Source organism: Apteryx mantelli, chromosome 2 (genome assembly GCF_036417845.1).
Source record: "Apteryx mantelli isolate bAptMan1 chromosome 2, bAptMan1.hap1, whole genome shotgun sequence".
Lineage (NCBI taxonomy): Eukaryota > Metazoa > Chordata > Aves > Apterygiformes > Apterygidae > Apteryx > Apteryx mantelli.
In genome coordinates this window covers 46,673,196-46,817,374 of record NC_089979.1, presented here as the reverse complement: position 1 = coordinate 46,817,374, position 144,179 = coordinate 46,673,196, and the positions used below count along the sequence as shown (strand labels likewise).

At 38.6% G+C, this 144,179-nt stretch overlaps 4 protein-coding genes across 16 annotated transcripts; 3 read left to right on the top strand and 1 right to left on the bottom strand.

The window, feature by feature from the left end:
* The first annotated feature begins 55,054 nt into the window (after nucleotides 1-55,054).
* SNX16 (sorting nexin 16) lies at nucleotides 55,055-81,687 on the top strand. Of its 6 annotated transcripts, none has more exons than XM_067290594.1 (8): nucleotides 55,055-55,110; nucleotides 59,118-59,584; nucleotides 63,405-63,491; nucleotides 67,666-67,814; nucleotides 73,585-73,654; nucleotides 77,040-77,176; nucleotides 79,427-79,543; nucleotides 79,845-81,687. In XM_067290594.1, exons 2-8 carry the CDS (start codon nucleotides 59,219-59,221, stop codon nucleotides 79,951-79,953), a joined length of 1,035 nt encoding a protein of 344 aa, XP_067146695.1. In that variant the 5' UTR covers nucleotides 55,055-55,110; nucleotides 59,118-59,218; the 3' UTR covers nucleotides 79,954-81,687. The 6 variants fall into 6 exon arrangements, with proteins under 6 accessions (XP_067146695.1, XP_067146696.1, XP_013798325.1 ...); XM_067290595.1 differs by having other exon boundaries at nucleotides 55,063-55,110; nucleotides 59,218-59,584; XM_013942871.2 differs by lacking the exon at nucleotides 55,055-55,110 and adding an exon at nucleotides 55,453-55,535 and having other exon boundaries at nucleotides 79,427-79,530.
* A 9,443-nt stretch (nucleotides 81,688-91,130) lies between these two features.
* CHMP4C (charged multivesicular body protein 4C) lies at nucleotides 91,131-108,897 on the bottom strand. The gene is made up of 5 exons (XM_013942888.2): nucleotides 108,629-108,897; nucleotides 100,346-100,523; nucleotides 99,278-99,392; nucleotides 96,131-96,239; nucleotides 91,131-93,847 (listed from the first exon to the last, which is right to left on the bottom strand). Exons 1-5 carry the CDS (start codon nucleotides 108,822-108,824, stop codon nucleotides 93,783-93,785), a joined length of 663 nt encoding a protein of 220 aa, XP_013798342.2. The 5' UTR covers nucleotides 108,825-108,897; the 3' UTR covers nucleotides 91,131-93,782.
* Nucleotides 108,898-110,077: 1,180 nt separating this feature from the next.
* On the top strand, nucleotides 110,078-117,854 carry ZFAND1 (zinc finger AN1-type containing 1). 5 transcript variants are annotated; one of them, XM_067290589.1, is made up of 8 exons: nucleotides 110,078-110,172; nucleotides 111,605-111,647; nucleotides 112,422-112,461; nucleotides 112,895-112,959; nucleotides 113,047-113,138; nucleotides 113,953-114,077; nucleotides 117,163-117,318; nucleotides 117,439-117,854. In XM_067290589.1, the coding sequence occupies exons 1-8, from the start codon at nucleotides 110,118-110,120 to the stop codon at nucleotides 117,607-117,609; spliced, it is 747 nt and encodes a 248-aa protein (XP_067146690.1). In that variant the 5' UTR covers nucleotides 110,078-110,117; the 3' UTR covers nucleotides 117,610-117,854. The 5 variants fall into 5 exon arrangements, with proteins under 5 accessions (XP_067146690.1, XP_067146689.1, XP_067146691.1 ...); XM_067290588.1 differs by having other exon boundaries at nucleotides 112,832-112,959; XM_067290590.1 differs by lacking the exon at nucleotides 112,422-112,461 and having other exon boundaries at nucleotides 110,108-110,191; nucleotides 112,832-112,959.
* A 7,977-nt stretch (nucleotides 117,855-125,831) lies between these two features.
* IMPA1 (inositol monophosphatase 1) lies at nucleotides 125,832-141,870 on the top strand. Of its 4 annotated transcripts, XM_067290586.1 has the most exons (10): nucleotides 125,832-125,890; nucleotides 127,738-127,811; nucleotides 128,722-128,855; nucleotides 132,284-132,388; nucleotides 133,678-133,723; nucleotides 133,864-133,972; nucleotides 134,734-134,842; nucleotides 136,377-136,528; nucleotides 136,994-137,134; nucleotides 140,967-141,868. In XM_067290586.1, the coding sequence occupies exons 2-9, from the start codon at nucleotides 127,749-127,751 to the stop codon at nucleotides 137,110-137,112; spliced, it is 837 nt and encodes a 278-aa protein (XP_067146687.1). In that variant the 5' UTR covers nucleotides 125,832-125,890; nucleotides 127,738-127,748; the 3' UTR covers nucleotides 137,113-137,134; nucleotides 140,967-141,868. The 4 variants fall into 4 exon arrangements, with proteins under 4 accessions (XP_067146687.1, XP_067146688.1, XP_067146686.1 ...); XM_067290587.1 differs by lacking the exon at nucleotides 136,994-137,134 and having other exon boundaries at nucleotides 140,967-141,870; XM_067290585.1 differs by lacking the exon at nucleotides 140,967-141,868 and having other exon boundaries at nucleotides 136,994-138,913.
* Nucleotides 141,871-144,179: the final 2,309 nt, after the last annotated feature.

Genomic DNA, 144,179 nt, shown 5'->3' with positions numbered 1-144,179 from the left:
ACTTAAAGGTACAGTACTTTTGAAAGATGTAGAGTTACAGTCTTAAATCACTATATTTATTATAGTGTAACAAAAGCCTTGTTCAAATAGAATTGCTAGTTATGGGTTGCAGTAGCAGTTATCTGCCACTGCAGCCACTTTAAGCTTTTGGTTTTTATTTAAAAAGCTTAACTGGAAGTTTTTATTACTCCCAATTAAGCTTTTTAATTAAAAAGAAAGTTGAAAGAGGCTGGAGGCAAGTGTTGCTGAAACTCATATCCACAGACTCTAAGGAAAAAAAAAAAGCATTTTGTAAAATTGCAACTGTCAGCCAGCTGCAGCTTTCAGTAACGCTTACTGCTGATCTCATTTACCTTGCTAGTGGCACACTGCAAATGCAGATACACACACCTAGTTGGAAAAACAGGGTTTCAGCTTTAAATAGTACTATAAGGAAATGAATCCTGCTTCACTCCTGCAAATGACACATCATGTGAATAAAAAATCCTGCCTCTAACACATCTCTGCTTTATTTTTTCCATTAGCAGTTTGAGCCTGGTAAATATTCTCTTACCTTCTACTATTCCAAGACCAGGCTAGATCCACCATATAATAAGCATAATGACATTCCAGTAGAAATGGGACTACCTGCACATTTCTGTCCAGCCTTCTACATATACAGACAGGGCTGACAGAAGACATGTTTAGAAAATGGGGTCTTCTGACCCTTCCTTATAAAACTGAATCAATGCTTTTGGCCTGAAATCAATTTTTATATTTTCCCTCAAACTCACTTATTCAGAGTAGCTTTCGAGAAAAAGTACTGTTTTAGAGAAAGTGTGAGAACTGTTAGGGAGAGATCCTCTGCAACATTCAGCTGGCAAAGCAGAGATTAGGAAACCTTCACATACTCAGAAAATTGGGACTTTTATTATAAAATCAAGATCTCACACCAAATCTCCAAAAATTCTGAGTGTCCCCAACTTCAGCAGTTTTGACAAGCCAACCTGTGGCCTCAACATTGCAGGAATGTCTGAAACTGCGCTTCTTATTTGCCCACAATAGAGCTATTGGTGCCAGGTACCACCTTCAGGTTCAAATTCTGTATTCTTCCCAAAGATCTGGGATGGTCCTTCAAGGTGCAGTACTTTCCCTGAGCCCACCCCAAGGCTGCAGCGGTGACCAGAATCCATCCATATGTATATATGTCCATATATGGACAAAGTCCAGATTTTGGCTCTCAAACATTGGCTTTAGAACCATTTCCCAGAGCACTGCTACTCAAATCTGTGTTTTCAGAGCTCCTTCAAATCATTCTGGTCTTTTCTTCTGCATAAAAACCGAGCTTTGTCTCACCTACCTCTAGGTACTTACTGAAGCACCTAATTTAAGAGTCCAGCTGTCCTAAGCACTCTCACTAGCAATGGACAGACATGTGCACTTGTCAGTCTCTCCGCTCTGGTTATAGGAGACCATTTAACTTAGGTGCCAAAATTAAATGCCTATGTTTAGGTGGAATGAACATGAGACACAGTGTCCTCAGAAGAAACAAACGCCACTTGACTGAGATAATAGATACTCACATCATTCAGTCTCACACATTAACTTCTCCATTCTTTGGAAACAAAGGTGCTTCATGTTTAGACCTTCATCAGGTTTACTCATAGAGTAAGATTATATTCTAAAAAATAAGGATGTCAGAATAGCACTTCAAATTTACTCTATTATTTCTAGACAATATTTGATGAAAATATTTGCAAAATATACCCAGTCAGAAAGAATTTAATTTTATTTTAATTTATACATTATCAAAGTGCAGCCTAGTGAGACAATGGATTCTTTGAGAAATCTGTATTCGTTTTGAAAATGTAATTTTAGATATGTTTCCTAGATATAAATCTCAACAGAACTGCTTTTTACCCCACCTTTGTCTCAAGTTAAAACCTTATTGTGAACTACTCACAGAGAATAGATGTACTTTGCATAGGGCTTAGAGGACAAAGTTGTAGAAAGGAATGAAGATTAGTATTGCATGAATTTTTTTTACATAGTTGAAGAGTGAAAAGTGAAGAGATTATCCAACCTTCAAGCTGAAACATTTTTCTCAAGAGCAAAAGGCATTTAATTCTGTGGGAAATGAAGGATTCAAGAAAGGTTGATTTCCTCCTTGTTAGTGTAGGTAAAGCTCAAATGTTGCCTCTGTTTTGAGCTAAGACTAGAAGGTGAAGCATGTGAGTAGACACATACCATTTTTCTTAGAATGATATAAAACAAAGATTTAGAGAATTTCACTTGCTCAGACACAGTCCAGACAGTGTTTTGATATTTTTAATAGAAATTATATATCATGTTGGGTATCTCTTGAAACAGCTAATAGAATCGTCTAAGTATATTAATCTTAGAACTTCCACATCTTCCCTGTTCTTTATCTTTCCACCTCTTCAATATTTAATACTGAATATTTGCCTGTTGTTTGTATGTCAAGGTCATCACTGAACAGCTTACTTACTTATTTAAAGGGAATGTGCTTCCCGGATATTAGGATTTTAAGAACCTGAGATTAAATTATAATGCCTCAGTTTTAAAAATCTTTAAACTGATCTTATTTATGTCAGAGCATAATGATTAACTCCATATAACACAGTTAGCAATCAAAAGCTGTGTCCTGAAAATATATTGCTTTCCCCCCCCCCCCCCCCCTGTGATTTCTTAAGCCAAAATGTCTCAGGATCGCCAGCCCAAAGGGTTTCTCCTGCCCAGTGAACAGAGATGGCAACAAAGGGCATAACTTGTAACTCCCTAGCTGTGAACTGTGAATGGTGGTGAATTCAGCAAGTGCAGCCTTGTTCCTGGCTGTCAGCACACCCTTCTTTGCATATCCGTGTTTCATTGTGCAGGCTGCTCCCCTCAAGGTCACAGCAGAAGCAATGAAAGAAAGCAGACGCATATCTAAGCATCCTTCTCTTCCTTTCCATCCTTCTCTCTTCTGCTCACAGACATAAGGCCCAAGGGTGAGAAAAGGGGGGAGTTTGAGTTCCATCTCCCAAACATAAGTTAGCACAGCTGAATGGAGGATGGGTCTTAGAGACGAGCTCTGCCACTTGTCAAAACCAATGGTAGCTAAGAGGTCTCTGCTGTGTTTGATCCTGGAGCTGTGCAGTTCTAATACTGACTATAATTCGGGAGAAAATATGGTATTTCAGTCTACAATAAATACAATTAATAGTAACCATTTCATACTATGTAAAGATGCCAATCATTTTGTAGATTCTAATCTTTAAAATGGAGGTGAAAAGAAAGGATTGTTTCTCCTTCATTCAGTGCTTCATTAAGAATAAGTTTTTCTTTAAAACAACACTGCAGGCAATATTGTAAATACATTTATTCAGATTTATTGGTGAGCCCTGTGGTATTTTTCTTCTGGTTATGATTTTATGTATTTCTCATGAATTTGTCTCTTCGATATAGGCTGGTAACACTGTTATATGAGTCATTAAATATGTTTTAGCAGGAAATACAATGAGTTTATTTGTTCCCATATAGAAATGAGGCGATGTTGTTTGTTTTGCGAAATGTTTCTACTACTTACCAAGAATCTGCAGTGACCATGGTGATAAGACAGGGATAAAGGTTTCAAAGCCAATTGCATTTGTTATAAATGCATTATGTCATCTGGTATATACCAGCAAATGTCTTTAGCAAATGAGACGCAAAGGCAAATAAATCAGGTATAAATCTAAATCAATGGCTTTATTGTAAGAAGAATCACATTATTCACTCTGAGAAACTTGGTAGAATTTCTTCTTTAAAAAGTTAGATCTCCTGTGGAATGTGATACCAGTTGCGGGACTGATACCAGCACGGCTCTGGTGCCTGTGACTGGAGGGATGCCTTTCCTCCGATCCAACCAAATGAAACTCATTTGGCTCCGACCTACAGACATAGCTTTGCGAAACATCCAGGATTTGTCCTGGACATGGAGGGGGAGAAAACTTATTCAAATAAGTCTACATTTTTTCCTTTTTTCTTACTAGGCTGGCTATAAATGTCTGCCTTACCTAATCTTTCAATCAGTCAATCTCTCAGTCAGGGAAGTAAGGGCTCTTAAGAGCTGCTATGGTTCTGAGTAATTACCTGAACAAAAGACCATCTGGGATTGGACTAACTATTGCCTTGTCTGTATTCAGCAGCATTTTCAGATCATGAAAAGAGAAACCTGGAAAGTATGAGGGAGGAGATGCAAAAGACAAATGAAAAGGAAAAATATATATTGTAAATGTATATCGCAAGAAAAAAGGGTAGGGAACTTTCACTAAGATGTATTTTTGTTAGTTGATCAAAACAAAGTGCTGTGAGAATACAGAGGATGAAGAAAACTGTAATTAAGACAGCATCTCTGTTTGAGAATGAAATTTCTGCTAAAAGTAAGAAATAAGGAGATAATGGACATTTGACCTACCAATAACGAAACACTCCTCTGGGCTGTTTGAACCCCAGAGTTAACTGCTATTTCAAATCAGAGACGACAGAAACTTAATCTTTGGTCTCTCACATAAATCTCCTGATCAACAAGCCATTTAATAAACCGTAGAATTTCTTTTTCTTTCCCCTGAATCACTTTGAAAAGTCTTGGTTTCACCCTGATGTGAGGTAGAAAAAGTATAACAAGTATAACATAAATTTGGAAAGTTTTGTGGGATAAGAAGACTGTTTGCTACCCAGCTCTGGCTGAAACTGAACTCTGAGGCAAATTCTGTGTTCACGCACACTGAGCTAGTCCTTTACTGAGGAAAACTCCAGCGGTCAGCATTGTTGTTTTAATCATTTTGGGAAGGACTATATGCACAATCAGGTCTGATTTTTACCTGTATTCTCAAAAGGACACATTTTCAGTTTATTATATTGGTACAAACAATTCCCTGCAGCAATGCACTTATTTATGGAGACATTTTATTCAGAGATTCATAAAATATACCATTAGAGCACCTAGCCTGACAACTTACATAAGACAAGTCATAGAAGCTGTCCCAATTACCACTATGCTGAGCTTCATCTTCATCACTTTCTTGCATTTTTCTTTGGCTTGAATCACTTTTTATTGCCTGCTTTCAGAACTACACTCCCAGCAGACAAGCTCGTAAATTCGTTAGTGGTCTTAATACAATAAAAGCCACCGTCACAATTGGCAGTAATTGGAAGCCTTGTTTGCAGTCTCAGCCTGTAAGCCAGGTATTGATTGAAAAAAGGAGTCAGAACTCATATTCTTTCACTAGCTAGAAGGTGATCTTCGCAGAAGAAGAAAGTTGCATTTTGGATGGACACCATGCAGAAGCTCATAAACAAAAAAAAGGTATCGGTGAAAAAAAAAGGTCTATACATCTGACATTAGTCTTATGTAACATTTCCTGAAAAATTAAATATTTCATAATAATAAAAAAGATTTAGAAAATAAGTAAATAAATGGTTAATTTTGAACTGAACTGATAAACCTTCCTTCAGTAATTTAAGGACCGACCAATACTGGCATGTTGAGAGGGAAGTTTGTTTAAATAGGAACTCTGTATTTCATCCACATTAGCTTTTATCAGCTGTGATCAATGTAGACATACATACACCTGCATGCCTGCAGGCCCCTGAAATGCCACAGGAGACTTGCAATTTTCTCAGAGTATAAGACCAAACAAATGTGAAGAATTATGATCTCTTCAAACCTACCCACACCTACGAACATTGTTCTAAAAAACAAGAGTTCTTGATACTTCCATGTAGCTTTGGTCTTGTTTCTTTGTTTCAGGGCTTAAAGCCTTTATGTGACCCAGTCTCCACCTTCAATATAGGTGACCCACAGCCTCCCTTACAGTACTTGGTACAAAGTAAAGCAAAAGTGGGTGTTGGCAGCTTAGTGAAAACTCTGGCAGCAACCTTTGGACAAAAGAGAAATCATTTGTAGTACTCAGGAAAAAAAGCACCATACAAAACACCTTTTCTTTGCTGAACCGTGTTTTATATTTCTGCAGCTATAGCAATGAGTAACCTATTTGGAAATTCTGAAAAACCTTCACATACAGGCATACCTCGGAGATATTGCGGGTTCGGTTCCAGACCACCACCATAAAGCGAATATTGCAATAAAGCAAGTCACACAAATTTTTTGGTTTCCCAGTGCATATAAAAGTTATGTTTACACTATACTGTAGTCTATTAAGTGTGCAATAGCATTATGTCTAAAAAACAATGTACAAAATGCGACACAGAGACATGAAGTGAGCACATGCTGTTGGAAAAATGGCGCCAATAGACTTGCTCAACGCAGGGTTGCCACAAACCTTCAATTTGTTGAAAAAGCAGTATCTGTGAAGCGCAATGAAGCGAAGAGCAATAAAACGAGGTAAGCCTGTATTTCTAAAAAAAGATTCAGAGCCATACATTTTAACATGTCTCATCATTATCTCCAGCTGTGGGGCCTGGATATTGTATTATTTTAGTGCTCAAACCCGGAGATTATTGGTCTTAAATGTCAGCAGTAATTGCTGCCCAGAACACAAGCATGGTCAGTGGTTCTAACATGGCTTTGAAAATACAACTAATTAACCCTAAGAGGGTATCTTATGAGGGGGTAGGTGGTTGCACGCTCCTTTCATATGAATATGCATATCTATAAAATGTGTAAATACTCACTGGAAGCTAAAAAGATTTGTGCTGGCTGTGGTGTTACTTTGATACTGTTTTGAAAACCTTAATTGAGGAGGCTTCAAATGGACCAGAACTGACTATAACACTCAGCTAGAATATATGTGCATTGGCATAGAGAGTGTTTAGTTATCTCTTTATAATATTCTGGCACCTTCTAATGCAGTTTCACCTTCTAATGCAGTTTATGATTCTTCTTTTCAAAGTAACATGTGCATTACTTTTCCTGTCTACATTCTAGTTCCTCGAAAAAATTAAGTCTGTGAAATGTTTATGCAGATCCACTGATATGCTGAGCTTCGGTTCCCATTTCAGAAACAAGTATGATTTATTAGGAAGAAGTGGTGCAGGACATGAAGTACGAAAATCATTCCTCTTACTATAGCAGATGAATATCACAAGACACAGGCCAAACATAGATCAGACTACTGCAATACCTTAAGCATAACAAAACTGAAAGGGATGTGTATTTTGAATTACAGCCAGGCAGTCAGAATAGCCAGTTGTCTATATACAGGTAGATACTATGCTCAGTCCTGTGAACAATTTACATTATTCAGGATCTGGAAGATTCTAGCACAGGTTGAGACTGTAAAGGAAGGAGAACCTTCAAAACCAGAAAACTGGGAGAAGAAATATGTGCCTTCCTTCTCGTGATTTGTCCTTTAGAAATTAGGAGATAATCCTGTCTTGAGACTCAGGCACTGAAAGCACTGGAAATGTAAGCATAAATGCCCCCTGCCCCACCCCCCAGGGATTAGAGATCTGTACCAGTTATGGCATATCCCAAGGTAAAAATATGTCAATCAGGAAATCTGTAGCTTTAAAGGACTGCATTTGATTCACCCTTGCTGGCACAGAGGGTTGCAAATAATTTGAACAATTGCTGCAGATAGCAGATGGTAGAAATACTCCATTAAAAGAGTTCCAAATATAGCTTAATTCAGCAAGGGGAGGGAGAAAAGTAGAGAAAATGTTCAAAGGAAATCTGGCAGAGTAATAATAATAATAATAATAATTTTAAAAGCACCTAAATGGGAACTGAATGGAAAAAAAGGATGCCAAAACTGCCAGTTTGGGCTGTTGCACTCTGAAGGATTACTTCAGACGAGCAGTCTGGTTTGCACCAATGCTGTTTCCGAGCGTACAGCTACAGCTGGGCAGAGTCAGTCTGGCACCACCTCGCATTATTTCTGGCTTTGGCCAGGGCACTGAATAAAAGGCATCTCCTGGTTTTCCCAGCTCTGTTTCGTCTTTGCACATCTTTGTTGTCTCTGCTGGACGCTTGGGTAGCTCCTTAAGGAAGAGAAATATTTCCTTGAAATGGGGCAACCTCCCATGCAACGGCTTGCCCCAGGGCAAAGACCTTTGGAGCTCAGGGCTGAACTGAGTTGATCATCCTTACACTCCTTTTTCTCCGGTGCTAAAGCTGCCAGTCAAGGTGCAGTGCATTGCCTGAGAATCCTAGACATATCACTACGGCAGAAATGGGGCACAGTGCCATTCCTGTAGAATAATAAATCACCAAAGCTGTGATTCTCAGGTGGAACTGCGCTTTTCTAAAATCAGAGATCTGAAATAGAGTGAACCTTGCTGAATGCCCTTCCCCAACACCGCAGTGAATGATCATCCATTATATTTGTCATATTAACAAATCATGGTAAGGAAGTAGAGGAAGCCTGGTCTGAGGACAACACATAAATACATTTTGAAACAGGTGATTAAAAATACACTGCATGCTTAGGAGTAATTTGATTAAATTCTTCAGACTACTAATGATTAATCTGATCTGCTATTGTAAAAACGAATATGAAAAAGAGAGATACATGGGTTAGTCAATTCTTTAAACATCTCGTCTTGAAAAAGAAGAAGCACAAATCAGAACAAGAATGTGGCAAAAGAGACTGACACTGGATAAAATGTGTGACATTTTACAAAGGGAAAAATAAGCAAACAAGGCTTTGTACAAAGATAAGAAGTGAAAGACATAAGATGTTATGAAAAACTTGAAAGAGAACACACACAAACATTTATTTTGGAGTTTGCTTCAAATATTGGGGTTCAGCACCCTGAGTGTCATACAAACTAAAACTGTATTTAAATCAGGAGTACAATTTACGTTGCAACCTATTTTAGACACTTTAAAGGCAATAATAGGAATAAATTTGGAGGGAAATAAACTCAATAAATGAGAAATGTTGCTAGGTCAGAAAACATTTGAACCTGCTACTTATTTGTACATGTAAAATTTAAGTAACACATAGTTTTCCACTAAGACACGCAAATAGCAGCATCTACAGTAGAAAACCTGCATTATTTGCATCAGTTTCATTATGGAAATAATAGTTTTGCACATGTAGCCTTTTTATTTGTGTGCACAACTGGTATTGCAGAAATTAAGGCATCATTTTAAAATTTTCGCACTACAAAAACCATGCCTATCCACTACCACAGTGCATATTCACTAATATCTCTTGCCATAATAATGCTTCTAAGATCCAGTGACCAATTAAACACCCCAAAACAGCAGAAAACAAAACAGGTTAAAAAAAAAAAGGCAATATTTCTCTTTATTTCTTTAAGCATTGAAGAAGGCTTAAAGAAGATCAAGCACTTCAAATACTGCAGTCTCCTTCACTGGAAATATTTCTAATCAAACCAACATGAACAGAATAAAATTACATGGAAAGAAATAAAATCTATGATCAAGACTGCCAGATTTCAGTAAGTGGTCTGCAACAGCCTCTTTAGTTTCTCTTTTGAACATGTCACCATTAGCTGCAAAACTAGTACCATTAGCAAAAAAATTACTTTCTGAGAGAGTGAAAGTGAGGATGACTGTTTAAAGTAGAAAGAAATAGCTGAAAGTATTCAAATTATACACAGAAAGAGCATTGCAGTATACTCTTATAATACTGAAAACATAAATATAAGCCCCAAGGCATGGTGACGAGAACATCCCAACATGAAAAACCGTGGTAACAAGACTGGAAATGTGGCTAGTGTTTGAATTTGTAGTGGAGCAGCTGGAATGATTTGGCAGCAATGCGCCACCAGAGCCAGTTGGAAGAATACAACAAAGAAAGAAACCCTCTGGAACGCCTACAGAAACAGAAGATATAAATCGGCTTGCAGATATTTTACAGCCTCTTCTTTAAACCAGTGACTTCTGTACCTAGCACAAACAAAGGGAAAAAAGATGAAGAATGAATAAAGGGAGGGAACAGAACCATAAATGCCCATTCCCAACTGAGCCCAGAGGGCAAACTGCAAATATACAGTGATTTCAATAATGACTCCAGCACTTGTTTTTTGAGTACTCAGATTTATTATTGGCACTAGAGAAAGAAGCTGCGTGTACTAGTCAGAAGCTTAAGAAAGCATTTTGACATACGTTTGTGAAGCAAGCTAATTTTAACTTTTCACTTTGCATCTCTCGGCCGAGCTGTTTTCTTGCTGTACAATGCCACCTGCAGGACAGCCAGCAATTGCGAACCACACTCCTTTTTGGAAAGGCTGAAAATGTTGCTCTGCTTGGAGCTTTTAATAGCCATTTGTTTTCACGAAGCAATTAAAATCAAGAAGCCAAGTGCACATAAGTTCCTGTGACTATAAACATGTACCGTACTTCTGAGAAGAGCTTGGGCTGCAATCAGCACTGCTACCACCCAGACTGAAAAGCCATGGAATGATAATTTTTATGGTCAAGACAACTTCTTAGTCTGTGAAGTTGCTACAGTAGAAGATGAAGTCCCAGGCAAAAACTGGTAAATAAAGCATTTTCTAAATTAAAATTCTCACTTTCATTTAAATGAAAGGAGGAGAGGAATATGAAATATTTGTATTTAAAAAATGATACATATGTAAACAAAATACTACATTAGTTGGTTTTTAAAAAGTAATTTAATTCCCCAGGACTTAATTAGCTCTGCCAACCTCCTTCATGTCACCTAGAGACACCGCATACCTTTCAGTGCTTGTTAAAGTGGGGAAAGCAGAATCGGTGGATAGAAAAATGTACTTTAGGATATACCACATGGAATCCTGGCCCTATTGTTTTCCATAGCAAAGCTTTCACTGATTCATATGACTACCCTGTTATATCCACAATCTGGATATAATGATGATTTTTCCTACATCAGTTTTTTTAAGTGTTAAGGGCAAAATGAATGTTGCACAAAGCAACTACAACTGTTTCATGTAGCACATGGTGAAAACCTGAAGCACTACCTTTTGTGGACATGCTGAATAAAAACAGAAACATTTTCCTTGCTGCTGGGAGGAACTATCTGCGCATATTGTCCAGAGGATTGCTTTTTTCAGCTAACTATTGTTAACTATGGGAAGCAGAATGAGGTTTAATACAATCCACTCAAACAACAAGGAAGCTAAGCTTCAAGTAGTAGAAATGAGAAAGATTCTCAGCTGAGCTGAGTAAATCATGAGTAAATAATGAGTAGTCTCACTTTTATCAGGAATATAATACTGCCGGGGTTTGAAAAGGTGGCGGGGTCTGTTTGGAGGCAGAGCTGTCTTGGTGGTCTGAATTTATACAGTACCTTGCCCAACATGGTCTTGTTCTTGACAAAAGACCAGAGGTACCTAACATCCACCACCATCATTATTATCAACGAGCAAAAAAAGCCAGAAAAAAAAAAAGAACCAGGGAACTACAAATTGGGCTTGAGGTACTAGACATATGCAAATCTGGGATGTACAGATGCATTGTGCATCAGACACAGTGGTGGCAGCTTAGGAAGTAAGTAAATTAAGTTCAGAAGAAACCAACAAAACTGAAGAAACCAACAGTATATGAGAAGAGGCTGAAGGAATGGGACTGGCTTAGTTTCAAACAGAGAAGAGGCATAATGAGAGTATGTGAAATATTGTCGTAAACATGACAGTGATTAATTGTTTTCTGTGTACTCTCTGTATAGAATAAACTGGCATCATTGGTAAAAAAGAAGATTTATGCAAAGTGTAGAGAAAATCTGTCTGTTTGTAAGGAGAGTTAAGTCCTAGAACAGCTGGGGAATTTAAGAAATCCTTGTCTTTAGAGATTTTTAAGAACAGATGAAGCATTATTTGGACTCTTGCCATTTGGACTTGTTCTTATAGTCTCAGCTCAAGAGTCCTGTGATTTAATGATGTCACAGATTGCTGGTTTATTTCTTATTGGTATCTCTTTAATCTTGGGTAGATTTAAAAAAATAATCCTAGTGCAGCCATAAATGGAATACAGTTTTTAATACAATCATATAGCTTGAAATAGACAGTTTTTAGAAAATTTACCTGATTTGCACACAATTTCAAAAGTGAGGGACCTGTGAAGGGACCAAAAAGAGGAACCACAACAGATAGGCATTTCCAGGCACCAGTTCATCTTACCTTAAATTCTTGCATTATAATTAATTTTAATATTATACTAAGATGAGCCATCTCCTGGAGAGATGACTCCTATCTCTTTCCTCAGACTGTGGAGGGCCCAGTTCAGGAGCTCATCTCTGCTCCTGTGCAGGCGTTTGGTTGAAATACCAAACATTTTCTGCATATTTTTTTCTTAAACCTGAGCAATGGCATAGGGCATTTAGGCAGGCTGAAAGGCAACTAGTTTCCCTTCAGGAACATCACTGCCTCTTCATTGCTATCCTATAGAACTGAGTATTCAGAAAATGGAAGATGCATTTCCAACTTGCAAACTGACTATTTGGGGCCTGATGCAGTGATGCATATTTAGGTACCTAGTGCCACTTGAGATGCACTTGAGATGCACTAGAGTATCTGAAAAATCCTTGCAGAGCTGGTACATATGCCACAAGACCTATGTGAGACCCATTCCCTTCTGGATCAGCTGCCAGAGGCTGGATGAGATCTCCTAGGATATCTCCAATGGAACCAGATGTTCATGCATAAGCAAGTGAATCAAGCCCAAACTTGGTCTTCAGCCCCCGGGACTTATCCACCAGTCTAGAAACGTTCAAACTGTAAGAGGAGATGCTGGCATAAATAGCTCTGTAGCTCCTTCTCAAATCCTCCGGCACAGTGGGAAAAGGCATGAAAACGGATCAGGGACAGGAGAGGCAGGTCGGCAGAGCTTGGCTCCAGGGATAAGCAGCAAAGAGTCTGTTGCTTTGAGGATAAATACATGGTCTGAATGACAAAGCACAACATAACGTGGACCTCCTTCTGTGAAGCTTCCCGAGGATAATAATGTGATCACCTTTCACTTATTATTATAAATAGGTCATTACACAGCCCTGACTTCTCTAGCCTCCAGTAATATTACTCCACTAGGAAAATAATAACCTAGTGGTAAATTATATTATTTCTACAAATAATGTGAGAAATTGTGGGTAACCAGAAAGGTTAATCCCTGTTTAATCTTCTGTTGCTGTGCTAGTACAGTATAAATCTGATGGCAAATGGGGGACAGGAAAGTACATACGTACAATACATAGTCATCTGAAAGTTTGCCTCTTACTCTGCTTTAGCACTATAATTTCTCATAAAAGGCTTGTGAACTAACAATAATTGGAAAACAATTACTAAAAAGAATGGCATTTTTCTGCCTTTTATGCCCTGCTCACTTTGGATACAAGAGTTCAGGGAAAGAAAAAATACTGCAACAGAAATGCACAAACCATTTGTTTTCAGCATAGGACAAAGGGTCCTCAAAGAACAACAAAGGTACTCAAAGGATGCATCTTCTATACGTCCAAATGACCCTCAGACAACTCTGTCTGTAGAAGTGCAATATCAGGCAAGGCAGCTATTGAAAACACATATTTATTCTCTGCATGTTGTTTTTTGTCACCCTCTGCTGTTAATATTATGCTTATGACACCAGACACTGCACAATATGACATTTCAAATGTATGGCACTGTGACAATGATGTATGAGGAAATATTTACAGAGCCTGGCACAAGAAGTGAAGTTAATACTGAAAAGCAATGACTTGCTTAGATTGGCTGCTATTCCTCAGTTTGCAGGGTAAATATTCAAGGACACAGTCAAACCTGCCTGGGTGTATGCTCAAATGTGACTGAAAATAACCATACAATATGAATTCATTATGTTAATTATGTAAAGAAATCATCTTTAATTTAAGATTTCAAAGCTAAAAGGTTGCAAAAACACAACTGAGGATAACTACACTAGGAGCACTACTCTATTCATTTCAATTTTTTGGAAGCAATTTCTCTTGAGTGACCTTCACAGACTAAGTATTTGATCTTCTTCTGGACAACTTTAGAAACAATTTGTGGGAGGAAAAATTAGGAAACATACAGAATTTTGCTGCTAGACTTCCTTTCCACCAGCCTTGACTAGCACCTCCTGTTCATTCTGGACACATTCTCACATTTTAAAGATTCATGTGCCTTTAGCTCAATCATCTTAAAAGAGTTTTCCTGAAGGTCAACAAGAGACAAAAAAGCATATATCAAGATGAAGGGAAGAGGAATAATCTAAGTGGGTGCCAAGAGTGAACCAGAAAGAAACCAATCATGTCCTAGGCAACAAAAGCAGGACAAAGAAAAGAAAAGAGTCCCTCTCTAAATTCCTGCCCCCCGAAATATCATTTGGTTATTTTATATTGGCAGAATAGATTATACAAAAATTATGAAACCACAGTAATATGTCCAAATATCTCATTGTAGCTATTGTTGCTACAAAGAATGCTTTGGCCTACATTTTCCTGCAGGTAGCTAAAATGGATAGCTGTATGGCCAAGGACTATGTACCAAATGGGTCTTTCCCAGATATGTTTTCTATGGCGATGAGACAAAAGTGAGACTCCTATGGCCTTGAGCACTGCTGGCTTTACTTTTGGCAGGTGATAGAAGACCTGTAATCTTCATGGAGGGCAGCTGACTCAGCACCACCACAACACATTGCAATGTCGTACAATCACAGCTAGAATGACTTTGAGAAGACAGGGAGGCAATCAGTCAAGCTCTTCCTAATATAATATATATTCAAGTCTTGGTATACATCCAGTCTTTTGGATCTAAAATTCTGTTTGTTCAAAGGTGTTATACACTTGTTTCAGAAGTGTATTTATATTTATTTTTGAGAAGCTTTGAGAAGTTTTCATCCATGTATGACTCCGAATCCAGATCTTCTCCAAGTCAAGGAATTCAGAAAGGAAGGAGTGTATTCTCTAATCCTATCTGGATCAATTCCAAATTAACAAAATACTGAAGCCTGGTGTCAGGGCCAATGGTAATTTATATTACCCTTCCGTATATTAAGATTTTTCTTTCATTAAAGAAAAAACACACTCAGATAAACAAAGTTCCATTATTCTCTAGAAACTCAGATCTGTCCTCAAAAATCAGACTGGGTTTGGAAATTTTGATAATAAAGAAAATAATCTCTCCTTCAGAATCAAGGTTTTTAATGCTAATGTCCTTTATTAAGTTTTATAAGGTATTAATTCATATTTTTAGTAAATGTCCAAGAGCTCATTAACTTAGTTCATTATCATAATGACAATAACCTATTAAACCAGAAAACAGAACTCCTATCTTAAATAAATACTCCAACAAAAAATAAACTAAAGGAATTTAAGGTTTCCTCAGTAGACATAAACTAAAAAAGCAAGAAACTTAAGGGCCAGAATAATATCTGTCTTCAAGTCCTGTTATACTACTCAAATAAATAATGTCTTTCCACACAACAGACACAATTTTAAGCTGATGATGTCCTTTGTATTTTTCATTTACCAAAACCATTAAGTTTGACTGCTACATTTTAAAATCACAATTTTCAAAGGAATATAAACACATGGTGGCAAGAGCACACAAATATAAATCTGTGTATGTACACTTCCATACTGTTTCATTAAAATATTTATAATACATTTACAGTTAAATATCAAATTGCCAGGTCACTGTGAAAATTGTAAGGTGCCTTTTTATTTTTAATTCATTCCTAAAAGTGTTGAAGGTGACAATAAAAATGACTTGAACTGAGGATGTTTAATTTCATATTTCAGTGTTTGAGATAAGGTGTTATTTTTACTAGTGTGTTAGGTTTTGGTTGGCTTTTCTAATTCTGTAGACATAGAATAGAAATGGCTTGCTCCACATATTAAATATCTAGCTCATAATTTCAATGTTAGAGTATTTGTTGGGAGATAATCAGTCAAGAAAAAAAAGTCATCTCTGAGTTTTCTGTGAATAACTGTCCCTTCTGTCACAGAACCTCATAAGTGTAAGACATTAGTGTCAAAGACAAATGGGGGCTGTCAGACCAGACAGAAAAGGGTCTTTAGATATGAATCTTGTTCAGACAAACAGGTTGTCTTTTCCAGTTCTCTTCCAAAGTATTTTTGTGCAGTAAGTTTTAACATGCACTGATGGTAATAGACCAGAAGCTCTTGAGAATAAGAATATAGTTTCTATTACTTTGTGATCATTTTTAATATTTAATAACAGTTTCTACAATTTCCTGCATGCCATTTACATAGGGTTAATGGTTTAAATCCTTTCATAAGTTGACAGATGGGGAAATAAGGAACTTTGGAGTGGGATGGCATTTCAGGAATTATATGGAGTCAACCGCTCAAGAAAGGAACATTTTAAAGAAGTGGAAGACAAAAGGAAAGCAGATTAAATCTCAGCAACAAATAAGTAAAGCCCTTGCACTTCTACCCTGGAAAAAGAAACCACATGGAAACAAATTGTTTTTGATAAAAGAGGAGAAAGGAGGAGTCAGTTTAGATTCTGGAGAGGAACACAGCTACGTCACTTGGTCCCTTGTTGAAAGGACTTTGTGAAGTCTCTAAGCAAAAGTCTTTTTCCTCCTGTGAACTGAGTGATCAATAAATATTAATTTGCTTTTAAAAAAATTCTCTGTCTATAAGTAATTTCTCACTACGTTGACAGCCTTTTCTCTAAAGCCCCCAAACCACAGCTATTAGGCTGCTTTTCAGTGAGAAGTATGGAGTGCTGTATCTCCCAGGAGCACTTTCAAAGTCAGGCAGTCTCTCACCTATAAGTTACATCTAGGATTGGCTTTGAAGGTGCTTAAACTTACAGTAAAGACTAGAGTCCATAAGTAGAACCTGCGGTATGGACGATTCCACTGAGTTCCTAATCAATCCCCTTTATGGGACAGTGCATCAAGACAATACTTGTTCTCTTCTTAACACAGACGACCTCCACATCACAGTATTAGAAGATCAGATTCCAGCTCAACAGCTTGGGACTGACATGTCTTTTGAGGTAACCAAGAGAAGCAGATAAATAAATGTATTTATATATGTTTATGTTTGGCAGGTTGACAGAAAGTGTTTGACACTGAATTATAGGAGTGCGTGGAAGGGTGGAAAAACAACATTTGCTTTCCTTTGCTTTTAATATCCTATGCTGTCTTCTGGGACCTCCTCAGGAGTCACGATTCATTAAACTAAAAAGAATATCCCAGATAGATAAGATTAACAAGTAATAAAGCCAGTTTTATATATATATATATATATATATATATATATGAACTATATGGCCCAAATAGTGGGGATGATACAATTACACAGTTACATTATATTAATTACATTAATACAAGTTTTACCTTATTATGCAAGAAAATACTTTATAAATGCCATCACTTGATGTGTGATACAGTCAACATCACAGTCATGTTCAGAGCCAAATAGCGTAGTGTTCAATCTGCCATTCACATGTTACTCAATAGCAGCAGAATCGACCATAGCTGTATACAACCATGAACTGCTTTGGAGAATGCTAGACGTACAGAAGAAAGAAAGTGAAAGAGGGATCTCTTCAGGATAGGGAGAGGATAAGTCAGAGAGAGAGAACATGGACCTAGATTCCCAAATGAACTGGGAGGGAACAGTTCTATGGGAAGGCAGAGTTCAGCACTTTTAAAAAGGACATTTCTGCAGTGATGACCTTGAAAATTATGCAGAGAAAAGAAAGTATAACTTTCAAAACTGCAATGAGTGCAAAACCCAAAATTAGCAGAGAAAGAAAGAAGAATATTGGGTAACCAGATCTTTAAATATAAAATAGAATGGGAGAGATAATGTGCCATATGCAACACTAAAGAGACCCTTCATAAAATACTATCCCCAGTAAAATAACTTATTTAAGAAGAAAGTAAATTAAATGTTTAAGCAAAGATGGTAAGACATGTTCTGAAAGATTCGTCATAACTCAGAGAGTTATGGTTTTCATATAAAATGGTAAATGAACAGCTTGTAATTTACTGAGAGTTAGCTCATCTGATCATAATGGTTTTTTCCGGACATGGAAATCAACAGCAGCAGTCAGCAATAGAAGTTACAAATGAGTATTGTTTACCTTGAAAGAATTCAAAAGTTCCCAGAAGAAATGTTTTAGGTGACTCCACTGATAGCTCTGGAAGAAGAAGGTGAAACTCTGTAGTATTCAAAGCAATATTTGAGGAACTAATATTTTGTATTTATTTTGCAATCACTTACTTTCTTGAAACAATGCAAAGCTAACTATATAAATGAACATACGCAAAACTAGCCACTTAAATCATAATAATTAATAATTTTCATCATAATCTGAAGGAATAATAATCTCTTTAACAACAGACCTGAAGTTATAGTCTGATTCATTCAGCATAACTTGCTTGGTGCTGTTAAAGCCAAGCTGCATGAAGGAAAAGATAGATTTATATTTTCTTCAGTATGAAAAATGTCAAAAAGCATTGAGAAGAAAGCTATGTTCAGTCTTGCAGAAAGATGATTCACCACCTACCCCTTATAGTCACTGAAGTCAGACACATTCATTACCCATTATGCTGAGGACTTTTATTTTTCTCCTTTTGGTGAATAAGCACTGAATTACCCATATCACTCAGCCATCTCACTAAATGCTGCTGCTGCTGACCAAAATAGTCATAAAAAGTCTATCTGTAAGAAACTCCAGACATTTAAATATATGGAAGTCATCTCTGCTAATAACAGAGATTTATATCCCATTCTGAGAGGAGTGTATACAAATTCTAAAAATCACCAGTCGATACCAAAAGCAAATCATCATGCTCAGTGAATGCTTGTGTTTTAAGACTCTTTCTTTCTTGGGAGAGAAGTATTCAGCAATTTTCAGGTGTAGGATTTATAAAAATGTGAAAAGAAATCACTACATGAGGAGCTGACTTTATTCAGTTCTACATCCTCAAGGACTCATCTTCCATATGGATTGGATTCTGAATTGATAGCAGGATGCTCTTCTAAACTACAAGCCAATGATTTACTATTTTTATGTAAAATTTAAATCGAAATTTTTTGTCTATCTATCTTCACTGTATTCTTATCAACAATTTTTTTTTCTTTTAGCAGATTTACTTATCTGTAATAGAATGCAACTAGGAGGCTGGGTTTTATCTCTAGTCAATGTGTTTGAATGTAAGTAACTTGATGCTACCTACATATTGTTGGTAGTGTCCTTATTACAAAATCTACCTAAAATAAATAACAATGATTTAATCAAAATGTTGCACTGCCATACACAAACCCTATACTCCAGAATGGTGCATCAAGATCTGCTTGTTAATGGATCTGTGGAGCTTGAGAATAAACTAAGTTACAGTGCATGGGTGATATTGAACTGTACAGAAAAATCCTCCAAGCTATTATATAAAAGATTTTTCATTTATTTTATTTTTGCTTATATATGGAGTTAACTGCTTAAGTGTTTGCAGAAACAAGGACTGTGAGACAGGTTCAGTCACTGTATTAAAAATAATAGAATAAAAAAACAGTTAAACTGCCACCAAACTTGACCCAGATGGTGATTTTATCTAAGAGTTTCGTAGTTATTGGGTGTGCAGTTGATTATCTCTTGGTCTATTTTGGATCCAGAATTATTTATTAATTGTGTGTGTTTATGCTTTGATAAACATAGCTAGGAAACACACTGACCAATTGAAAGTTTTTTCCATTGTCTTTCACATTTTTGGGGGGCAAACTATTTTAACTGTTCTGTAACTGGCTTGTGTTCTGCTCCACTTAAAACCAGAGCTCTGTGCACCAGTCTGAAGCATGCTGGGGCACTTGCAGAGGCAGTGGTTGTGGTAGGTTTTCCAGAGCTGAATGGTAGCTGGCCAACCAGGTATCAAGAGCTGATGAAGTAAGAGCTGACTGACTCATTTAACTTAACCTCAGAGCATTTGGAAAAAGAAATTACCTAAAAGCATAGATGAAGTCATAACGGTTTAGCTCTTAGTGTTTTCCTTTTTACTCCTTAAGCAGATACCTGACATATTCCATACATCTATTCAGAATTTATAAATATCAAAAAATCAGAAAGCACCCATAAATACTGAAATGTCACTATCCATGTGAAATTACTTTGCTAATAATTAGGAAAAAAGCAATTATGTGGTTTTGACCAGAACACTAATACATGCTAATATTTTTATACACTGATTTACAAAGCAGAGCTCTGAATATAAATTCTGGAAGGAACATTAAAATATAAATTCTGGACCGGATCATTATTCACATTGCCCTGCACTTGGAGGAGCACATTAAGTACCTGTCTCTCTCCTTTGACTTTTGAGACAACCTACACAACTAGTTCAGAACTGAAGGCTAGCTTTCCAGCACTTCCAGTTAAATGAGATAAATCCCATCCTTATGCCTAAGGCTTTGCCTAATTACCAAGAGAAAACACAGCATGCTCCAGTATTTCAACCGACGAACCAGGATCCTGTTGGAGCTTGGTTGGTCTTTTCTGTGGAAATCAGAGCAAAGGGATGCAACAGGGAAGCAGTGTGTCGTGCATTCCCAGGTCACAGGCTGTAAGAGTCAGGATGTAGCCTAAGATAGCCCCACATTAAGATTAATAATTGCAGCTTACAGCTGTACAAAATTTCATGGCTGGAGATACACCAGTGCAGTACAGCGCAGTGCTGCAGAGAGGTCCCTGGGGTTCCCCAGAACAAGATAGACCAGAAGCAACATAGTTGCCTAAAGCAAGCCCTGCATTGGCTTTTCATCACAGCTAATTAGCTACACAGCTAATTAATTCAGCACACTGTCTTTGCTATATGCAAGCTAGATGGTTCAAAGCTAGGTTGGTTATGTCTTCAATTTAGACATAACCAGAATGCTTGGAAACTCATATAGACTTTACTTTACTAGTTATACTTTGAAAGTTGTTTCTGCAACTAAAGGATTAGAAACACATTTTTCTCACGTGAAAAATTATTTTCTGGAGCACAGTTCAGACCCAGTGGAGATAAGGGAGGAGACTATACAAGGACAAGCCCTGAACTATAGGAGACAGTCTATTGAACCACAACAAACAAAAAATATATCCATATCTAGGAACTCATGTGACTCTTTGGCTTCATAATATCATCCTGTTCCCAATTCTTCCTAAAGACTCAGAGAAGCTTAGAAAATAGAGATGGAAAACAACTGTCCTTTTTTTATCCCTTCAAAAATGTTGAATACCAACATTTTAAACCACATGCAATAACCAGGTAGTATGCAAAGATTTGTATTTTTTGGCGTACATTTGGATGAAGTTTTTTTTAACAGGGCAGTCCCTTTGTGACCTCCAGAGCTATCCTGGGGATCAGCTCCACGCTTGGGTGTGGGACAGCTGAGGTCCGGCACAGAGTCATCAGAATTTGTCTGTCCCGTTGTGCACTACTTGATCTCTTCCAAAGAGAAGTATGAATAGTAAAATTAGCTAAGGGCTTATCTGACGGTCAGTGAATACAGTGCTCAGTGGTAAGCAGGCTGAAGGGTTCAGGAAAGTCTGATCCATCATTAATGATTGAAGGATTACACAGTGACTCTGTAAAAATACCATTTGTCTGCACCTACCTAAGCACTTTTATTTTAGCCTGGATCCCTGAGATTAAAGGTATGCAAGGAGTTTAAAATAACTTCTACTCTTTGCTGCATTTCACCTACTTTTCTTGGTTCAACACACAGGCTGCTCATATTTGCACGGGAGAGCAATGACCTAGACCTCCCCGCAGGACCAAGGCCAGAGCAAGGAGATGCTATCACACAGACCCGTCTTCCTGGCAACTAGCCAACACCAGAGCCTTCAGGAGGTAAAATTACACAATTTGAAAGAGATGTCTTAAAGTAAAATATGAATACCGAGCTAACACTTCTGCTGCTGCACCACTTTGAAATAATAGCAACTGTATCCTGAGCAAGCTGCAAATAGCCTAAGGTCTCACCAGGAAGTCAGGCAAAGAAGGATTTCCAGCCACAAAGCTGGAACGGAAGAATATATTTCCACTCTGAAAGCAGTCACTGAAAAAACTGATTGAAATTAGTTGTCATTTAGTTTCTTGAGGTCTGAAGACTGAGAAGTTGGAAGTGATTCATATTTATTCAACCAATAAAAATGAAGAGTGGGAACTAACATCAGTACATGTCTATCATCAACTTGTCTGTTTGGTATATATACACTATATGTTTTTCCCACACATCTTCATCTCTTTCTTTTCTGAGATTTAGCCTGTACATTATTTGGGAAAGAGATTCAGTCTTTCTGTGTGTCTGTCATATACAATTGAGGTTATTACCGTAAAATCATTAGCAGCAAAGGCAAAGAGAGCCACTCAGGAGACTTCTGACATACATAACATTGAAAGTCAACAGTACAATGACTCTTTTTCAGGGTATTCATGGGCAGACGTTAGAATGACATGCAATTTACTTTGATATATATATTGCTGCAGTATCTGAGGGCAAGGAGCAGCTTAATACAATGACAGCACATAAGGCAAAATGCTCTACTTCCTAAGCACTGTTCAAGGTGGTGCAGAAAGATCACAAATGAGCTCCACATTCCCTTTCTGGTAATCCCCCAGGCATAGGGAGCTCTCAGCAGGAACAGACCTTCAGCATCACCTTCCCCAAAAGCTCTAGAAACAGTGATGGGAACCGACAGGAGCACAAGGTGCTCTGGTAGTCTCCAGCTGGCATGGAAGCCATTGCAAACTGGTACAACCCTTTCCCAGCTTTCACTTCTGCATTGCGCCACCACCACTCCTAGCAGCTGAACAAGCCTTCCCCTCTCCCTTTTCCCACAACAGAAGAGAATACGGACCGTAAAGTTTCTTCTTCCACTAAAGACAATAATATCATTTGCTAGAAGTAAACATGGGCTTATGATGGTTCATTATTTCCATGGAATAAAATTCACCTAGATCTGAAATTTTTATGCTAGAGATGATTTAATATGATAGAAAGGGGGGGGGGGGAAGCAATATGGGCTTTTGAGAAGAGCACCTCTACAGACATGCTAAAATCTTCCTTATTCATAGTTACAATAAATACATTAGCACCCTCATTAGCATTTATTACTGGATATGTATAAATCTTTAGCAAAATTTACCTTGCTGAAGCCTGATGCACCGTGGAAATCCCAATGAAATTGTATTTAGGACATGTAGGAAAGGATTCTGTGATACATTAGCATGTTGCTGCCTCTCAGCATGGACACAAAATTCAGCCTCTGAATATAGTTTTCCTGTCTACCAAACAGTCTTGGAAATAAGTGTCAGGTGTGCTTCCACCTGAACTCAAATGTGAATCAAGTTATCTAAAGGGACAAACATAAACTTTTACTTAGAATAAAACACTTTCTACATGGCTAAAAAGCTACATGAGACCAGGAAAAAAAACATGAAGAAATCAATTCAAGCTCTGAAAGGAACTTTTTTTTTTTTAATAATTTATGGATATGCACACAGTAATCACTCTGCCTTGTTTTAAATGTCTGATGGAAACAGGCTTCACAGTTGATGCGACATCTTAGTCTCATGGGACATAAGGAGAGAACAGCTTGATCTACAAACGGAAATGCTATTAAACTTACGTCATGCTTTAATTTTTAGTAATATGGAAGAATCAATCTTACACAATTTACACTGGAAAAGAAACACAAGCCAACCCAGGCGACAAATGATGCAACTAAAAAGAAGGAAAGTACCTGAGTACTTTTACTGAGTACCTGAGTACCTTTCTAAGCAGTTTAGGGTTTGTTTGTTTGTTTTCTCAGTAGGAGACATAAACTAGGTTTGTGCATTGTCATCCAGAAGGATGCCTGGCCGCACATACAGAGCTGGTCCAAATCAAATTCAACATACACAGCCCCTAAAGCAAACACTCAGCAGCACCAGCTATAACTCAGATTTTTTAAAATGCAAATACTAATAAGATTTTTTCAGAAGGCATAGATGGTTTGTTACAGTCACTTCCCTCTATAACTAATACATTAGCAAATTTTACTTTTTAATTCTGTTGCTATGTGGATAATTCTAATCCTCACTGTCTTCCTATAGCTCCTACCAATCATGTATTTAGGAAAAATACATGTTAATCAATTGATTCAAAGTTTATCAATCTATTTCTTATAAAATTGTATGAATGTTAGCTTCTGAACATTCAGGACTTCAACCTGGGAGCAAGCATTTTTTTTTACACACAATTTGATTAAAACTAAACATAATACAACTACCCATAGCTGATGAGACAGCTAAAATAATCTCCAGCTTCTTTCTGTTTACTGGGGAGATAGAAGGGGGATTGAAAATGTAAAATTAGTTCCAGTCTTAAAAATTAAATGATGTGAGCCATTCAGCCCTAGTGTAAGTGCCACTGAATGTTAAGCTAAACAAACAGATAATCTTCCCCCCAGCCACCAAAAAAAAACCCAACAAAGTTTAAAACTCATCTCCAAGCATAGGATTAATTTAGTAAAATTACAGTTTAGCCTCCCCATCACAAGGACCACAATACTGCAAAAGACTGAATATCCTCCTTTCCTATTGATTGCCAATAATGCTTTCCAGGACTGCATCCATGGCTGTTATTTATACCATGTTTTGCAATAAGAAGTAATCATACTCATAACTGATTACAGAATCAAAATATACTTATTTTGCAGTTCAGTGGTGAATAAAGTAAAAATCTCTTTTCAGCACAGCTTTTTCTACCATTGTAAGAATTTTAGTTAACTGATTGCACTTTTCACAGCATCCTTGCTCAGTACAGACTGGCAGAGAGACCAAACCTGATGGTTAACCAAGCTGTACTGCGTACTATTAGCTTAGCAAGACTGAAACAGCAAAAACTCAGTGGTCCTGTTTCTCAGACAACCTGACAGATAGCTGTTGACTCCTCTGTTGCAGGACAGTGAGATAAAGTTTTTCAGCTTTTAATACCAGTAATTACAGATCAGTTTGAAATGCAGCCCTGGGGTAATCATGAAAAAAAAATCAAAGAAATGGACAATAAATTAATGCTCTAGTGTGAAAAGTACCAATCTAGCTCCCTCGTCCAGATGTGCCCTGGTAGCTGAACTGATACAGGTACGACGTGCAAGGGAACAGGATGAATATTGGTGCCAATGTGCGAAAGCAGTTGTACAGACATGAAGAGGACCCAGGCCAAAACAAAGTGTTCTAGCTGTATGCTGATTGTGCAGCTGACCTTGTACAAAACACTCTTCTAGAGTCATATGTATCATTTAAACCTTCTGAGTTTTCTCTCCAGCAGGAGCCCCTACATAATGTACAAACACAGGCGCACAGTAAAGGATGTTTCTTGCCTTGAACAGCCTTCAGTTCACAGTCCTGGTTCAGGAAAGCATGTAATGGCATATATGTATGCTTATTCAAGCAAAGCTGTAAGCATGTACTTAAGTTCTACTGATACAGTGGCATTTAAGTATGTGTTTAAACACTTTTCAGAATAAGTTTTTTCCAGAAGAAGAATGGGAGAAAGGATGAACCCCTCTGCCCTTTTACAGATGGGGAAAGGAAGTTCAGAGAGATAAAGTGACTTGCCAAAGACCAGTCAGGAAGGCTGTGGCATGGCAGGGCACTAACACTAGATCAGCTGCTCCTTAGTTTAGTGCTTTAACACTAAAACATTTTTCTATTAAAAAAAAAATTAAGAAATTATGTAGTCAGATAATTTAGTATGTAACTGGATAGAAAGAGGAGAATCAGGTGAAAGCTGTGTAATATTCTAAAAACAAGAATGCATGCCTCCAATGCTGAGCAAAAGTAGAAGATAGTGTAAATGTTTTACTCTGCCACCCCATTTTATAATGTTAAACCCATTGATGAGACAGAAAAATTTACTGAAAAATCATTCAAGAGAGCAAGACTGTAAGAATTCAAAATCATCATCAGACTTCACAAAATATTACTAATAGTATCAATACTTAAAATGTTACAGAGTATGCTATTGAACATCTGTACCATCGTTGAGTCAGCAACCCAAAACATTCTATACCCTTGTAGCATCTCAAGCAAACAGAAAACCACGCCAAGGGAAATAACTGACAAAAACTTCAGAGCTTAAAGTTCAGTCCACAGACATATTTCTACTATTTTTTTTATTTCTTGCAACCAGATTGTAAGGTTCTGATTTTAAAATAAATTGCTTCAAAACTTGACTGCATCCTTTCACTGTAAGACAAATGAACAAGAACGTTTTCCACTCAAATCCCTTTGCATCTATAAAATATACCTTACCCTTCAGCTAGTATCAGTAAAAGGAGATTCTCCTTATTTCAGATTTTACCTCCAACAACATAATTCTGGCTCAGTTATTTTCCTTTCTCTTCTAACCTACTCGACAAGTTCAAACTCATACAACTAGCAAATGCTTCTAACACAAGACAAAAGACCCACTTCTGATCAGAAACTAAGGAAAGCATCCATATTTGAGATGGCATTTTAAGCACATGCTTAATTGTAATCAGGGACTTAAATGAAAATAAAGTCAGTCAATTTTTCCTACTGAAGGTAACACTTACTGGCATCAATCACTGGAGAGCTGACTGTGAATCCATGAAGGAGCCTGATTTATTTTTCCCCACTGAGGAAAGCTGCACGTGCTAGAACACTGGGTCCTGCTCTGCACCCGCAGCTCCAGCTAAATGACACCCCCGTTGTCCAAGCTGCAGCTCAACTAGTTTGAAGGCAAGTGAAGGCGTTAGGCATCTTCCAGGAGGTGTCCAAAATGCAACAGAATCAGGACCTGAAAGAGAAACAAAGAAGTCTTCATATTTTGTTGTGGAAAGTCAGTCTACAAAAGTTTTAGAGAGAACTAAAATGGGCAGGAATAATGCTCCATGTCATTAGATGTATTCAATAGTTTTAAATTGAAGAACAGAGATGCAAGCTTAGGATTTCTTTCTTGCTGAAGCAAGTCAAACCTTCAGCCCATTCTTTTACTTCATTCTACTTAATGAATGGCAATGCAATACAGACCCTCTGATTCACCTTTGAGCCTATTTACAAACCATTAACTCAAGAAAGAGACTTCTGGGTTCTTTGATAATGCTAAGCTCAAAATAAGCCCACTGTTGTTCATCATTAAAATTGTAATGGACATGCAAATACTAGCAGAGAGACAACATTTTCCCAAGGTAGATACAACAGAAGCTTTATTACATAACTAAGGAAGCCACAATGTTCCTACCTACCATATCATCAAGTCACAACATTTATGTAGACATTCATATTAAAGCTTTCATTTTTTAAAATCTCAAGTTATATCTCTATTTCATCCTCCAAGAGTTTTCAGATGCCTATCATAAAATTTTGTTGATCTTAAGACATGAATCAGAGAGAGCTGGCTGAAGATCAGTCCAGGCAATATTTCAGGTGAAAGGAAGTATTGAGGAGCTAGGTGAAAAAATGTTAAGCTTAACTTAATTTCTGCCAAAAGTTAATTTCATGCAAACATTTCCAGAATTTGGCATTTTTAAGTTTTGTATTAGAAACATGTCTTAGATGTGGTTGCCTTTTCAGAAGAAGGGTCAAGAGTCAGCAAGCAGGAGACTGATCACAGCCAAATGGCAAAAAACATAATTTGCCATTTGGCTGTGATCAGTCTCCCACTGAAAAGAGGGCCCCTGAAAAGAGGGCCTGAAACATCCATATTCCAAGTCATAAAAAGCAGAGATTCACCTGTTTATTTACCATGAAGTACTTTTAGTGTCCTAAATACCTGAGTATTAACTCTTCCAGGACAGTGGGTGTCCATTTTTGCTCTCATTGATTTCTGGCAAATTTCAAAATATTCAAAATATTCCTGCAAATTTCAAAATTTATTTGGCTGAGATCAAAAAGAAAAGCTCAGTCGAAATGAGCTTTGGCTCACCAACTGCTTTGCAAACCCAGCTGGTCACTTAGTATGTCAAACTCAGCCCTGGCATAAGTGTGCATAATTCCATCAGCTTGGGTGGATTTGTGCCCAATTTCACAAGGTCTAATTTAACCCTGAACTCTAAACTGTGCTTGGACAGACCTCAAAGCTGCCTCCACTTATTATTTTGTACCACAAACAACTACTAAACTATTTAGCATCAATTTAAAATCAATTGTACAGCACCACAGTCACCCAGTCATCTAAATACATTTCATATAGGTAGGACTCAATTACACTGAAGGAGTGAAGAATCATACAGAGAAGAGAATCATCACCAAACAGATGGATGTCAATAAAAGATATAATCAATAGGGAACTGCACAGACTATTAGCAAGTGGATACATTTTGTAAGTTACTTCTTCGTATTTGATTAAAACTAACTTTTAATCTTCTCTTCACATTTTTTTCATGTTGATGAGCTGGATGGAGTGAACAAGATAGACTTTTCCTTCAGCGGAATTAGTCTGTGCACAGATCCTATGATCTAGCCCATAATAATCAGTGAATATTTTTGCCTTGTTCTTGGCAGAACTATTCAAATAAGAGACTCTAGCCAACACCCAGACCACTGGAAAATTTTGTCTTGGCACAGTCCTAGGCGTGGATTTCACTGCTGGATATCTCTTACCATTCTTCTGGTCCATCAGAGCAGCTACAGCAGCGCTGCAGGTCCCAGGCGCAAGTCCCAGGCACTGGTCAGCAGATTGCATGGCTGGCGCAGCAGACCCAGAATTGGCCTACACTTTCCTGCGGAGCAGACCTCAGCAAAACCGTCCGGCAGGTCACCAAGGACGGATCAAGGAGCATTGAACTAAGGAGAGTTCAGCATGAATGAACAAACGGTGGGGGGGAAACTCTGACTACGTTCTCAAGTTAAGCGCTCTGAAAGCACACTTAGAGATGCCCTGTAAAAGCAAGGAATCTTGAATGAATCTTGACAACTCATTGTGTATGTGATATATTTGTTAAATATTAATAGTAGTTCAAGAGCAATGAGAGAAACGTGTGCTGAAGGAATACTCATGGTGATGAAGAACAAAACAGTTGAACCAAAAAAGAAGTGACTGAGAGTGCCAGTGCCAGAAATGGGTAGGTATAATTATGTTCCAGTTCCCTTATTTCAGCATCCTCCCAGGAGAATTTGCTTAGATATTTCCTAGATATCTATTCCCAATATTTGATGGATACACACAAAAACTTTACTGGAATTGCAATTTCTTGTTACACTGGAATTTCAGTTTTGTGCTGCACACATACATAAACAATCAAGTTAAAAACAAAATAGAGTTTGGGGTTATTTATTGTAGGGTCAAAATCTGAAATCCAGTGTAGTTGTACAGAGATTTTTTTATTATTATTTAAGAGCAATAAAAGGCTTTTCTTCTTGCTTCAATAATATTGGAAGTTTTGAGCTCTGCATCCAAACAAGTTCTTGGTGGTGTGAGCATATGTTCATCTTATTTATTGTTATTATTATGAACTTTTTTCCCAAAGCTTTGTTACCTATGTCAGTTCTGTGCTTATCTACCATGGTGTAATTTAGCAGTCCCCTACCTGTGGGAAAGGAAAAGTTTCCTTTTCTTCTTTCTTGAATGTTATCTGTTCAAGACAAAATATAACACCTGCTGTTTTCTATCAGTTACTTATGAGTAGAAAAATAACACTATATTTGATATGGTATCTCTTTGTGAATAACTCAGCTAGTTAAGTTTTTCCACGGAATATAGAATTAATATATACACAATAGAATAGTATGGGCTGAAAAGGACACTCAGAAGAGAAAGAAAAGAAGAAACAAGATAAATTTGCTTTTGTAAGCAGAAAAAGTAGCAAATGAAAATCAGTCACTTTACAAAGTGCCCAGAGACATAGACCAACCCCGGAAATCTGCAGACAGGCTACAGATATATGCTAGAGTCTCTGCCGGAGAGGGTTGAGGAGAGGCAGGAATCTGTGTGTGTGACAAAATCCCCCAGCCCCAGCCCCATGCTGGGCACCTCAGCCCTGCATCATGCACAGGCCAACTTTCAGGCTAATACACCTCCAAGACTGCCTGCTGCTTGGGGCTCAGCACCTCTCTATGAGGGGAGCAGGCAGTATCTGGTATCCTTTGTACCAGGGAGGAGGAGAAACAATTTAATATTTGACAAATATTCAATAAGCAAATTACAGGAAGACTCAAGTCATTCACAGAGTGCAATGGTTTAAAGCATTCAGTGTGCCTTTCTGTCAGAGGCAACGGTGCTGAGCCAAGCTCAGGATGCAAGCCTGTGTCTCTGTGTGCATCCCGCTATCTTCACCATGCACAAACACACTCTAGAGTCCTAAAAAACTGCTGCTGGAACAGCAGTGTGATAACAGTCCTGTGACTGACATATCAGTGCCGGTGAGGTCCTTACACAGCTGCAGTTATTCCAGAAAAATTACACTTTTGTGAAGAGATCTGAAAGCATTCCCCATTTTTCCTGTTACAGACTGCACCCTCAGAAAGGGCACTTTGATAGGAGAGATCAGCACAGCCATACCAGTATAGCCTTCCTGCTCTAGGTCCGGCCTAAGGTCCTGTTGCTCTGCCCCTCTTTCCTCTTCAGCAACTCTTACCTGTCTTCATCATAACCTTCCACTTTCTCTTACAGTTTTCTACTAAGCCTTGGTCACCAGTCTCCCCTATTGCACAGAGGTTTGCAAGGCCCATTGCTGATGACATGCCTTGACTCTAAGAGTGCAAGTAACTTTGGGGGAAAAATAAAAACAAAAGGAGAGAGAAGGACAAGGAGAGGGAGGGAGGAGAGGGAGAGAGGGAAAAAAGGGGAGAGGGGAAAATGGGGAGAGGGGAAGTGGAGGAAAGGGGGGGGAGAGGGAGGGAAAACTCCCCCATGGCCAGCCAGGAAGAGCAGCAATGGGGTCCTGTCTTGCTCTGTACATCCTCTCCAGTGAGGCAGGTGGTGATGATGATTACAGCATGATTTTTCCCTTAGTAGTAAATGTTTTTCACTGGGACCCACTCAAACTCCCAATGGGTTGCTCCTGCTTATGTTGCTATTAGCACTGACCGGAGTAAGATAATCAGGTGCAAACGTTGTACATTTATTGTTAGGCTTTTGTTCACATATATTATTGGATAAAGCTTATTGAACAATTAAATGACTGTTATCTGCTTTGCTGTGCACTATGTTTGGTTCCTGTAACATAAACTAAAATCTACAAAACGGGGAGGGAGCGGAGAGGGGTGCTTCTCACACCAGTGCTAGCTGTCTCCCATGACATCCCACTGTAACACCATCAGGGTTCACAGATGCAAGTCCATGAGAATAATACAAGAATAACAGCATGAGAACAATAATGGAAAAATACTGCCACAGAGGCTCCAGAAAAAACTGCCTCAGCAGCTTCAGGGAGAGCTTACAGAGCTGCAAACAGTAAGCCCTTAGCATTACTAAGACTAAGACACTGCGGTACCTACAGCCCCATGCAACACCCCTGCAGCAAAGCACATTTTGAAATCAGCAGCCCCCCCACCAAATCTTCTCTTTCACATGGAGTCAACTCAGACCTGTTTCCAGTGTAATATATATGAATAATTTAGTCATAATTTAGACATAATAATAACCTTGTACACTTTCCTGATGTAGTTATCAATTCTTACAGAGGTTAGCAATGCCAAAACTAGAAATGGGTCTGTAGATTAAAATAGAATTGAGCTTTCTGAATCCAAAAGACTTGTAAAAAGAATTTTTTCCATCCTATCCTTGAATTAAGCTAGCAGGCTCACTGCATTTCTGGTTATTAAAGGAAGGGTAGGTTTATGATAGAAAACAGAATCCAAACCAGCAGGGGGATCTCAGCAAGGAGGCAGAGGACTTGAGTGCACATGGTGAGTAAATTATCCTCTCATCTTCTGAACTGCTCCCTCTGGATCACATTAATGACATACATTAGTTGTGTGCATCAGCACAGAAAAAAATAGAGCCATGTTTCTGAACGATAAATTATTTCTTTATAAAGAAGTGTTAGGTGGACGATATAGGCAGCAGCAGCCCAGCTAGATAAATAAACTAAGTTGCCAAATAAACAATTTGTGAACCTCATTTTATTTCCAAGGATTAATTCCAATTTCTCCATTTGAATTTTGCCCTCAACTTCTGTTACAGATGAGTTAAAATTACAAAAGTTGCAGTGAGATGGGCTGCCTTGCTGGGGTGCTGCCCATGTTTTCTAAATAAAGAGGTGATTTCAATTATTAGCATTCCTAGGTTAACAGAGAAAGAAGGAGGACAGCTAAATGTCTGGGAAGATTAAAAAAAAAAACACTGAATATCCAAGACTGCAAACCAAGGAGTTACTTTCCATCATAATTTGTAATGAAGTGACTGAGTACACTTATCACAATATCACAGGCTCCTAGATTTACTTGGAATCTACTGAACCTGAAAATTCCTGAGACTTTTAACTTTATTTGCCCCTACAAGGACAAAAATCTTTGCTCTGGGGAAGAAGAAGAGCACTTGAAGTTCCAAGGCAATGCAAGACAAAACAGACAAGCATGAGGACTTAAGCTCCTTAAAAAGTTATGGGTGTTCAAACTACTACTAGCATGGTAGCAGAGACCATGCTACTGCCCACCACTGGGGCTGTAGGCCAACCTGCAGAGCAGTGACCCAGGACGGTTGAGCCCTGCTTCCAGGTTACATTGAAGCCTGCAAGGAGATTAAATTCCACATTACTATATGTCAAAAGCATTGTATTCATCAGGCTTTGGGTTTTCCTGGTTGCCCACTCTTCCCACACTTCACCTGGAGCTGAGCTCTTGCATGGTCCGGACTGCAAGAGCCATGGGACAACAAGGAGAGTGGGCAAGAAAGCTGGTGGGTCAGTGAGGTCCGTTCGCAGGGGATTGCTTGTATTCCTATCTAGTGATCCAGCCATGGAAAGTGTGCACAGCTTCCAAGGAGCAAGAACTGTAATGTCAGTTTTCCCTCAGGATACTCTATGACCATTATGTGGAAATTGGGCAATGCCACCATGACCAGACTGGTCAATAGGACTATCCTGTGTGTCCTATGAGTTTCCTATATTCTCAGTGGAAGATGTAGAGTCCCATTTAACTGGACTCCAGCATGCTCTGGAGGTGCTACCTTTCCTATGCTATCAGTGGGGAGAGGAAAGTGCCTAAATTAGGCAGACTAGATCCTCACCCATGTTTGCATATATGCCTGCTTTTCTCCACAGTAACTCCCCATAAGATCATTCTGTAGGAATAATACTAAATTCAAATATTAATTTTTCTCTTCCTTTTTTGTAGAAGGGGGAAATTACAATTTTAAGACAATATTTGTACGCTGTGATGCAAAATTTCTATTCTGTAACATCACATATTGTCATCCGCTGCTAAAGGAGCATAGAGGGCTCCTGTCTGCTAAAAAATATCTTTTCTCTTCTGTGGAAGCATTCTGAGTGAACGTTTACTCCCAGTGGAAAGAGTAGTCCCTCTACCAACCCTTTCTTCTTCTTTTTGGTGAATAGTGCTTTTCTTCCTCCAGGTAGTCCTCCACCCAGCTCCTCCATCTTCCCATTCCTGCACTTGCAGGTCCTGGATTATTCTTTAGAACTTTAGGACAACACATTTGATTTTATTGCTGATTTTTTTAAAACAAAAGATAAGAATGAAAAACTGCAATGAAGTTATTGGTGCCAGGGTGTCATGAGGGCCAGCTGCTACCTGGGGCTGGGGCCCAGGGGGGGCTCCCAGCAGGGCAGGGCAGGGCCTGGCCACCAGGGCCTGTCCCACTGCCCCAAGGGAGCAGAACACTGGGGGCAGCTGAGGCAGCCCCAGCCCCAGGGGGCATCAGGCACTGCCGCAGCAAGGGGGACAGGGACAGCAGGCCTGTGACCGGGCAGGGGCAGGGCTGCAACCCCGCAGGAGCTGTAGCTCTGGCTGGGGCCAAGCACCAGAGCCTCAGGCGAAAGCAGCTCCCGGGGCCGGGGCTGGCCCTCGCTGAGGCCTCTCTGCAGCAGGTCTGGAGCCTCTGCCCACCATTCCCAAGGGACAGGGACAGCCCTCGGCTGCGCTGGCTCTGAGCCGGCCCTGCGCCCCAGCAGTCAAACCTCCAGGAGGGGGGACGCTCTAAGGACCCTTGTGATTTGTTAAATAGAGCATGCTACAAGTCATTGTGTTGCTAAACAACTACAGGTTATGATATCCCATAGTATCTGTGACTCACTTGTTAACTCTTTTTAACATGAACCAATAAAATAAAGACAGACCACAGCCAAATAGTAGTTCAAAAACCCCCAAAAGCAACAGCCACTTGCCTTTCTAGCTTAGCAGAAACTGGGCAAAGTCACCCACCCACAAATGCCATGCAAATAACTGGCTACATGGTTTGGCCAAAAGACTGTGAGGGAGGAATTAACAAAAAGAGAGGTGGGGTCAAACCCAGTGGCCAATGGTTCAGACTGAGCGATAGTTTCAGAAAGAACAAAACAGAAGTTCCCCAGCGGGATCGCTCTTCACTGATACAGGCCCCATAAGCTCATCACAGTCACAGCTCTTCCCTTCTGCTTTCGTGGCTTCATCCACAGAATGCGGGATCACCTATAGGATCTACAACACCTGAGCAACAGGACCTAACCATGTCCTTATGTCGCAGCACAGACAGGTAGGAATAATATTTCATCGCTTTTTTGAAGGAGATTGTTCAGTTCATAACAACAAATTCTTATGGGCTTGTAGGGTGGGAAGATCCTGCTGTATTTAAGTACATCTCCACAGTGTTAGAGAAAAGTCTGTTTACAGATGGATAGCAAGGGAACACTGGATGTGGTGGAGGAAACCTGAGTAGGACTGTATTTCTACTACAGCACTAGAACAATCTTTCTGCTCATCTCCTCTTCTGTCGGTGTATGTGCTTATTAATCATAACGTTTGTTTTGTTACTGTGGAAAGAGAGCTCACTTGAAAAAACACTGAAAAGAGACACAAAATTGTCATAACATTCCTTTTCTGTTCATAAGTTGTTCCTTAGAAAATAATGCGCTGGTATTTTTTTGTCAGTTGCAAGATATTTCCAGACTTATTTGGAATACTCAATGTTCATTTCCAAAATGCTGACATCTGTAAATATCAGTCTCCTGGATTGCTTCTAATCAACCCTAACTATGACTGCTAAAACAGGATATTCTGGCAGGTGAAAATGTTTAGCAGATGATAATTTTCTTTTCATGAACAACCTATCAACCTCATGTTGAGGGGAAATGAAAACAAAGCAAAAAAAGAGGGTAGAAGAGTAATTTCAGACAGTTGGTAACAAAAAGCAAGCCTTTCAGCTTCCTCAAAACTCCACATATGCAAAAGCATTGTACTGTGCACCAACGCAATGCAGTAATTGCCCTCTCAAATTTTATCAATGGTCAAAAAGTATTTCAGGTATATTACAAAACCTCAAATTTTTAATCATTTTTTTTTTAAAACATAATACGCTGTTAACTCAAAAGATGATTTTTGCTACATCCTTGGCAAAAAATGGGCATTCATGACAACAGTAACATAGAGAATAGGACAACAGATTTATATTCCATGAGATTTAGCTGCAATTACAGACAAAACAATCATCCTGTACTCTAAGCTTCACCTTTGCAAAAATTTGCTATAAACTAGACTGTCACCCAGTCAGAAACTTTTATAAAGGAACTCCTGAAAGAGAACAAACATAAAACCTTTTGCAGCAAGCCTCTAGGTCTTACTCAGATGTATACTCAGTTTTGAAGAATCTACCTGCACATAGTCCTTGGCCAAATTCTGCTACTGCTTAAAACTAACGGATCCTTGCTAAAACTGTGTGATTAAAATTGTTCTTAAACTTTCCTCTCACTGCACAGCACTACAGAAGAGAATTGGTTTAAAGCATGACATCCTTCAAGAAGTACGAAAGTACTATCAAAGAACAGATGATTGCAGGAAATCAGCATTAAAGGATGCATCTTACAATTGGCATGTAGCACTGTTTCCAGTTTTTAAAAGCAGTTCTCCCCTAAAAGTGACTCTGCGATCAAGGCACTGTGAAAGTTGTATGTTTGTCTTCTCTCATAGATTTACACATTAAATTTCTCAATATACCAGTGAAAGGGCTTTTTCTTCTAGCTCTCAGGCCTACAAATTCACTCTGGGGAATTGGAAAGTCAAACTAGGTTGTTTCCAGCTTACACATTGGTACCCATAGTAAAGGTTTCACAAGCCAAATTTAACCCTTGGTTGGGCCTCTGTAAATTCCTTACCTTTAAATCAGGCTTTTAGTTTTGAATGCCACATCAGGTTTATTTTCTTAAATGGTTCTGAGGGAAAATATTTCAAGTTGCTGGAGCTGAGATTGCAGAGCTAGAGGTTCATCTGAGCACCATCGATGCAGGGACTTAAGACCCTGATGAATATCACCCTGCCATCATTCTCTGCCACTGACCAACCCCACTCCATACACTCTAGCCTGAGTCTCTCTGCAGAAACTGCTGGGATGTCTGTTTAATATTTTCCAAACTGCTTTGGCCTTAGACTGCTGACTCAGTCATCTCTTCTTCTTCCATGATGTGTATTTTCCATAACGACATGCTGCACATATTATCAGTCTTTCTGATCTGGCATATGGTCATATTACATCACTGCAAGGTGTTGTGGGACTTAGGGCAGGGGACTGAGGCTGAGCAAGAGCAAACATGCCTGCGATCAGCTCTCCTTCCTGAAACTAAGTACATGCTTCCGCCATACTGAAAATTTGCACAGGCTCAATTATTATTCTCCCCCATTCTTCAGGGCTTGCAGAAAGCTACACCTCAGGGTTGGCTTAGGTTCAAAGAATTAGGACAAGCCATTCCGGGAACAAGTGCCAGCTCAGGCCTGCACTGAAAACACAGTCTAACCATTGCATATAGCTGTATAGAGAATGGATTAGTTTGATGGGTAAACAAAGGAAACTATTGCCGGACCTGCCAATTGGGCATTTCATGAAAGCTAATTTCACCTTTCAACCTTACTACTGAGTCTTCTGTGAGCCCATTAGTTTCAGACCAGCTAACACTGCAGCAACTCTAGAAAGCCCAGAAATTTCTGCAGCGTAGCATTTTTACCTGTTTGTGAAAGCACTTCCAAGTAAAGCAGACAATGTCTTGACTGAAAGAAGCCCCAGAGAAATCTGGTAGATCTTTGTGCTTATTTGGATTCACAAAGCTCCACAGAAATTCTGGTACATTTCTGCAATAGCTGATGACAACCCACGCTTATTTATTTGTTCAGGTCTACAGGTTCAAATTGCCTCAGCTAACTTACTTGGAACTGATGCCATTATAAATGTTTGTAAATGTCAGAGACTATGCTCTTGGTTGATTTTGTATTATTTATTCTTTGTTGCTTTAAAAATGATACAGTGCTGTCCTATTTAAAAGTAGACCTTTTTCCAAGGCATTCAAATTCACCAAATTCAAGAGTTTCCTATTGTCTTGAAGTTTCTTTCATGGCAGAAAAATCACAAGTATTGTCTAGGAATCCTGCTTCCAGAAAGGAAGCTTCATTGTACTTCTTTGTCACATTTAAATATGAAAAATTTCTGCAACAAATAACAGCTGTAGATTGTAGACCTGGAAATGCTAAAGTTCTTGGCTAAATAAAGGAATAAGTGTATCCTCTATAATCTTTCTACAGCTAGGATGAATGTGGCCATTTAACAAATGTAATTACTCTTTTTAGAAATAATTATCTGTTGATTCTGTATATGTTATGATTTCCAGGTATTCAGATACAGTAGCACAGCATTATGTTAACAAATCCCAATATCAGGGAAGAGACAAATTGGGTTTCTAAGATTACAAACTTGAAGTTCATATGTTCATTTAATTTAATCAGGCAAAAACATCTTAATGTAGCATGCAAGAATTTTTGATAAAGACCTTTAAAGAATATAACAATCTCTTAAAAATAGCGTGCGGTTTTTCCTAAAGCTTGTTATAGTGTTGCATTGAACCCTAATGTTGATTGGCCTTTGCAAGCAAATTTATATTTAAGCACACAATTTATAAGATGCACTGCGCTTTTCTGCAATTTAACCTTTCTTCTCCAGAGTGATCAAAAAAGGATGATAGAGATATCGGTAGCACAAGCTAAGACTGAAGCCAGAGTGTTTGCTATAAAAAGAATCCACACCTCCACCACCATTTCCTCTCTAAAATCTCTTTTTGAAGAATACTTAGAAAAGACAAGATTATGAGTCTTAACACAGGAAATACAAAAAAAGTAGTCCAAATCATGTAATAACAGAACTGCTCTTGTCATTAGCAACATCTACTGTCACATAAAGGGTTCAGATTCAGTATATATAGTGATCTAAAATTTCTTAATTTTAGGAATACTTATATTAAGCGTTGCTTGAACTTTAAAGCAACAGCTAAAAAGAGACCACCACCAGAACTGACAAGACCAGAATTGACAAGAGATGCAAGAACACACCTAACATTAAGCACTAAAAATTACATGGCTACTCTGTACTTCAAATCAGCATAAGCCTTGGTGCCATTGTGAATGGGATGCCGTCCAAGACATAATAATAGCAATTCATATGTTCAAATTCAGTATACTTTTCTCCTTCCCCTTCTGCCAACAAAAAAAAAATTTGTTTCTCAACCTAATAATGAAAGATGCATACCGCTGTAAATATTCAGTAACAAACCAGAGCATAACGATCCCATTTTTAATCTTAAAATAATGTGAGCAATAATCTAAACAACAGCACATTTATATTTCTGTCATAACCACTTAAGAAAAATCAGGTTACACAAAAAGCAAAAAGTATCACTGGGATAAGGGAGCAAAGAAATGACTTTGAAACAGCACATATAGCTAAACATTTCTATCATTTTCAATGACCCAATTTTACATTAGTGTTTGGATTTATTAGATAAGGACTAATGTTGGTGATACTAGATAATATTCTAGAAATAAGGGCCTCACTGTTGGGAGAGAGGGAATGATCTAACAAACAGAGATAAATCTGGTGATCTGACTTTGCAATGGATATATTTGTCAAGAGCATTGAGTTTTCCCATATTTGAGCAAAACATACTACTTAAGCAATCTCATTATAACTTACACTTCTTGTTAACTAGACACATTTTATGAAAATCTTGAGATCGATATATTTTGTTGCATTCAGCAAACCATTACATAGTCTAAAGTAATTCTACATTTATAAAATGTTCCTATATGGAAATGCTGTTTAGAATGGCAACACCCCTAATCTAGATACCCAGATATTAAAAACAGTCTTTTTGTGAATACAGTTAACTCCATCCTAAAATACGGCTTATATTATGAGAGCAAAGCAACTCTTTTCCTGGTATAACATACATCTTTCTTAGAGGAAGTGAGGGGGGTAACCAGAAAATCCTTTTAAGTGATAACAAAAAGCAATGCTTATGACATCTGAAAATGATAAAAATGCAAGACACAAAATAAATTCCTTATTGTCACCTTCTGAATGAATGAGAATATGAGTTTTTTTATATGCTGGATGAGTTCATAATATCTCCCTTATGGTTTATTTAAACTTTTCCAGGGAAGAAGAATGATTTGCCTGGCCACATTTTATTATTTATAGCACTAATTAGAAGGAATATTCCTTCCTCCCTGAGACATATTTCAGGTCTCTGCCAATGTCTCCTGATCACCTCTTTCAGGGTTCTTTTGGGGAGTCTTTCTTCCGAAATGGCAAAGGTGACCCCATGTAGACGAGGGATGAGACACAACAAAAAACATGAAGCATCATTGGCTATGGAGAGAACACTGGTTTAGGCCAACAGCCAGTGATGAGCGAGCAGTCTCATGGAGTGGTCAGTGTACTCGCTCCAAATGCAAGAGCGAGTTAGGAATATTGCTTATGAGAAATGTACATTGCAGGATCAGCACAAATGCATACCATGCATAACAATTCAAAATGCCTTCTTAAATTCATGAAAAAGCACCTTCCTCATTTGTTTCTGTGAACAAATTTGTCCTATACAGAAAATAACTGATATTAAGAACTTTCCTAGGGACCTCTAGATTCAACATATTATGTAAATGACTGAATTCATAACTTTTCTCCATCTATAATGTAATTATAACTCTTCTCTGTGATACAGCAACAGACAATTCTCTGCAAGAAGATGATCCTAATCAGGTTAACCTGAATTTTGACATTGATTTGCATAGGAAAAAATTTGGGACTCTGATTACTTATACATAAAACAGCAGTTATCTGCCTCTAGGACATTTCCTACATTGGCATTGATCTGTCACCTTGTTTGACTCTCCCAGCTTCCAAATTGATCTTTTGCAGCAGTCTGATTTTCACATCACTGTTCTAAAGTCAGCAGCTATTACCCGTAGCTAATATAATATGACAACACTCCTCAATGACCCACTCTTAAAATGCCCTGAGTAATTGCCATCATTGAACATTTAGAATTATGCATGCTGGGAAAATGTAATTCCTAAGTATAGTGTCTGTTTTGCACAAAGTTCTCTTCAGTTCCTCTCAAACCTTTTTTCTTGAGCTCTCGGATGTAAAATGAGCTCTGTAAATATAAGTGCCTCAAAACAAATAAGTTTCAAAATAATGTTGTCTTCTACAGAGAACATCCTTGAAAATATAACAGAAGGAATTTTGACCAATTTGCCTTCAGTTTGCCTGTAACTGATAGAAGATATATCACACTCAGTTTGCATTACTTAAGCCATTCAGGTATGCCAGCATCTCATTAGAGTTACTCTTGAGCTTTGCACCTAACTTTCCCAACATGGTGCTATATTACAGAAGATGAATACTGACAAATAATGATGCACAATCACTGTTTGTGTTCTTCAAGGTGTTATCTTGCTGACCTGTTCTTTCTTTCTCAAGGTCAAATATTTCTTTTACAACAGGTCTTCTTTTAACAGTCAGCTAATATCCTATTTCCCATTGTGCTTAAGTGCAAAGAGCCCAATTTTGCTGCCCTTTCTCCACATAAACAGCAGCTTGCCATGTAAAACTTGCCCTGAATCTGGTAGAACCACTTGTACAGAAAGGTGTTACAGGAAACTCAATCAAGATACAGAACCTAAACTCAGTCAAAATACAGAACCAAACCCTTTCTGCTTAAAGAGGGCTTAATTTTCAGGTACACTCCACTACTGCCTGTTTACAGTGCTCTGACAGCATAAAAGGGCCTTGAAAGGGGTGCAAATATAAATGACAGATAAAAATCTGGCCCATCCCACACACACTTCTGTGTACGCATACTACAAAGAGATTTTGAGTTTGAATGGCCAGGTGATATGGAATGTGCCCGGTGTGAAGGAACAATAGATTGTGTTCCAGCGTACAGAAGACAGACAATGAGTGACTGAATGGATGTGAGTGGTCAAATATTATCAGGAGTAAAAACAATAAACAGTCAATATTCTTCTTATTTAGCAGCAGTTCAAATGGCTAACAAAAGATGGTTGTATAGAAAAGGAGGAAAGTAAAACGCCCTACATTCCCTATCTGTGGTCCCTAGACTGTGAGTGGAGGTCCATGAGACCACAGTAAGATTTCATACTGCTTTCTATTACAAATTTTATAAGAGGTCATGTTTATGATAAAGGTAGAGACATTGCTGGTGACCACAGAACCAGGGCTCAAAGCTCAGTAGACTCCAGCAAGAGAAAGGTGTCACCTGAGAAGACCGGTTCTGAATGAAATAAAGTAATTTTCTACCAATGATAGGCAATATTCTTTTATCTAGGTGAAGGCAAAAGAGTTAAACATGAACCAAACACAAGGTAGAAATGTAAAAGTGCCTTAAGGCAAACTCCTCTCCTAAAAAAATCTACGTCACCTTACCTGACTTTTCAGCACCTTTTGACGTGAGAGAAAGCATGAACGAAAGGAAAATTTTTGCCTTTACCCTGAAATCCTGAGACTGTGACTTTTCAGTCTGCAGACCACAGGAACAGGAGTTTCTAGAGAAATCCCAAAAAGATTAAAGAGGAAACCAGTCAAATTCCATGTATTTAAGTAGAGCTAAGGTTTTACTCTCACTGTCCTTGAAGGCATCCTCTGCTTGTCTGGAGGAAAAAAGATAAGTATTTGATTGCATTAAATATAAAATAATGTGTATCATTGTTTTTATTCTGCATTAAAATACATATTCTTGTAGTCTCCAGTAGAAATAATTGAATGGCCTCACACATAATGAAGTAAATTAAAGAGGAGCAGGAAACAGTTTTGTTGGAATTAATGTGGCCTCATTTATTTAACAATGCCTTTGTCCTGTTTGGGATATTAACCTATTTAAAGGTCAGGTAAATTTTGGGTTGGATCCATTTTTCAGGGTTTTTAAAGAAACAAAAAAACCAGGAAGGCAACAATTTTGTCACCCAGGAGAAGTGCTTGAATTATTGTTCTGCTCGCAGTTGATCCTGCATCTGAGTAAATCTTAGAGGATTCATCAGCAACTCACTCAGCATGCTCTATTCAGTACTCTATTCAGTACCTTCCACTGCATTATCTTTTAGCAACCCACACTGAGATTTTATTGGTCCCATTTCCAACTTTGAAAAAGTTACATTCAGAGATTGCTTGAATCTTTCTTTCCTTGCACAGGGATTCTCAAATTCAGACATGACACTTGAAGAAAAGCTAAAATACATTTGTGAAAAACTGAGTGGAGATTATAGGTTTTTTACATGACCCAGAAAGCTGGGCTGCTTCATTCTTTTCTTTAACTACTCTCTCTAAAATCATACCATAACAGTAGGGAGTTAGTGTAGAAAAAGCTGGTCTTTCAATTTAGCACAGCTTTGTGTGAGCATTATTCTCTCACAGTGGGTGAACAAGGGAAATGGTACCCCCACTGTATTACTCCTGAAGATGGTGCTGAGGTATCTGCAGAGATTCACACAATGAGACTGATGTTACAAATGACAAAATATACCTCCCTGAAGAACATAAAGAGGTAATTCTGGCAGCCAAAGTAAGAATAGTCAGTCTTTCAGTGCATTTATCTAAGTAACCACAATTCACAATTCAACGCAAGAGAAGCAGTAAAAAAAGTATTTTCAAAGAAAACTCACTTGCCACTTGTCTAGATACTTTTAATAAATAATGTGGGAGGGGGTACTAAAAAAAAAGAGTGCTGATCTGTTGGTCTTTGCCAACATATGTTCTTTCATAAGTCCTGGTAGTGGATGGACTATATAATACTTTCTGCAATAAAGAAAATGTTTAGTTTCTGTGGAGGAATGGTTAAGCGAGAGAGGGCATGATCTGATTGGGATGAGCAATCCTGTTCTCAGGGTAAGGGAAGGAATGTAGGCCAAGGTGAGCGAGCCTTGCAGCGGCCGAGCGAGCCTTGCAGCGACCTTGAGCACTACAAAAGAAGGTATTCACAAAACTGGTAAACAAGTCTGGACGGAACTAGGTTCCATAAATGTCGATGGAGCGTGGACAGCAACCTTGCACCAATCATATATCCGCTTTATGCGCGTGGACAGAAACTGTAACCAATCATGTAACTATTGCTAGCGCATGCGTATTGCTTGTCGATATATATACTTTGTGTAAGCTCTAATAAAGGGGAGAACGATCATACTCATATTGAGACTCCGTCGTTACTCCGGGCCCGTCCCCCCACTCCGACAAGTTTCATACACACACCTGCTAGGGTTTGAGGAAAAGATGGACCTTTACCCAGAAATCAATCATGTTATGGTTAGTTACCCTTTTCCTCATTAGCAAAACTGGCTGAAGAGTAAACATCTGGTCCAGACACATGGATCTTTAAACAGACATGGCAATAATTTGTTTTCCAATTTTCCGTAACATCAAAATATATCACCAGGAACATAGCTTAGAGTAACCTTTCTGCTCCGTATTTTCCCCTGTGAAAAGAAATTTATTTAAGGCTACAACCAAAAAGGGAGGACAATGGAGGGCTCAAAAGATGAAGCTGAAAAGTGTGTCCCCAACTCTTAACTGTTAGCTGATAGAAATGTGATAGTTATATATCTAGGTCAAGCCTGTACCAACCAATTCAAGAGATCCTGGTGCTAGTCCAGTCCTTTGAGCACATACAATACACACCTACTACTGTTCACCTATAATTCAATACTGAAATGTTACGTAACATTGTTTGAGGGAGATAAAAATCATGGTTATGCCCATTTTGTTGACTGAAGAACTGAAACAGAGAGATAAGTAGTTGATTTGAGGACTCAGAAAGAACTGATATCAAAAACAAGATTATACTTCAGAATTTGTGGAAAGCCTGTGCTCTAAGTAACAAAAAACACTGCTTGCTTCCTTCCATCAAAGTAATTTTCATCACTAGCATTTTCAGTGTGAATACTTAGCACCTAGTAACATGTTGTATATATAAAAAATCATCTTCTGTTCACTTCTTCTCTTAATTTTGTAGCTATCAAGCAAAAGTTTAATCCACATGTCATTTTACCTAGTTCTCCATGAATTTTCCTTTCTGGCCATATGAATAGAATTGAGACCAAGCATCTTCTGAAGGAGGGCACAACCTGAAAGGCTCAACATCCCTGCAAGGTACTAGATGGATGACCTGTGAGAATTGATTAAAAAAAAATCTCTAAGATGGATATCTAAGAGAAATTGAAATCATCCTCTGAAAATGCCTTTGTCACTATATGTAACTGTATACAGGATCCTAGACAACCACCTCAAACATAAATTTAGACAGTAATTGCAGGAAGAAGCCTCGCCCCCAAGTTAATATTAAAAGACAATCCACTGAAGTGAGACTAAGACCAGATTATGCAAGAATCTAGTCAGCAAAAGGATAAGTTTCCTGACCTCTGTAAATCAGTTACTTTAATCTTTTCCTAAAAGGATCATCTATCATGTTGATACTGTAAATTTCTCTCTGTGATGAATCCTCAACCACTGCTTAGTCTCTTGTATCAATTGGATGGTATCAGTCCTAGGAATCTTTTTTTTTTTTTTCAATAATGTAAATATCTAACAGGAACAAGAATGAAACAACCAAATTATTTCACATAGACCACTGAAGAGTCTTTAGATAGTAATGACTTCAGCCACCTATTCACATTGCTGGAATGGGACAATGACTTAGACAAGAAAGATTCTTCATGACATTGGCATTCCTTTTGCCCTCTACTTTCCCCAACTACAATCTTTCTAACACTTTAATCAGTGAAAGAGGTTAAGGAAAGAAAGATGGCTCCGAATGCAGTAATTTTATTTCCCATTGGACACGGTGTTTCAAAACTTCAACTTTTAACCACATTTCATTTCTAGAAGTCATACCCTAGATTATTTATTTTTCAGACAGCAGTTTAAGTCATCTGAACAACTTTCTGAGCAATTTCCTTTACCCCATTCCTTCAGTCATTTGCAGTAATTTCATAGGTACCAGCTCTTCCATTATTTTCTAGCTCATCATCTTTACTATCATTTTGACTCAGAGCTCATTTCTTTGATGTATAATCATTTGTTGTGAGAACATGAGATGTCAAGGGACAGAAATATCTTCATCAACTAATGTGCAACATGATCTGCATGTCAGAAAGAAATGGTAAAGTATTATTTATGCTTTCTCTCAACCATCTCTCTTGCACAGAAGTCAGATTGTTACCATTCAAATTACAGCACAGAATTTATTTCACACCAAAGAAACTTCATTTTGTTTAATATCAGACAAGATGAATTATACACTGAGCTTTGTGGTGTAAAATTCTATACTCTAAATCGTACAGTGTTAAAAAAGTCCAGCTCACATTGTTACATAATTTTTCACTACGCTTTAGAAAAGCATCATCCGGAATGTTAGATTTGGGATCTACATGTAAGACTTCTTTCATGGCTCTCTTTCTTGCTCTGGTTTATTTTTGCTTTTTCCTACTTCTCTTTTTGTCTTTGGTGTGAAAGGAGCCTGAATATTGCCAAATAAGACAGACCCTCTTTCCATTTCATTGTAAACATGTGACCTGAATGTTGGCTAATGCAAGTTTGCTGGATCTTGAATTAGTTGCCAAGATCACCTAGTGCATCTGTCATTCCAGCTAGCAAAGTTGCAAGTTAAAAATCAGCATCAACAATAAAAACTGCAATGTCAGCTTTTGTTTTCTCTCCCCTTTTGTGTCTATTTGTCTTGTTTTGTTCCCAGGAAAGAGGTATCAGAGGTATCATCTAGGAAAAGCAATAGCTTGAGTCCATCTAAAATAATTTTTTTCTTTTCCAAAAAGATCTTTAATACCAGCTGTAATATGATCTAACAGAGGGAGGAGTTCCTTCTAAAATCTCAATATATAAAGAAGGAAAGTTATTAAGGGATGCTGTTGAAATAAAAATGTTTTACCTTTTTATTGTAATATGTGTTTTTATATCTATATTTTATATTTTAAAGTTTATATTCCAAAACTTCTTTTAATCATTTACATTTCAAATGCTTTAATTATTTTTCCTCTTTTTTCTATATCTTTATTAAAAGGTTAAAGTAATTTTTAGTGGCAATTGTCTGCCATAAGACTAAGCAGGCCAAAGTCTTCATGCTGAAACTTCAAATCCTTAATACTGTATGGTGACAAAGTCAGGTTAACACATCTGACCATTTAGGAATATTTATTTCATCAAAATTAACTCCATCAAAATTAAGTTTATATTTTAAAACCATACAGGAAGTACACATTTGTGAGGATGTGGGTATTTATGCCTGAAGTGCTGAAAGGCAATATTGATCCCTATTAAAAATTGTCCATTTTAAATTGACTTTGCCCCATCACATAGTATACTCGCTTAGCAATCCCTGTGACAGTTCTGACAGTCAATCTCCCTCTGATATTTGCTTACCTTTCTTATAACTGCCCTCATGCTTTTTACCATCTCCCCCTTCCCTCGCAATGCCTGCTCTTTCCATTACATACAGCCACAGCAATATTTTCATTCAAAAGGCATCCTCAAGATTGTCTTCCTCCTCAGTGCATAAAAAGTGTGATTCACTCATCCTCGTGCCTAATTTTCTTCTTCATTTAAAATTATTGAGTTTTTGCGAATGTTGCAGTATGCTAGTGATCAGCTGTTTCCAAGTTTCTAGGGGAAATTTCGTTTCAGGCATCTCTGTCTGGGAGTTCTCCGTCTTCGGTGAGGGTGTGAGCTGTGGCTGTGTCCAACTTGCATGCTGGGAGGGGAACTCACCATCCCACCCTCTGCTCCCCACACAGTCTTGCAGTCATTGGGAAATAATACAGGTGGGTGGTTCAAAAAGAAGTGATGGTGCACCCAACAGGTGGGATAATGAGACAAGTACTGCAGTATGTGCAGTGGACTTCCCAAAATTTATGAGATTTGGGGTTTTCCTAGCACACTCACTCTGCAAGCCTTGCCATAGCTGAGATCAGTTGAAGCATTCTCACTAGAGCTCAACTGTCTTAAGAGACAGTCTTTGTTTGAGGCAGCAACCTTCACAGCAAATACTGTTTGATAATAAAAAGATTATATGTCAAAGGCCTAAAACGAATAAGTGATTGATCTTCCTGTGATAACCCTTGTTCTCTCTTACCAGCTTATCGACGTATTTGTTACCGTCACTTGTTCATCCTGTTCAATATTCTGTCCAGAGAATGATGTTTTTCCACATTTCTGAAATTTTTTGGCAAACTTCTGGCCTCTGCAAGACAGGAATAATAATAATAATCACTAAACAGAGGCCTCCAGCCCTAGAATAGCTTGCAAGTTAATGTTGAATTAGCATATCTCTGTGCAACATACTCTTGAATTTCAATTTGCAAGGTACAGTAGAAATAGGAAAAGACTAAAAAACTAAACAAAACAAAAAGCAATAGATACAGAGTCCTTCTGAAGGACAGAGATTTTTCCTTCCTCAAAGTTAAAAGAGGCTTTTCAAAATTATCTGGTGTTTGTTTTAATGTAAACAAAATATATTACTGTATAATAGTAATGTAAAAATAATTACGTGCATGTTGTTACTTCATAAAAAAGAGCAACACTATCTATAGGTAAGAATGTCAAGTATAGCAGTATTTCAAAGTCTGCTTCTAATAGAGAAGGAAAAACTGCTACAATTTTGGCTTGCTGACTACAAGCTTAGCATAATGCAAAAGTTCGCTTAAGTGTGGCAGTACTGAACATTACCATCCTGGCACTTGCTGAAGCACAGGGTGTACTTATTTGCATATGAATGCGCCACATGTTTCTCCAAGACAAAGCTGTTTCATACCACTGCTGCTATTTGAACTTTGGAAACAAATAGAAAGGTTTCTGTATTATTGTTAAAAACAATGAAACTCTCATGCTTTGTGCACTGGATACAGTTATTGTACACTGCCCTGTATCGAGCTGTATTAGTGATTGCAAAGGGAGCATACTGTGATAGAGCTGTGTAGTGCTGGAAAGAAAAGCATCACTTTATATTCAGAACACAGGGCTGTGCAAGTAATAGTGATGCCTCCCATCCAGATCTAGCAGAAGGTAATATTCACTGTAACTTTGTTAGCTGGCTTAGTAAGCCTATAGCAAAACCTGGGAACTGACAGTAAATTGAGATTACGGTGATTTGTTCAAGATCATACAGAAAAAAATGTAAGATAGTTAGGAATGGAGTCTGGAGTCCCACTTATATGTGTTAACAAGACCAAGCTGCTTCTTTTCCCCATGGAAAAAGAAATACTTTTGAGACCTCTCACAAATCAATACTAAAAAATATTGTGTCACAAAAAACAGCAAGCTGCATTGGGAGAGAAATATAAAACCTTCCACAAAGGCAGTATCAGATGCTTTGCCATGTCAAATTATGACTCAGAGCACAATTCTGTCCAGAAGGTCACTTCTGGAAAAGAATTGCCTCTTCTCTGCATGTTTCACAGTGATCTGAAAAGGAAAGCAAATGAATGTTTCAGTCACGTAAAACAAAGAACATTTAAAACCATTTCTTCTAGCTAAGAGCAAATGAATCATTTTTAAATTTGAAGCTTCAAGTGCATGTAATGAAGTCATTATTGCACATGAATATGACTCCTCAATCAAAATGCCTGAAATCTCTGCCATAATATTTTTATTTAGATTGAAAAGAAACCACTGTAGACTACTATTCAATTAACAGTAATTCTTTATTCTCTACTCCCTGGGTTGTCCCTACAATTTTCTTTTCCTACCACATTGATTACAGGGGGGAAAAAAAAGAAACTTATTCAGAAAGAAAGTATTTGGAAGTACATTCAAAGATTACCTGTCAACTTCCAACAAGTTGAATTTTAGTCCATCATCCAGCACCAGCACAGGAGAACAAACTTTGCTTCCATGCTCTTTGAAGAGCAGGTGCTTTTAAGAACACAGAAATAGAAACTGTATCTTGTCTCTTTCTGTTCTGCAGCAACAACAGGATAATGGGCCAGCAAACTCACAGAATGGCTGAGGTTGGAAGGCACCTCTGAAGTCTAGTTCAACTCCCTGCTCAAACCAGGGTCAGCTACAGCAGGTTACTCAGGGCCATATCCAGTAGGCTTTGAATATCTCCAAGGATGAAGACTCCACAACCTCTCTGGGCAACCTGTTCCTGTGTTCAACCACCCTCACAGCGAAAAAGTTGTTTCTTATGTTTAACCTGAATTTCCTGTTTTTCAGTTGGTGCCTGTCGCCTCTTGTCCTGTCACTGGGCACCACTGACAACAGTCTGGCTCTGTCTGCTTTACTCCCCACCCTCCATCAGGCATTCATACACATTGGTAAGATCCCCCCTGAGTCTTGTCTTCTCCAGACTAGACAGTCCCAGCTCTCTCAGCCTCTCCTCGTATGACAGATGCTTCAAGATCATCTTTGTGGCTCTTAGCCACATGTCCATGTCCTTCTAGTACTGGACCCAGCACTCCAGATGTGTCTCACCAGTAGAGTAGAGCGGAAGGACCACCTCCCTCAAGACCTGCTGGCAACACTCTGCCTAATACAGCCCAGGATACCATTGGCCTTCTTTGTCACAAGGACACATTGCTGCCTCATGGTCAAATTGTTGTCCACCAAAACTCCCAGGACCTACTCTGCAAAGCTGCTCTCCAGTCATTTGATCCTCAGCCTATACTGGTGCATGGGATTATTCCTCACCAGGTGCAGGACTTTGCATTTCCCTTTGTTGAACTTCACGAGGTTCCTGTTGGCCCATTTCTGCAGCCTATCAAGGTCCCTCTGAACGGCCACACACCCATCTGTTGTATCAACCACTCCTTCCAGTTTTGTGTCATCTGCAAACTTGCTAAGGCTACACTCTGTCTCATCATCCAGATCATTAATGAAGATGTTCAGCAGTATCAACCCTGGGGGACACCACTAGTGACTGGCATCCAGCTGGACTTTGTACTGCTGATCACAACCCTCTGAGCCTAGCAATTCAGCCAGTTTTCAGTCCACCTCAGTGTCTATTTATCTAGCCCATGCTTCATCAGTTTGTCCATGAGGATGTTATGGGAGACTGTGTCAAAAGCCTTACTGAAGTCAAGATAAACAACATCTGCTGCTCTCCATTCATCCACCAAGACAGTTACCTCATCATAGAAGGCTATCAGATTGGTTAAGCAAGATTTTCCCTTCATAAATTCATGATGACTACTCCAAGTCACCTTCTTCACCTTCATATATCTGGAAATGGTTTCCAGGTTTATTTGCTCCATTACCTTCCCAAGGACTCAGGAAAGGCCAGTAGCTTCCTGTATCCTCTTTCCTGCCTTTCTGGAAGAAAGGAGTGACATTTGCTTTATTTCAGTCCTCAGGAGTCTCCCTCAACTGCCATGAGCTTTCAAAGGTAACTGAAAGTGGCCTCACAATGACATTGGCCAGCTCCCTCAGCATTCACAGGTGCACAGGAGACAGAAAGACACATCACAGTCAGATTTTGAATTGCACCTACCGAGACATTGAGACAGGCACTTGTGACAGACAGCAGCTCCCGGATCCTTCCCTCCACTGAGCTCAAAGCGAAGGCAGCAACCTCAAACAAAAGAAAGAAATCACTAATAAGGAGATGAGAAACCACTTAACTCTTTGAGAGTCTTTCAGATCCTGATCGGTTTCTACCAGGACACTTAATGACTAAACAGCGAAAGAAAATTTAACACAACCCCATTGGCATACTGGATTGTTACACAAGAGTGTTACCTTGAAGCCAAAGCAAGAAATACCCAGCTAGGATAGGGGCTGACAATGCTGATGGTGAGGGTAAAAGGAAGGAAGAAGGCAGAACAGCATCTTCCAGGCAGAAGCAAATGTTATACCTCACATCTTATCTAAAAAGCCACACCTATAGTTCATTCATCTGAAAATGCTGGGCATTAAGCCCGCAAGCTTCTATACCCACAAGCAATCCCTGAGAGAAAAAAAAAAACTTCCCAGAACATGAAGCAGGCCTAGCCTGTGATGGGCAGGGATTCCTTACTCCTTAGAGGCTGCTGCTTCTGCTTTCTTACTGGAGGACTCCAATCTAACAGAGAAGCACAGTGGAAGCAATTGAATAGAAAGCAGGTAAGTCCCGTTTGTGACTCTGTGAATTGCCAAATTAATGCACAGCAGCTAAACTATACCTGTGAATCTGGTATTCCATAAAAAGTCTATTATCAGGATATCACCTTGAAACCAATTTAGAAACAAAACCATATTATGAGTATGGCAGGCATCAGAAGATAATATACAGGTCTTGCCAGCCTACTAGTAATCAGTTAGGAGAAAAAAGTGGCAATCAGTATTTTACCTGAATGCTTTGGACAAGAAATAAAAATCCAGAGTCAAGTGTGAATTCCAAACAAAAGTAGAACAGAAGTCCTAGAAATTATGAAAGATCCAGAGTTAACAAAGAACAGGACTTTGGTGGAACCTAATTCTCAATGTGATATTTTGATCTCTGAATAAGGAGTGCAGGCTTCCAGGAGCTCATGCTGCATGAGTGAGATGCCTCATGATGATTTTAAAGTAGGCTTGAACACAGCCAGCCACAGAGCAGGAACTAACCTGAAATCAAACCAAACCTGCAAACCAGCCCGCAACTGTATTTTAATCCCACCGTCACTTTCCCTCAATCTCCTCCACCAGAGATCTGAAACTGTGTACAGTCTCCCAAGGACAGGAGGTCTCAAAGGGTAGATGTAAAAAGTCAAGTTTTTCAGCCCTTTAAAAGCCAAGGTCCCTCTGCACGTGTGCTGAAGTAGCATCTCACAAACATAGGACAACACACACACGCACATGCTAATGCAGTATCTTTGAGGTGGAAACACCCCTGAATGATACGGCAACTGATTAAAGGATTTCAGGATCACAACTCAGGATCTGGATGCCCATATTTTATGAAATTCCCACTTTCAACTCTTAACTCCACTTTCAGAATATCCAATTGTATTTCTTTAAAATTTTGTAGTTTTTGAACCTGGAAGGAATTACAGAAATAATTGCCCTCAGGAGAAATTCTATCACTTCTAACACTGCAGGTTTTAAGCTAAGAAACGAAACTGGCTTTTTTGTTTTAAAACCAATATACTTCAAGTAATAGATTTCGCTGTATCCTGAGAGAGAAATACCCAAATCCCATTGAAATCTAATGGGATTAAATGCCTGAATTCTTTTAAAATACAATGGAATTTGAGTGCCTACATCCAATTGAAATGTAATGAGATCTGAGTGCCTAAATCCCATAACCTGATTGAAAATCCTACCCTCAGTGTTTCAAATGACCATGAGTGCAGGTGGGACTTTGAAAAATGTATTGAATTATGCCTCAAATACCAGAACAGAAGCGACACTTAATTCAATAACAGATTATCCCAAAATTGTCACCTGCAGGATAATCTGTATTTTTGACAATAGAAACTGGAGTTGCTGGACTGCAATTCTGTGTTATACAGAATAGCAGTTCCTGCGTTCTTCTTCCCAGTAGAGAAAGTGTACATACAGAGGTTGCATAAAGTCCTCTTTTGCATTAACAGGCTTTTCTGATTCTGCAAGCCCTATCCCCTAAACAAGGTTAAATGAATTATGGTTAAATTAATGCTAGCTAAACAGCTAGCATTAGCGGAAATCATGTCTTTGGCCTAAAGGATTATGATGGCCTCACAGATTTTTATGAGGCCTGTAATAAACATACAAATTCTCTGGAGAATCCAATGGATGGAGGCAGAACGTGGGTGGATTCTGGTATCCGTATGTGCAGAAAAATGCTCCAGGGCAGTCCAGCAAATACTTCCCAGTCTCTTACACATTAGCAACTGGGTTTCCTGTACAGATGCTTCAATAAAGGTGAAATGCACGGTATTGCCACAGGGTGGCTCAGTCTAGCCTACAATGAAAGCCACAGCTTTCCTTCTGCCTACATAAGCAGCTGAAGAGAAACAGTCTCAAAAATTAGACTGCTTCAGCCAGAGTACATGGAGAAGAACCACTATAAAGCCAGGAAAAGAATAGAGCAATCTGAATTCACCTTAATCCTGCACAGTTTCGCTTACACCAGTGAAGCAACAGTCAGAGCAACATCCCTGAAGACTTCACAGGTGAATAGTGCCCGTGAATAGTGCCTCGTGACATGAAGGCACTGAGACCACATTGCTCAGCAGCCAAAAATCCCACCGATTTCTGTGGCATTTCCAAACAAGCCAGGCAATGCAGTCTCACTCCTCACTCCTATACCGGCTCACCGTAATGAAAAATATCCTGTCCTCTTCAAAGGATTTGGGATAGGCCATCATGAAAACTGACCTCAGTATTTTTCGGGGGGGGTTGTTAAAAATTGTATGTTACCCTATATTGTAGATGACTAACAAAACCATGTCTCAAGCTGTTAGGATGGTTGACTGTCTAACAGACTGAAAAAGACAAATTTAAAACTATTAAACGTTTCCAGAGGTGAAAATTCTCATTCATTTTTTAAAAGTAGATTCAATGTAGGTAGCACAGTTTAAAAATATGCATTCACAGTAAAAATTAAGACAACATAGAATAAAAAACTATTTGAAATTATTGTAATCCTCAGACATGGAGGATTACAGAAAAACTGTTCTGAACAGAATTTTCTTGTTTCTAGCATTTTTTTTCTCTTCCGCTCCTAAATATTAGAGGACATTTTCATCTTCAGTGAGACAAAGTTTCAGCAAAACAAAGTTTAAAGTTCCTAATAGTTGTATTCTGACCATATTAGGTTCAGCAGCTCAAATTTGAAAACATAATTAATTAAATCTAACTAAATCTCCTCAGATGTTGTGCAATGCATTTCAAAAACCCAATGTATTATTTCAGCTGAGGGGTACACTTTAAAACACAAATGAGAATTTAATAGAATATTAGATCAAAAAAAAAAATCCTTGTGTCATGGCTTCTGCAGTAGTCATTCACAAATAGCCTGCCAAATCTGAGGAAACTGCTGGAAGGAAGAACACCCATTAAAAACACTTAGTTCAAAATTAGTTCCAAATAGTCTGATTTACTGCTTAAACAATATGACACAAAAAATAAAAATAAAAAATAAAAAAGAACAAAACTCCCTAAGATCCTAAGAATATAATTCCAGGAGTGGAAGAATTACACTCTAGTTGCAAAAAGTGGCCCCCAAACTAGTATATACTGACAGGGGTAATGCAACAGGCATATACTTCTTTTCACAGTCATGGACCAAAGCACCCTACGAGTATAGTGCTCACGTAGGGTTGCTATACTAGTCGTGGACACATACCCTGCCGAAAGCAGCAGGCGTAATATAAACAATTGTACAGCAGTTGGAGAAGGTGAGACGCTTTCTGGAAGCAGGTGAGCGCTTCCAGACCCGAGAAGCGACTGCAGGGAGGCCGCGCTCGCCCCGCTCCCCTCGGCCACCCACGCGCGCCACGAAACTACCGGTCCCAGCGGGCAACGCGACGGCAGGGAACTACAGCACCCAGGATGCCCCGCGGCAGGCTCTGCCCCACTGTGCGGCCGCGCATTGCCTGCCGGGAAGTGAAGGCTTTCCCGGCTCGCGGGGCACGACGGTACCTGCAGTCCTTATGCGAACGTAGTCCCCCTCCGACCCCTCTTGCCGGCTGCGCACCCCGCGCCGCAGGTACGGGGCCGTGGCCCCGCCCCCTCCCGCGCGGCCCCCTCCCGCGCGGCCCCGCCTCTGCGCGCGGCGGGGGGCGGGCGCGGCGAGGGAGAGGGACGGCGCCCGCACTGGTGGTGGCGGCGGCGGCGGCAGGTGAGCGGCCTTGCGGGCTCCGGGAGAGCGCGCCCGGCGGCGGGGCAGCGGGAGCCATCTCGCGGCGGCGGCGCTGGCGCTGCGACGCGATGCGACGCGGGGCGCCCGAGCAGCAGGCCGTGCGGCGGGGCAGGGCTTCCCGGGCTGGCCCGGCCTTTCGGCGTGTCGCCGTGCCGCGGGGCTGATGTCGCCCCTCCTGTTTGCCGCTGGCTTAACGGCGAGGTGCGCGGGGGGGGGCGCGGGAGCCCGGCGGCGGAAGCCCGGTGTCCCGGGGCGAGCGGCGGCTGCCGGCCCTGTAGGGCCGTCGCGCCAGGGTGGCGCCGCAGGTCGCGGCGTGCGGTTGCTGCCGCCTCGTCGCGGTTCTGGCAGCAGTTGTGACAACGCGGAGTGAGAGGCGGGTGCCAATTGCTGGGGCTGAGCGGGAGGTAAGTGGAGTTCCTTCTTTTAATTCTGTTTGAGGACCATTAAATCACAGAGCTAGTAAACATAAACGCTTCTTACTGTGTTTTTTGGGGGGGAAGGAGGGTTGCTGGTTTACAAGCATACGGTGTTTCTCACTCGGTAACAAACTCTGGGGCGGTACTTGCCTCCCTGTGGGTGCATGTTAGGTGCTATAAGTGGGCTCGTAAGCAAGTAAAATACGTGGTGAAATACATTGGTCAACGCTGGCGCAAGATCTTTATTTATTTTTAAAAGTTTGTAGACCCTAACACGACGAAAATGTTGCTGTAATTTAAAAGTTCCAGTAATTCCTAAGGAAACATTCCATTGTAGTAAATCGTTTAAAACCTGAACAATAAAAATCAGCCTGACTTCGTTGTCCAAACAGACGTATCTATAAGTAACCAGATCAGTGTTGCATAACTGAAGCTTACCGAATCCAATCGAAGTGTTAAACAAGGATTGTTTTATTTATAATCTGTTATCCGTGCATTGCATAGCTTCCATGTTTTTCAATGAACCCAAAAACCATTAGCTTAAAAGAATTTGGAATTGCCATAGCTTAGAGTTGGAGGTAAACCCTTTTAAAATGTTTTTATTATGGATTGTTTGCTTCACCCACAGAAAGGGAGGTGACTGTTGTAAACACTCGGGTAGGAGAAGTTGGTGTCATGCTGTTTTGTAGCATGTGACAGTAGGGTTCCTGGGACTCTATCCTATCCTGTTTCAAATTTAGCAATTAAGTACTTCAAGTGAATGTGCTCATCTTTTCATTTCATTCTGAACTTGCAGTTGGAAATCAAACTGAGCCAAATACAAGTTATGAACAGGAAACAAATTTCTTCTGAAAAATAAAGAATGTAAATATTTAGATGAGAGAGAGCGCAGTGGTTGGTTTATCTTTTAGAAGGCAGCACAGGGATCTGCATGTTTCGAAGGTTGCTCTACGGCAATGATTCTCCTGGTTTAATGTAATGGCATGTGAGACCGGTCTGCACTGGAGTTTGGATATGTAGCTGACTTTGCACTTCCCTCCTTTGTGCACTGATGTGAACACTTATCTTGTCTAAAAGCGTTTTATCAAATTAGTGTTTGCTGCTTCTGTTATATGAATTGACAGTAAGCTTCTATATTCATAGAAAAGCTTTAAGCAGTAAGATTGTAACCCTCATCTGAGCATTGTATCCTTTTTCTAATGTTTAGCATTTATAAGCTGTAAATTTTGTATTAGTGTGTTGTTGTTTTTTTTAACCCTGTTGCAATTCATAACGAGTAAATATTTTGGATATACTGTAGAGGTATCAGAATTTCCAGATAAGATGCATTTATATGCATATAAAGGATTTATATATACGTATTTATGATATGGTAAATTCTTACATAATATCCGTGTATGCTTCTTTTTACTGAAAAAATACATCATATTAAACAACCTAGTGTGCCTCTAGCTCACTTAACCTAACGCTTCTACTAGTTGAAGAATACTCTTCTATTCCTGTTAAGAGTTTGGGGGATCTGAGCAGTGCATTGATGGTGTCAGCCCCTTTTCTTTTTTATGGGCAAGTTTACTATCTTAGTTTGAGTCAAGAAAATCGTTTAGAAGCAAATTTTGATCACCATTTAATATGCTTTGGGTCACAAAGTCTTGCAGTGTACAAAAGAAACTAAACCAGAAAATGCTTGCTGGGAATAGACCTAATGCACTTCAGCTGTTAATAGGCATCCCGTCAATGGCAGCAAATTAAACTAGTCTGAAATAAAAACTGCTGAAGCATGTCTGGTGTAGATGTTGGATGCACAATACCGGCCGCTTTGCTGTGCGGATCTGCTCATATTTAGGTGTGCTACTGGCTGATATAGGTTTATTTGAGGCAGAAAATAGTTTCAATAACTCAAATACAGCTGAAGAAAAGGATTTAGACCTTAGCCTAGCTACAGGAGAGTGTCTTGGCTCCAGCGCAGGTGTGACTAGCTTCTTTCAAACTATGTGATGTTGAAGCAGTTCAACTGTGTGATCCGTGGAGTTAAGTCACATAACTAACCACAGGGCCGTGCTGCACTAGGAGCTGCTGGATAGTCCAAATCCCACACCTGAGCAGCAAAATGTGAACCAGCAGGGGTTTATGAGATTGACATTTCTACTCCCTGGGATGCTGCTAAATGACCAGCCTCATCCCACAGTGAGGCAGAGATGCTCTTGAGGAGTCGTTGCCAATTCAAAACTTCTCCTTGTGGTCATGTTCCCATAGCTTTCAAACATACTAAGTGTGTCGAGTGTGTGAAGACTTTACTATATAGTCAAAGGACTGGGAAGTTCTGCTTTCCCTGACTGAAGGAATTATCTCAAGAGCTTTTCTTGATCTTTCTTGCTGACGTGGGTTCGTTTCATATTTACTTACTTATTTGTGTTCAGTCATATTTCATATTTATTTCAAGCAGGAGAATGAAAATATCACACTGCAATTAGGAAACCCATTCAGTTTTTGCTCCAGTAGGTGATGGATTGTTTGTATGATGTGAATCAGATTGACAGTTTCCCATTTCACAACAGCCTGCAGCCTTGTGGTTAGTGTACTCTTGGGCAAAATGTGTGGTGACTCAAATCCTGTTAATCCAAAGAGATAGCATCTAATTTGCATCTTGTGTGAGTCCTCCTTCTGGTATTTTGTTAAAATAGAATGCTGCTGCTTTTTTGGCAGTTTGAGACTACCTTAATTTTATGTTACTTTCTTTGAAATGTGCACACACACAAAAAAATTAATTTTGACTTGAAATGGTTTTGTTGTAGAAAAAATGTCAAAACTTATTTATCTCTCTTCCCCAAAACTTATTTTATTCCATTTTAATCTGCTGCCAAAATGGAAAAATAGTTATTGTCACAACACTGTTTTTGATGTATGTGCTTGTAAAACTTAATTGCTCCAATTAAAGCTACATAAAATCTGCCCAGTTAACATTGTTACAGTATTATATGCAATGAAGTTATAAAGTTGTTGTTTTGAAAATATCTTGCTTTGAAAACAGATCTGTCATACTTCAGTGAGTATATGTAATATATACAGGTGAAAGAACATGTATTTGCAAATACAGTTTACTGTGTTTTCTTTTGATTCAGGTCATGCATATTATTGCATGCATATTTGGTTCATATAGTCTGCTCTGTACATCTTACAGAAACATAATTCTGAAAAAAATTTTGTACCATTTATGCTAAACAGTTAAACTACATCAGCTTTTCAGACTTAAAATTGCTGACTTCTTTAATAAAACAAAATAACACAAATCATAAAAAAATTTCTTTCACAATCTTACTTTAATTTTCTTTCATTTTTATTTTAATAGTGAAAATTCAGGCAGAGTCCTGAAAGGCCTGAAAATACATCCTTTAAACTATATGGATGTAATTTTAAGGCAGCATTTTATATTTATATTAAATTCCTTGTGGAAGTGTTTAACCATTGATACTGATATTAACCATCTCAATATTGGTATAGTTTCTTCCAAAAACAGTTGTTTTCACTTAATATAAACAAAAGGTTTGACAATATTTCTGTCCTCCCCTGCAGGTACTGTTCTTGAAGAGGAAGCATGGATCATCCAGTGGATGAACCTTGAACTCCTGGACCAGAAACTGAGTTGTTGTTTTTTTTTTTTTTCCCCATGAAGGATGGCAACACCATATGTTCCTGTTCCTATTGGAAGTTCATCTTCCAGCTTTACAAACAGAAACCAAAGAAGTTCTTCTTTTGGGAGCATATCAACAAGTTCAAGCTCCTCAAAAGGACAGCTGGAAGACTCTACTGTTGGTAGTTTTAAAAAGATGAGCGTGCCTGACCAGATTGGCTCTACGTCATCTGTGTGTAGTAGTCCACTTGTTAGGACTAAGTTTACAGGTATGGACACATCCATAGAATACTGTTCTCAGCCCATAGAAGATATAGAGCAGAATACAGATTCAAGGAGCTGGGAAGATCGACCATCCACGCCTACTATACTGGGTTATGAGGTGATGGAGGAAAGGGCAAAATTCACTGTAAGTTTTGGGGATAGTACAGTTCATCCTATATAGACATTCAGATAATGATTGAATATACTTTGTGTTCTCTTTCATAAATGAAACCTGCAGTTCAGGGATGTTGTAGTACTTTGCAAATACCAATCTAGCTTCAAAGTACTGTAATCTGGCAGGAAAGTATCCTCCCCTTTTTACAGGTGGGGGGAAATGAAGCAGTCTTTTCTGAAGTTGTGTGTGCAGAATAGAAATGCTTTGCTCTACTTCAAGTATCATGCGTTTCTCCTGGAAAAGTCAGAAATTCCTTACAAAGTTACAATTCCTTGCAAAATTGAACTGGATACTTAAACATCTTAAAATGTAGTCTTTTATTTTAAATGAGCAACAAAACACCCTGATATTTACCTTTTAAAGTTATTTAGAAACACAACATGTACTTCAATGTACAAACACTGTTTACAGCTTCTGACATTGCTGGGTTTAGCTTCTAATTAGGGGAAATCTCTTCTGTTCCAGAGGCCTCAGGGTGAGGTGTCACATGTGTGGTATCTCATGGCAAAACACTAGCTTAACTGTTTTAAATTGATTTTTCTCAAAATATACAGTAGCTGACTTTTTTTTAATATACCGTACACAGATAAGATACTGCTTTGTGGATATGGTTGAAACATTTCGTTGGGATAACTAAGCAATGTTTGTGTAACTGATAGAAGTTGGTTGGGTACTAGTTATTAAAAAAATAACAAATAGGTAAGAAGGAGGAAACAGTAGACAAGCATTTGTTCTCTGGTTTTCTTTTAGATTAGAAATGTCAGAAAGCTAACGCCTTTAGGACACTTAAAATACTAGTAAAATCATCAAGTTCTTTTACAAAGAATTCAATAGTGCTATTTTTTAATTATCTGAAAGCAATATCCTGTCATAGGTTTTTAATATCACTATGCATGGTAATGTAAGAGAAGAGCCAAAAAAAAATTTTGCATATAAGTTTAAAAAGTTCTTTTTAAATAATACCTTCAAAGCTAAAACTATGAATAGTATTGTTGTATTGACATGGTTTGGTCTGAAAATATGCCAAAGCATATTCCAGTATGCTTATAGGATGTTCTTCAACTGCATTTAAAATACAGAGTCAAAATAGTCATTGTATGTATAAGGCCTTACAGTACAAATGAAACATTCTTCATAGTTAAAATGCTTGGGTGCTTTTTTTGCTCTTTCTGAATTCACTTCTTGTGTTGCTGTGTTTGTTTCAGAGAGCAACAGAAAACATAAGCAGTTAATTAAAGATAAACTTGCAATTATGTATTAAAGCTAGTGAGTAATTAGTGCTAGAAATGTTGGTTGCTGCTGTGGTGCACAATCAGTGGAAGTGAAATTGAAGTTACTTTTAAAAGCTGCAGAAAGGAGGCTTATTTACTAAAGTTTTAATACAGTTTGTGTAGCATTTCATTGCTCCCAAGAATATGAATCTGAATTACTTATGCTTTGTGATGTACCAACTTTAACAGTTAAACATTAGTGTATTTTGGAGTACATAGCTGCTGAAGCTTAGGGAGAAAAAACCTTGTCTGAGAAACTTCTGCATTTGTAAGCAGTTGGTCTCAAATTAGTTGGCTAATGTGGAATGTTCGCTTACCACTCACTATTTTTCTTTTTAGGTTTTGAATTACTTGAAACTTTCACTGCTTTAATAAATCAAATGGAAATGATAGCGAGATGCTGAATCTTCTAGAAATTGGTTTCTAATGCATATTTTCATTGAATATTTTGCATTTATGGAATAAGGCAATTTAAGACTGACTGAAAATTGCTTGAATTTGTTGAATTCATTTCTTGTTTTCCCTCACAAACTTGTATGAACTAACTGAGAGTCAGTTTTGTAATACTTGAGAGCTTTGTTTATTAATTGCAAGTCTGAAAAAGGAAAAAATACCTTTTTTTCCTAGTTTTGTAGGGAAAAAAAAAGAAGAATGTTTGTTCCAGGTTGACCATATTTTTTTCAGCCAGTAAATCACTATTATGCTCCTCATTAGACTTGCTAAGCTGACCATAATTTGGGAAGAATATTTTTAAGTTGACTAATATTTACTTGGAAACTGTTCAAAGGGAGGGCCAAGCTAGCTGTTTGTTTTTTTGCTTACATATGCACTTATGGAAAAAAAACAATATTTTTGCAAAACTTTTAATAGAATACTCTGTAAATCAACAAACCTATTCCAAAGCTTCTTGTTCTGTGTTTAACTGCATACTAGCAAACCATCTTCACAAGCAGTTCTGCTTTATGAAATTTCTATAAAATAGAGCTCCCTGGTTATTTAAAAGTTAGTATGACAGGAAGGGTAAAATATTTGGACCCACATTTATGCAAAAAAATACAAGAAAATAAAATTGTATTTGAATGCTGGCTTTGCAGACACGTGTTATACTTGCAGAACGGATTTTAATAGCTAATAGCTTTTTTATGACTGAAATATTGCCTCTGCCACAATATGTGACATCTGTGGGTGCTGCTGCTTCAAGTAAGACTTTTGTGTTTAGAAATATAGATAAGAGGTGCTTGCTGAAAATTTGCTTTTGATTCATATTGTAGTTATCTGTAGATATTATAACTCTGCAACTTAATACTTTATAGAATACAAGAAGGCGAAAAGTAGTTGAGTCTCTCAGGTGCACAGAGGTTGGCTAACTTTGAGGTTACCAGATGCTGGGACTGCAACGGGAAAAATACATTTATCCGTTAAGAGAACTGGCTGTGAAAGCATGAAACCCTATGAAAGATTTCGCTATGCTGTAGATGAGAAAATTATTAGAAAATGTTTAAGGAATTTGGTTAAACGCCCACTGAGGGATTATTTATCATTACAATTCCAGAAATATATTTTTCTTGCTTGGAGATTATTAGTTTTAACCTAAAAGAAAATGTAAATTGGGAAAGGTAACTCGGTGCAATTGCAAAGTCTCTTTTTTTATATATTGGAAAAAGTAAGGTTGTGACATGAGAACTGTTTTCCTAGACTTTGTTTGTTCCTAGTTAAAGTTGTTTTTTATTAGATTTGTTGGGTTCAGGCATTTGAACATCGGTCACTTTTGCCTTTCTCTTTTTAATCTACTCTGCTTTGCACACTCCCACTGCAGTCCTCCAAAAGGTTTTTATTATTATTATTATTATTATTATTATTATTAACAACCCATTTTCTTTTAAGTTGGAGAATGGTGCTGTTGTTTTGCTACATCTGATTCAAAAGATCAGTTACTTCTGGTTTACAATGCTGGTATAATCATTCTGACACAGTCATCTACAGAGGTGGATGGGTGTTCATATTCTGCCTGGAAAGACAAAAACTAATGTTCAAGACAAATTGAACCAGAGCAGAATCTTATTTTTTATCCTACACCTTTTTTTTTTTTTTTCTTGTGAGCCAAGGCGTATGAGCTGTGTTAAAATAATATAAGGCTCAGTAACTGCATGATTACTACTGTTGTGTAAAGAGCAGATTGGCCTCCAGAATTAATAAGTAAAACTGAAATTCAGCAAAAGTTAAAGTAGATCTGTAAAACCTACTTCAGTTGTCTCTTTGGTAGCAGGGACTTGATTTTCCATAGAGGGGAAATCTGGAAGGAGTTTCACAAACCTGCCAAAGAGAGAAGGTAGTTAATTATATTTGGAAAATACAAAAAATCTTTCCTTAAATTCTGAAATTTATTAATACTGCTGATTTAATTAGATTTTTTTTATTTGTGAGTTGTTTCATTAAAAAATAAAGGATCATTTCAGCCTTCCAGCCAATGCAGCGTGAAGTTCTGCACTTTTTTCTGATGTTCTTGTTTTTCCACACAGGTGTACAAAATACTAGTAAAAAGAAGTTCAGAGGAAAGTTGGGTGGTTTTTAGACGGTACACTGACTTTTCCAGGCTTAATGACAAGGTGAGAGATAAGTATACAGTAGTAAATTCTCAACCAACTTACCTCACTCTTATTTCTTGTTTCTCTTTGTTTCATGTTTTTGTCACTTCTTCTTCTGCTTTTGCTTCTTTACTGCATATAAAACATTTTCTATATTAATGAACGAAACACATAGGATTCCTCATTTTTGCAAAGATTGTGTCTATGAAATAACTAGTGTAAGTATACTGTCTTCAGTGCAGCAAAATCTGCTTTTGAGGGTCATAGGCTGATGGAAACTAAAATTTTTTGAGCATCAGAAGTACTTTTTGTGTTGATCAATCTTTTGTTTTTAGAGTCTTGGAAGTTAGTTGTGACATATCAGATCACTATCAGTAGTGTGGAAAACTAAAACTTCACATATACTTTTTCAGACTAGATACTTAGATATTTTGATTTTTACAAGTAAAGTCTCTATAATCAAATCTTTGACATGAATGTTTGACTTTTGCCTTGATTTATAACAGGAATTTTTCCCCTTTGTATTATTGGCTAAAGTTTTTGGGTTTTTTTTCATCTTTTAGTATACATCTAAACAATTCTTTTGTTACAATTCTGGAATTCTCTTTAAGTTTCAGAATTACAGCACATTTCAAGTAATGCAGCTGGTATTTCTGTCTTTTAAGAGTTGAAGAGTAAATGATTATATGTTTTTATCAGTGGTTCAAAAGACATGATACAGTGTTTGCAGCTCCTTGTTGATAGTGCTCTAATGACAAATACTAGAAATGAAATTTCATGCATGTATACTTTTAGGATTTTCTGTGCCATATTTGCTAGAAACCCAGTATAAACAAGAGGTATAATGTATAACAATGTATAAATCCATTATGTTATAAATTCATTTCTCCAGCCTCCTTTTTGAGATTGGTGGCAGATTATTCATTCCCTGAAATGATATCAGAAAGTTGCCATTAAACGCCCACTGAATTGAATAATTGAGTGCTGCATGAATCATAGTTTGGAGTATTGACAGAGGGGAATGGCTTTTCAGGAAGACCAAGTAAAGAGAGAAAAGAGCAGGTCTTGTGTTGTGTGCCTTAGGTATATGCTTGTTCTGAAGTTCACACTGAGCTGAGAGCTGGACTTTGGAAATGGCTGAAAATGGAGAAAAGAATAGGGACAGTGTAGCAATAGGACACATGTAGATAAAATGACACAGACCTGATGAATGCAGTTTAGCTAGTTAATAGAAGGAGCTGGTGGACTTAATAGTGTTCTTTATTTACCCTGATCTCTCAGAGAAAATACATAAGGCAAAATAGATAGGAATAGGATCCTGGAAAGGTTTTGAACATAACTTCCTTTACTTTCTGAAATATTTTTAGTACAGAGCAGCTAATAAAATAAAAACTAATGGGAGTAAAAGACATCAGAATCATATGATTCTGAAAAAAGTAGAGTTTAAGTGCAGAGTGATTAAGTGTCAGAAGAGTAGAATTCAAGCCCAAGAAACTAGAGAGTTTTGTCATTCAAAAAACTTCTTTCCAGGAGATAAAAAGGATATGAAAACATCATGCCTGTTGAAAGAAGACAAATAAAAACACAATGGCATACTAATCTAATGCAAACGAAAGATAAGTATGTTACCGGTATGGGTACATGAGAAGTCCTCTTTTGATTTCAAAATCAAAAGCAATCAATCAGAAGCAAAGAATACACAGAGAGGTCAGCACAAAGGAGTAGCGCAAACTTGGAAGGAGTAAGGCAGAAGTGCTGAGATGCAGGACAAACTATCACAGGATGACTGAAGCAATAAAGTTCTATAAATCATTAGAAACAGAAGTAATAGAAGGAGACAGGAAAATATAGGTCCATTACTTGGGAGCAAACTATGGAAAGCAATTAGCAAAGGATACAGCAAAGACTAAACTACTGTCTTTTGCCATAATTTTAACAAAATTGTTAATTTGAGAGCATGTTGAACATGATGAAATCTGAGGGATTAGGAGCAAAAGCTACAGTACAGACATTTGGCTAGTTGCATAGGTTTTGTCGCTTAAGGACACCTAGTGTATTGGAGAAATGTGTGAAAAATGCACTTCCATCTTGAGAAAAGGTGCAAGAAGAACTTTTTAAAGTTTATTACTCTACCTGTAAAGCTGTTGAATAAATAATAAAATGGCCAATTCTTAAGAACCAACAACTTAACTATTTTTCCCTAAGGCTGTGCAATCTTTCCCTCATGTGACATGCATGATCTATCACATGATGATGTAGGGGAGAGACATCTAGGAAGAATGCTGGATCTAAGCAAGCTGTCAAAGGCAGCATAGCTTGTCTGACCCATAGTTTTCCTGCTGCATCTGAGGAGTGCTCGAGAAGGAATTCCTCAAGACTGTGCTGTTGAAAATGGATCTGCTGACAGCAACTAGCTTTCTCAGACTCTTCATCCACGAAAGGAGCAATCTGTGGGTAGACATGCTCTTCCCTTACAAAAGAAACAATGTGATCTGCATAAACAGACAAGTGAAATCATCGTTAAGCAGAAATCCAGCTGGTTGAAATGCTTTCCCAGCTGTCCTTATCTATCATCCTCTCTACAATTAAGTCTTCTTCTGTTATCTTCTCTGGGTCCAGGTGCATTCAGTATTTCATTAACTAACAGGGGTTATGGAGTGTGGAGGATACTTGAATGTATGGTGTTAATGATAATTTTGTAATAGGTGAAGGAACTTTGGATAACCAAAGATAAAAATAGTCTAATAAAAACAGGAAATTCAGTCTGAGAACAAGACTACATATACTTAAAGAAAACATTAAATACACAAATAAAGAAGGTGACTTTGACAAACAATTGTATAGATAAGGAACTAATAATACCATGGGCTACAAATTGACTATGCAATAACTGTGATCTTAAAAGGCACTCTTCTCATGGTATGAGATGGTGCTGCTATGAACAAACATAAGTCACGAAGGTGGTTATTTCTTTAAAATGTTTAGTGAAATTCTAGCTGGAATACAGTATCTGGTTTTGTTATGTTTTGTTTAATTTTTTTTTTTAAACTTAATCTGCTGAAGAGTTGCCCAGGAGTTTTTTCAGAGAGTCCATAAAGTGTAGTTAAAAACAGCAATCTTATTGTCACAGTGCTTAAGTTTGCTAGCAGCTATGTAAACACTGAGAAGTAAAATGTTTTTTGCGGGGAGATTCTGGAATCCCTGTCATTGGAACATTCATGTGAATGTATTAGATGTATTCAGTACATCTGACAGAAGTTTGCTTGATCGTGTTTTCATGAAAAGATTAACTGGTTCTTGTGTGAATTGCAATTACATTATTTTTGTAAAACCTTTTTTTGTTCACTGTAAATCCTCTTAGAGATTTTTTTGTGTTTGCATCAAACATCCCATTTAAGAAAACACATCTAAAAATTTTTTATGAAAGCATTAAGGTTTTGTTACCTTCATGCATAGTAGAAAAAAGTAAATTGGCATCCTTGGACAAGTCAATCATTACATAATTTTAGGCCTCCATTTAATTCCATATTTCATTTCCAAATTCAAAAAAAAAAAAAACTTCTAGGTATTTCTGACACTGAGTATACCTAATTGCTATTTAAGTAAGCTACGAATATAATTTTGCATGTTAGTACCAAGGTTTATACCACATCTGTGTATAAAATAGTTTGAGTCTTTGAGGAGCTGCTCTTTGCTAGAAGTATTTCATGCATCTGTCATAATTCATTCTGATTCAAAAAAAGTCCCCAAAAAAAGATGAGTTGCAGTGTTGTAGGTCTGTAATGAGTTTTATATATTTTATTTATATAGTACTTTTTATTCCTGAGTACTTTAGAAGAAACATCACCGAAATGCTTACTCATCTAACACTTATTACTTACATAAAGTTTTCTTATATTTACTGACTCAAAGACATTCAGTAGCAAAGCATAGCTTTTTCACTTTTGTTTGTATATGGTGAATTTGAGAGGTCATTTGATTGCCTAAGGCAAAACAGCAAGTGGTAGAACTGAGTCTAGAATTTATACAATAATTTGGATTGTACTTATGGTTGTGAGACTTACCTAGTGCTTGAACTTAACAGAAGATGAAGACATCCAATAATTCTGAGTAAAGTTCAATGCCTTCATCAAATTCAGTATTTCATGCTGATGGTTTTTTGTATGTTTTCATTCATCTTTGGTTTCTATTTCAGCTAAAAGATATGTTTCCAGGCTTTCGATTGGCTCTTCCACCAAAGCGCTGGTTCAAGGATAATTATAATCCTGACTTCTTGGAAGATCGACAGTTGGGACTACAAGCATTCCTCCAAAACCTAGTAGCTCATAAAGATATTGCTAACTGGTATGTGATTTAAATTTTGTGGGTTGTGGGTTTTTTTACTCAAACTCCTAGTATAGGCCATAGAATTTCGTTAATGTTCATGTTGTGCATTTAGTCATTATGTGCATTATTTGGTGTCCTATTAAATTAATTACATTTTAACCTAAGCAGAAAAGGGTATTGCAGTATTTTGAATTGTGCGTGGTTAACTACAACTGCATGCTGTAATATTTAATTTTAAAATGTTAGACTAAACCATTTTTACTCCTAAAGCGTAATTTCTGTATGCTGAAAGCAGATTTGATGTATTAGTAGTTTATATTGCAATCCAATATTAGGTTTTCGTAATGTGAAGCTCTTACACTACTATGCAGTTACTTCTTAAAACGTGCATTAAACTGGCATAATGTGCATTACCTGACATAATAGTAAAAGAAGTACCTTTATAGATTACTTTACATAAGTAAATGTAAACCACTAATCAAAGAAGACTGAAGAGTCTAAAAAATCTTAGTATGATTAAGTAACCAAGTGCAGAAGTCTTACTGACCAGTGTATTTTTTCATACCAAAGTGGAAGATCCTTCCAAGCCTGGCAGATGAGAAGAGCATAATTCTGGCAAATGAAACGTAACATCATATCAATATAGGCCGAAAGAAAGTTTTAAGAAGCAAGTTGATAGAGGCATAGCTGTTAGTTCTAACTACCTTTTCAACATTAGAAATAGAAAAACTTAGAGAGTTAGGTCAGAAGATGATCAGGAAGTAAAGGGAGCATTCAGGAAAGATAAGGCTGTTGCGAAACTCCTAAATGCATTTTTTCATGCTAGCATTCATTACAGAGGAATTGAGAGTTTGTTTTACCAGTCCCATTCTTTTGGGGAACTATCTTCAATTGAAACATCATTAAAAGTGAAGAGTAAGAAATTGTCCAGAGCAAATGGCATTCCCTCAAGAATTTTACAGGAAGTAAAATGTAAAATTGCTGAGCAAGTACCTGTGGCGTTACAGCATCTGATGTCCACATTTGCCTTAGTTTGTTAGAAGAATGACTAGTATTACTTTTCACGCCTTCTTTTTTTCCTTAAGAACTTGAGTATTAAGTCTGGGAACTATAGACCAGGTCTTCTGATGTTGCTTATAATGGAAAACAGAAGTGGTAAACAGATGAATAAAAGTGCTTGAGAAAGCAATAATGTCTTTTGCAGAGGGAAGTCTAATTTACAGATGGTTAGGAGGGAGCTCATGTAAAATGTTTGAAAGGTAAGGGGAGAAGAATTGAAGAGAGTTTATGAGCATTACCTATGGAATTCTGGATCACAGTTCTGGGCACTGATGTTCAGCATAATTGAAATGATCTGGAAAAGGGAGAGACCAATAGGATTATGAAGTATTGTAGAAGGATCCCTAGATATTGAGTGACTAACAGATTAAATTGCATGTCATTAAGTGCAAAATAACAGAAAGTACATACATACAGAATCATAGAATTAATTAGTTGTTACAACCCAGCATTGATGTAAATAGTTTTCCAAAAAAGCCTAGTGTTCAGCAATAGTCAAAAGGGAGGATAAAAATTGTTCAAGAGGAACTTGACAGCTAAGAGAAAATTACATTATTACTATGGAAATCTGAATTGCACTTTCTCACAGTCTAAAGCACTTTTTCAGAAGAGGGTATGCTAGAAGCACAGAGAAGGCAAGCAAGGGCAGATGAAGCTGCAGAATAGCTTCCCTACGGGTAAAATTTTGCTGAATTTAATCTTTCCGTCTTGGGAAGGAGATGACTAAACAGGGCAGGTGAAATCATGAAAGAGATGGGGAAGGTGAGTAAAGAACGCTATTTTTTTTGTTTGAGTCATAGTCAAAGTGTCACACTAAGTTACAAAGCTTTGTTGTGAGATATTAGAGGCAAAAAACATAAATGATTTCAAAAGAAATTGGGATCAACTGTGGTGTTTGTCCATCAGTGGCTATTAAACATGATTATCTGGATGAAATATATGGCTGAGAAGTTTAAGAACTTACTGGTTTTTAAAATTACACAATGGTGGGTGTGCCAAAAAAGGGATTCTTCTCGAAACATCAGTTACTGTCATGTTGCTGGACATAGAATAGTGAGCTAGATGGACTTCTGGTCTGAGTGAATGTCTCTGAAGACCTTTTGCTGAGCTTCACAATGTTGCAGCTAGCCTGGGATTTCAACTAGCTTGTTTGTATCTTGATGATGGTCCAAAATGATTGAACTAAACACAGTAAAAATCTTTCATGATCTAATGCAAAAACTAGTAAGTAACTTTTGGAATACATTTCTAATCAGATTTAGAAGGGAGCTTAAATGTTTGTTTTTCAAGCAGGTAGATAGTTGTAGTGTGTTTTGTTTTTTAAGAAAACTTATGTCTTGGCTGTGTAAGGCTCTGCCTTAAGATTTAAGTTATTTTAAGCCTTACAGTTTAGGATGTAAGTTTGCATCTAATGAAAATCTGAATTCTTCATGCAATTATTAAATTAGGGAGGTTTGATCTGTCTGAATTTCTTACCTGCTTATAAGAGAATAAAAGTTACTATTGAATTAATATTTGCACCTTACAGGAGCAGTGTGAGAATCTGAATTTGCTTCTGCCACAAAAGCTCACCCCTTTACTTCTACAGTTTTGCAAAGAAATCCGAAACTGCTTGGGTCACACCAAAACCAAACTACCCACCTGTCTTTGTAGAGAAATCTCTTTTGTTTTTCTTTATGCACTGTATTAGTATTGAGATACTGAGAGTGTGTAGGAAACTCACCCTTTGCATACATTGTTTGGTATATCTACTTGATATACACTAGATTCACAAAGTAGTTTAAAGATAAAACATAGGATGGCATGCATATAACTTAAGTTCAGAGTCTGCGTTTATGGATTATTTATCTTTTGTCTTGTATTGAAGATTCAGTGAAAGATCAAATTGAAATCCACCCACAGAGTTTAGTATGTTAAAGAAAATTCCACATAACCCAGGAGGTGGGAGAAAGAAGTTTAACCTGCTAAACAAAAGCATCAGCTGGCTTCATAAATGACAGCTCTTCTCTGCCTCCACCCTGTGGAAGGAGCAGCTTGAAAGGAAGGAACTCAGCTGTTGAGTCTTGTCATACAGCCAGACCCTGTGTGTGCAGCACTGTCTTCTCTGCCCTGAGCTGCTGCCCTTCTTAACACTGGTGTGCGCTGGCATTGCTGCCTCTCTTGAGAAGGACGTTGGCTGGCTTAGGAGCGAAGAAGAAAGGAAGGATCTGTGCATAGCAATGATGCTACTTGATGTGGAAGATTTCTGTGAGCTATCATAGTCTTAAGACAGAATTCTCTCCTATTTCTTAAATGGAAAAAAAGAGGTATATATCATGTGGAGGGGAAAACAGGGTCAAAGCAGACTCTCAAAGCTAGGTTGCAAATGAATATTTATACCACCAATGGAACATTTTTGTAATAGAAATTAAGCACGTTTTCGGTGCTCTTAAGTTGCAGTGACCTGTGGCTTTAAGTTTCTTGATTTCTGTATATACAAGACTGAATCTACAGCTCTTGGTTTCAAGATGTTTCCAAAACAGTAGAAAAAGACAGAAATGTCTGCAAGCAGCTTTAGGGAGAACAAAAAATGGGTATGATCTATTAATTAATGATTATACATGTAGATTGAATATTTATGCATATTCATTCTTTTGGGTATTCCTTTTTTCACACGCAAGCATTACTGAATGTCATATCATCTTAATATTACACTTCACTACAATAAAATTATTATCATAATGTAGAAACTAAATATTCTAAAATACGTTTGAACCGAGCTCGGTGAACGAAGGATAAAGATATGGAAGAAAAATGATGAGCAGAAATTTTTCCATGTGACAAGTTCTTCTGAGTTAGCCATACATGAGCTCATTCAGCACAATTTTTGTCTTTATGAAAAGAACAATTCAACTATAAAAGATGGATTTGAGCATCATGTTAGAAAAGGGTCACTTCAAATAGGCAGATTAAACAATCTGGAAAACAAATACAGTGTTCTTTTTCCTTGAAGACTACTTTCTATGGCTGAATAACCTTTCGTTTGGTAAAGTTTGGGGTTATGTTTCCTAATAATTTAACTAACTTAATGACTTGTCACTGTCCATCACTTTCTGAGCTAACAGGAGGGATAATTTTGTTTTAAGTAGCAGGATTTTTTATTGTTTTTTGAGTACTTGGGAGAAACTGTTTTAATTGTAGAAGTTTAGGCCATGGCTTGCGCAGATCATGAATTGATTTCTGTAAGTCACTGTTGGAGAGGGTTGAAAAAGGAAGGGTCGTAATGAAAGCATGGAGGAGATCTGCACTGTGGACCACATCTATCACAAAGACTAAATGGGGAAAGGAGTGTATTGGCATAATAGGAGAAGGAATTTTTTGGGATGATGTAAAGGCTGCTGAGGTGAAGATGGAGATGAAGACAAGAATTCAGACCAGACATTGGCCAAAAAAAAAAAGTATCTTCAGGTCTGCAACAGGGACTTGAAAACAGGCTTACGTAAATCCAGCGACAAAATAAAGGTGAAATACAGCATGTGTTTTAGATAAATATTCATCAGAGCTTTCCTAAAAGTCATGGTATAATCAGCAGTCAAGTGTTTGCTGAAAAAATGTCTCTCCCCATTTTGGTTGCAAAACCTGAACTGTTTGATCAGACTAGTAGCTGGAGAAAAATAGTGTCTTTTCTTATGTTTGTACTTAGTGTTTGCCTCAAATGTATGGAATGAGAGGAAGGCAGAAAACTACTTCCTTTTGTCCTCACCTTCCCATGGGACTTGCATAGGAGAAAAAGATAGTGAATTCATTTAGAGTCGCATCTTCCATTTTTGTGCATTCATTGCAATAGAAGATGATTTACAGATCTGTAAGTAGTGAGCGCAAGGCACAGAATTGCTAATAAGCATATATTATTCTGATTTAAGGGTATTTGTAGAAGAATGAATAAAACAGAGCAGGAAAGGCTTAGTCAGAAAATTGGGTGAAGATGCATGTTTGCAGATAATTGTTTGTATAATCTCCGCAACTGGAGATAATTGAGATATCTTGTTTTGGAGTAAACCAGAGGATTGTACATACTTTCTTCTTCTGGCTTTTACAAAACTGAGCATGGAGGAGCATGACGACTGTTACACAATTTCAAGATGAATGCATTAGTTGCAAATGTATGTTTAGCAAAGACATGTAGTACATCCGTGGCCCATTAACCTTGGCAGTTTTTTCTTTTATAACTTTTTTTTTTACTGTGTATATGTCAATGGATTGTGATCTTAACAAAATGGAGACACACAAGCACATCTTTCACTGCCCATGGTTAGTTCCGCTGATATACCCTGAAGAGATCTGTGTATGAATTTTAGCAGCATACTTTTTCATTCACTTTCTAATTCTTTTTTTTCTTTTTTTTTAAACCATGAGAATTTTTCAAGCATCTTCAATATCAAAGTGATAAACTTACTTCAGTTGTCATGCAGTAATGATTTCTCTGAAGCTTCAGAAAAAAACACTCTAAATTGGATATTGCCCTCTGTTTTAAAACTCTTAAGAGCCCTTTGCAAACTTCTAAGTTAGATTATAAGTACTGTCCCTGGTTAACACATATAGCTGAGACTTAGTTTGTTAAAATTATTTGGAATGCTTGGGAGTAATGTCAGGGTAAATTTTCATTAAGTCCCTTGAAGAAATATTGGCATCATATTTAGGTATTGTTGCTTTTTTTTGTACTTTAACTAATTTACTTTATTTGGTAAAGCCTTGCAGTGAGAGAATTTCTTTGTCTGGATGATCCTCCGGGTCCTTTCGATAGTCTAGAGGAGAGCAGGGTAAGTACTATGTAATATGACAAAAGCAAAAAGCAGTAGTTGTTGTTAGAATATTGTAAAAATCTGCTGAGCAGTGCAAATGTTGCAAATAAAACATTTTTTGTTTCCATTCTTTCCCCAAAAATTGTAAATGCATGTATTTCTAAAACTGACACATGATCTTTTGATAACTAGTACACACTGATAATCTTTGACCACTGTACTTGATACTTGTCCTAAGATATAGTCTCTTCCCTTTTGCTTCTCCAAGCATCAGGTGAAGTGGTGGTGGTTTTCATTTGTGTGATTTTTTTTTTTTTTTTTTTTTGACAACTACTGATGGTAGAAGAATTTTGTTCTGAATATGAATAAGGAGAGTTTTTGAAGATTTTGTAGACACATTGTCACAATGTGTACAAATTAGACTTCCAGTCTTGCAGTAAAATTTGTGCTATGAAATTTAATGAAAGGGTTAACTCTGACCACCAAAAATAATGATTAACCCAGACAGTTTCAGTTAGTGAAGAGAATATATTTTCATATAGTGTTCTTGCAAATAACTGATTCAAGTAGTCTCATAAGATAGCAGCTTTTCAAGATGCATTGGAGTGAAATGGACAGCTAATGCTATAGGCTGCAGCCTGTTTTGCCAGAAGTGTTTCACTGGCATGCAGAGCTATATCTAGTATGTCTAGAACTGATCACTTTAGTTTTCTTGCTTTATAGAATAAAAATATGTTTTGGAACTGCGCATATATTGTTAATACTATAGAAATCGTGAATGTTAAGTGAAGCTCGTTCAACTAGGTTTATTTTTATCGCTTTTGAGTGTGAGTGGGAGTGCTTTGGCTCTGGTTCCACTACTATGTATATCTGAAGGATTTGGTATGTTTTGTGTGTTATGGGCTTTCATTTGATTTCTGCATGGTTACTTTTCATCTTAACTGTTTAATTGTAAGTTGATGAACTAAAATGATAATAAAATTACAGGAATTTGTTCATATTAATTAGGAAACATAAGCTCCTTCTTCATAGTGATTTTGACCATACATACTGTGCTGAAGTCCCATCAGGGTTATCCTTTCACCATAGGAATTTAGGCAAACTATTAAAATAGATCTGCTGCTGTTGTGCTGGCTACTAACCATTTCTGTAAAACTGTCAGATATAGTTGTCAGAAAATTCTAGTCTCCAAGAGATAATGCACCTTGTTATATCGTTTCCATCCTCCCCTCACCCATTTCTTTTTAGCAACCATGCCCAACTCCAGGACAAATGCTACAGTTCATATCCTTATTCCTAGAGCTCTGTTTTAGAGCCCCAAAACTGCTTCTATTTCACCTGCTGTTACTGAACTTACTTAGGCCTTTTCATGTATGTAGTATCATATTTATAATAGCTATCTGGTACTTAACTGTGCAACATCCATCAACCACAGAAATTTAGGCAAAATATTGAATAAAGCAGTCTTTTTGTCATCTCCTTGGTAATTCTTTCCGCAAGTCCTTTCTCAGCCATCTGGGTTTCGTGATCCACTGAAGAAGTAACTCCTCTTTCAGCTGGGCTGTTTCTGTTGCTCTTTCAGAACTTATGGGACTATAGATCCCATCTGGGTTTTATAACTGTACAAGGCTCTGGCTGTCCAGCTCTTGAAGGAGCAACATATCTCATTACACACAATTCCCTGATAGGTCTCTCTCTGCTTTAGTTCACCTTTCTTTAGAACATGTTTCTTTAGAATGTGTTGATATTTTCTCATTCAGTTCTGAACATTGACTTTCTTTATATGTTCATCTGATACATAATTTCAACTAGAGATGAATTTTTCAAGATTGTTTTCCATTTTCATATAGAACAATAAAACAATTCACAACTCCCATTGAATATTTTTAGTTATTCTGTAAATAAGGAAATGCGTCCATATCCATAAATCTAAATGTAAAAATAATACTACTTGTATTCTTAAGAAACTAATGGTCAATTTTCAGTCAGGACACCAGCAACCCTGAACAGTCTTACAATATCCACTTAATTGGCTTGATGAAACAAGATTACTGCTTAGCTGGAGTGATTGCTAGGTTTCACTAAAAAGGCTTGTTGTGAAGAATGAGTTCCATGCCATGTGTTCTCATCTCTAGTAGATGAGAATAAAGCTATGGCTTTACTGATGATTGGTCTTCAGTGCCTGTCAGTTAAGATAATTTTGCTATCCCAGTCAGTAAAACAAATTAACTTTAAAACCACAATTAATGTCAAAAATAAATCAATAGAAATGGATATTTGATTGAAAAACACTACATTTGTTTTAATTGTATAGTTACAGGAAAACTTAACATTTTAAAGAAATTGATTATGAGTTTACTTGAATTAAAGCAAAGAACAGAATCTTAATGTTCTGGATAATTTTATGATCTTACAAAAACAGTGTCCTAACCACATTGATTTTTATTGAGCTCATATAAAATGTTAATATTCAATATATTCCATGAATTAGTTGTTAATAGCATGTAGAATTAAGTCAAGAAACCTGCTTGGGTTTCTTATATATCAAGAACATGTAAATTATTAAATCAGAGTTGCACATTACTGTTGGTAGACTTACTGTTACTAGTAATAGAATAGCAGGCTCTATGCCAACACTTTTGGCATTTCCTGCATTGAATGGATATTGCATTATACATTAGCTCTATGCATTAAGTCTTGATTGCTCACGCAAATTCATCATGATGTACTATGTATACATGTCACCATGAGCAGAGTAACACCAAATACCTACCATGATGGAGTAGTTAGTGATCTTAGTATTTAATTAAACTTTTTCAAACATTTTTTTCTGTTGGTCTTCTTCATAATTGTTAATTTGTAACAGCTATGTATTGGTATGTAACTGCTACTTTCCATCCTTAACCTGGATAAGGGAGAAAACATGCACTTTGTCTGAACAGTCTTTATTCTCTATCATGAAATTGCTCGAGGCTCTGCCACTTGCATCTTTGAAACTGACTTCAAAGTCATGTGAAAGAAAAGCTTATATGAGGGCGGAGGAGGAGGAGGAAGTTCAGCTGATCTGTACAGGCAGAAAGATTCACGACTAGGGACTGCATGTCAAAAGAGGGGAACCTCTTTCTGAGAAAAGTGTTTATTTTGTAGCGACACAAACGTCAAGGATGCAGCAAAGTATTTGCATTGCAGTTCAGTGTAGTACATGTATTGTTCAAAGCAAAGTGACATGCTATATTAAGGACAAAACTAATTGTTTTTTTTAAAAGCTTGTATAGCTCTTTATGGTAATCAATACAAAGAGAAACAGCTACAGTTCTGTTACAGTTTGATATTTCTAAAAGCAAAATCAATAAAGGTGATCCACTGAAGTTAAATGGAAGGTATTCTTAAATCTTTCTTTTAGGCTTTCTGTGAAACTCTGGAGGAAACAAATTACCGTCTACAGAAAGAACTGCTTGAAAAACAAAGGGAGGTTGAATCACTGAAGAAATTGTTAAGTGAAAAACAACTTCACATAGATGCTATTGAAAGAAGAATTAGGTATGTAGAAATTGTACAATTTTCAGGAGTTTCTTTCCACAAACATGTTTTCCCTGGATAGTCACAACCAACTCTGAATGTGTTCTTGGAAACATGTTTTCCGCATGATAGCTGCACACAAGGAAGTATTTTCAATAATCGTTCTCATGTACTGGCTAAAAAGCTGTTATTTAGTACAAATTGAGTGTTATTCCATCTTTCCCCCTAAAATAACACTGGTTATGTTTCCTAATCTTTTAGTTCTTGTAAAGATATGGCAAACATTCTGCCTTTGAAATTCTGGATAGGTGGAACACCTCACTAGAGATGACAGCGATAGAAAAATTCCTTTGAGTTATAAAACTTCTTCTGTACTCAAAGCTTTGATAGAGTATAGTGATCAAGTGATTATTCATCTATATTAATGGCTTTAACTGTGTTGTTCTGAGGTGCCTGGAATGATGCAACAGATAGCTTTGAAATAGCATTGGAGATTATCTATTTAAATCCAAGGAAAAAAATGGTGGAGTTTCATAATAAAACTTTATGGTGCCTGTCTACTAAATTGTGCAACAGACCCAGGGCAGTTGATGCTGAAGTACTCAGTCAATCTGCGGAGTCAGTCATTGTGGAGTTTCTTTAGGAAAGCAGTAAATTCCCATGGACCCTTTAGAAGCTATTTTAGTAGTATTTGGGATGTTCATTCTAGCATATCCCTGTGACTAACGAATTACATTTTGGGGTATATGGTTTAAGTTTAAATGGGCTAGATATGAAAAAGGATATAAATGTAATTGTTGTGACTTATTGCGAATTCTGATCCAAATACCATAGTCAGCTTGTTACTTTTTCCTGAAGGGAAGTAATGAGGTTTGAAAGTTGCTTTCCCTGTTTGAGAAGAAAGTTATGACTCTTACTGATAGCTTAAACACTAATATAGCCAATAAAAATTAAATAACTCACATTTGGCTATGATGTGTTCATTGTGGTAGGAAATTCTTTGTTACTAGAATTAAAATAAGAAGGCATGAATAAGAAAAAGGGAATTTTTTTCGTGCTTTCCCTGAAGATAGATTTCTTAACACTAGGGTGCCCTGTTTCCCAGACTGTATTGAAAGTAAGTCAAGTAGTAGCTGAAGTCTAGATGAGAAATAATTCCTGTGAATTTTCAGTTGTAAAAGTAGGTTACTTAACTCTTCCATTTCTGCTAGAGTAAACCTCTGACTTTGTTAAAGAAATTTGTTTGTCTGATGGGAGTTGAACCCACCAAAAGAAAAAAAAATTAATTTGGCTTTGAAGTGGAATTCTGATCTGATGGCTCAAGAGGAATTAAGCATCTTCTGCCTTTACCATCTAGAGGCCAAGTACTTAGGATTTATATAAAGTAGGAGTGGAACAATTGGGCAAGGTATCAGACTTGTAGGCATCTACGTACCTCGCTGGATTTGGCCCTAACATAATACAATAGTAGTATTCTCTATCATTATTTTATTACTAACAATGCATGCTTTAAAATATAACAGTGGAAAGAATAGTACTTAGAGCAATTAAAAAGTAGTGAAATAGAGTAAGATTATTTTCAACACAAATTTATGTACAAACCTTTCTTTCCAACTGAAGTAGCAGCTTTCAGCACTAAATTAACAAGCTTTCCACACAGAAAAATATTTTGGAAACAAGGGGTTTTTTCTGCAAATTCTGCATGGCCATATTTTCATTTTTAGCCAGGCTAGTAGGATTGACAACTCCTGGGTTGCTGTTAAGGAAAAGCTTGTTACCTGTCTCTTTTATTGTTAATGGAAAAATGTATTGCTCTGATAAACTTATATGTGAGTATAAAGTTACAATGGAGAAGCTTGAGAAACTATTAAAAAAAAAAATTATTTATCATTCTGTCTTTTCCTCTACTTCTGACTGTGTTTTGATTTTTAACGTAGAAGGATTTGTGTGGCTTAGATCATCTGTTTCTAATTTCTTACCTAAACTGTAATCACTTCTCTGGGACTTGAAATCTTTTGTACAGCCACTAAGTTGTAATGCAACCAGAGGACTGAATTCAGTTTAGGAATGAGTAGCTGGAGCAGATAAAACTATTTCAATAGCTATCCAGTTCAAACCCTGCATCTCTGCAGTAATAAAAGAAATGGGGCATATAGGAGTGAGATTGATAGTTTTCCAGAAATAGCTAAGTTTTAAGTGAAATAAACAGCTCTTCAGTGATGAATGTTTGCCATAAATGGATTGGTGGTACTCTGTTCTTATTTGTTATAGGGATTTATCTTTAGGAAAAATGACTCGTCAAATGTCAGGAGAAGAAAGTGAGTGCAGTGGTGAGGTGGAGTCTTCTGCAGTAGAAGCAGACCAGGGTACCCTGGGTGAGGACAGCTGGTAAATACTATTTTATTTCACATAAAGTATGTTTTTATTTTTCTTAAAGTACATTTTTAAATATTTGGTCTTAGATAAATACTGCACAGCTGAGGAATTCAGCATTTTATTGCACATATTTGTAGCTATCCCATGTTTCATTCAGGCCCTCAGGATAGATCATTTTAGTATATATGTGATCACTGGTGTAAGCGGTAAGTTGAACAAGTCTTGCAAATGTTTGGTGGATTTCAGACATAAAACTACTGTGGAGAATCATGTTAGTTTCCATTTGACAAAACTTATTGATCTGTTATTGCAGCTCAGATAAAGAGAATCACGAGGCGTGCTGGAGTGGCTCTTTGGCTGAAAGTTCTGTACCAGAAATTGAAGTCGCTGAAGTAGCGTATACTGCTGATGAAGAAGAATAGATCAGTAGCAGCTGCTGTTACCTTGACAAATGATGCTTGGGACAGACCCTGTGGGTAGGAGCATATAGTAGCTGTAAAGAATTTACAGCAAAGAGCAAGAACGCACATAGTGAATGTTTACATAAATCCTTACAAATTATTGACGTAAGAAATATACTCAGTGCTGCTTTGATTTCAGTTTTTATCTAGCCTTTATATATTTAATATATTAAGTCTAATAAGGGCTAAAATCAGCTAAAGTTTAGATAATGTACATATGTGATTTGGCTGACTTTTCTAGTGGAGTGACAAAAACTTCACATTGTGTCAGCAAACAGTTAACTAGCATGTCATATGTTGCCATTGATGTGACACATTTGATGTGTTCATCTGTTTGGTATTTGTGTTTTCATATTCTTATAGCCATAAATTAATGCTTGTTGAAGTAAAAATGGACTCATCTTACATTTAATAAGAGTGTAGAATTTGTTTTTAAATTCTAAAAATGATTATTTCTCTGGAAATTTTAATGCAATGCAATAGGAAAACTTACAGTACCAAGAGAAAAGTACTTACAAAATGGGATTATAGTTGAACATTTTAATCAAAAACTGGTCATTTTTGCTGAAGGAACTAATGAGACCCCCCAAAACACTGTGTATTTACATCCCAAGAGAGCATGCTGTAATACTTTGTTTAGTTCGGTAATGCTACTTTTAAATCTGGGATACCTTCGCTATATACCCACGTAACAATATGTCAGTGAGTTTGCCTTTTACCTGGAACACTACCTCTTACCATCTTGCAAATGCATTCATGCCTCATTTAAAAATATTCTAGATTATATGGAGATAATTGAAAGACTCGTAAAGAAGCCATATTTTTTTCTGCACAGTTCATAACTAGATTGAATCTAGTTGCATCTAGTTGCAATGTATTTTTGTTTCAATGTATTGTACACATGGGGATATTGCTACATATGTTCTATAGCCTATTTTTCAAATCGTATTAAGACAGGAGATGCACTTTATTATAATTAAGACTCCATTGTGCCAAGTTCAGTTGGCTAATTGGTTGAGAAAGGGGAGTTGCAAGGAGAGGATTATGTAGTGCCTTTTTGTATTTTACTTGTTCATTACTGCAGGATTTTGTTACAGTGCTCTGGGACAGCTTTATGGAATCTTTGACAGCTTGTCTCTATTCTTCACTTATTTACTGAAAGTGCCTTGTTTTATTCTGCTTTTCCAATAGGAAGAATGCTGTTTTGTTTTAATCTTTTTTTTTTTTCCTCCCTATACCACCCACATCTTTGTTTAATGTTGTTAATATGCAGTGTCTTTGTGCTGGAGTTTTCAAAGGGAACTTTGTACTTCAGGCTGTACATACAATGACCTTTATGCAGAACCGTATAAGCCTTCCTGGTGAAATAAAACTATGGACAAAACACCTGTCTTTTTTCCACTGTAGAAAATATTCTGAACACCTTGTCTGTTAAAATGGATAATATTATTAGAAAGAGACATCTCTTACCTCATTGATTTCATACAATTACTCAACTTTTGGTCTAAGTTCCATTTGTCTTTGTACCAAAAATTGTCTGCATGAATGAGTCAGAATGCTGTAACGACACACCAGAAAACTTGCTGTACTTCTGAAGATTAAAATGAAAAACGACTCATCTTTTTTTATATTCTATATGAATCCTCACAAACATTGAGTGAACTCAATAAAGTTATGACACCTCTTGAAAATTCATGTAATCTTTTGATAAATATTACTTATTTGAAAAGAAGATTGAACTGTGTATATTAAAATAATGTTAGCTTTAGAACTATAAATGTTTTAAAATTTTTGAAAATGTGCTTGGATCATATATGATAGGAATTTTAAAAAGTATTTTATCTAGGTAAATCTGCAGATCCCATCACTAAACATTTTATAGTTTAGTTATGAGGGCAAAGGAATGAGAATTTTGTTGTGCTCTCTTTTATAAGATATTTTGCTGTCTCAAAATATTTAGTATCACATGAATAGACACTTTTGTTTAATTGAAGTCAAGATTCCCTTAATCTGAGCTGAAAAACTGTGATTTTGTTCAACAGTCATGGTAAGTGGTATCACTTACATGTGTTATAGGTGTATGAATGGTTATCCCACTAATACAAATGCTGAATTCTTCAATTTGTGCAACCCAAGGTGGTCTGTGACATTAATAGAAATGGTTTCCAAGTCTGTCTTGTACTAAATTTTTTCTAGTGTTCTTACTCTGGTACTATTTTCCGCCCACTTCCTGAAGTATTGACTCACTGCTGTGACTTTAGTACAGAAAATGCCAACTTGCAGTTATTTCATTCATGAGAATTGGACGATGGAATTCTATTTGGGCTCTCTGCAATGAGTGGAGGAGTGTTTGAACTGAAGTCATAGCAGAGTCAACTAATTGTAAGGATTGCAACTAGTGACAGACATACTTTGTTCTCTTCTGTTGTAGATAAATCACTCTAAAGGTAATTATCTTAATAGTTCAGCCAGTGATTTACAATTTATTTTATCTCAGTTCTAGATTTTGATACATTGTACCCAGATTAATCTTACTGAGGTTTTACTCATTTCAGATTATTTCTGAAAGTTAATAATACATCAGGATTTTTTTGATCTTCCAAAGCACTTGCAGTCCACCCACGCTCTGTTTCTCTGCTTTTGATTTGTATACTCCTAAATGAATTAAAATGCTGAATAGTACTGAATCAAGAATGAGTCCCTATAAAACTCCCACTTCATACCTTTCCCACTCTGAAAACCATTAATTATTGTGAGTATAATAGTCCCATTGAATGAGCTCAGGGAAGGGAGCAAATTCACTCAGTCATGAAACTGCACCTGACAGTTGTAGGGAAGAATAGGCTACAAAGTGTTTTCCAGTATGTTACTGTACTAATTTTCATGTGTTAAGCATCTGTTTGTTGCTTTGGGGTTTATAGTTGCAGAGAAAAGAGGCAAGGCAAGTGAGTATGTCCAGGTGGTATGTCTGTCCCAAACTGTTTTTTACCCTGTGCATCTGCATTAGACCACTAATTACCTTGACTTTTTTCAGTCTGTGGCTTCCACTCCCTATTGAAGCATTGCTATGAAGCAGTAACAATTATCCTGCCAGATGTCTGCGTTTCTAGTAGAACTGGTAACATGCAGCTTTCTGTAGGGAGTTTTACATTTTTTTCATTATTATTTTATTATTTTATCATTATTACATAATACAATCATGTGGGGGTTTTTGTTTGTTTGTTTTTAATGAAATGTCAGATGCCGCAAGTAAATAGGCTAGGGTCATGAATCTCCAAGGGAAGGCAGAATTCTGTGGGGCATATTCCCATTATGGAATACCAGGTCTTTCCTTCTGTCATTTCTTTGTGTATTTCAATTAAGTCTTTGTCCCATAGATCAGTACCTCTAGATTTCTAGACAGATCCAGCATTCAAAAATAGACATAGTTATGTGCTTTTCCTATAAAGTATAGGATGTATTTTTAAAGGATCCTAGAGTATCTGAGCTTTATTCTTGCATACACATTTTTTTTATTTAAACCTGGAAAACTGGTAATGTAGGTATCTCCAAAAAAGATGTCTAACAGTTTATATTCTGGGTGAACAGTCCAGTACCAGCACATCTTTTTGTTCTACATTTTGTTTTTATCTTCATCAGTCTTTTAAATGCGTAAGACTTTATGCATTTCTCACCTGGAGGAAAAGGTGAGAGAGAAAGGGGAAGAGGCAGGGGAGAAAGAGGTGAGTGTCTACCTAGTTTACACTTCAAGACTTTTCCTGTTTGAAAATTAAGATGAATTTAATGATTTGTTAACCAGCAGCACTTCTTCACTAAATGTTATCTTGTGTGTTGCAAGAGTTTTAAGTTCTGTGATATCCTAACCCATTCAGAAACCTCTTTCTACCTGGATTTCTAGGGTTTCTTTATCCATAACACTGGATTTTATTTTTAATTATTTGTTATGCTAACCTTTTTCCTAGTTGTGTTCCTGAGGGCAATCTCTGAATTTGGTCCTTCTCATGTGTGTACTTCAAAAAAAGCAAACTGAGCTAGGCTTTCTTTATTAGATGTTTTTAATCTGTCTTTTCCAAACTTTGACTTATCTTTTGTTATGTGATGCAACTGTAGAGTTTTGGAAGAGTAGAACAGTGGGAAAATGCAACACTCATTTATTTTAAATGGAATAAAGGATTAACATAATCTTACCTTGTAAGGGATATACATGACAAACTTCAGTTGTCCCCACTTAGGAGTTATAGTGACTCTTGGCCATATATATCATGCTGTTGGTTTATAGATTAGTCTCAAGTTGGATGACTTGAACATTATATTGGAATTTTAGACGTTTCTCTTTAAATTTCTCCTAGGGTTTATGAATGTAGAACTATTCTGATGATTGCTCCAGAGTCAGGAGGACACTGTCATGAGATATAGCTAAGCATAACCCAATCCTTCATATGCAAAGCATCTTTTTCTTCTGGTGAGCACATTTCATAAGGCCCAAAAACCTTCTTTTATCCAGCAGTATCAAAATAAACTGATACTAGCATTAAAGGACACTGTTTAACAAGGGTCAGTCTGAGTTACAATTAAACTGCCCAGAGCTGGGCTGAAAGAGAAGGTTTTTTCCACTGTCACTTAGAAGTAACAGGAAGGCTGAAGGAGCCATTCAAAGGGCAAAATTTACTTTGTCCTTAAGAGTAATTCTGTGCATCTGAATAAATCATAAATCCTGATGTTTGGGTCATTCTTGTGAATAATATTCTAACTGAACTGGCAAAGCTTCTCTCTCTTTGTCTCTTTCTTTTTTGTTTCTTTTTTTGTGTGTGTGTGTGTGTGTGTATATATATATTTTAGCCTCCAACCTAACGGAAAAGTCCTCTGCAACTCACTTGTCTCTTGTGTGTAACCCCAATCCTTATCCTATGCCTGTTCTTTCTTGTGTAGCTTATGCCTTTTCTGTCTCTTCAAAGATATTATTGTTCTGAACTGGGACTCTGCCTTTGCGGTTATCACAGTGTCGTGCTGGGACTGATTGAGGCCCACGTTCTGGGATTGCTTGTAAAGATCCCAACCTGTGAGCAGCGTGGTTCTGGAAAAGAGGAGACTTGAAACTGGGGAAGTGGGATCAAAAAGCTTGAATAATTTCCATCAGTCATCAGCAGCGTTCTCACTGTTAGCCAGAGCTGAGCCCCTTCTGCTTGAGGAAACAAGAATGTGTGACCACAGAGAGCGTTCCCCCTGGGCTGCACTGTTAACTCCACCATGGACAGGTCTTGCCTGCCCGTGGGCACTGTAGCTTAGCTGGTTAAAGCATCTGCCTCGTGAACGGGGATCCTGGGCTCGACTCCCAACAGTGCCTGAATCTCATCTGCCTTAAAGGGATCTGGGAGGTTCTGCACAACCCCTTGTTAAGCCTCCAGGAGTAGTGGTGTTGTGGTTTTCAGCACAATCTCCATGGAGACTTTTGCCCCCTACAAGATCCAAAAAGTTTGCTGTTTCACACTCAGCACTCTTGTGACTGAAGAACATCAAAGGGTGCTCCAAATATTGCATTTATCCCCAATTTGTACCTGAGAGATGTGTATTGTATTACCTCTACTTTGCAGATAGGGGAAATGAGGATGAAAGTGATTATATGATTCACCCTAATTGCACAGTAAGTCAGTTGGTATAGCCCTTGTGTTACTGCTGATCCCATAGACTTGTCAGCAGATTAAAATTAGATGATTCGCTGCTCCCATGAGACTCCTGTTTGTATACAGGAACTGTGTCTTGGGATAACTTGACTAGGTTTCAAATAGATCTAAATATCCTTGCTCATAAATTATTAGCTGATTCTATTTTTGGGGGGAGGGGGTATTAATTTAAACTGAAAATGTTAGAATCTTTGCATTAATGGAGTGAGAAACAAGCATCTTCTCTGAAACCCCTGTGGATTAATGCTTTTCATCTAAAAGAAACCATAGCAGTTTAATGGAAATGCTGAGGATGACTCTGTGAAATGCTTCTCGTTTGTTTGTTTTGCAGTTATGCAGGTTTGTCAAGTATTGCTCATCCAGTGAGTGCCTAACTGGAGAAGGCTGCATATCGACCTTTTAAGATCTTATTACTGGTTCACATGCTTAAAAATAAATAAACAAATGTAGTTTAAGAAGCAGCTGAGACATGGTGAATCTCTTATAGGATGTCTCCTCTTGAATTTCCTGTGGCTCTTTCCTGGTTGTTCTCTGTGCTTCTGGTAACCAGATTATGGGGTGGATAGCTTGTGATTTGAAGGGCGCTCTCTTTCTCCCTCATGCTGTAGTCCTCATTCTGTAGTCCTCTCTTACAGGGGCAAATGGGGTTCAGGTAAGAGATGCACCCTATAATGGCACTTACTTTGTACATTTAGGGAAAGTCTTACCCTGAAGAAGTTTTCAGCATCAGTTGCTAGTTTAGAGAACTTCCAGCATAGCTTGTAGTATAATGTAAACCTAATAAAACATGATGCAATTCTTCTTAGATTTGAGTTGAGCAAGGGGATAATAACTTCTGTGGGAAGAGGCAGATGAGGAAAAAGTGTCTCATTCTATGGAATCTTTTGAAAATATTAAAATCAGCCATTCAGTGAGATGGTGATGTGCCTGTGAAGGTGTTGCTCCTGCTTACATGTACAAGCAAGGCCCAGATAAGCCAGCTTCCATTGGAGATCATTTCTTTGTCATCTCACGCACCAATCAGATTTGATTCACTCATCCCTACTTAAATAGGCAATTAAAAAATAAGGTGCAAGTGTTGCAAAATTAATGTGAAAACTTACATGTTGTGAAGGAGTATTAAACAATGAAAATTTAGCTCAAGCTTGCTGTTAGTTAACATGAGGAAGAGAGCATGTGCAAATAATTACTTCTATCTTTGCTGTCCCTATGTTGTGAACAGCTACTGGCATCCTTGGTGCATTATGTGAATGTTTCAAATCTGAATCTAGAAAATCATGAAAAGGCCTACATCTTTTGCTTTGCAAAGGACATATGTCACACGACTCATGCTATTCTAAAGGTCAAAGCACTAGATCTCTCAACATACGGACTTCTCTGTTCTTGTTCCTAGGCCTGCTATGCCCATGATGGTGTATGGTGGAATAAAGTGAAGCAAATGTTGGCTCAGATTTCAGTTTAATCAGATATGGGCTATCTGATGTCTAGACAGATTCTCAGTGTACATACATTGATGGCTTGACTGCCTGGGATTTACTCAGTGATTTTTTTTTATTATTATTATTTTCTCCCAGTGTCTCCTTTGTGAAATGTAACCTTCATGTTCTGACTAAGGGTGTTTGATACAACATATAGGTAAAATCTATAGTCATATTAATGCTATTACAAGCCTTTTCTAGAATTTCTTGATCCATGCAATAGGATTTGTTCCTAGCTCAGCTCACTGTTAAACTAATTCAGTTTGACACATTTTGCTGACGGAGTTTTCAAAGCAGTGGGAGCTGGAAGTTTCAGCCTGAAAAGTGTGATGTGATCTCTACTACACAAGTTCAGCTATTAACTTTCGAAACTTTGCATTACAGCCACAGGAAGGTCACTGGTAACATAATCCATTCTACTTGTGTGCCCATATGCAGTTTCCTCTGTGTCCTTTTTGTTTTAGCAGCAATGACATCGGCCAAAGAAGGCATTTTTTCATGGAGCACTCTAACACTTTGTCCTGGAACTACCACTGAAGAAAGCTGCCTGAGGGGGTTAAAAAAAGCAGGGTGATCTTGGAGATTGCCAAGGAGCTACCTGCTATCACCACCGAATTTTCTCTCTGCCACTGCTACATTTCTAGCTCAACTGAGACACTGACAGCCTCTTGTCGCAGGAGATAAGGGGTTTATTCTCTCAAGCTTTTGCTCATGTAATATAAAGAATACGTTTGCAAAGCATGGTGAGAGAATCAGAGCATTATCCATTTACGTCTATGATCTACTGCCTTGCTCCTAATATTCTTCTTTTATGGTTTCCTCTTTCTAGACTATTATCATCCTTCAGAAGGACCATTTTGTAGCATATGGAGAACTCTAATGATACCTTACAGGGGATACACAAGGTGTTGCAGAGTATAGCTATGCTTCTTCAAACACATTAAAGCTTTTTCTGGAGAGTTCAGCAAACCACCCTAATTATGCATAGGAATTGCACTAGAAAAACTAATAAGTCTGCAGAGTTTGTTCCTTAGTGGTCAAAGAGGCTAAACCCAATTCGGCTTGACTGTATAGCCAATTCTGAAAATGGAGCCAACCTGCTGAACGTGTCAGTTCAGGCTCAATTTCCTTTGATGAACAAGACCTCTCCTTGGTAAAATTACCTTTAAGATCCTCAGGAAATCAAAGTGATTAAATCAGCACTTAAATGCCCTCAACAGCCTCAAAGCCAACAGCTGCTATACATTCCTGCAGGCATGTCCCCACATGTTCCCACCTAGGCCACTGTCACACTGATGCTACCGCACAGTGATGGAAGTACTCTGAATCCTAGCGAGGGTGCAGCGAGACAGACTTGACCGAGAAATACCTCTTGCCAATGCAGTGTCCTCAAAGCACACCTCCGATGTGTTGTAATGATATGTAACTGGTTGCTGCAAAGCAGCATTAGCTGATCAGTACTAAAGAGGTGAAGGTCTTTGGTCATGCTGGCCTGAGCCTCTGTTTGAACACTGGTACTTTTTATTTTGTCTTTGAGTCTCAGTTCCAACTTGTCATGGTATGGGTGCTTGGCTGGGGGTGGGGGCGGGGGGACTTCTGCTCTGGTTTCCTGCACATTTGAGAGTAAAGAGTAGGAAACCACGAAGTGCGTGGAGGTGGCTGGGGAAGGCAGGAGAAGAGAAAGAGGCCAGAGAAGCTGCTCAGAAGGTCGGTTATTTTTTAAAGGAGCATTTTAGCTTTGAATAAGAGGGGATTTGTGGGGTGGGAGGGAACCCCACCCTTTTAAAGTTTCCCTTCCTAGCAGGCCCTTTTCCCTCTTGTGTGAGCAATCAGAAAGGGTGAAATCAGGCCCTGTGTGACAGTCGCTGCCTTTTAAGCCCGAGTTTCTTGGCAGTATGCTGAACGCAGAGCTCCACCTGGAGGTGCGCAGAGTCCAAGTCTACTGCTGCTGGAGCTCGTCACTGCTGCTTGGAGGGGGCAGGAGCATTGCAAATGGCAGTACACTGGGCACTTAACCTTATATACATATGGGGTATATATGATAGGCTATATACAATAGGTAGGTATAGGGTATATACCATGACTCTGTATATGCCTACATATGGGCTGTCCTGGCTGACTTCAGTTAGCTCAGCAGCTGTAGCGAGGTTCCTTCGGTAAGGCTGAGTCAAATCACAAAAGTAAGTACAACGTATTGATATATTAAATAGAGCTGAAGAGTTCCATTCCTGCTGAAGTGTGTGTATGTGTGTTACTTTTAGAGGAAATGGTAACAAGTTTGGTGGGGGAGGGGGGGGCCATCTATGTAAATACTATTTGAATCCATAAAGCAATTCCTTGTCCACTAATACAGTACATCCCTGAAAGCTGATGTCCTGGTAAGGAAAGTTATCAGGTTCAGAATGATCAGTCTCCCCCATATTTTATAAAATTCAGCTAACAAACCTCAGATTCTCAATTTAGGCACGTATTACCATTAAAAGCTAGCAGAATGAGCCTTTGAGGCCATTCGTCTGGGTACCTACACAGCCCCACCGCCTTGGCAAAATGGCCTGGGTAACAACACCTGGCAAGGCAGAAGTGTGAGTGTGTGTGCGGGGGGGACACCTAAAACTGTCTGAGAGGGCATTTGCCCCAAACTGATCTTGGTAAAGAGGAAGATGACCACCAGCTGGATTAAACAGTAACCAGGGAATTGCCATGAGATTTTTGAAAAAAATTGGGTCAGCTAAAGCACAATGCAAAGGAATCTGGAAGATGTGCAGCAGCGTAGCGAGGAGAGGGCAGCAGAGCAGAGGCAGGGCCAGCAGTGGTCCTGTGGCATCGGGGCTCTGCCCGGGCCCAGCAGCGCAGCTCGCCTGGGCACCACATCCAGCTCGCCCACAGACAGCATGGGCCCATGAGGGCACCCAGGTCCTCATGCACGGGGGCACCCTGGGGCCTCGCTCGCCGGCATCTGGGGCAGCATGGGGTGGCACAGAGCAGGGGCACCCGCATCCCCCACTGGAGGGGTGTGCTTTTTCTGTATTAGTTAAAGAAGGCCCTGTAGAAATTTGTAGGTATACATTAATATTTTATAAGTGTCTAATATTGTGTTCTATCATCTGTTGCATTACTGATACTGATCCCAAGTGTACTGATTGCCCAGTAATTATGTGTCAATAACAAACCAATAAATCACTTCAAATCAGATCAGGATCAAACTACATGAACAGAGCAGGTTTTCCCTGCAACACTGATTTGACACTACAATGGTGGGTTTTGCAACCATCTCTGCAATTGGGACAGAGGTAGGAAAATATGACAGCTACATAAAAAATGAAACTTGTGATATTTGGCATTTCTGAAGACATTCAAGCTAGTCCTGCAGTTAAGGAGGACTCAAAAATGTCTCACAAAATGACTTATGTTTCTACAGTCCTATATTATTATAATTCAGGCTCCGCATCATGTAAAAGCTGTAAGATATTCTCATTACAAATATTCCACATACATCCCCTTCTTTCCCACCCTCAACAGCTGTATTTACACCTGTGTTTATACTGAAGCAGGTCCTCTGATGTTTGGCAAAGACGCCTTGAGGCTTTAAAAAGAGGCAGAGGTTTGACCATAAAGATTTGACCATTCCACCTTTCAACTAAAGGCCTGAAAAGTGAAATACATACATTTCTGAAATACTGAGGAAATCTTCTAGTAAAAAGAAGAAGTAGGTGTTTTGGACACATTGAAATACAGAATCCCTTCAAATACAATTATTAAGGCTGAAGGAATGCAGCCCAGACACCCTAGGATATACTTTGTTGTTTTTTTTAACTAAATCACCTCTGTTCAAAGACTAATACATAAAAAAAACATTTCTCCAAATCCTCAGACTCTCTAAGAGCACTGTATCCTAATGACAGTGCAGAGAGAGTACTTAATGTTTTGCTGATAGAAAAATAAATACAATCAATCACACAGCATGAGTATGACACCAAAATATTTATTTACAGCACATATATTAATTTTTTTTTTACTTTTTATTAAGATGTTTTCCCCTTTTTGATGATACCCAGATTAAAATGTCCGAGCCTATTCATGGAAGAAAAGATTCCCAAAATAAGTAAGAATCAGGAAAAGAAGTCAGCTATAGTACACCATCTGCTTCCAGAGTCCTCTTGTAAAATATGTCTGAGTTAATAGAGAGTACATTTACAATAACACATTGACACTATTCAAGCTCGTCTGCTTACATGCTGAACAAATAGCATCTTGGCACAGAAGAGAGACATATGTTCAAAAAAGAAAGAGGCAGTTGTCACAGTTTCATCTGACTTTGCATAGAAAAGAGCTGCTTCCTCAGCTGAAGCAAATCCCTACAACTCCATTGCTTTTGAAGGAAAAACACCGATCTCACAAACAGATATGACAACAAGCGCTCCAGCTATGGGAGTCCGTGCTGTATTTTGATTGGTATACATGACTATAGTACTTCTCAGCATAGCCTCACAAATCAAGTGTGTCCTAGTCTCTGACTCTGTCCTCCTGAAACACCAGCCACTGTACTCAAGCCTTCAGAGGAGCTCAGCTGAATGACCATGGTTACTGTTCTTCCTCCTTCACAAGTTTTGTTTTTAAAGTGCCTGCTCTGAAATCAACACGAGCTGAAGATACCTGAAGCTTCCCAGGATCAGCACTTGGCCAAACCATTGACGGAGGTTGGCAGTCACACATTAGCTTGCAAAGGAGAAGGCTGTCCCTATAATTTCTTCCTCCCTGTGGGGTGTGTTCACATAGAAGGTGCTTGCACAAAAGCTGTAGGTCCACATTTTCCAAAGCAGACTGAAAATCATTTTACTTTCAAACTGGAAGCTGAGATATGTATTTTGGTTAGTCTGTAGAACACTTTAAATAGGTAAAAGTGTTACGCAAGTGCTAAGTATTGGAAAACCACTAATTTGACAAAGAACAAATGCTAGAAGCCAGCCTTTCCAAGCTAAGTATGTGACTATGTTGGCATGACATCACTCGCATTCACAGATAACAGATGTGTTCACAAGCACATGGCCAGTGAGTCTTGCACTGTTATGCAATCAGTGTACACTAATGTTTTCTGTACCTAATTCAGAGACTTCCATAGACTGCCTTAACCTTGAAAATGGGATCCCAGCCAAATGGCTTAGCAAATGGATTCTAAATAACTCAGAATATTTGCTATTTTACTAATTATGACTGTCAAGGAGGCTTCTGGCTGGCATCTTATCCTGAATTTCAGCAAGCACTAAAACTAAATGACATTTTGTTAGCATTTGGTTTCCTACAGATAGTTCATAATATATTTTTAAATTTAAGGTAGTGTTTTAAATTTTTTGTTTTAAAAGAAAAATGGAATAGTTCCAGTTTTTCTCTTTTCTCAACAGAAAGGGATAATCTTCCTGGTGCCTCCAAACTTTAGGATGGAATTATACACTTAATCTTTTCCAACAGGAAATTTATCTGAAATAAATTGGCAAGGCTCAATTCTCCATTCATATGGATGCAAACCAAAAGCAATTCCATGGCAGAGAATGAAAGAATCCTGAAAAAGGGAAAGTCATTTCCACAGTGTAAATTTTTGGCTTCATCCACAGAACTCAACTTGAAAGGTCTGAGCATGCTGTGTCCAGAAATACACACACTAATGTTTACGCTTAACCTAAAATACAATAGGCATTTGGCTGAAGCCACCTGCTAGACCCAGCAAATCACAAGCTAAAGTCCACCATAAGAAGTAATCAGTCTTCTGCTTCTAGAGATCTACAGACACCAAGTCTCCCATTATTTCCTATGTGGTTCAATCATCAGTGAATTTAGATTAATTTGAAAACAAGAAACCAAGACCACTGTGACTCTGCTTTCCAACTTCCCAGGAAGTCCACAGTGTTTTACTATTTCACTGTGATTGACAGCAAGCTTACAGCACAGACCTTAAGTCTTATTAAATAAAATTTGTTTGTACAAAGTAGTCTATATAATTTTTGTTTTCCATTTGAAGAGTGATTTCTCTATATATGCAGTAGTTTAGCACTCAGAGTGGAATTTACTCCTTAAGTCAAAAAGTAGTCAGCTGGGCAATAATGTACATTAGCTTTACAAGCATTCAGAATATTCTATCAGCTTTTAATGAGAGTTAAAAAGACGTTTCAAATATAACACTCTGATACCATTTCCATTCAGGAATCGAATACAAACAGGAACTGAATACTCATAAATCCAGCTGTGTGCGCATAAGTGGGATATACAGGTCTCACAAAATAGCAAGAAGTAGTAAGACATTACCTAAGAAAAGTTGATACTAATAAAAATACCCTCATAGTGCCATCATTCTAGCAAGAAAACAAACTTCTGGCCAAGGTTGGAAAAACTTTGGGGCTTGGAGAGCTGGGGAGTTTTGGCAGCTATTGAGGGGGTTTTTTGTTTGTTTTTAAACTAATTCAGCAATATTGAAGTCACACAATTATTTTTAGAAGGCTGGCCTTAAAAAAAAAAAAAGGAAAAAAGAAAATCCAGTCTGTATGAAATGCAACCACACTGAATTGGTAATGCTATAAAATAGTACTACAGCACTTTACATCCGCGTTGTAATGTTCACTGTTATAAGAAAACCACACTCTTATGAAGCCCAGGCAGCTAGCCGCTTCATTTCATCTTCATCTTCTGCTCTCTTCCTGGTCGATGCTGCAGAGAGAGATTAACAATAATTACTGACTAATGCAACAAAGAAAGCCATTTTATTTGTTAGCATTATGACTCGTGTAGTGTTTTTCAGTTTGAACATCTCATATCGATTTACTGAGTAGCAAGCTAAATATAGGTAACATAGTGATGAAGCTGATGAGATGTTAACTATTCTGCCCCACCATTAGCTTGCATACATCTTCTACTGAAAGACTCCCACAGAAAATATATTTAGCCCTAAAAGTGAGAGAGAATGTGCACCAGAACGCTACCAGCTCCTGTTCTCTGACCTCCACTTGGGCAGTCATGAGTGACCTACCCCACTACCCATGGCCGGTGTGCACCCTGCTGCCTTGCTGAAGGGTTCTGCATGTGCAGGTCCAGTCTCCCAACGGACACACCCGAATTTAAGGAGAGGTATTGTTTATTAACGAGGAGAAAGAAATTCCTAAGCATACTTTGCTCAGATGACATCTGTGGCTACTCAGTTAACTGCAGTGGTCACAGCAATAGCAATTCCCAGCTCTGTACCAAGTCCCACACACGTTCTCTCTCTCTCTCTCTCTCTTTTTTTTTTTTTCCAAATCTACTATCATACATCTTCACACTCCCTGAACTAAAACCTCCCCCAAATAACTGTCATTTGCTGATCTGCAGACTGTGGGCCCAACAGCCAAGGACCCAGCCTTAGACCCTTTCCAACTCTGGGCCTTCTGTGTCAGGATTTGCATTCCTCCAAACATCAGTGTAATACTTTACTAGGTCCATCAGCCTTGTGTATCTGTTAACAGATGCCAGCAGCCAGCCAGCTCCTGCCTGTGGCAGCCATACAGCTGGCAGCCACGGTAAACCATCTTGAGAGGGGCTGCATACCACCAGGGGTGTGAGTACCACCATCAGGGACTAAAGTTGGGAGAAGAACACTGGAGACCTGAGTTACAGTCTTTGCTCTACCACTGGTTACTGAGTGGCTTGGGAAGGTTGCTGTGTCTTCCTTTGCCTCAGTATCCCCATCTATAAAGTCAGGAGGTAATATGCATCACCAGTTAAAAGCATTATGGAACCATTAACTGTTGTTGTTATTATTTTGCTATTTCTGTGTAATAGGAAGCATCCAGTTTCAGAAACAGAAAGGGTTTAGCCCTTGCTAAACTTAATATTTAGGTATTAAGCCCTTGCTTAATACTTAAACTGTATAAATGTACCCAGCTAATTTTGCCTGAAGCAGTCATACAAACAGATGAAGTAGCAAATCTAAGATAGTAAGCAGCACATGGGGGTGGCCTGAATTTAATAATCCTGTCAGTTGGCATAGCTGGATCTGGAAGAGGATATATGAAAAAGCCTTAAGTACCAAGACTGGAATTTGCACTTTTTCCTAAATCCATTTTTTACTAGCTCTTGTGCAATTTACATGAGTAGATGAGGCCACGATCCCAGTTTGAACATTTTAAACCTCTTCTCAGAGATTTAAGTGTTGTCTGCCAAAACACACATAAGAGTGTTTGAGCTGAGCTGGTCCAGGTAACCTGTTTGGCAGCAGAATGTACCATAAACAATTTACACGATGCATGTCCTGTCCTTGCCACCAAATATTTATATTCTTTTACTAGCATCAGTACACAGTGACTCCGTTGATGAAAGACAACAAGGACACAGTGAAAGGTATAGTTAACAGTTGCCTGTCTCTGGCTTAATTCAAAACAAACAGGGCTGGACTACAGAAAAATATCAGAGGTACAGCTAACTTCTGACTTCTGTTTAATGCCAGAAATAAGTCTGTTTTGTAGAAAGCAAGTGAAAGAACGACAATATTTCTTCAAATTTGTATTTCCTGTCGCCTTCTTCATTTCTAATTAAAATATCACTGGCAAATATCAAACCCTACCCTACAAAGGAAGTCTCTTTGACACAAACATTTTTAATCTGGGTCAGACTAATTAAAAAGGCTAAGGATTTAATTGCCAAAAAAGAAGAAAAAAGTCTTCCCATTCCTCACTGATCTCACTACACATTTCAGTAGATGTATCAGCATATGTGAAAGATCAAGTTCCCCGAGTTCATCTCCCCAAATCTATAAAGAATTTAGTTCTAAATGCTTCCATATGGCAAGCCAGAATTCTACTTCCACTGATAAACGGATACAAAAATACTGTAATGAACCTATAATACTTTAAAAGTTATAACAGAGTTAAATGCATATCTGGAATTCTCTCCTCCTCTCCTCCTACTCACAGCATGGCTTAATCATTGGAAACTTAAAATGGCAAGCAAGTGGTTTACCAGGGCGAGAAGGCAGTGATGTGGATGGAACGCTTGGCAGTCTGACATCTGTCATTCTCTTATTCATTTCTTCTTGCTCCAGTTCTTCTAATTCTGCCATCAACTCATCCTAAATTCAAGGAAAACATTATTTACAAATTCATTGTCCTGCCAGTGATCTCAGTCAAGTGCTTTTTTAACCACCACGAAGCAAAGCACTACTGACTTAACAGTTTATAGCCGAAAACAAGTATCAGAAAACAGCATATTGCCAGCATAACTTTTAGTGAGTGTGCGGTATGATAATAAATCTTATTTGAAAGTTGAAACAATGTGATTCTTCCCATTTTAGAAAGCAGCCAGGCTATGCTGGTTATAAGGAAGGGTGGCATTAAATGCATTATGCTACAGCCCTAACAGACTAAGCTCAGAATTATATATGATTTCAAAGCAGCACTGGAATCAGAGCTGTCCTCCTGGGTCTGGTTATTCACTCTTGATGCACATAACACTCTTGGGATTTTAGCTAGAGAAGCTCATTTGGACAGATGTTCTAACCCACTTTCATAATACTAAAAAAAGCTTTACACTTAAAAAAGCCAAAGACTTATTCCTTGGCAGGAGCATCCTAAAGAAAGCAAGCCAACAATTACATATTTGTAGCGAAACGGACCTTTGCCACTTAGATAAAATGATTTAAAAAGAAACAATGGGCAAAAGAGGCTGGAGCAAAGGGGGATCTGCCAGGTTTTGAAATGGGCTTTGCCCACCCATTTTTCACCAACATGGAAATTAAAATGATAATGACATAGCCATCATACGTCTTCCAAGAATTGATTTCCTATTTTTATTTATTTTAAGGCCAAAAAAGGCTAGTTAGCCAGTCCGACCTTGTGCGCAGTGCAAATCCTAGAACAGCATCTAAAAGCTTTGGCATCAGGTCTACATCTGATGATGTTCGATTGATAGCAAATCTCTCAAAGAAATGTGCAGGGTGGACCCCATGTCCAACTTAGGCACTTAGTTGAGGTGCAAATGTTTCTGTATTTTAAGAATCTAAATAAGTGGTGTGAATACAATCTTCTTAAAAAGTTAGTGTCCAAGTCCTTATAAAGTCAATGGAAACAGGTGCTTCTGAAGACCTCTAGAGGGTCACCTAACCCCCTCCCACACCAAATTATACCTTAACTCCCTCTGTTGAGCAAGTAAGCAATCAGGAGGTGATGTCAGCCATGAAGGGCTGGCTCTTTCTTAAAGAGGTGGAGGAAGTGGTGATTCCTACCTTTAGCATAATAGTGTAATGGCTAGGATATACGCCCTGGAAGTAGGACACTCAGGTTTTAAGTTAAGCAGCTTGAACTTGTGTTTCCCACAACTCAACAGCTGCTCTACAACTAAGCTGTGGTGTATTGTAATAGATGTAATGAATCCTCTTTCTCCTGTTGAAGCCAGGCCAAAAGGAGTGGAGCAGAGGGAAGAGTCACGCGGAGGGGAGCAGAACCTGGGTTCCAGACTTTGCCCACTGGAATGTGTATGTATCTCACATTTGATTATCAGAAACAGGCCTCTAAGCAAGGACTGCCTCTCTCAAATGAGCATCCTACTCAGGTAGAGTAGAGGTTTTTTGCATTCTTCATTACATACATTGTGTCATCCCAGAGACAAAGAATCCTTATGCTTTTATATCTATTTAGAGAAGTATAAATTACATGCTTCAACAATCTCCTTGCACCCGTGGTACACAGGTGAAGAATACAAGCGTGTGGTCAAAATGCCCTTCAAAAAATAAAATTAAATATCATCCTCCAACACAAATCACCTCATAACACAGTGATTAAGTCATTGATTCTAGTCCTCCTGAGCTGAAGTGGCCTTTGAACCAGGTTTCCCAGTTACTGGACAAGTGCTCTATTTGGCCCTTATGCAAAACAAGGTGCTGGTACAATGATGCCTCATGTAAGAGACAGTGGCTTATTTTGCTAAAACAGGCCTTTCTGAACACGCCCATCAACTAAGATTAGCATCTGTGAGGAACTTTCAGGTCAATCTACAACATGCTTATTGAGTCTAGACTCCTACAAGTTAGCACTTATGCTAAGAGACACTGCATAGCTGTTTGGGATGGAGGTGTTTTTCAGTTACCCAAGGCCCAGTTTATACAGCCTGAATCCAATTCCTTATGCCAGTATTCATTAGTGCTTCTAGAAAAGTTCATTTACACTGCAAGTGGAAAGACAGGAAAGCAGACAATGGGAAAAAATAAAAAGAACCACTACTGCTTTTCAACAAGGTATCAAAAGGATATCTATTGAATAAACAGACAAAAATCAAGCAAAGAAAAATGCATATGCTGTATCGTATCTGCCCTTAATTTGGGTACATTGGAATGAATTAGTTGGGGGGGGGCATTATTTGATTCTTTAGGTTAGTCTTCAAATGATTCCTAGTGCTTGGTTATCCTGATCACCAGTTCTGCATTCCACAAATTGCAAAAAAACTGAATATATTGGACCCTTGAGTACTCAACCATACTTGTTGATTGGATCAGAAACAACTAATGGCCTGATTAGATATACAAAAAGAAGTCCAGGGACCCTGGAAAGCTCCTGCAGAAAATTTTCAGAAGGTACTAGATACCTCGTGAAGTTTTCGAAAGAAAAGAGCTCAGGGATTGAATTCATATTGCTTCCAACAGGAACAACAACTACTCAATTAATCAACTTCTGTTGAAATTCTGGAAAATACTGAGAGGACCTGCATCTCCAGGCACCAAAAAATCCCCTTTAAAATCTGGCCCAAATATTCAGAATTGTGAGCAATAATCTTTAATACGATGGTGCAGTAATAGGAATAGCACCTAGCCAAACATATGTCTATTTGGAGCACAACAAATTACATGTTTCAGCGTCTATTTGGAGCAGTAAAAAACTGCATGCTTTAGTGATCTCCTTCTTCCACAGCACAGAAGAGAATAACAAGTATGGGTGTGCAGTCAAAACTTCCTTAAAAAAAAAAGACATAAAATGTCCTTGATAGGATAAGCTAGAACTAAGCAATTTTACAATCACATCTTTTGAATAAAAAATTTTTAGAGCAAACCATTGCAAAACAAAATAACCACTGGGTCATTTTATAGACAAAACTCACAGGGTTTACTGAAGTACTAACCTCATCAAACTCATCACCAAACCCAGCTCGGTTTGAGATAGCATCTGAAATTTCCTGGGCAACGTCTTGCTGTTCAGTGATATCTTGCATCAAATCATCAATTTTGTTTAAGTCCCTGGCAAAATAACATGGAAACAGTTTTGAAAGATACATCATTTAAATCCTACAGAAGAGACTTAGAAACACCTTTTTCAAAACAGACTGTACATACATCCATGGGCATAAAAAGAAAGAGCAGAACTCAGGGGGGATAATTTCCTTCACCTACACCTTAATTTTTCCTGGCAAGCTTCTGCGTGTCACAGTTAGCCAGTCCAATTCCTTCCACTTTGGAACTGTAGCAAAAGTCAGACTGCAGCAGTCTGTGCTTTCCTCCCTCTCTGTGCTTCTTATGTGTTTGTCAGCCTACAGTCGCATTCCCTGGGCAGACCCCATCTCCTTCCTGAGGTCAGTACCTTTACAGATGCACCTTTTTTGATCTTAAGCTCTCAGCCAGAAGTGGTGGGAACTAAACAAGACTATTCCCCATTTAAAAGCTTCCCCTTATTGTTAACTTCACCATTGTTTCAGTTCCTGTTTATTCTCCCAGAACAACCTTTTCTGATTTAACTCTCTTTATTCAGGCAGAAAAACACCCCACCGAACAATATAGAACATATAAAAATACTACATATATAAAAATCTTACCCTCTTTTATTATTCAGGTCTAACTAGCACTCTGAATCATATAACCCAGCTTATGCACTTTGAGGAAAAGAGTTCAGTTCATTTCTACAAGTCTCTTCTACTTCTACCCTTGATCTTTCCAGATCTCTACTGCCAAGGTAGATTTAATACAGCTAGTGCCACATGGATTTCCTTAGTTAGCTGGACTTCCTACTGGATTTGCCATTAAGAAGAGATATTTTTCTGCCAAATATAACATTACAGGACCAACAGCATTCCTGACATTAAATGCCTGAACCAAAATGAAGTGAAAACTGGCTAACAAGGTACAACAGACCAAGTGATGAAATGGTTTATAGATGTTTAGTAAGCTCATCTTGAAAGCTAGTAGAAAGCACTTACATATTTGCATGCACTTTTTTCATAGCTTGTGCAGCATAACCCATATTCTTGAGCACTTCTGTGTTGGTATGGGAATTTTCCAGTGCTTCTCTCTGGAACTCAATGGTTGAGAGTGTTCCATCAATTTGACTCAACTGTTTCTCATACCTCTTTTTTCTCTTCAGTGCTTGTAAGGCAGCTGGAACGCAAACAGGCAAAGTATACTGTGTATTTTCATAGTGAAATGCAAGCACAAGAAGTTCAGTAACAACGACCTGGAGAAGTTAGAATTCTCACCCTCCTACCTTACTAGTAGAGAGGCAAACTTTGACTACACCAGATCAGCAGCCTGCTTATCACCAACATGCTGTTGTATGAACATGCTGGGAAGCCTCTTTTAGATTAACTCCTTTTAGAATCACAGGGAAGAGCAGCTTCTTCCTCCGCTACAGGAGATCTTGAATTCCATCCTGTGCACACAGGCAAAGCAGGAGATGACAGGGAGGAAAAAGGAAAATGTCAAAGAGGGATCAGAAAGGAGGAAACAGGGTAAAGAAAGAGAAAAGAGGTTGCAAAACATAAGTAAGAACTAAGGAAGACAGAGTAAGAAGATCTGTCATGACAACCACATCTCCACCAATGCTGCTTTCTAAACTGTGTCTGAGGAACAAAAATCGTAAAGTGCAATGGAAAGCCCTAATCACCTAACCAAACATGTGGGTTAGATCAGAGGAAATATTAACATTTCTTGGGCTTTCAGTTGTATCTGTGCCTCTAAGTGGTTGTCAGAATTAACCTTTAAACCTTCAAACTTGAAAATATATAGGACTTTGTGGACAAAGCCGCAGTCAAATATAGCTACTCCATATTATCTTTGTACGTTATGAGATAACTTAGCAAATATAAAACAGTAATAAGCAGCATACTTTGCCCACAGTAAATCATTACCAGCATAAATGCATGTGACAAACAGAAGGAGAAAAAGGCTTCACTTACTCTCCGGGTGTGGAATACAATCTTGCCACAAGCATTTCTGGACCACTGTCCTTTCCAAACTACACAGTGCCAGACAAGAGTAAGGCATTTGCGTTAACTCATTGTATTTTCAATGTCAATTAATATCCCTGTGTCCTTTCCCCTGTCTCACATTTCATTTCTAAATCAGGTTCAGTGCCAGCAAGCATCTACAGCACTGCAGCCACTCAAACTCAAACAACTAACAGCAGAGATTACTGCCGGTGTCCTATTCAAACCATTGTCATGTGCAATAATACATGCATTGTGGTACCCAACTTTTCAGACAAATCCAGGTGCCCTGCAAGAAACAGGCACAGATTTATTGTGAGTAACAGCACACACTAAGATGTGTCAACATGGTCCAAATTACTCATCATTGGCTGCACAAGGGCAAGCATTTGCTTAGCCTGTGAAATACACAGTTTCACAAATCTAACACTTGCAGTAAAATGTTCCAGGACAACAATCCACAATCACAGCAGATTAACCACCATCTTCAAGTTGAGGATTTTCCCAAGTTTTTTGGGATGCTCCAAAGATCATATATATTCTGAAGAAGATTAATGAATCCCAGATGACATTATGCAAATAACAAATGGGAGAATTCTGATTCATATTGGCAATTCCAAAATATACCTATCTGACTAAATTCAATACAGTCTTTTAGCTACTTATTAGCTCCCTACTTATGTATATTTATTCCTGGTGGTGTACTAACACCATCCACTTCCCTCTTCAGCTTTAATTGCATCAAAATTTGATCCTGGATTCTTTGATTGAAGGTCAGAGGGTCCAGCTATATTTAATGGCTGTGCCAGGGAGGACTCTAAAGTCCCATGGACTGAAGAAAGTTAACTGGCTCATTCAGAAAGACTTGAGTTTGAGTAAATAGCTACCATGCGGAAATATTTCTAGCCAATGTTTTTCAGAAATGGGACTCTGTATTGGTGCTATTATTATTGACTGCTCAAAGAGAAAATGGATTTCCTCAATTACATGCAGAGCAGTTGTTTTCAAAATCCTGCAGGTTCCTGTATAAGATTTAATTAAACCACACCCAAACTAAGAAATCACAAAAGAATGTAAACGCTCTGTGACTTCACCTATTCATAAACAGCTTTTCCTAACTATTGTACTGCAACATATCACCTTTATTAATTCTCTTTAGTTTTACAGTGACTTACAGAACAAAGCACTTGAGAGCATAACAATTCATACTTCTTCCTTATCATCCAAGATATTATATATTCCAACACCACATTATATGATTTTCTCACATACATTAAATGAATCCTGAATTTGCAAGGACCCTCATTGCTCAGTGTTTTGTAATCACAGCTACTATAGCTAGGATATGAGAATTTCCTCACTGATTTGAAATCTTATTTTCTACATTTTACAGATTGTCATAAGCTTTACTTTGCTTAAGTGATTTTCCTACTACACATGTAAGCATGTTAAAAGTTGCGTGCAAATCTTGCAAGAACAACACTGAAACTCTTCTCAAATGCTTTTGTATTATAATAAACAACTGAAAAAGAACATAATTTCCATGAAAAAGTAAAGAAATTGAGTGACAGTGATAAACTTACTTTACTGAAGGTCACAGAATGAAACTGCAAAAGGGTGTTGCCCATTCCAAAGATTTCGGAAAAGGAAGAGAGTCAGGTAGGAAGAATCTAAGCATCATCTGATGAAATAAGTGCAATGCCAATTTAACCAGGAAAAGATGAAGGTCTTCTCCAGGAAAAAGGAATCTCATACACTGGTTTTTATTGTGCTCCAAAGAAGCAGATTCAGCTCCTGCATTTCACAGTGACATGGGTAGTGGTTGCCTGGGCTTTAGCCCTACTTCTGGACTCAGCTGTCCAGCAAGCAGGACACGGCTCATGGCATTAGGAACCACTGCTCTTGTATTCTGGGTTTTTATTTTATTTTCAGGACAAGTAGCTGGAACGACAGTAGACTACTATGTCAGTCAGTTTATGTATTTAGAATTACTTTCATTAATATACAGAAAGACACTTTCCAAGTTCACTATGGTGATATTTTATTAAGGAAGGAAAGATGGCCAGACGGACAATAACAATCCTGGCCACGCTGGAGATCCAGGTTTCCAACAGCAAGAAGAAAGATAGTAGTCCTGGCACCTTCACCATGTCTTCATGACAGGTCAGAATGAAATAGACAGTACAGTGATGATAACACCTGTACCTGTCAAGCCCACCACTGGTAGCCACCAGTAAGGGAACAACTGATCTGATATTCTGAAGCAGAAATAAGAGCACTGTCAAGTAAACCCTATAATTCCCAAGGGAAACTTGGTGAAGAAGGAAAAGAGCATTTCTTCAGAAGACATGACATTGCTATGAAAGTACTGCACGTCATCCTTGGATACACTTCACTTCACAAACTGCTTCAAGGAAACTCAAACCTCACTTACGACCAAGTACTTAGCTCCTCTCCCTCCCTTAGGAAAGCTCCCTCTTGCTTTACTGTTGGTGCCTATTTGCACCCACCGAAAAATGTTCCCCAAACTACCTTTTCTCATTTATCTTTATCTAAAGGGATCACAAAACAAAGAAAACAACCCAAAAATACAAATGTCATACAGATGGCATAACTTTGAAAATAATGACTATTTTAATTCATAGCACATACCTGTCATAAATACCTAGGAGCTCTCACTTCCTTGTAAGAGCAAGAATATATTCTGTAAAAAACATTAGTGTACAGACTGGTGACTTCTTGTTAGGAGACCATCTTAACTACTAAAGACATATGTTTGCAGTGTTCTTATTGCTAAATTTGATCCACCTTCACTGTAATTTCTTCGCTATTAGTAGCACCACGCGGAGGACTGGCTATCAGCTTATCCAGCAAAAAAAGTCCTACTTTAAATCTGATCATGAAGAGCAAAGAACAATGGCTGTAAATCACAGAGCAAAGCTGATAAACAGTACAGTAGTGATTACTTTCCTTTTCAACTCAGCACATATTTCTTATTAACACAGGTCTCTAGTTGCCATTGCAATATGAAGAGGCCCTCTTGGATGTGAAATTACACACACAGTCTCTTTCTCAAGGTTAATGCCAACTCTCAGGGCTTTCTGGTTTGGGCACATCAGTAATTTAGTCATCTGGGGTTGAGATGAGCGAGACTCTCTTGGCAGTAGGTGCTTGTCACAAATTTGCTCACACCTATGGCTCTCCGGCCAAGTAGTATTTTTGAGGATGTGCAATGCCTGCCTCCCTGGTGGATTACTTACACTTCTGCTCTGTATGGGACCTGTGGAGTACAGATTCTGATCTCACTTAACATCAGTGGCAACCAGAAGTAATGCTGCTGAGGCCACAGAAAAATCATACAAGCTTAAGAAAGCTCATTATCAACATTTGTAATCCTTGAAACCTGTGACTGTATGCAAATTCTCAAACAACCAAGGCAATAATTCAAAAGCAGTACTGCACTTGATTCATTATAACCATTCCAGTTCATGGCAAGATACTTTAAATACGATCGCAAAGAGAAAAGAACAATGGCTGTAAACCACAGAACAAAGAGATAGTAGAGGGCTTCTCCACACCGCTCTGCCAAAAAATCCTCAGTCCCAACCTGCCATACACCCGCCTCTAGGAATGAGAGCCCTGTCTGTGTTAACATGCAACTACTACATCACTTCTTAGTTTTAATAACCTTCTGGTTACAACTAACTCACGGAAAAGGAATGCCACGTGGCATTCCTACACAGGCCTTGTTCAAACGTACCACACAACATATTTAGCAGCATCTATTGGTAAAAGCCTACACTTGTTACTCCAATTTTCTACATACGTTTTATCTTCAGTAATATTCTGTGACTCTCTGGTTAAGCCTTCTTCCTGTTAAAAAGCTGTGTCGGCTTTTAATTTCTTTTATTTCTTTTCATTCAGTCTTTTTTCTTTTTTTTTTTTTTTTTCCTTTTTAGGACCTGTAGAAGATGCCTGGCTAAAACACAACACTCAAATTGCAGCATTTTCACATGCATACGCACGCTTCAGAAAACCCATTTTCCTTTAAACAGAATTCTCAAATAACACACAAGAAATCAGAGGCAGCAGGTGTGTGTATGGAGGGTGTAAAATGGAAGGAAAGAGAACAAACTCAGAGGCAAAGGGATTGTTGTAGGAGAGAGAGAACAAACAGTAATGATAAGGAGCAGAGGCTTTTGGAGGACAGAGGTCAAACTTTTACCCTGGAATAACATTCCCTTGTACTCTCTGCATACTCATACAACAAGTATTGCCGATAAACTAACTTTAAAAAAAAAACAAACTACAAATTACAATGAAAACATAGTAATTGAATCCAGAAAGTAATATAGACAACTTTCCACACTGCCTCACAACCGGATGCCAAGCCTTAAGCAAAAGCATCATTCCCAGCATTAAGGAGGTAATATCATTCCACATGCTAACTGAATGACCACCACAGTGGTGGTAAGTTTGGGATGAAAAAGCTTCTCTATATGGCAAACTGCACTGTGAGGACTAAGACACTTCTTTTGTCCTAACCCATCACCATCAAAAAAATGCATATCGTCATTACGGACATGGATGTAGTGATGTAGAAGTAAAAGAAAACAGAACAGCTTGCCTCTTCCCAGTGCTAGCCCTTTCTCTCACTTCAAGCTTAAACAATTTTAACATTCAGTATCACTTTCTAACCTTTAAATTTTCCTATATGACCTTCAAAATGTTCAAGACAAAAGGTCAATTTGCAGCTGGAGTTGTGAGCTGTGCACTGGCTGAAATTAGTCAACATATATAGCAAGAGATACCCTAAAAGAACCATGAGTTTGTGTCTGGAATAGTGAAAGATTAAAAGGCAGTGCTAATCGTTAAAGAAAATATTGCTTATCACAAAACAATCTCTGCAAGAGGAAATCCAACACACATTGCTGTTCAGAAAACCCTGAAGTGGTCTAGTTACAATGAGATATGAATGGGAACACTGGAAATATATTACCCCATAAGCATAGCTAATTTCAGATTGGTTACAGGAACTGCAGCAATACACACTTCGTGAGGGAGAAGCCAAAAAAATATTTAAGTGATGCTTCACATCTATTTGCATAGCTAGCATGTCATGGCTTTTAAATCAGGTTAAGTCTTCTGATGTCACAGGAACCCATTCAAGAATCATTTGAACTCATGAAAAATTGTTGGCGCTTGAGTCTGATCCTGCTTGTGTCACTGTAACTGACTCAGACTCACACGCCTGAAAAACCAAATGAGATCATGCTAACTTGGTATATTTTCTATATGTAGATACATCCTGCTCCAGTCTCAGACACTCCCATTTTAAATTCCAGAGACCTCTTAGTGATGCAATTATGAAAAAAACACATAAAATTACCTGCTAGGTCGCTTTGAAATATTCACTCTAACAGGACAATGCAGATTAAAACTTTTATTCTCTCATTTGCCTGTATGCTTACATAATGCTACAATAGCTGCTGGTTACCACAGATTTCCTCTGAAATATATTACAGTATACTAGCTAACATGTTGTTATATGTAAATCAGCAGCAATTAAAACTAACACAATTGTTATATCATATGAAGGGGTATATTTGGGGAATTACGCTTGCTCACTAGTCTACCAAATTCTATCATTTTGGTGCAGCAAGGTTGTATTATCTCATTTCTACTCTGACTGGAGTTTTACTACCCTTCTGGCTTTAGTGCCATTTTTGGCATAAAAAATTGCTATTCTATCCTTCTTGCCCTACCCTCTCTTTACTGTACTTGACTGTAGGTTACTGAGCCAATGACAAGAAAGATAAGAGAGAGTTACTTTTAATCACGGTGAGCCCAACAATCCAGCTTGAAGCATGACTCCACAAAGAAGTGTACAGATATAACTTGAACAGCATGCTGCAGCACAGCAGTGGAAACAAGTACCTGGGAGAAAAGCTTCCCGTGTCGAATGCTGCATTCCTGAAAGTACAGTGCAAAGCCATAGTTTGCCAAACACTTGGAACCAGCATAAATCAGCTGGGTTAGAAGAGAAGCAGATCTGCCTTTTCCCAACAACGAGGACTCATTCCTGCCTAGGCACCACCTTCTGCTTCACCCGGGCCCAAGCATTGGGGCAGCTGCAGAGCCAGCCTACCCAGGGCAAAAATCATCTAGCCCCCCCCAAAAAAAAGCCCCAAAACCAAGCTACTGTACAGCCACATACAGATTTCTGAAACACACCCCCTGCGCGCCTCCCGGCGTAAGGAAGAGAGGCGCACAGGGGCAGGAGCGAGGCAGGGAACATTGCTTCTTCCTGCAACAAGGCCAGCTCAAAGTAGAGTCTTGGGGTGAAGTTTCACAGCAGCGTGTCGGGATCTAAATAGGAACTGCTACAGTTGCACAAACAGGTCTGTTTCCCTGCACACATGCAAGATCATATGCTGCTCATACAATTGCAAAGTGAACCAGTTCAGGGAGCTGATTCAGTCACTTTGCTCTGTAACATTACTCTTTAGCTGGGTCACCTCCCTGAACTAGCACAGGAGTGCCAGTACCTGCCCAAAGGGACAAGAGGGACACTCCAGCTGGGACAGCAAAGTAAAAAAAAAAAAAAACTGGGAGCACACCGACCCGGATGGCTCAAGTGTTGCAGAGTGACAGACTTAGTTGCACTGCTGAACTGGCTTTATTCACTTGGACTTTTTGTGCCTTAAAATCTGTCCCATCTCTACCAGTGTTTTTAAACCCCTTCTAACTAAATGCTTTTCACTTAAGTGCTGAAGTATCACAAATAAGTGAAAAGACTAAGCAAAACACCTTTAATGTGCAGCTCCTCGCAAATTATATGGCATTAACTTTTTTAATTATCCAGCAACAGAAAGAGCAGATTAAAGAGCAACTTATTCTATATATTTTTTGAATCTTTAATTGAAAACATTTTGCTTCACTTTTGCGCATTTAAAGAAAAATAATTCTCAGAGTGGACAGCCAAGACTCAAGATGTCTTTAAGGAGTAACTAAACCAACTTGTTTCTCAAAGCCCTCCGTTTCCCCGAGACTGTCTTGCTGCAATTCTAGTCATTTCCTTCCCGGGGACCACGGCTTCAGTGTAAGCAGGATCAAACCCTCACCGTCCCTTCAGTATCTCCCCCACCGCAGTTAGCAGCGGGAGGATGGTGTAGCAGGCACGAATGCTCTGAGCTGTCAGTCATTTTTTAGCTTTATCGCATATGCCTGTGGGGTTCGATCACTGCTCCTCGGTCACCAGCAACACGCGGGCCTCACCTCGGCGGTTGGCGGTGCCGTGCTGCCGGGCGGCCGCCAGCTCCCGCTCGATCCGCGTCTCCAGGTACTGCTGCTTCTTGCCGAGCATCTCCTCGGTCTCCCGCAGCCGCGCCAGGGCCTCCTGCGGCGAGGGGCCGCCGCGGGCCCTGGGGGCGGCCGCGCCGCCCCCCTTGAAGAACCTCGAAATCCTGCTCATGTCGGCGCCCCGCGGCCGCTCGCTCTGCCGGGAGCGCGGCCCGGCCCGCGGGAGCCTCCCCCGCGCTGGCGGCACTTCCTGGCCTGCGGGCGGCGCGGCGCTGCGCACCTGGCGGCGGGGCGGCCCCGGCCCCGGCCCCGGCCCCGGCCCCGGCCCCGGCCCTGTTCGTTCGGAGCCCGCCCGTGCAGAAACACGCGCGACGCCCCGGCCTTCCTCTGCAGACGTAGCAGCGACGCCGTGTCCGACCCACGCTCTACTCTGAAGGCAGTTAAAAATCAAAGGGGGGGGGGAACAGAACATATCTGGCTGCAGGACAGCTTAAAAAAATTAAGGTTCCCTGAAAGATTGATTAAATTCTATGTTTGACATTCCAAGAGCTTCACGCCAGGTACTGGGGAGGCGCACCTTTGCAGAAAACACACTCCTGCTATCTGGCAATTAAAAAGCTAACTAAAGTTGAGGAATGTCTTCACAGACTATGTGCTTTTTTTCCTTTAGTCTCATACTGCAAGAAGATGCCTTTTCAGAGGGATGATCACATTATTATGATGATGCTAACTAGCCTAGAACAGACTAATGACTGATGTATCCAATAAATGACACAGAGGTGACACTGAAGAAAGATTAAAGGGACTCCTTGTAAATACTCTACAGAGCAGTCAGTGATGATACAGACCCCAGGATGACAAGTGACAGCTGTTAGTCACTCTTTAATATGCTACTAGAGGACAGTCACACATAAGAATGAATGTGGGTTAGGACTGGGAAAATAAACACTAAACTCTTAAGAACATAAATGTAGCTTTTTAAAAATAAAGATGCATGCATAAGGAAACATAATTCACAGAAACATTAAAAAACTGAGTGGAAGAAATATCACGGGAAGCTGTGTTTCCCCTTCCTCTGTCTCTCGAAATAAGCCCTAGCCTGGGATCCAGCACAACTAAAGAAATAGAGCAGATTCAGAAAAAGAGAAATAAGTAGCGTCTGAGAATGGTTGGCCGATACACGAAGCGCTCCCGCGTGCGCACCCGCGGCTCTGCCCGCACTCAAGTCGGAGCCCCGTCTGTACTAACACACCTCTGCACCTACCCCTGTGCCGGCCCCGGCCCCGCCCACCGTCACCCTCCCTCGCGCCGCGCCGCGCCACGCCCCGCGGCGGCGCAGCCCCGCCCCTGCCCTCCCCGCCGACGGTGTCCTCCAGTAGCCCGGCAGCCTTTGCGCGCGCTGTTTCTACAACTCCCCCCCCCACCTACACCCTCCTTTCCGCGGCGCAGGCGCAGCGTGCGGAAAATGGCGGAGCTGGAGCTCGGGCAGCACTGCGGGGTGGCGCACTGCCGCCAGCTGGGTAGGGAACGGCGCGCCGGGTGGGTGCTTCACAGGGTCGCTGAGCCCGGCCCCCCCGCGGCCGGCGCTGGGGGGCGGGGCCTCGCTGGGCTGGGGGCGGGGCCTCGGGGCTGCGAGCGCCAAGGGGGTATGGGGGGTCCCAGTGAGCCCGAGATGGCGCCTCGCCCCCACGGCGGGCTGTGTGGTGCTGCCGCAGGGAGGTGCGATTTAAGGCTTGCTTCATTTATGCTGTTTTCTCCAAACGACACTATGCTGTGTCTTGTCTGCTATTGTCAGTAGGCAGGTATAACTGTGCCGTTCAAAGCGATGGTTTTGCTACTGATAAGGAGGTTTAAGAGGCATTTTGTTAACCAGAAAGACAAGATAAGCTGCATAGCTACAAATCCAGCTGTAACTGATAGCAAGGGGTCAGTCTCCCAGAGCCAGATCTCACCGGTATAACATACAGCAGCCCTACATGATCCATTGCCTGTACCCATCGTTTTGGTTTTGTCACCAGATGTTTAATCCCCTGCTTTGCTCACTATTATTGTCACCCTCTTGCCTTCCTTGATGTGAGAAGGCAGTTATGTTGATGAAAATGTAACCCTTCCAAAAGAGGAAGCAAAAATGCCCATACTGAAAGCTTTATGACGGGGGCACCCAGTCTTGTAGATGAAGTGACTGCGATCCTCGCGGTCTGGGTCCTTTGCATTCCAGTTGCTTCACCGTCCATCAGAGCTGAAGGATGCAGAATGGAGTAGCAGCTTGGAGGGGGGTGTTAAGGGCCACAGGTGATGCGGCTGCATTTGGAAACCAGCGAAGCAATTTTGTCTGTAAGAACTGATATAGTAGATGGGGGATGTGTGCAGAGCCTTAAAAAGTATATGCAGTTTAAGTACGGAAGGAGAGTATGTATGGTACAAAGGCTAGAGAGGGAGGAGCAGGACTATCAGGATTGTCATGTGGAGGAGATGCTAGCTTTCTGGAAGAAATTGCATCTCTTCCAGTTGGTAATCTGTATACTAAAACTGAAAATTGTCCAGTGCTGCATTATACAGTAAATAGTATTTTGAGTGATCTCACAATAAATTGTGTTTTGAGCATAACTGATAAATGTTGGTCATCAGGCCAGCTAAATGTGTTAATTTCAAAGTCTGATATTCAAAAGCTTCTTTTAGGAATGGAAAGCATAATTCCAGCTTCTGGAACATATAAAAATGTAATTTACCTCCGTGTATGTTTTTCAGAAATACTAACTAGAGTAATTAGCAGTGTAACTGTGTTATAAAAGCCCCCCCTATGTGCTGTATAGGTGCAGTTCCTAAGTGCCCTTGTAAAGATACCTACCCCATGCTATAGGTAAGCAAAAGTTAGGTAAAAATTAAGCTAAAAATTATTAGCAAAACAATGACCATGTTGTCTAACTGAAAACAAATCTCTCTTGGTTTCAGATTTTCTCCCCTTTGTATGTGATGGCTGTTCAGGAGTCTTTTGGTAGGTTTTTCTATGTTATACATTCCTAGTTTTTGCAAAGTTTTTCTTAAAGTGGAATTTGAATAGAAGTAGATGTGCTGTAAAACACAATGTGACTCACAATTTAGATATATTAAATTAAAAAAATAATTTGTTCACTGAAACTGCCACGTTTCTCCCAAGGGATTGTAGTAGAGGTTTGCAGTCAGTGGGAGTATTTCTAGAATATAGATAACTTGTTATGCAAGGTGGCCGAATTAGACCCTGTGTTGTATTCATTTTTTTGGTATTTTGTCATGTAGACATGAACAAAGTTTCTTTCCAGGTCTCAAATCAGAGCCTGCACTTTGATTCACAGTTCAAATCAGCAGCCTTAAGCTGAGGGCAGGTTTGACTGTCATTTAATATTCACTTTAAAATATTTGGAGCCTTTAAGGGAGTTCTACTGCTGTGGAAGGTGATCCAAAATCCATTTAAAATTTATAGACCAACTGCAATTGCTTTGAGTTGAATTCTTAAGCATGCCAATAGCCTTATTCTCTTGGAATGTGTTGTTGATTTCAGGTCCAAGTCCAATGAGCTAAATGTTTTACATACTGAGAAACAACATAACCAATCCATTCATGATGAGAGTCTGTAGGTTAGAACAAACTTTGGAGAAAAATGATTATTTAATTGAAGTATTGCTATGATAAAATCTTTCAGATCACTCTTCAGATACTTATGCTTCCACATGCAGTTTTCTTTTCTTGAAATTTTGATAATGATGTGATATGTTCTTCTTTTGCCACAAAGCCTGCAGCACAGAAGCCGGGATGCTCATGGGTGTTCTGAGGTAATCTAATAATAAAGGATTACCATGTAATACATTAAAATACCATGTAACTTATTTAACTGCATATTTTGAAATTAGATATTTACGCATAGTATATAGGTGTGAAGTATTTAACTGAGAGTGTGACAAGCTTAAAAAATGAATCTACTGTCTTTCTATGTGTCAGAAGTAAATCAAGTTGGATTAGGGTGATGGTTCTTTTCCTAATTCTGAGCTAAACCTAACCAGAACAGGAGAAGTAGGAGAGAATCCCTGGACAAGTTTTGCTCATAGAGTGGAGAGCTAGCACAGTTCTTGCGGGAAGCTGGGGTGGTGACTTGTATCTGTAATATCTGTTTATTTACACAGAATATTTCATATTAATGCTTAGGTGAATATAAGAAATAATTGCATGAAATCAGATCAGCATAGTTCTTACCCATGCTCATTTAAGGACTGCAATGGAAAGGAGCTTTTACCAGTTTTATGCCCCTACTGTGAAAAACATTTTTGCCTAAGGTGAGTGCGACAAAATGTTGAAACATAAATACTCTTTCATTAGTGTACTGAAAAGGTCATGAAAGTTTTCCACTCTGTTGGTTACAGACACCGGCATCAATCAGACCATGAATGTGAGAAACTGGATACACCAAAACCTCGAATGGCTGCCACCCAGCAGCTAGTTCAAAATATTTTAGGCAAGTACAGTGGGATATTTATTTTATGTATTTTTTTCAGTAGGCTATTTGAGCTCATTACGAAAGGATGGATGTTCCTTGATTAAATAGCCCTAAACCCACATGTCAGCATGCAATTCTGTTCCTCTAGACTGGGACAAGACAAGAGTAGATGTCTGTAAAGAGTATATTTGAAGACTAAATCAGATTCAGGTTTCTTTCAGGATGGTTGTCTTGGTTTTCATTCTACAAATGCCGTAATGTAATAAATTATAGCTGGCAATTTCTGTTAAGTCATACCCACACAGCCCAACGGTACTATATTGGGTATGCATGCCAGTCTGCTGGGATTATGCCAAAGCAATGATGCTGTGGGTTTTTTTGTTGTTGTTGTTTTTTTTTAAAGTGAGTCCACAATGTGGACTAGGGCAGGAAAGAGAATAAACAAGCACTGCCTAACTAGATGGGGAGTGTGAGGGGGGTGATAGTTATAGAAAAGAGAGCCTGAAACTGTTACCATGTGGATTCTGTGATGGCCACACATACAGAAGCACTGGTGTTTGAATTCAGCTTTTGCAACCTATGTTTATGTAGTGCTAGTGTCTACTTTTCAGTGCAGAGGACTGAACAGTTTAGCAATTCTCTTAGGACTGTGCACAATTCCAAATACTCTGAAGTAGTAGTACCTAGTATCATGGCCTCCGGAGTGCATGGTGGAGATGGAAACATTAGATATAATGAGGCCCAGTGGGATGAGTCCAAGATAGGTTTGGACAAGTTTTAACAGAGTAGGAGAAAATTGCATTCACACTAACAGAAATAATATTGTCCTCAGATTCTAAAAAAAGTGAGGAAGCCAAAAGCAAAAAACGGAAAGGAGTGAAAAGCAGTGAGACAGCAGCAAAGGTGGCACTAATGAAACTGAAAATGCACGCGTGTGGGGATAAGTCCTTGCCTCAGGTCAGTCATACTTGTTTTCAATAACTGACTTATCAAAGGAAAGGAGGAGCTTTCTAGATTTCTTGTTCTTCATTTAGTCCCTCCCCCCACCCCCAGTTGGTTTTCGTTTTAATTTTGCAAGCCCACAATCATTTATACATAGATTTCAACTTGGCACCCGAAAGCAGTCTCATTAATCTCATATCTGTTACAAGGTGTCTACATACAGTTTAGAGCAATCAGGTCAAATTCCCTTTATTATAGCAGAAATGTATTTGTGTGCCACGCAGCAAACCTATCTCATAGGGATGCTTTTCCTGATGGGTACTGAAAGGCTTCTGACACACATGGGACACACAATTTGTACAACTCTGTCCCATGCACAGCTGAGCTTTGCGTTCTATAAAGCTTCATTCCTATTTCTACTACTTGGATGTAAGAGATATGTATTCCATTTTTGGATGAGGTGAGCCTGGGGTCAGTTGTTCCTGCTTTGGCTCGGAAGATAGTTGCTTATGTTTCTTTCAGGCTTTAATTTCTTGATTCTTGAAATACTTCACAGAATTCCTTATTGTTTCTCACTACGGTGGCCAATCATAGTAAGAGGTCATTTTTTTTTCCCAGATCAGGATTATGTTGGTTTGAAAAACTTATTTCTTTCATCTAGGGTTTCACTTTAGATCAGTATTTATTCATCCTCTTAAAGGAACTATGTTTAAATAGCTTTTCACAACACTGTTATGTTGGAGCACATGAAGTTTAGGCCTCTTATATTGAATTTATAATACTGACAACATCCTACATGATAGTTTTATTATTAGGTATTGTCTTAGTAGAATACATTTAATTATTATCTGTAAAACAAAAACAGCTATTCACTTTCTGAATCCTGTTATGAATTTCTTTGTCTCTACTTTAAATTGTGCTTAAAAATTCTGCTTAGGCAGAAATCATAACACAAAGACCTGCTTGTAGCATTCTTCACAGACAGTGCCACTTTAATAAATATGTGCCGGAGGAAGAGTGATTAATTTCAAATATTGCAGAACATAAAAAAAAAAAGCCTCTGTATTTATAAGGAAATTAAAAAGTTGCTTACTAATTCCAAAGCCAGTAAGCTGGAGCACAAATGACTGTATGCTTATTTCTCTCATTATTCATTTTCTCAATTGGATATTGTTTAACCATCTAGAATAGTGATAACTGTAACACTGATAAATTAGCCTGTTAACCTCCAGCCTCCACTCCAGCCTCCAATACCTTGCTATTTAAATTGCTTCTCAGACTCCTGGCTATGGTATTTTACTGCCTTGTACTGCCCAGCTCTTTTCAGTGGGGTGACACTTCATATTAAAAAAACTATCTGGGATTCCTCTTAGGCACATTAGTTCTCTCATTACTATATAGAGGAGATGGAGCCAGATTTTCCTTGGCAGTACACAGCAAAAGGACAGGGGACAATGATCACTAACTGCAACATGGGAAATTCCAATTAGATAATAGGAAAAAATGTTCACAGTGAGGGTGGTGAGACTTTGGAACAAGTTGCCCTGAACAAGTGCAACAAGTTTCCAAGCCGTGGAATCTTCATCTTTGTGATGTTCAAAACTTGACTGGATCTGACTGTAAGCAATCTGATCTACTTTGAGAATTAGATCCAGCTTTAAAGCTGGCTCTACTTTGAGCACAGTTTTGGACCAGATGACCCCATAGGTCCTTCCTGACCTGTGTTACTCCATGATCAGGAAAATAAGGCTATCTTAGATTTATCTTAATTTGTCTCTGACCTCTTTCTTGATATTAGCTTCCTACAGGTAATTGTTTCTTTTGGTTTCAGAGCTGATATGAGTTACCCCTCTTCAGACTGACCAACTCAAAACAGGAATGCTGCAAAATAAGTTATTATATCCCCGACTGACTGGTATTTTCTTGGGTATGGCACAGGAGGCCTATCCCATAGTTAGGGATGCAATAGTAGAATGAGCTGCTCTGAGACTTACGCACTAATGAACTGTGGAAGACTGTATTCTCATCCTTAGAAAATGAAGAGGAAGTGTAGGAAGGTGCTGAGGCATGAACAGTAGTTGAGAGATGTCTGTAATGCAGAATGGCTCTGTTAGCTGTTTTACAGGTTGTGCTCACTTACATTTTAGCTCAGGTCCTGCTTCTCTTGCCCCTCTGTCATATTCCTTGATGTTAAAAAGTTTTGTGTGTGGAGAGAACTCAAGTTTTGGAGGAAACGCACAAGTTGAAATTCAGATTCAGTTCTATGAAGATAGTTGGAGGAAAGGTGGTTCACTTATTTTTCTAGGGCAAACATAAATAAGTCAAAAATAGTAAGACTGTTGTTTTGCTTGATTGTATTTGGCTTGGACTCAGCAAGGGATATCTTAAATGATGAATATACCAATGATACTTGCTTCTGCATTTTCTGTTGAATGCTTAGAAGAAATAAACCTGAAGAAGAGGTTGTCCCAATCCCCTGTTTAAAGTCTGTCTCTCATAGGTTACTCCTGAAATTTCTTTAAAAAAAATGTTTCACTCTGGTAGATTTTCAAAAAACATTTAGTATATAAAAGGAGGGAAAATGGGATAAATGATGAGGTGGCCTAGACCAAAATGTTGGTTTGTGAAGCAGGCATTTCTAGTACAGTGGATTGTTCTGTTTCAACAGCTTTTGCATTCCGGTGTGAGTCAGATTATACTGCTGCCAAAAGCCAGTACTGCCTATTTAACTCACCTTTTTGTCTTCAGATCAGTTACTGTTGTCTAATAAATCTGGGGCAGAGACTGTTTTTCTTATGTCTGTCTATATGTAATACTGTCTGCCTGTGAGAGTCTGAAGAAAGATGCTCTTTTGACCTTTCTGAACTAACTGTCTAATGTGTAAGTGCCTGCAGTTGGAGTGGTCTGGATTTGGTGATCTCAGCCATTTCTGCTACATTCATTCTGCAGTAAAATGGGGCCTCAGTCCTGATGGGATATGACAACAATGTTCAGTTTTTTAATTTGGGGGTTGAAGTTTAATTTTTTTACTGAAAATATAGTATGTATGTCTGGAATTATTTCTTGTTTCCAGAAATAATTTTTTTGCTTGTTTTTCTAGACAGAAAGAATTTACTTTCAAGTATACTTACCAAAGGGAAATAAAGAAAAAAGCAAGCCCATGTTCTTTTGCAGTAACTGGAGTATTGGCAAAGTAGTAGATTGTGCAGCTTCCTTAGCAAGCCTTAAAAATGACAATAACAAATCAACAGCCCAGGTAAATCAGAAATAATAAACATGTTCCAATTTGGTATTCCCCCTTCCCCCGCCTTTTTTTTTTTTTTGCTTCTCAGATGCAAATTAAAATCAAGATTTGCCTGTGTTATTTATCTTACAGAAATTGAGATTATGCCATACTGCCTCTGGAGAAGCCTTACCATTTGATCACACATTGGAAACTTGGCTATCTGATAAAGAATATCCATTGTACAATGGTGGAAACATCATTTTGGAGTATCTTGACAATGAAGTTCTATTTATAGAAGATACAGAGTCGTACTTCAGTTAATCAGTAAATTATCACAAACAAAAAAAGTCAAAGATTTTAAAAACTGTGGAACTCAAACCAAGTCCAATTTATTTTTAAAATCACTGGTATATCATAATCTGTCCTCTGATATAAAGATGTAGTTCCCATCAATTTCCCAGTTGCATAACTGACTGAATTGAATACTGTCCTGAAAGCAGAATTAATTATTATAACAACTAATATAACTGATACTCACTTTCTAGAATAAATCCATGCTTTATTTAGCTGTATAATGTCGGTACCATTCTCTTAAATTTTATATTTACAGTATTTTTGTGTAAATGATGGCAAAAGTATGTATTAAGACCAATAAATAATGAAAATATAAACTTGAGTGTATCAGTTCTGTGAAGGTAAGAAACAGTGTGCACTACTGCAGTATCTTTTCTGTCATCTACAAGAACAAATTTCCTTGAGTTTGGAATTCAGCACTGTCCATGCTCTAGGTCTAAGTTCACATTTATGTTTCTCCTCATAACAGTATAATGATTTTTAGAAGGAAAGGCTTCTGAATTTAAGGCAAATTCTCACAAATGTCTCATGTTTTTATGTCTTAACATCATTGTTTGATTAAGTGGAGGATAAAAAAAAGAGCATGAAATTATCCCTTTCTCATACATGTGTAAAAAGAAAGAAATACAGTTAAACTAGAAAAATAGCATTCAGCATCCTGTGCTGTCGTCCTGGCTTGAACAATTTCTGACCTTAGGTAAATCTATTTCCTCTTCAGCAGTCCACAAGATGGACTGTAGTCTTCCTAGGTTTTAAAGTGGTTGTTGAGAGTGATTGTACATAAAGAAGTTGTACTCCTAGTTGCAATACTTTTATACACCTTAATAGCTTTTGCAGTTGTTACAGTGCTTTCAAATTCTTTTTGGAGGTCATTAAGAAGATTACTCAGAGTATCAGTAATTGATGTATTCCAGATTTTGGATCTCTTTTTTGTGGATTTCAAAATTGGATTGTAAATTCAAAATTAGTGAACATAGCAAGGAAGAACAGCAAGATTATTTTTATCACAGTTGTAGCTGTTTTGAATTACTGTAACATAAAAACATGTAATGTTGCACACAAATATTAGTATAAGCACTTTCCTAAACATAAGTTTTAATGTATAATCAGGCATCCTTGCTTCATCTTTCTTGTTTCATCCTAATCTCACTCTGCTGTGGCCTTGGGCTACCTCCTTTTAAGCTTGATGGATAAGACCTTCTCAAGACTAACTTCTCCTGCTGCATACTGTTTGCTTTCATTTTTTTACAATTATTCATACAATGTCCTCCAAGTAGGAGGAATTAAGAAAATCCTATGATGACAGAAAAGACAAAGTATGAATGGGTATGGAGCAGTGGATAGCACAAATCTAAACTCAATTTGTAAAGCTATACTGTATCCCTACCGCTATGTGGTGCTGTGCAGCGTGAATTAGGTGCATAGGTAACCCTATCTGATACTAAAGCAGCATTACACAACAGCAAGCAAGATTTTCATTTGCAATCAGTGGCAGCGTGTAATATGTGATCCATTGCTACCAAAGTGACCTGTTGCCTGGTGATTAGCTCCAGCTTGTACATGCCATGTGGTTGAATGTATTCAGTAATGTTCAGAGGTGTAACAGGGCCACAGGGGGACAGAATGCCTACGTTATTCAGAGATGTGATGCATTTCAGGGGTGCTTTCCTGCCACCACAGGACGTATGTAGAAGTGGAGAGAAACTCTACTGGAGATCAAGGGAGATAAGATTAGGGAAGAGTGCTAGTTCCGTGAGAAATTAAATTTTGGTCCAGGGGAGAGCTGAGCATGAAACAGAGGCTATATGACAAAGATAGTGTGTTTCTGCTCAGACCTGCAAATCGAAGTGGACACTGCACCATAACCACAGCCACCTGGGCATTCACAAATCTGGATTTGCTGTTTTGGCTCATATTCAGTAACTGTGTTGATTTTAGGTTCCCAGTCCAGGTTTTTCTCTAGTACCTGCTCCCCTAGAGGGAACAATTCTCCAGTGGCTACAGTGGTAGATTCTGGTTCGTATGTAGTTTTGAAAACAGATAACCATGTGTGAAAAACCCAGTTTAGGCATAGCTGCAATAAAAAGAAAAAAATTCACAATGTGAGAGGAGGAGTCTGCCTTGCATCTTTTTCAAAAGATACTCTTCATAAGCAGAGCAGTAATGTAGTCTTGTTCAGGTGGCCCTAAATTATTATACATTCTTGTACTGCCAAACATTATGGCCCTTGTAACAATTTAGGAATCGCTGTAGCATGATTATATATTGATTGGACTTGGGGGGGGGGGGGGAACAAATATCAGTAAGTGTGTGGCTATTAATTGTTCTTATTTTGCTACTGTACCATTTTGCTACTGTAGTTTTAACATGACTTAGGTATTGTTAAATGATTTTACTGTGTGCTGTGCAGATGTCATGAAAAGGAAGGTGCTTCTGGTTTCACAGAATCACAGAATCACAGAACGGTTGAGGTTGGAAGGGACCTCTGGAGATCATCTAGTCCAACCCCCCTGCTCAAGCAGGGTCACCTAGAGCATGTTGCCTAGGACCCTGTCCAGACAGCTTTTGATTATCTCCAAGGATGGAGACTCCACCACCTCTCGGGGCAACCTGTTCCAGTGCTCTGTCACCCTCACAGTAAAGAAGTTTTTCCTCATATTCAGATGGAACTTCCTGTGTTTCAGTTTGTGTCCGTTGCCTCGCGTCCTGTCACTGGGCACCACTGAAAAGAGTCTGGTCCCATCCTCTTGACACCCTCCCTTAAGATATTTGTACACATTAATAAGATCTCCTCTCAGCCTTCCCTTCTCCAGGCTAAACAGGCCCAGCTCTCTCAGCCCTTCCTCATAAGCGAGATGCTCCAGTCCCCTAATCATCATTGTAGCCCTATGCTGGAGTCTCTCCAGTAGTGCCATGTCTCTCTTGTACCGGGGAGCCCAGAACTGGACATGAAGGAAAGGGCTGATGACCTAGAGTATAAGTAAGCACTTAGTAAGTACTTTCAAGTTATGGGTGGTTGGACTCCAGTTTTCTTTCTAGTTTGGGGGCCCTTAAAGTAACCCACAGACACACTGATCAGGAATTAAGTCAAGGCTCTGTAGGTAAAAAGCAGTTTGCAGAAAGAGCAGAATTGGTGATCAAAGGCTAGTCCATGGAATGGAGAGAAAATAGCTGGGAGTCCTAGAGGTGAGAATAGGGAAGCGATGATGGAACTAAGATAGGTGGGAGGCTTTGAGAAATCAATGGTGTTCTAGGTGGAGGGAAATGCAGTTAAGACTTCAGTGGCTGAGTATTTTAGAAATCTTTGGTTCCTCAGTGGGATGTATGTGTGTATTTCTCGTGTTTCTCCCACTTACCTCTAGAGCAGTCTGTGATCTCTCTTTAGAGCGTATGAGGAACATTCCTCTTCTCCCTTGCTCTTTTCCTCCCTTTCCTCAGCAATCCCCTATTCACCTTCCTCTGCATCTTAGGCTGGTCAGGAGGATGCGATAAGAGGCTAACCATCACTGTGGGACAGGGAAGTCAAAGAGTGCCAGAGGACTTGATCCTCCTGCTGTTGTTACAGAAGTGAGTGGAAAATGGTCCTGCAGAACAGGGTTATCTTTTGCAGGAGAAAATCCTCTCATTCCCTCCTTATCCCCTTTCTCCTGCCTCTCAATTTTTCTGCCCTACAAGTTTCAAGGGGGTTGCTCAGGGCTGAATGGCTAATCTGTTCTCCTCTGTCACATCTGCTGCAGACTGCTGCCAGCGACAGCTAACTGGCACATGCCTTGGGCCAGTTATGTCCTAATTTCCATGGAAAAATTAAAAGGTCCTTTGGGCTAAATTGTCATTCTTCAGGTATTACCTGCAGGAGGAGCTTCTGTTGCGCAAGACAGGAGGGCTGTCACATACCTTCCTTTCAGGTGCCACCTGCAAGCAGAACATAAGGCTTAAGTGGTCATACAGCCTTCCCCCAGCACACACCTCTTGTTTGGATCAGAGGTCTGAACAGTACAGAGACTGCATTTAGAACTGTCCCTGCACGGCCTCCTGAGAAGTTGTTTTTAACTCATAATGCAGATTTTACAGTATATGTAACTGCAGGCAAAATAATCACTCTGAATAAGCTTCATTGTGGATGGAGAGAGAATAGGCTTGGTAAGCAAGAAGTAAGTCTTTGGGGAAATTTAGACAGTTTTATCAGGAACGTTGCTTTCACCTAGTGCCTGTTATTACAAAGAGCTAGCACTCTGTATATGACAATACAAATTTGGCAAGTTACAGTTGATAAGGTTCCAAAAAATTTTCACTATTATCATATTCCAGCAAAGTGTCTGGGATTGTATGTAGAAGCTCAGATTACTCAGTTTTCAGAAACTGAGAAGCAAAACCAAATGAAGCTAGCCTAACACATAGATAACTAACTAAAGAGAGGTGAAAACCCCATTTAATCATGGAGATCCTAGAGAGAATACAGAAGCAAAAGCAGAAACTTTCCCAGAGCTACTGTACGCTTGCTGGTGTGGGATAATGGTCTGTGATTATCTGTGATCCTCCCTGCCGTGAGGTAAACAGTGGATTTGCGGCCTGATGCCCATGCTGGTGAGGGGTGAGACAACGCCCAGGGCAAGGCGGAGGTCTCACCACTTGACATTGCTCTACCCAAAACGACACCTGGGGTGAGGCGGGAGTCTTGCAGCCTGGTGTTGTTGATAGGGGCAAAAGAAAAAAAAAGGCCAGCAGCCATTGACACCCGCTGCTGAGCTCGACAAGGACCAAACATCCCACAGTGTTTGACTCAGCCCCACCTCGCCAAGAGTATAAATTCAGTGCATAAACAATCCTCCATTTCGAGGACGAGAACACCAACCTACGGACGGGTCGACGGGCCTGGACCTCTCTCCTCCCCAAAACAGGGACGCCTTTTTGGTAAGGTTTGTGCCTCCGACAACATCGGACGTTACCCCGGGAAAAATATCATTGTTGAAAGCGCTTAATTATCAGTTTGAGCTCAGAAAAAGTAGAATTTGTTGCAGTAAGTGCATTTATCACCAGCAATCCTGAACCTGTTCATCTGTCGCTTTAATAAATTGTCTGTTTTGATCAACTTTGCAAACCTGACTCAGTGAAAGTCCTTTTGAGGAAGGCTCTGGCAGGCAAACGTTGATTACCAAAGGGGAGGGCCTTTCGTATTTTGTTCAACTTTGTGAACCTGATCCAGTGAAAGCCCTTTTTGAGGAGGGCTCTGGCAGGCAAAGGTGATTACCCCTTGTCCTCCCTTCACGCGACAGTAACAGCTGGGAATAGAATTACTCCGTGTTTAGCTATTAGACTCTAGCACATCTTTGCTGACCATATACAATTTTTTTGATTTTCTAAAGGTTACTAACATAGCACATTTTCATAGGGAAGACTAAAAGTGTATCCCAAATGGATTTGAAAAAAAGAAACGATTTGGAGGAGACATTTAACATTGAAAAACAAAATGTACTTTTATGACTTGTGTTTAGAAGTTGCTAAACTGCTTTGTTTACAAGTTAATAAATAAAATGTAAAACTCACTTGTAGTAGATGCCCACTGTGGAAAATGTATGCAAAGTTACTCAGCTGAGAAGGTGAATTTGTCAAGAGAAGTATTTAATGAATTTACAATCAACTGAGCTATTAAAATAAATGAAAATAAAGCTTTTTTCCTGTTATCTATCTGTATAATAATTTCAGAAAATGCACAAGGTCAAAGCTTTGCAAGCATTTTATCACTGAGGATGCTGCTGGTAGCAGCTCCTGCTACAGATTGGTTCACATATATTGTTGACTACATAATTTTCCTTGGCAATGTTGTGGTAAACAAGAAATCATATATCATACTAAGAAAGAACTCTCTCACTCACTTTTATCAGTTTCCTTTTGCCTGTCTTAGAAAGACAGAAAAGTAAGTATGTAACCTGTAGTGTTATCACCCTGGTTCAAAGAAAAAGACTGTTTTATTAACAGATTGCCTCTGTTCATCTTGTTTATCAGGTGTCACATAAAAATACACCTCCCTGCAGCTCCAACCTCCTATCTCAGTAGCCTCCTACATGAAATACAAGATTTCCTTTCACCTGAATAGAAATAACTATCTTTACATAGTATGGACCAGGAAAATTCTTACTCCGATAAGAGAATTTCTAGTATTTCTGTTTCGTTTACTTTTGCTGAGTTTAGGATCAATGCAGAATTTGAATTCCCCTTATATAGCTTGTAAAACAATTGCTTTAATGTTTAGCATACCATTAATAGTATCAAAGAAGCCACTTTCCAAAATGCTGTTGCAGTCCAATATAGTTTGTACTGAAGCATGTTTGGCAGCCTGTCTCAACAAAAACTGAATTAGAGCCAAAGTGCCTCTCTGAACAGGCTTTATGCTTTTAATACAACCGTGTAAAGAATGAATTGAAAAATAAATAATAAAAGCACACCTTACCATTTATGAAGTTCTTTCAATCTGGAGATCTTAAAACACTTCAAAAAGCAGATCTACATGATTAGTCTTGTTTACAAAACGGGAAGGATGAAAAGGTACAGTGACTTGTCCAACACCATGGCACAGCTGTGAATGGAAACTACATCTTCACTGATAGGAAAAAAAGGTCAAACGTACATTTCTTTAGTGTTCTGGGACATTTCAGAATGTATTTGATGTCAGTTCCAACACATGAAATAAAGGATCAGGACATTTTTTTTTAAAAGGCTTTTCCTATGCACAAGGCATTATAGTCATCCCAAACATTGGGATAGTTGCACAGTGAACAACTTCAGTGAATTCATACTCATTAGAAGTATGTGTTTTAAAAGTCAGATTAGTTTTAAACCAGATCAGTTTCCCAGCTCAGTTTATGAGTGCCAGCACAAGAGAGGAAGCAGCTTGCAGCATTAAACAGGGGCTAGCTGTGGGTTGGAAAGAGATGGGAAAAATGGAGTAAGACTGCTTCTTTTGGTGGCAGTCATTTCATGATCATTTAAGTCATACATCAAACTACAAACCTTGCTCTAAGTGTTTACATTAGATCATCATTTGATATATGCCAGTAGTAGTTGCAATTTGAATACAAAACCACAGTGCTTTATCTTTACCGGATGAAAGACAAGAGGGTCAAGACTTAACAGGAAAAACAATGAAACTGGTAACAGTCAATCTTACAAAGGAAGGTGATGCCATTTTTTTCCTCTATCACTTTAATTATAGTAATCTTGAAAAGGCATTATTTGAACTGTGACATGCTGTTGAAAATCTTTGATAGAAAGCTAGGGACTTTTTTGGAAAATAAGTGAGCAGGATTTACTGTATTAAAAATATCAGTCACCTTTCTGGTTACTGATCTGAGATCATCCTACTTATCAGAACTTAAAAGGGGCTAGTACAGAGGCAAAGAAAGCTGTCTCAAAGGTGTTGATAGTTTTTAAGGAAAAAGATCAAGATGTAATGGAGAAGAATCATCCCTTTTTAGGCACTGTAACTTTAAATGAATACTACATTATTTCACAGGAATTGTAGGGTATATATATATTCATGCTTTTTCATGGCCCTGTCACACTACCAAAGTTGTCAAAACAGAGCCACAGTCCACGGATCCAAGTTAAAAGAAGAAGATGCTGGGCTTGTACCTAGATGAAGTGCGTAAGTGCACAGTTGTCACAAAGGTGAAGGTCTGACAGAAATTCAGTCACCCCACAACTGCGACACCTTGCTTAAACGTCCTGGTTCATACTCCACAACCGTTCTACTTTTGTTACAAGATTTCCCCAGTGAAACTTGGATCTTTCTTTCATTTTTTCCCCAATATTGGCGAACGTTTGTATGCTACTCTAGATGCTGAGTAATGCAGTCTTATTTTCACCACTGACGTCTTCAGCAATTAAAAGCTCTGATAAATGCCTCTTCATCTCACCACACCCAATTACTTCTTAGAAAAAATGTCTATGTCGAAAGCCGCTCCTAGCGCTGCCTCACAGGCGCCCGCCTCACGGCGCGGGCACGGAGGAGGCGGCGCGCAGTGACCGTTACCCTCACCGAGGGCGGAAGCGCGCGCCTAGGGCGCACCGCGGCGCCCGCGCAGGCGCAGCGGCGCCCGCGGCGCGCGGGGGCAGGGAGGCGGCGGGGTTAACGCCTTTGCTGCCGGCGCCGCGCGCGGCGGCCCGCGCCTGCGCAGTGGCTGCGCGGGTGGCAGCGCTGCGGCTGCGCGCCTCAGTGCGAGCGGCGGCGGCGGAGCGTGGCGCGGCAGCGGTGAGCCTCCTCCTGCCCGGCGGCCATTTCGGGGTGCCGCGAGGGGGCTGCGCGCCCCTGTCTTCTCCGGGGCGCTCGTAGGGTAGGGCGGGCAGCTCGGCGGGCGCCTCGTAACGCGCCTGCTCCGCCTGAAGCCGGCTCTTCTGGCCGCGGATCGGCGCCGGGCGGCGGCAGCGCCTGCGTTTCAGGTGTCCGGGAAGGTCGTCGCTTGCCCGTGCAGTAAATCAGCTCTGCTTATTAGCGAAAAAGAGAAGTAGATCAGGGCCGGGGTCCCCACTGGCGGGAGCCCCGGCAAGGGCCGCTGTGTGCCGGCGGCCCCGGGCGTTACTGCTCCGTGCCGCTGTGGCCCGTGTCTGCTTCGGGATCTCAGCCCCTGCTCGGGAGGCTCAGCACCGAGTTTGGGGGCAGGCTGGCCATGTGGGCATCCAGAGGAGACAGGACTGAACTGGGAAAAAAATCCCTTTCTTCCAGTAAACGTAGACACTAGTATTTTACTAGAATAAATACTCTGATGCTCTTTTGGTGACCCTTTAAATGTAGATGATTTTTGATCATTCATGAAGCTCCCCCGTTGAACAGGATGTTGATCTGCGCAAGGCACCATTAGTGCTGCCAGTGCTTTATGGAGAATAGGGTAGTTTTATGTAGTGCCATTCGTACCCGGTTCTGTGTCCTGACAAATTATTTGTGTCTTTCCGTGTTACAACCTACTGTAAAAGCTGTGATAGGTAAAGCAGGTTATCAGTATAATTGAGGCATCATACCATTTGCATTTTACATAGCTTTTTTAGCCATCTCTAGCTGTGTTATGTCCAAGAGTCAGAGAAGCTAGGTCTATTGGATGAGTACTGTGGAACTGGGAACTCCTGGACCATGTTGACTGCAATGTCTTTTTGATGCTTTTCAGTGCTGATTTTGCATGCTCATGTATCTAATCTGTGTGAATTTGCAAGTGTTACAAATCTGGTCCTCACTTTCCAGAGACTGAATCATCTGAGTAGGAACTATCCAGAAGGCATCTGAAAGGGCTAGGTCTTGAAACGGAAGAGGTTCCCCAAATTCAGAACACCATAGTGTCATTAAATGAGTTTGTGGTGTATTATGGGTATATTAGAAAGACCGTATGATACACTGGTTTGTATTTCGTATCACTCATGCAAGTAGAGATGCATACAAGATAAGGTAGCTTACATTGCTTCATAGTATTTAAGAATGTAAAGAACACCTTAAAATAACTGGTTTCTTGTATCTTTTTAATGTAGGATCAAAACCATTTCGTAGTTGTGTTTGGAATAAACCCCTAGAACAAGGCACAGAGGAATAAGCCACAGAAAGGATAGATTTTGGTTTTGCTCCCCTTTAATTTAAAATAACCAAAGTCATTTAAACCATGCTTAAAATAGACTAAACTATGCCTGCAGTCCTCTGCAATAAGTTGTAGTGAAGATTCCAGTGTTTTTTAAGCAAACAAGCCCTAAGCTGTACTGTGTATCTAAAAATGTCCTTGTGTGTAACCACACTATTGCTTTTCAAAGACTTCATGTGCACTGAAGTCCATGCCTAAATGTAGCATTTAGCAGGCATATTTCTTTCAATGTTGAGGGTCTATATCTGTTGATATTTTTATGTTATAAACATATTCACAAAATGTAGGAAAAAATCTATTAAACCAGACAAAGTTAAAAAAAATTTTTTAAATCAGCTGTTTCACAGTGAAGAATAGGACAAACATATATTCCAGCAAAGCAAAAACATTGCAGTCCAGGGGACTGGAGTCCAGGGGGGAGTAAAGCAATTAGAATTTGTAAAAATATCCATGATCATTTATACGTTAATGTATCTCTTAGGCTAAGGAAAGATGGCTGATCCGTGGCAGGAATGCATGGATTATGCAGTTGCTTTAGCAAGGAAAGCTGGAGAAGTAAGTATAAACTATTTCTAAATAATAATGTTATTTATTGAGAATAATATATTTACAGCTTTTAAAGGAGTTTTGCTGTTAGATATTCCTCTGTGGAATATTCTGTCAAAAATATAAATTAGCACAATCATTCAGTGATGTTCAAGATCATCTTCCCTGTTCTCAGCTTAGTTAATTTAAGAAAACAATTTTACATCTTTCTTTGGAGCAGAATCTGGTAAGAATAAGAAAGAGAGTAAGAATTTCTTAGAATAAGAAAGAGAACTTGCACATCTCAGTAAAGCCTGGATGTAGGGTTGATTAGCAGATGTTCACTTACTCTTGGTAGTTCTGCTGGGTACATTTGAATGCTATTGCAACAGACAAAATGGCACATGTACAGTTTGGTTCCCAGGAGCTGTACAATCTGCAGAACACAGTAGTGTAGAAGCCCCTCCAACCATCTTATTAAGGTTGACCCTCACAAAACTTTGTCTTAGTTGTAATAAAATTATTTTCTGGGCTGTGAAACATAGATTCTTAATCAAGTCGATTTTCATAGTTCTTCAATTATAAATGCATGGTCTGGCTAAAAATAGCTTACTTAAGCTCAGTCTTTCATGTTTCATTCAGCTTATTGATGTTTAGATACATCAGTTTAAAACATGTCCTAACAAAATGGAGCTCTCTTTCATCTACAAATGGATCTTCCCATAGTACTTCGTTTTAAGGCTTTGTAAAAGTTTGTACTAGTAGAAGTGAGGGATAGATGCAGGACTGAGCTCCTGCAATTAAATCCATTTTGTGTCAATACTTGTGTTGTGTTTTGTGCATGCAGTTTAGAAAATTACAGTAAAAATGATGCTCAGTATCTTGGAAAAATGAATATTTTCCGTACTGTTTATGAAGAAAGCTTTTTTTCTTTTAACAGATAATCCGTGGAGCGCTCAAAGAAGAAATATCTGTTATGACTAAAAGTTCACCAGTAGATCTAGTGACAGAAACAGATCAAAAAGTAGAAAACTTCATCATTTCTTTGATAAAAGAAAAGTATCCTTCTCACAGGTACAGCTTCTTATTGATGCATTTTTGATAAAAAAAGGGGTGAGGTGACAGGAAGAACAAAATGGAAAGTTTCTGATTTTAATGATAACATTTCAATATGATTGACATGCTAGAAGATTACGGAATGCTCCCTTAACGTCGTTGCATTAAATATTTCAGAGTAATTGTGGGTCAAAGTTTTGTCCAAATGCTTCCATATCAATTGCTGGCTAATTTTGCAATTAACTTAGAGGACTGCAGTAACAAAGAAATTCAGGCATCCAGGGGTCCAGGTTCTACTGATATGAGTTTAACTTTGCTCAAAGCTCATGCTGAAAGTCACCTCCAGTTGAGCCAACTGTAAATAAATTCTTGTTCATTTGTGTTGGGGAGTCAAAGGTGGCTCCAAAATACCTGGAACCCAAACTTCTCTTTTGTTTCCTGTAGAAGCTAGCATGCCTTGAACATCCAAACAGAATAGATCCAATGGTACTGAGTGGGCCTTTAGTTCTGGTTAGCAAGTCTCATGCAATATAAGAACATAAAATTTTCTAGAAAGAAAATGGGATCTTCTGGATCTGCATTACTGAGTCATACAAAATTTTTTTTTTTTTAATTGTTCAACCTTTCTTTTTTTTTCAGAAATAAATTTCTTCTTGGAGGATGAATTGTGTATTTTACTTAACTGACTTTCTTTCCTATTTTGATATAATGGCTCAAGTTTAGTATAGTTTCTTTAAGATGGGTTTGCTAATTTTTCTGATATTTTCTTGGAGATGTCATCATTGCAGTGTATGTGAAATATAATAAATACATATAAAATTAGAACAATGGAAGTGATGCAAAATATCAGTAACCAACCAAATCTGTGTAAACATAAAAACTAGTGGAATGACCTTGAAATAGCAGTTTCTATGACATTGATAAACATTTAAAACATTTTAAAACCTTTTTTTAATTGGATAATTGATATCACATTAGACATACTTCTGTTGAATTTCTCCTTCTGTTGAACTTTTTATTCACCTGAATAACTTTTCTGTCTGTCTTTACCTTCAAGATCAGCTGCTTTTTGGGAACATTGTTTCGTTCTGAGTGATTATCTTATCTTTCCCTTCTAGAGTCAAACATAAACTCCTAATAAATATTAAAGACACTTTGTTTCTTTAATTTTAACAATTCTCCCATCTTACCAATTCTTGAAGGAAAACAATATTCTGATTCTGTTATAGACTTTTCATGGGCTGAGTAATATGTTAATAACATGCAAAAGGTATAGAAGAGAATTCCACACACTCATACTCATTCCAGTAGTTTTTCAGTTCAAAGCAAATAGTTTCATGATCAACAAAAATCATGAAATTTAGTTTCCTGTGGCAATGTTATGTGTATTCCTTGGATGTAGTAGTATGGTAGAGCATACGCTCTGCCCTCCAAGAGGAGCTCCACTTTGGATTTCATCCCTTTACAAAGTCACCTATTTTTGTTACAATTGTAAAACTATGGGTCTGCTGCTAAATGGGGCAGAAGGCATAGAACACTTACTCTTGATGGAGGAGGGTCAGGTTAGGGAACACTTAAACTGGACATAAGTCCATGGGACCTGATGGGGTGCCCCCATGAGTGCTGAGGGAGCTGGCCGATGTTATTGTGTGGCCAGTCTCATTTATCTTTGAAAGGTCATGGCGATTGGCAGAGGTTCCAGAGGACTGGAATAAAACAAATGTCACCTCTGTCTTCAAAAATGACAAGAAGGAGGATCCAGGAAACTACAGGCTGGTCAGCGTGATCTCTGGGAAGGTGATGAAGCAACTGATCCTGGATGCCATTTCTGGACATGTGAAGCACAAAAGGGTGATCAGGAGTAGTCATCATGGATTTATGAAGGGGAAATTGTGTTTAACCAACCCGATAGCCTTCTATGATGAAATGTTTTGCTTGGTGGATGAAGGGAGAGCAGTGGATGTTATTTATCTTGACTTTAGTAAGGCTTTTGATGCTGTCACTTGTAACATCATTTTAGACAAGCTGATGAAGTACAGGCTAGATAAGGTGGTCAGTGAGATGGATTGAAAACAGATTGAACTGCAGGGCCCAGAGGGTTGTGATTAGTGGCACGTAGTCTAGCAGGAGGCCAGTCATTAGTGATGTACCCCAGTGGTCGATAATTGGTCTAATACTGTTTCACATCTTCATTAATGACCTGGACAATGGAACAGTGTACCGTCAGCAGGTTTGCTGATGATACAAAACTGGGAGGAGTGGCTTATGCAGCAATGGTTGTGCTGCTGCTCAGAGGAACCTCAAGAGGCTGGAGAAACAGCCAGAGGGGAACCTCTTGAAGTTCAACAAAGGGAAGTGCGGGGTCCTGCGCCTAGGCAGAAATGACCCCAGGCACCAATATAGGCTGGGGACCGGTCAGCTGAACAGCAGCTTTGCGGAGAAGAACCTGGTGGTCCTGGTGGACAAGTTGACCATGGGCCAGCAATGTGCCCTCATGGCAAAGAGACCAATGGCATGCTGGGCTGCATTAGGAAGAGTCAGCAGGTTGATGAAGGTGATCCTTCCCCTCTACTCAGCACTGGTGAGACACATCTGGAGTGCTGTGTCCAATTCTGAGCTATCTAGTACAAGAAAGACATGGACATACTGGAGTGGGTCCAGCAACGGGTCACAAAGATGATTAAAGGAGGTTGAAGCATGTCTCATATGAGCAAAGGCTGAGAGAGCTGAGGCTGTTTAGCCTGCAGAAGAGAAGGCTCAGACAGGCTCTTATCAGTGTGCATAAATACCTGATGGGGGAGAGTAAAACAGATGGAGGCAGACTCTTCTCAGTGGTGCCCCGTGACAGGAGAAAAGAGGTGACAGGCACAAACTGAAAAACAAGAAATTCCGTTTAAACATAAGAAACAACTTTTTCACTGTGAGGGTGGTTGAACACAGGAACAGGTTGCCCAGAGAGGTTGTGGAGTCTTCATCCTTGGAGATATTCAAGACCCAACTGGACTTGGTCCTCAGCAATCTACTCTAGGTGACCCTGCTTGAGCAGGGGGATTGGACTAAATGTTCTCCAGATGTCCCTTCCAACCTCAACTGTTCTGTGATTGTGTATTCTAGCCAAAAAGTTGATGATGCTATTACTGGAAGAAAATCCTAAAATCTTCAATATTTTGAATGTTAAGTTCCATTAATTGAATTAAAAAATAAAGATCTTTTTCACTTATTATGCATATTTCTGACATCATAAATATTGGTAGAAGCCTGTTCAGTTACTATAGTTGATACTTTCCAGCCAAACTTTTTATTTCTCAACTTTTATATATGTATACTTGATGATATAAAAACTACATGCGACTTTCCTTTAAGAATTTTAATTTCAAGGACAGTATTGTAATTCAGACATTTTGAACAATTTTTTCATATTTTTTTTAATGTGTTTCCTACTCTAGTTTCATTGGAGAAGAATCTGTTGCAGCTGGAGAAGGCAGCATTTTGACAGCTAATCCCACATGGATTATAGACCCTATTGATGGAACTACCAACTTTGTACACAGGTTCAGCTGTCATCTTTTATGTTAGCAACTTAAACTGATTACCTTTTTTGTTTCTCCAGTTCTGTGAAAGTAAGGTTTTTTCACTTTTAAATTGCTTTAAAAGCGATACCATGAACTCATGAATTGTCACAAATTGCTGTTTGCTGTTAGTTGAGTACCATTTGCAGTATTTGTTATCATATTAGTATTTCTGTAAGTATTATAATACTCTAACCAATAGCAGATATTTCATAAGAGACCTCTACTATACAGCAGGAGTCAACAGCCTTTGGCGCAAGTGCCAAAGATAGGTGGGCAGATTTTTAACAGTAATGCAACAGGACTGGGAATTAGGAGCTGCAGCATCTTCAGAGAGGTTTTGCTGAGAAGCAATAACAGCTCCAGTTCCTGGCTTCTAATAAATTTTAAATTCACTGTGATCTAGGAGCTGCTACTATGAAGGAAAAACAGATATCACTGGCAAACTGTCTAGTGGTATTTTGCATCAGGGTGAGGAAGGGATTCTCAGAATAATGCTGACCGCCTGTTCCCTGACTCTTTGAGGCATAGTAACTTTGGCCCTGATGAGCTTCTCTGAGCATACCTGATTCCAGTATTGGAATGACTGCTGCTATATGTCACACAGCTTTAAACGGTTGCCAAATCCTGCTAAATAGCATGTTTGTTTGAAAAGCTACAGGAAAGTAATCCGTTCTGCTGAATTTACAAACCTAAAAATCTGTAATTTTTACAGATTGTAATTACAGTAAGTTTTTTTGAACTGCAAGTTTTAAAAGAGTAAAAAAAATCAAATTAATTGGTTAATCACTAAAAACTTAGACTTAGCAAAACCCCACTGCCTTCTCTCTTCCCCCTGCATTCTCCTTTCTCGGTATCTGTCTTCTTGTCCTTTTGCTGGTGAAAGTGGAAAAAGATGGAGAGGGAGATGACCTCATCAGAAGATGCAGGCTTTTTTGACCAGTCAGTATGTTCTTTCTGAGAAAGGTTAGTAGTGTAGAGGCTTGCCGGTTCTTACTGTATTTCTTGGCTAGAAAGTGATGACAGTTCCTAGTCCAAATGTAACAGGCTCAGCTTCAGTGAGTGGAAACTGCAACTGTGATTGGTATCATTTGGTCTGTTTTCACAGTGAATGGTACAAGTTCCAGAAAACTAGTATTTCCTAAATATTTTATGTGTCTTTTTTTAATATACTTGTCATTTAAATGAAGATTGTTTTTATTAAGCATAAGCATGGTAATGAAAGAAGCATAGTATCTCCCTGTAAAATAGTGAAATGTTTTGTTTTGTAGGTTTCCATTTGTGGCAGTTTCAATTGGCTTTGTTGTAAACAAAGAGGTATACTTTTTATTATTTAATATCTAACCAAGCAAAACCAAATTAATTTCTTGTTGCTAGCTATCACTAAGATCTGTATTTTCAAAGAGAGTAAAAGAAAGGAAAAAAAACCCCGAGGTATCTTTGCTGTTTTCTTGCAGATAGAATTTGGAATTGTGTACAGTTGTGTAGAAGACAAGATGTACACTGCCAGGAAAGGAAAAGGTGCATTTTGCAATGGTCAGAAACTTAAAGTATCAGGCCAAGAAGGTAAGCTGAACTGAGTAGCTTATTTTAATAATTCCATATGTTTTGCAAATGATGCATATCAGCAATTTTAGTTTTGGATATATTTCTCTTTCTTAACACATCATTTTGTTTTGCAAATACAGTCTTTTTTTTAGCCATGAGTTATACAGTTTTGAGGAAACAGGTTTTATTTTCTCTTTTATGGATATAACATACTTGCGACCTTTGCAGAATCAGAATCAAGACTCAGCAGTTGGAGATTATATTCCCTGTGTGTCTTTTTAAGTTTGTGTGCTTTTTTATTTTATTCCCTGCATGTCTGTATTCCCTCTGTGATCATTTTTAGAAACCATAATGAATCTACCAAACAATTTAACTTCTTCCAGCTCTGAACTAGCATGGGTTTAAATCTTCTCAGTATCATTGTTGTATACTTACTACCTTATGTAAAGGAAAACCAATGCTTAAATTGGGACCTTTACAGATCTGAGAACTGTTCTAGTTGTTCTAACAATAGAATTTTATATAGCAATGACCTCGGTTAATGTATATACACAATTAAACCAAATTGTGCTTTGTTAACTTTATTTTATCTTTTCCTGTCATTTTTATATAAGAATTTTTTTTATAAATTCAGTCATGTAATATTAAAATACTTCAATTTTGTTCAGTCTGACAAGAAAGCAATGAAGTAAACTTTGCTTGAATTTTACTCAGATACCTAATTACTGTCACTATGTAAGCTGTACTGTTGAAAAAGTGAGGTTTTATTTCCTTTTCAGACATTACAAAATCCCTTTTGGTAACAGAATTGGGATCAAATCGTGATCCAGAGACTATAAAAATAATTCTTTCTAACATGGAAAGACTTCTCAGTATTCCTATTCATGGGTAAGATATTTCTTATTTTTGATGTTTACTGGTAGTGTTAAATATGATCATTTCTAGGAAGAATCAGTTACATTTATTTACATACAGACATTGGATACATTTAATTTCTCAAAAATGAAGTATGATTTAAATGTAATTGTCTAGTAGCTTCTCCAGAGAGACTTTGTGTGTTTAATTTTTTTCAAGCTGGGACATAATCAGATGGTATTGAGAACTGAGGCATGTTTGGTTTTGTAGGACTAGAAAGTATTGTATTTTCTATTCTAGTTAAAAAATTGAATGCAATTTTGTGTATTTTTGTAGAAACACACATGGAGTAATAGGAACTGCATAAAGAACAGCTATGTTAAGTTAGAGCAGCTATATTAGATTACTTAGTTTTCTTGTAGTAAAGAAAGAACTTTTTTTAATACATCAGGAGACAAAAGTAAATCTTCCTTTCAGCTCTTTCAGCTCCATATAAATGTTTGAATTTATCCAAGTAGTTGAAATTGTCCACAAACTAATATTATTTCAGTTACATTCCCTGCTTCCTTTCTCCCAGATAAACCAAAGCCTACATTTCCACAAGCTGTTTTGTGTCTAAAGATGGTTTCAGAAGACAATTGTTTGTTATTCACCCCTACTCATGTTTCTGGCCTAAAAGGGGTTTCAATTTTACTCCAGGATTCTCAGGATTCTTGTTCTGACTCTTAACTTCTAGACTTTTTGTACTTCCAGAAAAACTTGTGAGGTCATTAAAGAATATATGCTAAACTGTAAATAGGGAATACATTTTAGGTATGTTGTAAGTTAAACTTTGAAATTTTACTTGTAAAAAGTAAATTGAAGATTAGAGTTGAGTTAAGTTGCTTCTTCCTGTAACTTAGCTGCCATCAGTTACAATTTAATGTAGATTTTACTGATAATTGACATAATGACAATTATTTGTAGAAGTCACACTTTTGCTTATTAATTACATTAACATTTCCAAAAGTAACTGCAATTTGAAATACACAAAGTTTTGATTAAATTGTCCAGAGCTAATTCATATTGTTAATTTATTATTTGTGATTATTACTCTTAGGTTTTTTGCATGTCAGAGATGCTTACTGACCATCACTAGAGAAATGGGATTATTTTTTTTGCAAGGTTGAGAACAGTGTAGTATTCTACAGTGTAGTTCTAGTATTCAAAAAGCAAAGTAGAGTATCTATTACTTTTTTGGGGGTAGATATCTTCCATAATACTTGTTTTAGGTTAAAAAGTTGTTTAAGATGTTTTTTCACATCTAAAACAAATTTGCTTGACTTTAATATGATTTGTAAACATTATTTCCAGAAATTTGCTATATTCGGAGGACTCTTTAACATACTTGAAAACAAATGGGGAATGGAGTTACGTGCATTTGTTTCACTGCAACATCCCATCACATTTTCTCTACCTCAGTTCATTTTGCCTATGATGCTTTTGTGCTCTATATAGTTTACACAAACAGTGTTTGTGACTGTCTTGGGAACTGCTCTCAATTAAAAAACAACCATATCTCCTTTAGGATTAGAGCTGTTGGTACTGCAGCTGTGAACATGTGCCTTGTGGCAACAGGTGGAGCTGATGCCTATTATGAAATGGGAATTCATTGCTGGGATATGGCAGGAGCTGGAATCATTATTACTGAAGCAGGTGGAGTACTGCTAGATGTATCAGGTAAATGCATGGGCATGCATGATACTCCTGTGTCCTTTTAGTAGTTAACTGGGAGCAAAACATAGCTGAAATGAGAAGGTAGATGCTTTTCAATCCTCCTTCTAAGTTACCATTATTGAGCAGTGTTTCCATCCAGTTAATGGACAAAGAGAGAAACAATCATTTGATCTTAGGCTTACAAGACACTTTTTACCTTCTGGGTTGAGCACCTTGAAAAAAAGTAAAAGTAGCATTACTTCAAAAATAAAAAAGAGTAAATGTACACTGAGGAGAATTTACATGTAGCTCGTATGAGATACCTGTTGAGGTAAAATGCATTTTTATCCAGGGTCAGAACTTGACCCTGGATGATAATACCAGTCTGTTAATGAGTCACTTGCATTGGATTTTTATTCTTGTTTTCTTACCAACTTTTACTTTTTTTCAGGGTATAAGCTAGTTACTTTGCTTGCTTTGATTTTTTAGGTGGACCATTTGATTTGATGTCTCGAAGAATAATTGCTGCAAGTAGTCAAGTTGTAGGAGAGAGAATAGCCAGAGCACTTCAGATCATTCCTCTGAAACGGGATGATGCAACAAATTGAATACCAAAGCTACACCTTAAATGTATTGATACAATGGTTGTCTCATACTCTCATATACTTGTTATTCTATACCGTGAACCTGATAAAAAGATAGATAAATAGAGGGTAGTCTTTCCTTACTGATAATTTAAGGTGTGACTGCAAAGTAGCATTTTGAGATTGGACCAACATGGTGTTGTTATGGAGTAATTCTAAGTAAATTTTTACTGTTAAGTATTTTGTTTCATATCATAATTGCATAAAGATCTGTAAAAAGAAACATATATGCAACTAATATTTTAAGTTTTATATTATACTGGAAGGCATAGCAAGAGACTTTTTTTTAAATCAAAAAAATGTGTAGTTCCTTAAATGACAAAACAACATTTACTGTCTTAACTACAGAACTTCACATCTGGTCCTGAATCCAAAAATACCAAGGCATTATTATCTGTCCAATCTCTCTCCCTTTTTCTCTTGTCTGTTAGTTCTTTCAGTGTCATCAGCCTATCCATTTCTTCAGCTTGTTGCTGTTTTTATAGGTAGATCGCACATTTCCAAACTTTATTCAGTTGGTGTTAGTTTGGGCTCTAATTTAGAGCCTTTGTTACCCACAAGTGTTACTTACTAGTCTTTGTCTTTTTAATCATTGTTGCACCTTACTTTTGGTAGATAAACACAATCTATTCTTTGGTCTCTTATGTGCCCGCTGCATTGGCAAATTTATTACAGTAGCAAAGTAATAGATCATTGTGATAAAAAAATAGGTGCTTGTCCCAGGAATAAATTCTGAGCATACTGCCTATCAACAAATGGTTTTACATGAAATTAAAATGAAATATGATTGGAATTTGTTCACTGGAATCAGCTGATATTAAGTCTTCTGTCTTATACTTGTCAGGTATAATTTCTATTAATCTTGTTTGGGTATCTCCATGGAGGAGAGTATCTCAAAGTTTAAGGAATCCTTAAAATCTAAGAGAGTTTTCAGTATATCAGAGCTCTGGGAAAAAAAATAAGCTAAAAGTCCAGGTTTTTTACATTATTTTTTGTGGGTATTGTCAGTGACTGAACAAGATCAGGTTTCCATTGTGTTACATTCTCTAAAGGTACATAAGAAGATCCATACCTAAACCTAAAGAGAGAAATCTAAGAAGTGTTAGTAATTTAATTCTTGGTGTTAATTGTTCCAAATGCACAAAACTATACTGTGGGTGGTTCTTTGCATTTTTGTGTTCAAGCTTTTTAAAAGTTTCAGAGTACTGTTCAAATAAGTAGTGCACTTTAAAAAATTATTTAACTTAATCAGTTTTTGCACTGTTTTCTGTGTCTAAAGTTTTCGGAAAAAGGTTGTTTAATTTTGATGGTCCACTCAAGACATGGCAATGCTTCAGAAAATCTGGCTTTATGTACTGCTGTTTCACTATTTGTTTTTATTTTGGAAGATGATGTTCTCTGTCTTGAAGTTCCAACAGATCTCCTCTTATAAATTTGAGTCTTCTGTATCAGTTAATTTTTTGCAGGTTTTGCAAAAATATGTCATTGAAATTGTATCTAATATCAGATGATTAACATTAATGAGATCAGCAACTGCCTGCTCTTCAAAGGTGTTACCAAAAAGCCAGACTTACCTTAATTTTAATTTCAGTTTTACTTTTAAGGTTCCCATTGGCAAGAATAGGAACTTTTTGAGCATTGCACTATAATTTTATTGTTATAATTAATGGGGGATCCTCATTGTTTCATAATAATTAATTCATTAATTTTTAATGTCTGCTGTACCATTTCTGTGGCTGTTGTATAAAATACAAACTATGCAGAATTTTTTTATGTTAAACTGATTTATTTTGTGAATGGAGACATGCCTAAAGATACTTGAGGTGAGAGTACGTGTTTGGAATAAATGTATGCTTTAGCAGTGGCAGCTCCAGATGCGCTTCCCTGCTTGACATTCATCAGAGTTGGATCCCAGCATCCTGGATTTATGGGCTTTAAGCTTCCTCTCTCTGTGTACAAATTGAACATTTTTTCTTCCTGACCTCTGGTGTACATAGATCATGAACTATTATGTCTGTACAGAAATGGGGTTTTGTATACAGCTACCCTGTTTTTGAGAGTCAGTATTCATACATCTGCCTGTGAGATCACAACAGGTTAATCATATCCATACTCAGAGCTCTAACACTGTAGATTCTCTTGTCTGTAGTTTACTTCTGAGGGATATCAGCTGGCTGAAGCATGTAGCTTCCTCACTGTTTGGTTTCCTAATGCTCTTTAAGGGAAAAATTTATATTAAGTATTATTTCTCGTCTTTGCTTTCTCACTCAGTGTTAGCACTGAAGACCAGCCTAATTTTTTTTGTCTCTACAAATGGCAGCCTTTGTAAACTTGGAGTTTGTGTCTGCTTGCTTTCCAACTTCAGTCTCCCTTTCAAGGGGATTGGAGATCCCTGTTGTTTTTCTTTGCTAAAGCATTATTTTCTCAAATAACTCTTCATCTAATACGTGGCTAACTCTTTAGTAATGTGAAAGGACACTTAGCCATAATTATGTTTAAAGGCATTTTATTTTTAGATCTGTGCTAGCCTGCAATTTTGGCAAAAGTTGGAGTAAAACAGAAATAAAGATCACTGTGTAATCAAAATGCTTTTGATAGAATATATGTGAGGGTATTCCCTTTATGGTCAAAACAGTAAAATACCATTTTTGGTGTTGTGAAAGACAGAATGACAGAGTTAATCATCTTAGAATTGGTGTTAACTTTTAACATAATTTAAGATAAAACTATATTTACAAGATAGCTTTTGTTGGGCAATTCATGTCTGAGATAATCAGAAAGGAAAAACAGTTACTGTTGATAGAATACATAGACTGTCACTTAAGACCTGTGAATAGTCCTCATCTGAATACATGAGCAGTCCAGTATATAGGAAGCTGTCTTACATAGCTGATTAATGAACAAAGTGTAACTTCAGCTGGGAAATTCTACCAGAATTTGAATCTTGACTCTGAGTTAAGAAGACTCAAAGGTTTACAATGCAAGGAGGAGGAGATCAGGCAGACAGATTCAACATCTGAAACAAATGAAAAAATCTGAGAATAACTACTGGAAATCAAAAGACTATATGGGCAAATTTAACTGGTCGCTTCACCTCTGCTTTAAGAATTTGAATGGTCACTATCATCACCATAGTTGCTACAAAGCCTGTTGATATACTTAACAAAGATCTTCAGAGCAGGGACGCTGATTTTTAGCCTGAGGTTAAAACAGTAAGTACTGCCTTTCTGAAGACCTTTGTGGCAGAAAACGAGGGGTAGCCCCAGCCTACCAGGATGTCTTTCCACTACCTTTGCTGTTCATTAGCCCTCTCTGTTAACTGATTTACTGACAGTTTGTGATAGCTTTCTATGGCAGACTGCAAAGCTTTGCTCCTTCTTCAAAGCAGGGTGCTCTAGTAGATTCACAGTACTTGGAGAAGCATGAAATATTCCCCAAACCGAATTGATAAAAGGCAACCCTACACAATCCCCACCACCACCACACACACACACTAATAAGTTAAATATGGACTATTTCTCATAGTATCTCTGTGACCTAAAACTACAGTTTTAAGAAGCTTCTAAACAGTCTAATGCCTAGAAGTGAAACAGACATTCTGATTAGATGCAAAATGTCAACTTGTGACCTCTGTGTGAAGCAAGTTAAGTAAGGGAGATCTCTCTCATTCCATAAGCTTCTTCCCATCCTCTCAAAGCCAGCTGTTAATTAAGCTCCTTTCATTACATGTGAATAAAGTAATTGCTTCACAAGCCTGATCCTACTGCTGAAGTGCTGACAGGCAACTTTCTAACACTATGTTATTTTTGGATCTACAGCAGTTGGCGTGACTTCTTTGTTTGCACAACCTTCACACGTCACAAGGGTATTGTCAGTGATTTGACACTTCTGCTAGTGAGACAGATCTCCAGGACGACATAATCCATTACATCTCTGGATTACTGCGTGTCCTGCACCAAAAGTGACAGTGAATGCAGAATGACCAGTCTGTCACATTACCCTCCAGTTTGCACGATCTCCACTCAAAGATCTGCTGTTTCCCAAGGATCAGCAGTAGCTGCTGAAATGTTCTCCACTGTGTCCACTCTCTGCTGTCTGCCTGCTACAGTGATGGGGCAAGCAAAAGCTGCCACACTTAAAGCTATGTGCAACATTTGGAAGAAAAATACTGGAGGAGTGTGCTGAGCTGAGAGCATATTATGCCGCTGTATTAAAGAGCTACGTACTCTTGCTCATTTGAGGAGTATGGACTAGATCTTCCACAGCACGACAGAAATCATTTCCTAGCATAATTCAAGCTACTGATATGCTAAGAATAATGGTGTATGTTCATCCTGTCCCAGGAGCTTAGTTTGAGTTTATGCATTGTCTTTCATACTCATGCTTGGCTTGCACAATTGCAGTTAAGAGTTTTACACTGATTTTTTCTTTACACCAGTGTTCTTGCAGTTAGGATGAGGCCTTCTGTTCACCCACTTAAGTGAAAGAAAAAAAAGTCCAAAATAAACAGCAGTGATTACTACAGCAGTAGGGAAGAACCAGAAGTCTACCCGCTTTTCATGCAATGGAAGATAAAAGTGTATGCTTTGAGATGTCTGTACTTAGCTTAGTAGAGGCCACACTTATTACCATTAAAGCAGTTAATTCAGATGAAGTGTTGCTACCTGGAGTTCTTGGGAGGTAACTATATAGGGGCTCTTCCTCAACTTGCTGTGTTAAATCTCCATACTTTGGAGATCTTCCTTTGAGGTCTGTACTAGTTTTCCTGTCTCCTGTATGTGGAGTTCAGAATCTCAAGAAAATTCATAGACAAAATAAGCTGCGTTCTTTGTTGTGCCTGACTAAACACTAGATGGCAGCCAGAGCCAGGAAACACCAGAAGGCCCAGTGTACGTTTTCATAGACACAATTCCTTTTCCACTCCTCCCTTCATTCCCCCTTTTGCTAGCCATAGTTAAGGTAAAGTTGAATACAACTAGGAGCATATTGCTACTAGTTAGTAAGCATAACTGTACTTCAAATATTGAGAACTTGGGCTCTGTATGTCTGTGTCTTGTTAAGAAAATTGGAACAGGACTTCTATTGTGTCAGCAGCATTAACATTTCAATGTACGTATATTGAAAGATTGTCATATTTGTTACAAGAACTCAAATCTGAATCCTAAAATAAGATAACAGCTTTGATTTACAGAAGCTGTATGAAAGATTAGATTATACTATATTTAAGGCTGTAGCCGTTTATCCTGTGTTTTTGCTGTCATAAATTAGCACATGGCTTTTAGAAGTCTTTTTCTAAACCTACCAGATAATCTACTGGGCATGCATGCAACAATTTGTGTGCAAATGCAACAGCCCTGGGAACACAAACCCAGACACAAATGAGCAGCTTTTTATGATCAGAGAGATGTAACTTTTATTTTCTAAGGAGAACATGGGCTCAGTAAGAACAATATTTCTCCCAAATGTGTTGTGCTGAGTAAAGGAGCCTTACCCGTTATGTCTGCACTGTCGCTGTACTGTACTGAGACAATATTTTTTCAGAACCTGTTCTAGTATGTATAGGTAACTCATCCCCTTATCTCATTCTTCTGCTGCTCAGGATCCTGCGTCTTGTAAACAATTTCTCTGTATTTGAGACTTTGCCCAAGGAAGATAGTGGCAGGGAGATAAAGTGCCAATGTATGATTGACTAAAGGCTCAATATTTATGTCAGCGTGACTGGTTAAGGATTGCCTCAACAGTACTCTTGCCTGCCCTCCCTGTAACACATCTGGAGATGTCCTGCCAGAGCATGCCGTCCGGAACACGCCCAGTGTTAGCACACTGCCAAGCACATTTGCACAGGCTATGGGCAGGCTGCAAGGCACTTTGCATGGTACTAGCAGGTAGCAAAAGGAGGGGTATGGCCAGGAGTGCCTGCAACACAGTTTCAGTACAGACCATAGTGACTTAAAATCACTGAGTTACTTTAGTGTGGGATCAGCATGACATAACTTTCTTCCACGATGACCTCTCTACTGTGATGCAAGGCAGCCACTCTCTCCTTCCTCCAGCTATCCATTGCAAGTTCCCCTTTCAACAAGAGAAAAGCTAGCTCCAGATGTTATTTCTGGCAGTGGGGACCTTGACTGAGGATGAATGGCTGCAGAGAGAGGTCCCAGCTGAGAGGAATGTGTCGATGTGGGAAGAAGGAACCAACTGGGGAATGCACTGGGTGTGTGATCTTGTTGAGGGATGGAGAGGGGCTGGCCGGACATGGCTGACAGCAGCAGGTAGCTGCAAAAGGGACAAGAGGTTCATTTGGGACCAACTTATCCAAGTACCTACAGGGAATTTCTCTAATTTTAGAAAGGTCATTCTTTTCCAGCTCTCATGATGAACAGATAGGGTGCAATCTATATCGTTTTTCTGTATAGCCATATAGAAAGCTTCTGTGTGGCTCTTCCATTTTCCTAAGCTTTTCTAGAACAAAATCAAAAGTTAATTCAAGTTTGTGGGTTAATCAGGAAGACTTTATTTGCTATTAACGACAGAAATCTGCAGATTACTGGATGTTAGCATTGGCCTCTTTTAGGCAAATAGCTAAAAAAATGCTTATTATTTTCACGTCACTAGTGAAAGCTAAAAGTAATAAAAATTCCCTTTATTTCTGCTTCATTATACATGAAATCATGATTGCAGTCCTGAACACTCCTGCAGCAAAACACATTTAAAAGAGAGCAATGGTTAATGTTGTTAGAAATTACTGTTTCAATATTTATTCAGGTATAATTAGCAATGTATTAGCTGTGTGAAAGTAAATTGTATCCCACTTCATTTGTGCACCTTGTTCAGCTCACTATCTTGAAATGGAATTCATAATGATAAACTATCATAGCAGGAAGAGGTTAAAAGGTTTAGTTTTGTAGACACTTAGATCTTAATAGCTGTTTTCACAGAAAGGCAGTGCAAACACTGACATAATGATTCCCATCAAGAGTAATTTGTATATCTGAAGCTGAAAAATGCTGCTATTCAGTCAACAGAATCAG

Excerpts from the sequence above, each read along its gene's own strand:
- SNX16 (XM_067290594.1), top strand. The coding sequence starts at position 59,219 with ATGGCAACACCATATGTTCCTGTTCCTATTGGAAGTTCATCTTCCAGC. Across the intron at positions 67,815-73,584 it reads CATAAAGATATTGCTAACTG|CCTTGCAGTGAGAGAATTTC; the intron begins GTATGTGATTTA and ends TATTTGGTAAAG. Across the intron at positions 77,177-79,426 it reads GCTATTGAAAGAAGAATTAG|GGATTTATCTTTAGGAAAAA; the intron begins GTATGTAGAAAT and ends TATTTGTTATAG.
- CHMP4C (XM_013942888.2), bottom strand. The coding sequence starts at position 108,824 with ATGAGCAGGATTTCGAGGTTCTTCAAGGGGGGCGGCGCGGCCGCCCCC. Across the intron at positions 100,524-108,628 it reads CGGCACCGCCAACCGCCGAG|CTGCCTTACAAGCACTGAAG; the intron begins GTGAGGCCCGCG and ends TTTGCGTTCCAG. Across the intron at positions 93,848-96,130 it reads ATCACTGCCTTCTCGCCCTG|CATCGACCAGGAAGAGAGCA; the intron begins GTAAACCACTTG and ends CTCTCTCTGCAG.
- ZFAND1 (XM_067290588.1), top strand. The coding sequence starts at position 110,118 with ATGGCGGAGCTGGAGCTCGGGCAGCACTGCGGGGTGGCGCACTGCCGC. Across the intron at positions 111,648-112,421 it reads GGCTGTTCAGGAGTCTTTTG|CCTGCAGCACAGAAGCCGGG; the intron begins GTAGGTTTTTCT and ends TTTGCCACAAAG. Across the intron at positions 112,462-112,831 it reads ATGCTCATGGGTGTTCTGAG|GTGAATATAAGAAATAATTG; the intron begins GTAATCTAATAA and ends ATTAATGCTTAG.
- IMPA1 (XM_067290586.1), top strand. The coding sequence starts at position 127,749 with ATGGCTGATCCGTGGCAGGAATGCATGGATTATGCAGTTGCTTTAGCA. Across the intron at positions 128,856-132,283 it reads GAAAAGTATCCTTCTCACAG|TTTCATTGGAGAAGAATCTG; the intron begins GTACAGCTTCTT and ends TTCCTACTCTAG. Across the intron at positions 136,529-136,993 it reads AGTACTGCTAGATGTATCAG|GTGGACCATTTGATTTGATG; the intron begins GTAAATGCATGG and ends TTGATTTTTTAG.